General features: G+C 36.3%; 3 protein-coding genes and 2 long non-coding RNA genes across 5 annotated transcripts; 1 reads left to right on the forward strand and 4 right to left on the reverse strand.

Annotated features, from left to right (window-relative positions):
• Positions 1 to 5,664: 5,664 nt before the first annotated feature.
• Positions 5,665 to 49,013, reverse strand: LOC137396472 (atlastin-like). The gene is made up of 12 exons (XM_068082764.1): positions 48,877 to 49,013; positions 44,551 to 44,777; positions 43,260 to 43,400; positions 35,883 to 36,038; positions 25,081 to 25,236; positions 21,825 to 21,963; positions 20,468 to 20,595; positions 13,151 to 13,279; positions 12,851 to 12,972; positions 10,313 to 10,458; positions 8,673 to 8,836; positions 5,665 to 6,232 (listed from the first exon to the last, which is right to left on the reverse strand). The coding sequence occupies exons 1-12, from the start codon at positions 48,959 to 48,961 to the stop codon at positions 6,062 to 6,064; spliced, it is 1,764 nt and encodes a 587-aa protein (XP_067938865.1). The 5' UTR covers positions 48,962 to 49,013; the 3' UTR covers positions 5,665 to 6,061.
• Positions 49,014 to 55,636: 6,623 nt separating this feature from the next.
• Positions 55,637 to 119,092, forward strand: LOC137396415 (WD repeat-containing and planar cell polarity effector protein fritz homolog). The gene is made up of 22 exons (XM_068082683.1): positions 55,637 to 55,717; positions 56,258 to 56,365; positions 57,997 to 58,041; positions 59,295 to 59,363; positions 64,195 to 64,265; positions 71,050 to 71,109; positions 77,592 to 77,712; positions 80,602 to 80,723; positions 81,273 to 81,514; positions 86,941 to 87,156; positions 90,246 to 90,357; positions 93,207 to 93,292; positions 97,482 to 97,583; positions 98,345 to 98,450; positions 102,405 to 102,519; positions 105,675 to 105,798; positions 106,143 to 106,303; positions 109,637 to 109,806; positions 110,670 to 110,798; positions 114,521 to 114,579; positions 118,189 to 118,327; positions 118,712 to 119,092. The coding sequence occupies exons 2-22, from the start codon at positions 56,305 to 56,307 to the stop codon at positions 118,757 to 118,759; spliced, it is 2,358 nt and encodes a 785-aa protein (XP_067938784.1). The 5' UTR covers positions 55,637 to 55,717; positions 56,258 to 56,304; the 3' UTR covers positions 118,760 to 119,092.
• Positions 64,908 to 66,566, reverse strand: LOC137396649 (uncharacterized). The gene has a single exon (XM_068082966.1). It carries the CDS (start codon positions 66,564 to 66,566, stop codon positions 64,908 to 64,910), a length of 1,659 nt encoding a protein of 552 aa, XP_067939067.1.
• Positions 119,093 to 123,410: 4,318 nt separating the features above from the next.
• On the reverse strand, positions 123,411 to 132,689 carry LOC137396840 (uncharacterized). The gene is made up of 3 exons (XR_010978626.1): positions 132,577 to 132,689; positions 126,798 to 126,903; positions 123,411 to 124,352 (listed from the first exon to the last, which is right to left on the reverse strand). It is a non-coding gene; the product is annotated as an uncharacterized lncRNA (long non-coding RNA).
• Positions 132,690 to 133,610: 921 nt separating this feature from the next.
• On the reverse strand, positions 133,611 to 137,386 carry LOC137396841 (uncharacterized). The gene is made up of 3 exons (XR_010978627.1): positions 137,165 to 137,386; positions 135,501 to 135,559; positions 133,611 to 133,756 (listed from the first exon to the last, which is right to left on the reverse strand). It is a non-coding gene; the product is annotated as an uncharacterized lncRNA (long non-coding RNA).
• Positions 137,387 to 144,179: the final 6,793 nt, after the last annotated feature.

Here is a 144,179-nt window from a genome sequence, read left to right on the forward strand (position 1 = left end):
GAGGTCAGGGGCCGAGAAGAACAAAATTCCAGAGCAAACTGTGTGCCCGAATGTCTGGCACATGCTGAAATAACAGCTGATAAGGTCCCCTTTGCACATCCGTGCGAATTGAAAGGAATATGTAATAAAACAAAAATAAAATGTATGAGTAGTATGCTAACTGCAGCAACAACTGAAATAGATGACAAATAAATGTTAGCATCATCTAATAAAAAATTTGTATTAGGCTAAAGTGCTTGACGAAAACTCCTGCCATAACCAAAGTCATAAAGTGTATATGAGTTAGCATCCGTCTTGACAATCTACAGACACACTTGATGTCCCCGATGGCTCTACATAGAGCCACCGTGGACAACTAGACAAGAGCATGGGTTAACAATGCAATATGATGGCGGTCTAGAAGATAAGTGAGATGAAAACTTCAGGTATCATAGTAAGTAGGCTTACTTGGTAATGCTTATGGTAAGCGACTAGGTTTTTCTATATATCTAATCACGCTAAACCAGTCACCTAGCTGTGGTGTGAGAGATTTCCTGATAACATTGTACGAATGACATTTAAACAAGAAGTGGTAGAGAGATTCGTCCTCTGACAAGTATACACAAGTCGGGGAGTAAGTTAAACCGAGTTTATACATGTGAATTTGTAGCCTGCAGTGCCCTGTAAGAAGGGAACAAAGATTTCCAATTAAGGTTGGTGGTAGGTGCAGTGGGATTTTTGACTCCTGCAATAGTGTTGTTGGGTTGGTTAACAAAGGTATGAGACCATCTGAACTCTGTCTCAATCATCGAAATATCTGAGTTTGCATCTAGAGTTCTAAGGCCTAGGAGTTTAGCACATTCTGAATTTACCTGCTGGCTTAATCTACTTTTGGTATACAAGAACAGTTTGTCTTTGCTATTGTTTGAAGCAATTTGTTTCACAAGGCTCAGCCTAAGGTCTATGTATTGAATGGGTAGAGGTTTTATATTCGCAAAAACATGAAGTTCCTCCGTAGGTGGGTGGAATAGTACATGTATCATGTCTTTCAATATAGCGTACAATGAAATTCTGAACTCGCTGTCCCATAAATGAGCGAGGTAGCACACTTTAGGGAGAATAACTGATAATAGTATGCGTCTGGATGTCTTTATGTTTAGATTTTTATTGATGAAAGGTTTAAGCATGGCCCATTTTCGCTTGAGTGTTTAAGTGGCAATGCCAAGTTGTATGTCAAAGCTTAGTTTGTTATTTAGAGTTAGTCCTAAGACTTTAGTGTTGCTAGTTCTATTTATTGTCTGGCCTAAAATCTTAGGTGTTAGACTAACTGTCTCCTTGAAAGACCACAAAATCACTCTTTGAGCAGTTAGCCTTCAGCCTCCATTTGGAAAGCCATCTGTCCATATGTACTCCTTCGAGCTAAGGTTAAAAAGTTTAATGATTTTTTACGGTAAGTTATAAGATATCAGTGCTAAAAGTGACAGCATTACAATGACGATAAAACAGACGCATAAGAACAATAGACATGGTTTTATTGAATGCATGAAATATATTTATAAAAAATATTTCGACGAATGAGGTTGCATGAAAGTGTAAACAGAAACCATCCTGTAACAACTACATCCTATTTGAGCCGTTTGGGAAAGCGAATCCAAACTACGGCGGTCTCGTGTGGCTGCGATTAACTGTTCGTTTTTTAACTTTCAAGAGCTTGTAATCACATTTCCACATATTTGGCAGCTACAACACAACAGAGTAAGACATGGTGAATCTTTCGATACCAAATAACTGTAATGTGAATTTTATTGCAAGTCAACCTTTAAACAATAGCATGATGTTGAACCCCAGCAACTTCTCCATGGTAGCACTTAGTGCTAGCCTGGGAAAGTTTTTCACCAATCCAGCACTACTAAGCAACACTCTCGTCGCTTTCTCACTGTGGTTGCAAACCTCAATCACCACAGGCGAAAACAAAGTCAAGCCACCACGATTCTTAACTGTGATTAGGGAATTTGTTGCTTGGTTTACATCATAGTTGGTAACATCTACAATGCTAGTGATACAATCATTACATTTCAGCTTTGGTGACCTAGTAGCCAGCTGTAAAATAATCATTCTGTCTCATTTTTGACTTAAGACATACTTGCATACTCATCATATTTAGTCATGTTTAGTTCAGCATGATATTAGTCTATTTACCTAGCCAGGGTCTGGCTCTTTGAGTGGGTGGGCTATTTGCCCCTCCCCCCATTTCCTTTCTCCCTTCTCTCTTTTCCCCTTCTCACTTCTTCTTTGGAGTAGGGGAAAGGAAAGAATAGGGATAGGAGAGGGTGGCAAATAAAGCCCTGATGGCTCATGATTTGTGTGCAACAATTCATACCTTTTATAGTTTTATTCTAAGGCGGTTATCAGATATTATCACATAATTGCTTTAGTTTACTGGATTATGTATCCAAGAAGGTTTTTATGTGAAAATAAATGTAATTTTGTCAAATTCTCCTCATAAGCTTCATTGTTACCATCAGTGCAGTCAAGCGTGAGGTACAATACAATGACGTTACGTCATGCTATTTAAGTCTGACAAGGCAACCGATGGGAATAGCTATTATTGGCCAATCTAGGTTTATATATCTATGGATTTATCAGTGATCAGCATCAACAGTTATCAGCAGTAATAACACAATAATTTTCATTAAAAAGCCGAAACAGATTGTAACACAAGTTGTCTTTTCTTTTGGAGAAACAACCCCTTGAAAAGATGACAGCTGGTATTTTTGGAGGAGAAACAACTCTGTAAAAGTCTGTGCAGCAAGCAGAGGTTGCATACACTGGATTTTTGTGCGTATCTCGTAGTGGAATCATAGCCTTATAAGCTAGGGAAAATGCCAAATTAATCTTCCTCTCAATTTGAAGTACAGGTAAATGTAGTTGCTACAATGTTCCTATTATCAGTGCTCGCGTATATCTATCATTGAATTTCTCGCCTGATGACGACAATTACGAAACATCCTCTTGACTGAACAACCTGCCATGATTGGCCAACGAACAGTAACACTAATAAATTTCTCTCTGAAAACGTCAGCTGCCAAATAGACTTTCGATAAAAACAGCCCCATGATTGGCTGGCGAACGGTAGCACTAATTATATTACGGTAAATTTCCTGTCTGCAAATGTCATCTGCGAAATAGACATGCGTAAGAAACTCCCTAAATTTTGCTTACTCTTACTTAGTTGGTGCCACCGCCTTTTGTTCATAAAACCTATTGTATACACGTACAGTAATATACATGTACTTAGAATTATACCAAATTGAGACGTTGGAAATTCGTGTCAATTTCGAAAAGAGCCGTTGGCCAGAGAGTGGACGCTCACGAGCCAATGAAATTAAAAGTAAAAAAGAAGTGTCCATATCGACTGTAATGTCATATCGCCTCTTCCATATTTTGGCAAGTGTGCTAGGTTTCCGGTAGTAAATTCCGAAGCAATAAAGTTGCTTTTCAGTAATTTCTTGTGTTTTCGATATACAGTAAGACGACTATAGGACGAGAAGAGGACCAAAGCTATGAAAACGTTGCCTTCAAGTCTTTTACACAAAATTATGGTACAAAAAATTTGGAAAATTTGACATGCGCTTACCTCGAGTGCTTAAAACCACGAGTACTACGTGCGATGTGAAAGGCCACCTTTTGCAACACACGTAGTATCCGCGCTTAGGCCACCCGCAGGGTGAAATTTGTTGGTCATCATCTATGTCGAAATAGATTGTTTATATACTTAAACAATCTATTCTATAATCACCCCGCGCCTACAACCCTAGCCCTATGCTATGGAATGCCAAATAGAATGTTTGACACAAACGATTCATGACACCTGTACCTATAGTACCTGTACCTATAGTAAAATTTAAAAAAAGAACTATTTGTGAGTTTCTAGCCCGCAGTTCCTAACTCGGTTGAGGAATGCTAAACAAATGTTATAAATGTTAGGTATACAGAACAATTTTCTTACGCCCATGGTAGTACTGATTACATATACTCGCCAACACAGCTACACTTATTTCAAACAGACTAGAACTCGTAGGCTATGATCTCACAACGAGCTATCTTAATTATACCATACCTGTACCTACATGCAGACAAAATAACCCCATTACGGTATTTGAAAATTTATTCCTTGTCTCAACCAGATCTTGTAAGACCAACTCAATTACTTGCAAGAGTGCTTGTAAAGCGTGAGTCACTGATGTGCCTGATACATGATTCCTCAAGCTTTAGAGCTAAGCTCAACATATGGCTGTTAGTAATTTTATTGCATTTTCACATCTCAAGGGGTTCACTCTCTTCTATTCATTCCAAGGGCTAGTCTGAGATGCTGACTTACACACCGATAAAAAATTACCCCTTATCACTTCATTATCACTGACTAATTGCTCCCTTTTTTGGCTCATGAATGCCCCTTTCCACTGTATGAAACCCGATGAGACAGGTTTGGCCCCTACCCCTGTACCAAGCTAAAAAAACATAACATACATTGTTCTTATAAAAACACTCCCGAGTGTCTGGCCACTAAAAACATCCTTAATATGTGCTTTTTTCGTAAAGTCCTTGGGGATGAAAGTTGAGAGTGAACTCCTGGGCTTCACATCTTCTCGAACTGTTCGGTCATCAATACTGTTGTAGATGATTTTGTTTTAAATGAGCTATCTTATCTACCTTTAGTATTAGTACGAGTCCAAATCTCCTTATATTTGGATTATGGATAGTCAGTTGTGTTTGTCATTAGGTGCAGAGGACTCTGGTTAGCTGGTGCTATAGTGTTATTCACTGTCTACGTGAGTGTCGATGCCAATAGGTTGGAGGTAGTCTAGTGATGGTTGAGTTACGGTTCTACAAGGCTAATCCAGCGCTTTAGTTTATGTAATGATGCCTTATATATATACGCTACTGTACGTACACCTTCAACCAACCCTCTACAGTCAGAGTTGGGGTTAGATTAGCAGTCTAGACGTAAGATATTATGATACAACATACATGTTGTTCGATCAGCTATTAGTATACAATTAACTGATGTTGCTTCCTTAGTTGCTAGACATAGAATGCATTACAATGTATTAAGCTACTTCTATATAAATGGATGGACTGAATAGGAGTTGTGTTCTTACTATAGTGTTGCTATGGATTGAGTAGATAAGTCCCAACTCCACAATCAACTGATAAGAGTATAATTGCACATGTGTATGCAGCAAGTACGCAATGGTTAAGATGCATACTTGTTTCCGTTAGTGGAAGAAATATGCTGTATATGATATATGCTGTAGGAATGTATTGTAACTGCTAAGTTTCCTACCTAACAACTAATCCCTTGACAGTTACGTGTGTGGGAACATCACTAATATACAACTATTTCAAAAACATGATTTTCCACTTTAACAATACGATAGTTCTCTAGCTAGCTATAAAATGTAAAATTTCGAATTTCACAAGCTACGAGGTGCGCAATACCACAACTGTAATACTCTCATATTGTGTTTCTCATTGTGGTGCCATACACTATTTGAATACTCACTAAGCAGCTCTATTCTAAAATAGCAATAAATCTTTGAGAGTGTAACACTCAAAAGAACAATGAGCTTTGTCACAAACATCTGGACCCTTTTGAAGACCTCAAATAATTCAGAAACCAAATATGGGGCCTTTGCATACAAATTATTATTCAATCTAATGCAAATCACTCAAATTGATGTGTTATTTGCATACATTTGTAAGTGTAATACAGGATACACACTTGGTTTAATTAAGAAACAGCAAGGCTTAAATGAAAACTAAAGAAATCAAACAAGCAAATAAGAATACATATATTATAATCTCAACACAGGAACTAGCTCGATGTTTATTTATTGACTGTAAGTTATAAAGATTAAAATGTCTCCAAAGGAGATGAACCAACCATTCAATTCCTTACAAGAATCACGCAATATGGAGCACTGTTTATACAGACTTTATCGAAGGTAACTTGATATGTATTTCTCACATATTGAGAGGCTATACCTTTAGCCCACACAAACATCTATGCGCGGATACACTACATGGTGCTAGTTAAAGGAGTGTTTCTACGCCTGACAGATGTACTGCTGGATGCTAGGCTGCCTGAAGAAGAGACAGGAGCTGTAGATGACGTACTAATTCCTAGGGGTATATTTGACATGTGTTGCATGCCTGCATCTGATATTTTATGTATGGGTCCAGCCAGCAACTGTAAATAAAACAATAAAATTACCATAATTTCAGCACACCAAACTTAAAGGTTGACTTGCAACAAAATTCACATTGCAGTTATTTGATATGAAAAGATTCACCATGTCTTACTCTGTTGTGTTGTAGGTGCCAAAAATGTGGAAATGTGATTACAAACTCTTAAAAGGTAAAAAAAACGAACAGTTAATCGCAGCCACACGTGACCGCCGTAGTTTGGATTCTCAAATGGGACGTAGTTGTGGTAGATGGTTTCTGTTTACACTTTCATGCAACCTTATTCGTCGAAATATTTTCACAAATATACTTCACGTAATCAATAAAACCATATCTATTGTTTTTACACGCCTATTTTTTTGTCATTGTAATGCTGTCACTTTAAGCAGTGATATCTTATAACTTACCGTAAAAATTTGTTTAATTTTTTTGTTAACCTTACCTCGAAGGAGTACATATCACTGTCTGATAATCAAGACGAGCCTGTTGGTCACCTGTGATAATCGAAAAGTGCTGCAGAAATTATTTGTGAAGTATTGTGTCACATGATCAGATTATGACTTGACGATTTGATCAAGCCGAAACAAAACTGCAAAGTAGCGAGCATCTATATTTGATACGGGGTCTTCGGTAAAACCTGAAGTGTTGGTCATAAACTAGTGCTACGATAGGTTTTATATTGAGCTTTTTATTGGCCTTTCAATTCACGTGAGAACATCATGTGACAAGACAATAACCAAACTGTCATGGCTACGTCAGAGAAATAAACGGATTCCAATCTACGGCGGCTTTTCGTTTTTGAGCTTTTAAGAGCTTGTAACCACATTTCCACATATTTGGCACCTACAACACAACAGAGTAAGACATGATGAATCTTTTGATACCAAATAACTGTAATGTGAATTTTGTTGCAAGTCAACCTTTAAGTTAAACCGTATAGTTAAAAAAATCAGATTGGAAAAAACTACCACTTCATCTGATGCTGTATGTAAGACACAAACAACAACTACTACAACTAACTACAAACACTAGAACAACTAAGGTGAGTTTAAAACTAATAATAGCATATTGGCCATCTAGACCGACCAGTTGTTTGTGCTTGAGCATTCGACTGACAAGCCTAGTAAATAAAACTTCCTAGTTTGATGTTTCAGAAAATCAAAAAATTATTTACGTTGGCAAATTTAATATAATAATTTGCAATATTTGAGCAAATGCACCAATGTAACTTCCAACAAACCTCACTGTCGGTTATACAAAAAGACAATGTTTTACTACTTAGATGAGACAAATGCAAAGACTTGCTGCACTAAGACAGATCGCTCAGCATTATCAATATTGGTGCCCGAAGTGTCAGTGATATACCCTGGTGTACCGAGTGTCCGTGATATACTCTGGTGTACCAAGTGTCAGTGATATACCCTGGTGTACCAAGTGTCAGTGATATACCCTGGTGTACCAAGTGTCAGTGATATACCCTGGTGTACCGAGTGTCAGTGATATACCCTGGTGTACCGAGTGTCAGTGATATACTCTGGTGTACCGAGTGTCAGTGACATACTCTGGTGTACCAAGTGTCAGTGATATTCTCTGGTGTACCGAGTGTCAGTGATATACTCTGGTGTACCGAGTGTCAGTGATATACTCTGGTGTACCAAGTGTCAGTGATATACCCTGATGTACCGAGTGTCAGTGATATACTCTGGCGTACCAAGTGTCAGTGATATACCCTGGTGTACCAAGTGTCAGTGATATACCCTGGTGTACCGAGTGTCAGTGATATACTCTGGTGTACCGAGTGTCAGTGACATACTCTGGTGTACCAAGTGTCAGTGATATTCTCTGGTGTACCGAGTGTCAGTGATATACTCTGGTGTACCGAGTGTCAGTGATATACTCTGGTGTACCAAGTGTCAGTGATATACCCTGATGTACCGAGTGTCAGTGATATACTCTGGCGTACCAAGTGTCAGTGATATACCCTGGTGTACCAAATGTCAGTGATATACTCTGGTGTACCGAGTGTCCGTGATATACTCTGGTGTACCAAGTGTCAGTGATATACCCTGGTGTACCAAGTGTCAGTGATATACCCTGGTGTACCGAGTGTCAGTGATATACCCTGGTGTACCGAGTGTCAGTGATATACCCTGGTGTACCGAGTGTCAGTGATATACCCTGGTGTACCGAGTGTCAGTGATATACTCTGGCGTACCGAGTGTCAGTGATATACCCTGGTGTACCGAGTGTCAGTGATATACCCTGGTGTATCTTTGCAGCTGCCAGTCTCATGACCTGTCTTGTCAATCAACAAGCTGCTGATGATTGACAAGACATTGTCAATCATCAGCTTGATTGTAATTTTATACATAATTACAATATAATATATATAATAGAATATATATCATAATATATACATATATCAGATGTTTTTTGGGACATACCGCGTCAAATATAACTTGAGCAATCTCATCTATTTTAGTACCAACGTCTCTCAGTTCTCCAGTGTACCGACAGTAGGCCCAAGTCAGGAGGAGCACCAGAGATATGAGTAGCAAAGCGTTGAGCAGTGAAACTATAGCCGACAACCCTACTACTGTGAAGAGACCTGTAAACAGCAAGCGATGAAATTTAAACAACAGGCAATGCTAGTAGTCTAGGCAAATATTGCTATATGGGAACTAAAAGGCAGTATCAGATTTTCCCAAAGCAGTAATATAATAAAATATACTGTGTCTCTTTAACCTACTATAGTCAAAACCACTACTTACAAACACCTCAACATACGAGTCGCTCAGCAATCAGACACAAGGCGCTGCAGCTTTGAACCACTACTTACAATCACCTCAACATACGAGTTGCTCAGCAATCAGACACAAGGCGCTGCAGCTTTGAACCACTACTTACAAACACCTCAACATACGAGTCGCTCAGCAATCAGGCACAAAGCGCTGCAGCTTTGAACCACTACTTACAAACACCTCAACATACGAGTTGCTCAGCAATCAGATACAAGGCGCTGCAGCTTTGAACCACTACTTACAAACACCTCAACATACGAGTCGCTCAGCAATCAGACACAAGGCGCTGCAGCTTTGAACCACTACTTACAATCACCTCAACATACGAGTTGCTCAGCAATCAGACACAAGGCGCTGCAGCTTTGAACCACTACTTACAATCACCTCAACATATGAGTCGCTCAGCAATCAGACACAAGGCGCTGCAGCTTTGAACCACTACTTACAAACACCTCAACATACGAGTCGCTCAGCAATCAGACACAAGGCGCTGCAGCTTTGAACCACTACTTAGAAAAGTAACCAGTAAAATAACAATTCAAAAACTAAAAACTTTCTCTTTTTAAAGATTAAAATGTGAAATATTAATAATAGTAGATAAGGTAAGTTAATTTAAACTCTATATAGTTCACAATAAAGTAAGTTAATCCGCTCTTCCCAGCAATAACCTCATTGACTTGTGTCAAAGATGACATAATAGCAAAATCCTCTTTTATCTATTATTAATATATTTACTCAATTCTTTACATCGCTTTCTCTTTCTTCACCATTTTTGAGTACGAGAGTCAGTGGTCTCTTTGGGAACTGAACCCTGACCTGCTGGTCACGGGTCAGCTACTCTAGACGAATAGGTCATCGCAGCTCTCATTGCATATATGTAATACAACAAACACGTGAGTATCCCCAGTATTGAGCCAGTTACACTGCACAGTTAAATATAATGCGGTGTAATTACCTCAAGTATTCACTACTATCATGCATTTTTCAGTATTTTCGATAGTTAAATTTTCAAATCAAGTAAAAACTCAAAAACTGAATTGCCATTGTTTTTAAAGGTAGGTTAGTTTTAAAAATTGTTAGTTATAAATATACTTTTTTTGACGGGATTAAATGAAATTTGATTTGTGAGCAAAAGAAAAATGGAGAAAACCAGAAACGATTAAAATTTTTCCAGGCTATAGTAAAAATCAATAGCCATTAATCAGATGTATAGAATAGACAACTCCCACAATGCTATTGATTACACCGAACAGAAAATTACAAAACAACAAATATACTCTCACCTGACAGGGTATAAGTAGCGATAAAACAGATGAAGAAAGTAATTGGAGTTCTGAATGTCCGAAGCATGCTTTTAGCTTCATTAGATTGCTGGTAGATCTCCCACGCCTGATTAATGTCCCGCTGCAACGTCTCCATATATGATAAACTGCAATAGATTCTAACATATGACTCGCTACAACAACTAAATGATATGAATAGTAAACTAAACTATTAATTGAAATGTTGATGAAAATGGCCAAGATGTTTATGCTATTGTATGACACATTGCGAGTGCATAGCTTAGTCATATTCATTTTAGCATACGCATAGGAATTTTTTTTTGCTGATGCACGAGACTTACATGTATTATCTAGTAAAGATCTTCCATCAAATGATAATATTTATAAAATAATAAAATTTTTTATTTCCATTATACTTTTGAGTATCAAAAGTAAGTCTTTAAAACAATAAACATTTTATTTGAACAACCTGGACGTTCAACTAGCGACACGCTTCTCTAGGGATTATGACAAGGCTAGCAGGTGTTTGTAAGCCCTTTCAATGAGGAGTTGTAGCAAGTGAGCCCTTTCTATGAGGAGTTGTAGCAAGTGAGCCCTTCCTATGAGGAGTTGAAGCAAGTTAACCTTTTCTCATTCAACGTTCATCATCAGGTTGACGAATTCAAATGAGGCACTCACCAATTGGCTGACTTTCAACCAATCAACACAAAAAACAATGAGCCCTATTAATAACGACATTATAATTTTAACACATATACTTGGAGTAATTCTAACTCTCTCGCGGCTGAAATCACTGGTCAGTATCTCAAGACCATGAACTGGTTTGCCATCGTCGCTATTAAGTGGCAGCGTGTAGAAAAATAGAATAATAACTTTCCAACTTTTGATTATAACTATGATGTCTTGAAAGTCAGTAGAGACATTTGGTAATGTTTATACATTTCATTAGTCGATTTTAGAAGAAGTTTAGTGTGCTGTCACACTACTCTAACAGCAATTAGCCAATCAAATCAATCAACTTTTTATAAGGGCTTTACAAATAGGCAACTTTACAAACAGGCAACTTTACAAACAGGCAAGTTTACAGACAGGCAACTTTACAGACAGGCAACTTTACAGACAGGCAGTCAACATCAAACGTAGGAAGATGGCACACTGCCTGAAACAACCCTAAAACCTTCACCAATGAGTCTCACAAGTTTTCTACTATAAAATAAGATTCTTAAACAAAGTAACTTTTCAACAGCCCTTTTTACCATTTTTCCTAGTTTCCTAGTAACTAGGAAACTAGTTTGCTTTCTTTGTCAATCTTTTTTCCACTATGAGGATAACATATACATAATTATTATATATACAGCAGACGCTTCTACAATGTAATCCGTGTCAGGAACATTTCTGTTATAGGTATTTTACGTTACAACAATAAAATTCATGCCTTATATATATATATATTTGTTATATATATACACACAAAGTGAATGTCTACACATTTTATTGAGTAAACTTTTTGTTTTTTTATAAAATCTTGTTGACTATTTTTCTAAAAATCAACTACGGTTAACTAAAATCAATGATGGTCATCACAACTAAAATCTCAATGCAGCTATATTTAAAGAGTTGATAAATTGTTGGTAAAAAATTCTACTTGCTTTCAGGTAATTATTAAATTGAAAAAAAAAACTTTTCTGTTCAAGCCGTTTATATAAAATCCTGGAAAAGGTGGAATGGGTTTCCCAACCAGACTGTTGGTATACTATTTGATAACAGTTAATTGGTAATTAATTTCATACGTTGTTCAAATATGTCAGAGAATCGCAACATGAGTTTTATGTAGTTTTAATCAGGAATCTGTGGGCTATTTAACAAACAAGCGAATGCTTCCTTTCGCCATAACAACCAAATTTCTTGTAGGAATGTAGCAAAACATTTCACCTACTGACAGGCAGTAGAAGGGTTAATAAATCCTATAAATAAATCAATGAACAAACAATAGCCGTTGACTAAGTATGATTCAACAGCCAATGTTATGTGTAGAGAACTCAAAAGGGAATATAGTTATTAACATATTTGAAGCAACCGTACTGGCTATGAAATACTTCCACTCCTTGTTGTATATATTAACAAATATTTGTGAGTATATGTAATATACCAACAAGAGTAACTTTATGACATCCTCCCACTTCTTAAGGTATATACTATATACTAGCGGATATTTGTGACTACCACCAACCTGAGTAACTCTATGAAACACACCCACTTCTCATTGTATATTTTAGCAGATATTTGTGGTGACAACCTGTGTAACTCTATGAAATACTTCCACATCTCATGGTATATTCTAGCAGATATTTGTGGTGACCAACCTGAGTAACTGTATGAAATATTTCGACATCTCACGGTATATTCTAGCAGATATTTGTGGCGACCAACCTGTGTAACTCTATGAAATACTTCCACATCTCATGGTATATTCCCACAAATATTTGTGGCTACCAACTTGAGTAACTCTATAAAAGATCTCCACATTTCATTGCTTACCTAAACTCTGCACCACCCATTTTCTTAACTCCATGAAATGTTTCCATAGCTTGTGTCATAAATGTGTCGTGAGCTTCTTTCAACTGCTCAGGATGCAAGTAAGGTCTGTCTCCACCACAAGTCTACCAAAACTACCACTCAGTAGTTCAATGCTTCAAATTATTTGATAAGGACAAACTCCAGATAATTTGTCTAATGCTTAACCGCTGTGACACAAGTTCCGACTTGCAATTTCATACCTCCTGAAGTACTAGCGTAATGACAAACAAAACACCTGCTGTAATTGTCAAACACACTCACCACATCCATGCGATTTGTGTAGTAGCTCTTTGCAGCTGTAAGAGCTACAAGGTTATTAGCTTCTGCAGTTGCATTCATTAGAGATTTTGGTTCAGGCAGTGAATCACCTTGGAAGATCTTCATGTATACCTTTATAATAAATTATACTACAATTAATATGCTTTTATAAGGCTCTGTAAGACATGTTGAATGGTTCCTCATGCCTCCATAGGCTAGGCATAATCTCTCTCTAAACAGATCGATGTTTGGAGGTAATCAATGCGTCCTTCTGCTAAAGGCCCTGCATATTGCGCTCGTTCATAACGCTTTTCCACTACTCGTGTCTTCTTGTCTAATTTCATTATCACTGTGTTTCATCTTTTCTCTTTGAATTCAATGCTGAAAGCGAAAATCTTACCATAGCAATAATTGCAGTTAAAGCTCGAAATAGGAATTTCGCTCCCCCGGAAATTGTTTCAAAAGCATAGCCTTAGCCTTCAATACCCTACTGTAGTTTGACTTTTTACATTACATTTGGTAAAATGGAAGATACCTTAGCAGTTTTCTGTAGAGCTTATTTTTATTTCACAATTTTTTGTAAAGACACTCTACTGCACTCTTTCATTAGAATTTTATTAGATCGTAACCTTAGCCTAGGCCATGGAACAGCCATTGTTTAGTGGTGAGGCTGCGAGCATACAAGCAGTAAGTCGGTGGTTCGGGTCATATTAGGACCATTGGAGGTGTTAGCATGGGCATACAACCACAATTGCTCATGTGCCAAAGCTCATATGCAAATGGTCACAAGGAAAGCCTATATCGCAACGAAAACCTTTTGAAGAAGCACCTTAACGTAGGCTAGCCTTTGATACTTTAATAGTTTATGTTAATACAGTGGAACCTCTACCTACAAAATTAATTCGTTCCAAAAACTGTTTTATAAGTAGAAACAGATTTTACCATATATATGGCCAAATCTAATCTAAGCCGCCCCACAAACCCGCACATGATATTTGTATAAATTATAAATACACATAATGGTTAAAAACTATAACAAATACATGTTAGAGTTACATTAATATATTGCTATAATATACATGTATAGTAAATATTAATATATTGCTCCATGATTAGAAAAAGTACACATAGCCAGAAGATCAAAGAAGTAACAACCAAAAACTAAAATCAATGTGTTTGTTCACCGTTATCGTTGGCCATCTACACAAGGATAAGCGAAGACCACCGGTAGAGGGAGGACAAGGGTCAAAGGTTGGTGTTGTAATGTTGTCTTTGGTTTTTTTCTCAGAATAAATGTTTTAATTACGTAAGTAAAAAATTTATTTACACCCCCACAAGCTGAAAAAACCTGTCAAAACCTGGAACTGAGTAACACCTGTGTCAACATTTAAAATATGCAGTCCGTTGAATTGCTAGAAACTAAAGTTGTCCTACTCTTTATGTGACATATAATAACTCCAAATATGCAATGAATAAAAATTAAACGCTTGTCGTTTACTGAATTTTGCTAGCTATTAAAACAGAGTCAGGCGTATTGTACTGTCAGGCGCATACTCACGGAAGTAAATGGACCAAAATACAAAACAAACAAGCAGGCCAAAATATAAAAGGCATATAGAAAACTGTCTAAGTCGCAGCAAAATCTCTACCAAAAACGTCTTATAACCTGAAACTTACATACCCTAGGACACTTTTATTTCGCTAGTATTTAGTTTCATGAGTAGCACACAGAGTAAAATTTCACTGCTGCTTAATTTCGCGGCTCTGATGAGTGCAAAAATATAGTGATGCGAAAATAAATGCAGTGGAAAAAAACAGATTACATTCCTCAGGTCCAGTTCGCTAATAAGAAAAGAAATTCAATTTTGGACTAGTTCGTATTTGTAAACCGCAGGTTGAAATGTGTGGGTGAGATTGATAATTCAATTTGATCACTTGCTGCCATTTGTTTCTTGGACTATCAATGATGTCTAGGTCCCTACCGCCGTGAATTTCACACTCAACTCCCAAGAAGAAAAAAATAGATAGGTAACAATCAACTTCACAACAAAAACTGTATAACCCTTTCGCTGCCATAAACGCATTTATGCGTTTTCAAGGAGCCACTGCCACATACGCATTTTTGGACTTCCTCAGTAATTGCGTGGTAACCTGATTTTATTATTCGTTGACCACATAACCCAGTCTTTAAGAGTTTTATGAAATTGACTGTGTTGACAGAAGATTTCTCTATAAAATCGGCCTAAAACAGCAAGCAATTTTAAACTGTTGTTTGAGAATTTCTAATCTAAAAACGAACAATTTTCTGCGAGTTCATTAACTACCGCGCGCGAGCCATAAAACAGATAATTAGTTGTTGATGACATTATAGCCGATTAAGATTTAGATTTTCGTGATTATACAGATAATTAAAGTAGCAGCACTGTCTCTGACAGTGGTGAAAGTAATAGTTTTGTAAGAGTAAGGAACGTTGTGGAGGATCATTTTAGCTTCACATAGCTAAACGGATTGATCGATCGTAGCTTCACATAGCTTTATCACCGCGCACAAGTGGAGATACATTGAATTTTTGCATAACAATATTGGTTAAAATGTTGGCAAAATGTTATAGATAGAGATTGAACTTGAAAAAATACTGTATACATATCATGAAACAATATCGGCAATTTCGGTGATTGGTGATGGTTGGCAGTGAAAGAGATAATGTGGTTGGACCTGATGAGGGTTGATATTGTTTTTGGTTGGTAATAAAAATCATCACTACAATAATATTCTTCAATTTTATGACTTCACCTACCAGACTTTCATCCACATCAGTTACAAATTCAGTGACTAAACTGATATCATCTTAATTTGCTTTGCCATGCTGCTCAGTCGGTGTATTAGCTAAAATGAGTTTACCAGAAATTTCCCATTGAGCCCAACCACAGACGAAAATTGCCTGCATTTCTAATATGACGATTTTATTGTGGATATCAATGAACAAAGCTATTTAAATTCGCGTTTTCGCTCGTTCGTTATGATAGTTTAGTTTTGCTCATGAAATTTTTGCGAGAGGATGACTCCGCGAAAATTGAATGACGCGAATACATAAGTATCCTAGGGTATGTAGTCTTTTCTAAGTAGAGGTTTCACTGTGTTGATAAAAAGCAAACAGGTGAAATGTTTATGTTAATTTTCCTCCTCTTAAATAGAATATTTTTTATTAAAATAAAACTATCCAGTTCTACAAGTTTTATAATTATAGTATACAGTACACTAGACTAGTGAGTAAGTGGAGGTATGTCTTGCAGCTGAACTGTAGTTCAGTTGCAAGACATACTCTTAGCCTTGTCTACTAATAGATTTTTAGGGGACGTCCAGCTGTCTTATTACATCTGTATATTGCTCATGGTGTGAAATAGTAAAAAAAAAGCTAAAAAAATTATTTTCCCGACTTGGATTAACATTCTTTACATGAACTATAATGGGAAAAATAGTTTTGGATTTGGGCAAATCATTTTTTGAACAGCTTTTTGGACTGGACTTTATTAGCATTTCAATTCCCATGATAACATCATGTGTAAACAATAACCATAGTGTTTGAGTACGTCGTCGAAATATAGAGATTCCAAACTACGTCGTTGTCGTGATGGCTGCGATTAAATGTTCGTTTTTGAGCTTTTAAGAGCTTGTAATCCCATTTTCACATATTTTACACCGACAATACAGCGGAGTAAGATGCGATGAATCCTTTAATACCAAATAACTGTAATGTGAAAATTGTTACAAGTAAACCCTCATAAAGATTCTGTGCAGAAGGTGTTCCTTGTGAAAGCATCTGGCAACAACTTGAATATACAGTGAAACTCGACTAACTTGAACTTCACGGGACCAAGAGAAAGTGTTCGGGTTATCAGAGCATTCAAGTTATGAGAACACTGTCACAGGTGCATGTATTTATCAGTACATATACAAACTAGAAATTCCACTGTCATACAGCCCATGACCAAAGTGATATTGGAAAAAAAGAAAGGGTACTGATGGTTGAGAAATGCAATATTAGCAGTCAAATGGCACTGCAGTGCAATAGGATAACTGCAATGGTAGCTGTAATGTACTGGGTGTGGGTGTTAGTATATACAACAAATAGCAATAATGAAAGTGGAATTTGTGAAATTAGTGAGATTAGTAAATTAAATAAAATTCAGTAATTTTGAAATTATTCCTACAGTAAATTTAAAAGTCAGTAAAATTAGTAACAGTGGAATTTGAAAGTTGGTTGTTGGTTAAAATAAATATTAATTCAAGCTGTAGACCTAAACTACTGTAAGTAATTAAACTAGCAACAGCAATAATGAAATAAGTTTATTATATCTCTGAAATGCAATATTAAAAGTAAAATACATTGTAATATACAGTTTGAAAGTTGGTTGTGTTGAATGTAGAACGGTTTTGACAGCGATATGTAACAGAAATAAATATTAATAAAATAAATATACAACTATCTCAAACTTATGTTTTACAATAATAAAATAAATATTAATTCAAGCTGTAGACCTAAACTACTGTAAGCAATTTAACTAACAACAGCAATAATGAAATATGTTTATTATATCTCTGAAATGCAATATTAAAAGTAAAATACATTGTAATATACAGTTTGAAAGTTGGTTGTGTTGAATGTAAAACGGTTTTGACAGCGATATGTAACAGAAATAAATATTAATAAAATAAATATATAACTATCTCAAACTTATGTTTTACAATAATAAAATAAATATTAATTCAAGCTGTAGACCTAACCTACTGTAAGTAATTTAACTAACAACAGCAATAATGAAATACGTTTATTATATCTCTTATTATATTGAAATGCAATATTAAAAGTAAAATGGCAAGCTGCCGTGTAATATACAATTTGAAAGTTAGTTGCTGGTTAAAATAAATATTAATTCAAGCTGTAGACCTAAACTACTGTAAGCAATTTAACTAACAACAGCAATAATGAAATATGTTTATTATATCTCTGAAATGCAATATTAAAAGTAAAATATATTGTAATATACAGTTTGAAAGTTGGTTGTGTTGAATGCAGAACGGTTTTGACAACGATATGTAACAGAAATAAATATTAATAAAATAAACATTTAATTATCTCAAACTTATGTTTTACAATAATAAAATAAATATTAATTCAAGCTGTAGACCTAACCTACTGTACGGAATTTAACTAACAACAACAATAAAGAAATATAATTATTATATCTCTGAAATGCAATATTAAAAGTTAAACGGCAAGCTGATGTGTAATATACAGTTTGAAAGTTGGTTGTGTTGTGAATGTAGAATGGTTTTGACAGCGATATGTAACAGAAAGCAAGCGTTTGCATTTACGTGTCTGGAAGTTTTATGCAAACTGGAGTGAAATAAAGAAATATTCTTGTCATAAAAGGGCATTGTAGTAATGCCCTACCTTGTATATAAGATGTAAAGAAATCTGGCTGATGTTCTTGATAATTTGAAAAACCTTCGGTAATTGGACAAAAACGTAGGCTGATAAACTGTGTACCACATTTTCGTACCTGTAAATCGGTCTACGCCTCAAACAGTCTCAAGCAGTACACAAACCTTCTTGGCAATCAAACAATGCCATAGACTGGTGAAATGAGCACATTTTTCTCGTGCTGAATTGCGTACTGCTAAATAGTTCTACTATCTGTCGCACGGCTTTATTGGCATTTTGTAGGTCGGTCGAAACTATTAATAAACCAAGCTGTTCAAGTGTTTTGTTGCGATTTTTGGCAGGATGAATCTGTCTATTTATGTATAATCCGATCAGATGGGTTAGTTTTAGGAATTTGCAGTAACCTTTCAAAGGCTTGGTAACATATTTAAATAGGTTTATATACGTTTTGTATCCTTATTATACTTAAACAACTTTACTGAAAAATAGTTAAATTTGTTGATAGAATTTCGTTACAAGGGTTTGGTTACGGCCGTTAACGGATAATTTTTCAGGAGCTGTGTGCACATGTGCATTTATCATAAATCTCCCAATCAATCGTTTCGCTCTTGTTTGGTCGTGGGACTATATATAAATCAAAAGCATAGATTGCTTGTTGCAAGTTAAGGGGCCTCTCATGTAATGTTTTAACAATTTTTATAAGTATAAATATTTTCCTATTACTTGAGATGGGTTTGTTTTAGGTGATGTGACTGCCAGGACGTTTTCAGATTAAAATAGGCAAAACTTGATTGCGGTTGAAACGCTAAGAAAAAAATACATCTTTTTCTTTTGAGCGTTTTAACAAAAACCAAGTTTGCCGATTTTTCTCTAAGTTTATTCGAAGGTTACCTTGCTTTCGAAGGGATATCCCAAGCGGATGTTTGATAAAATTTGAGTTTTTGCAAACCTTTAGAAAAGTTGTTAACGAAAATATTTTGCCGATAGTGGTAATGACGCCTAAGAACTATTAAAACTTGATGTTTATCTCTATGGCTTGGAATAAAGTGATAATCTAAAGCGATAACAAACGTTTCGGTAGCTGTTGGGCAAAAAACTGTTCGAGGTAATGAAGTTAAGGTCGGGTTATCTATAGCAATTTATCATTGCGTTTATCATTGTATCAAATCCGTTCGAGTTAACCGTGTGTTCGAGCTATCCGAGGGCGAGTTATCCGAGTTTCACTGTATTTCTTTCCTATGTTGGCGGCAACATTTGATTATATGTAAATATATATAAATTTATATAAATAAGTATAAATATAAATAAATACATAAAACCATTAATTTAGTGTTGCATAATATTCTACTGTCTAAATAAAATAAGTGTGGCTATGGTACACTAGCTAGATAAAATAAGTGTGGCTATGGTATGCTAGCTATAAATAAGCGTGGCTATGGTATACTACCTATAAATAAGTGGGGCTATGGTACACTAGCTAGATAAAATAAGTGTGGCTATGGTATACTATTTATAAATAAGTGGGGCTATGGTATGCTAGCTATAAATAAGTGTGGCTATGGTATGCTAGCTATAAATAAGTGTGGCTATGGTATGCTAGCTATAAATAAGTGAGGCTATGGTATGCTGGCTATAAATAAGTGTGGCTATGGTATGCTAGCTATAAATAAGTGGGGCTATGGTACACTAGCTAGATAAAATAAGTGTGGCTATGGTATGCTAGCTATAAGTGAGGCTTAGGTACACTAGCCAAAATAGCGCTATTATATGAATAAAAGCTGTCCATAGTTTTAACACCAATGCTCGATAGAGACTCTGAAATAATAAATAATCTAAAATATAGGATGCCGAGTGAACCTATGAGATGCGCCTACCTTAAAATATTCAATGAGGTCTTGTCCAGTAACTGGATTACCACTTATCTCTTTCACAACCAAATGTCTCCGACTCAATAAATATGGCACCATATCCTTGAGTTGCTCTTTGAATTCACTCTCGATATCTATAACAACAGACATAAGATATCTATAACAACAGACATAAGATATCTACGCCCAACAAAAGACAAACCTGTAAAAATTAGGTTGGAAAGTCGATCAGCTAGTTGGCTCAACAGAGATCAACAGCACTCGCAGATTCCTATACAATAGGAAAAGGGTCTAGGAGGGGGAACTGGGAGGAAGTAGTTATATGAGAGAGGTATATGAGATAGGTATATGAGATAGGCGTATGAGGTAGGCGTATGAGGTAGGCGTATGAGGTAGGCGTATGAGGTAGGCGTATGAGGTAGGCGTATGAGGTAGGCGTATGAGGTAGGCGTATGAGGTAGGCGTATGAGGTAGGCGTATGAGGTAGGCGTATGAGGTAGGCGTATGAGGTAGGCGTATGAGGTAGGCGTATGAGGTAGGCGTATGAGGTAGGCGTATGAGGTAGGCGTATGAGGTAGGCGTATGAGGTAGGCGTATGAGGCAGGCGTATGAGGCAGGCGTATGAGGCAGGCGTATGAGGCAGGCGTATGAGGCAGGCGTATGAGGCAGGCGTATGAGGCAGGCGTATGAGGCAGGCGTATGAGGCAGGCGTATGAGGCAGGCGTATGAGGTAGGCGTATGAGGTAGGCGTATGAGGTAGGCGTATGAGGTAGGCGTATGAGGTAGGCGTATGAGGTAGGCGTATGAGGTAGGCGTATGAGGTAGGCGTATGAGGTAGGCGTATGAGGTAGGCGTATGAGGTAGGCGTATGAGGTAGGCGTATGAGGTAGGCGTATGAGGTAGGCGTATGAGGTAGGCATAAGAGGTAGGTATATGAAGTAGGCATATCAGGTAGGCATATCAGGTAGGGCATATGAAATAGGTACATGACATTTGGGATACTACTGACAAACCATGTAGCCTTTTAGAACCAAAAAGAAAGAACTAAAAAAAAGAGTATATCGGGGAAATCGTATCATGAGGGTGCACTGTATATCAGGGAAATCGTATCCTGAGGGTGCACTGCATATCAGGGTAATCATATGCTGAGGGTGCACTGCATATCAAGGTAATCGTATTCTGAGGGTGCACTGTATATCAGGGTAATCGTATCCTGAGGGTGCACTGTATATCAGGGTAATCGTATCCTGAGGGTGCACTGTATATTATAACAATAGGAATCCAATTAAGCATCAGATACTAACGAGCGTTGGTAAGGCTGTGAACCCCAGTAGTATAATAGGTAGATGAGACAATTCCATACCTGTTAACCTGCCATCAAATCTGGGGTTGGTGGCGACTTTCAGTCCTGGATGCGGCATCAAGAAACAGTCGATAGTCTCAAAGCACGACCTGATTTGCTGCCGGAGCAACTGGAGCTCAGCATGTTGTGAGGCACTTAGCTACATCAGGATAGAGATGCTGATTAGCGGTTTAAAAAACAAGAGAGGACAAGAGTTAATGAAGTTGACAGCAATAGCTAGCTGGAAGAAAGTCAGAAATATGTAGCACTTCAAGTCAAGTGAAATCAATTAATCGCATTCGCCCATAATGGGCGATATCTTTATTAAAGGTTGACTTGCAACAAAATTCACATTACAGTTATTTGGTATCAAAAGATTCACCATGTTTTACTCTGTTGTGTTGTAGGTGCAAAATATGTGGAAATGTGATTACAAGCTCTTAAAAGCACAAAAACGAACGGTTAATCGCAGCCACATGAGAACGCCGTAGTTTGGATTCTCTTTCCATAACGGCTCAAATGTGACGTAGTTGTGGTAGATGGTTTCTGTTTACACCTTCATGCAACCTTATTCGTCGAAATATTTTCACAAATATACTTCACGCATTCAATAAAACCATGTCTATTGTTCTTACGCGTCTATTTTATCGTCATTGTAATGCTGTCACTTTTAGCACTGATATCTTATAACTTACCGTAAAAATTCGTTTAATTTTTTAACCTTACTTCGAAGGAGTACATATCATTGTCTGATAATCATGACGAGCCTGTTGGTCACCTGTGATAATCGAAAAGTGCTGCAAAAATTATTTGCGAAGTATTGGGTCACATGATCAGATTACGACTTGACGATTGAATAATGCCGAAACAAAACTGTAAAGTAGCGAGCATCTATATTTGATACGGAGTCTTCGGAGAAACTCGAAGTGTTTGTCATAAACTAGTGCTACGATAAGTTTTATATTGAGCTTTGTATTGGCCTTTTAATTCACGTGAGAACATTCGTGACAAGACGATAACCAAATTTCGTCGCTACGTCATCGAAATAAAGAGATTCTAATCTACGGCGGCTTTTCGTTTTTGAGCTTTCAAGAGCTTGTAATCCTATTTCCACATACAGTCAAACATGGATAACTCGGCCACGGATATTTCGAACACATCGTTAACTCGAACGGATTCTTTGGTCCGTTCCTACGCAATGATAAATTGCTTTAGATAACTGGAACTTAACATCATTAACTCGAACAGTTTTTTGCCGAAGGAACAAACTTAAAACAAACTTTGGTTTGTTTTAATCCAAAGGGATTTACATTAGTCGCGGAGCTACGACTACTCTGCCTTCCTAGCGAGTAAAGTGCTCCCTATAGGTATATAGTGTACATATATTTCCCCCGTACTCATAATGGAACCGATTATGAGACCGTATAAAACCTGATTAATGGGGTCGCTAACACGTCAGCTAAGTTACGGCCAAACTAAACACGTTAAAAAGTAGTAGCGATAAAGGATATATATAAGCGATATATAAGGATAACACACCTTTTCACAGTACACTCGATAGGTTTTTTAAATGAAACAACTACTGAGATGTAAAGCATGCGTTTTTGGATTGGTCATAAATGTTTACTCGTGTGAAGTTTTAAAAATTATCCCAAAATTTAGATATTTTCCTATCAGCTAAGATTTGTTTGTTGTCTGAGGTGATGTGACTGCCAAGATGTTTTAAGATTAAAATTGGCAAAATTGATTCCTGTTAAAACGCTCAGAAGAAAAAGATGGATTTTTTTCTGAGTGTTTCAACAACGATCAAGTTTTGCCAATTTTAATCTGAAAACCTCATGGCAGTACATCACCTAAAACAACAAACAAATCTCAAGTAATAGAAAAACATCTTTACTTCCTGATAAATACTTTTGCAACTTTACACGAGGGCCCCTATAACTTGTAACAAGCAATCTATGATTTTGCTTTATACATAGTTTGTATATGTACATGTATCTTCTGTTAAATGCATGCACTTGTGACAGCGCTCTGATAACTTGAACGCTCTGATAACTCAAACACTTTCGCTCGGTCCCGTGAGGTTTGAGTTATCCATGTTTGACTGTATTTGGCACTTACAACACAACAGAGTAAAACATGGTGAATCTTTTGATACCAAATAACTGTAATGTGAAATTTGTTGCAAGTCAACCTTTAAGTAACAAGAGTAGATTAAACAAATGTAAACACTATGGTAGCTGTAATAAACATATGTAAACACTATGGCAGCTGTAATAAACATATGTAAACACTATGGCAGCTGTAATAAACATATGTAAACACTATGGCAGCTGTAATAAACATATGTAAACACTATGGTGTCTACACACAGTTAGTTTAGTTACATAATATCATCTCTGACTGTAGATAAACCTACTCACAGTTAGTTTGGTTACATAATATCATCTCTGACTGTATATAAACCTACTTACAGTTAGTTTAGTTACATAATATCATCTCTGACTATATTTAAACCTACTTACAGTTAGTTTGGTTACATAATATCATCTCTGACTGTATATAAACCTACTCACAGTTAGTTTGGTTACATAATATCATCTCTGCCTGTATCTAGACCAATTTGTTGTTAGTTTGGTTACAAAATATCATTTCTGACCGTATAGGAACATAAGATTTGTTAAAGGAACAATGACTCCTCCATAGAATATCCCCCAAGACAGAAATGCAGGGATTACAAGTGTAAGTAACAGCTTGTGATAATAGCCAGGTTAAACCACCGTATGTATCCTAACAAACATCAAGCCGCGGGCATTTGTCAAACAAGAAGGGTTGGTCAGTCGCTAAAGATTAAATAATTATTGGTTTTGCATTATTTACTAAGGAATAATATAATATTACTATCTGCAAGTAGTTGCTTGTAAATTGATTGAATTGTGTGGTGAACTTTAAACCAGTATACATTCTGTGGATGATAATTTTATAGTTTTGTTCATCTAAAGCACGTTTTTTCTTTCCTCACGTAGCTATCATTCAAACCATCTTCCCAGATGATTCATTCAATAACAGCTAGCCCGAATTGCATAGTTTCTTTGTTTATGATCATGTGTGAAGAACTTCGCTCAGCGATGTTTGCATTAGCTTAACCCTTCCCCCTAGCCCAAGAATCCACTCAATAAAATTGATTAGTGGTGAAAAATACAAACTTTTTAAACTTTTATATGGACTAATTGACGGATAGTGAGATTCTAAAAATCTTAAAAAAGAAACGACTCACTTCGAGCCTTTTGGCTAACAAAGAATTCCCTCCGTCCATGCCATACTCATAGTCGTAAGGGTAGCTCCAGTCTCTCACAAGAAAAAGCAAGGACTGAAAGGGCGGAGGTCCATTCTCCCCAGCTATAGTTGCCAACTTGCCATATTCAGTAAAGAGCTGTAAAGATATATTTATATAACAATCATTTTTGGAAGATTCGCAAAAATCTTCGGTACAGCAATGTCAGACCTAGTAGGAGTTGAGATGCTTCTAGATACCAAGTGAACTAGACCTGATCTACTAAATGGAGGGATTTACAAAGCCATGGCTACGGAGGGCATTTATTTAGCTTCAGTTTGACATGGTGCCTCATTCTGACACTGGAGTAGCTACAGTACTGACCGGGTAGGTTGACATTTTATCACGTGCTATAGGCTAACGGGTTATTCTTAACAATACCAACATTGGTAACACACTGACAAGCAGCGGCGTATGCTATTGTCTATTAACTTTTCTACTTTATATTAGCAAGGATTATTGCAAAGGCAGCCTTCGTGTTAGAGAGAAATACATGAGCTCGGTACTAATATCACTAGTCAATAAAATGAGAGCAGTGCGAGTGAATCGCCACTCTTTATACATAGAAAAGGCATCAAGTGACGACATTAAGGAATGCTCACTATAAAGTCAGTTCAATGAAGTCTTAAACAAAAATCGATGAAAGCTAACAGGCAACTTCGCATGCTAGCTGAAATTCTACAGTAAAGTGGCAGAAAAGCTAGCGTGCCAGACAGCTAGCAAGGTCCACTTCTATATACACAGCAAGCGAGCTATAGTTCAGCGATGAAGCTATCTAAGAAATGTCCACTATTCAGCGAGCCAAGTACGGTTAAAGCCAGCGGGCGATGTGTCAAAAAGCCAGGCTAGGATCTGCTTGCCACGTACCATATGAAAGGACCTCATTCTCAGATCTCATATAAGCCAGAAAATAACTTGCGAAGTAATCCCAATTATACAGAAGTTCCACTATGGCAGGTAGCCACAATTCAATATCTATTATTTTAAACGCACTGCAACTTTTAACTTTATTCTCAGCCCCCCCATGGTCAAACATAAACATACTAAGTGAAGTTCTGAAATTTCTTCATGTTGAAACTGATGCAGGATGGAGCAAACATTCTTACACAAATACATCGTCGCTGTTTAATAAAAACCAAAACAGATGAGTCCTTGAAATAATTACAAATAGCATTGAAACATCTACAATAATTTGTACTGGAAGCTACTGTAAAACCTCTATTTGAATGGCACGGCGCTGTATTTTTTAATCCTTCTCCTATAGTGGCATTCTACTAAAGGTGGCGTTCTATTAAAGGTGGCATTCTATTTAAGGTGGCGTTCTATTAAAGGTGGTGTTCTATTAAAGGTGGAGTTCTCTTAAAGGTGGTGTTCTATTAAAGGTGGCGTTCTATTAGAGGTGGCGCTCAAATCGAGTTGTTAAGGTGTGTAAAAACACAAGTGCAAAACCAAAACTAATTGCACTAATTAAACTACTAACGTGATAATCAGAATAGAAGGTTTTATTGTTATTTTACATTACCATCTTCGCTAGCCTTTCCACTCTTATTTATAAAGCAGTGATGTTTTGAGAATTTTTGAATGTCGTAAACTGGAATAAACATAAATTTATGTTCAATTGTATATCCTAAGGTATACACTCACACATTCCGTAAATTCTGTTTTCATTAGAAAAGCCGAGCAAGACCAATTTCTGTGAGGAATCGTGATTCATGTGCAAAAAAAAGGGATGGACATAAGTGGATGTGTCATATAGATTACCAAAGTGTGGGCTTGTGAGCAGATACTACCAAAAAAGCATTTAATTCAAAAAAGATACGTTATTCCAGAAGAGAATTCTAGCGATGACAATTTGAAAGGTGAAGAATGGAACTTTGTGTTTGATATATCTCATGTTGGATTACTAGTATTTTACTATTTTATAAATAAATCCCTATATGTCATATCATGTAATTTTGATTTGCGATGGTTTTTTGAAGTTAAATTTTACTAGAATTTACGTGTCATGAAAAACGTGATCGCTGCGTAAGATGAGGAAAAATTTTTAAGCTTGAAATTTGGAGTCAAATTTTCTACTTATACCTGTAATTTACAGTAGATACATAGATTTTTAGCAAATGCATAGCACACCAGAAATGCACCCGTTCGCTACAAAAGAAGCCAACAATGTTAAGGAACAGCATATTTGTATCTTTGGTCATTCTATAGTCCTAAGACCTCGCAAAGATCAATTTTGCAGATTGTAATAATTGGCTGTTTTTGACTAATTAGTCATGCATGCCGTGGGCATTACAGTTGTCTGGACCAGAAATCATCCATTCGGCAGCAAGTGTAGCTATTAGTGCAGGCAATGTATAAGACATGAATGAATCGCTTCAACTTTTAACATTATCTATTCTGATGCTAATCTATTATAAACTAATTTCAGCATTTAGGATTACCTCAAGTGCCTACCAAAAGTCTGCTAGCAGGTTTTGTGCCAAATAATGGCAACGAATATACGCTTACCTACAAGTGTATGCTAAATATAATTTTCAGCAATGTTGTTTTAATTAATTCATTACTAATGCAACAAAACTGGCTTTGACTACTTTGTTCTGATACAAACTTAGTTTCAGTAAAGAAAATTGCTTCCATGTTATAATATTAGCTTTGTTCATAAACAAGTTTTAGATCTTGAAGTTATTTCCAGTTTACCGACTAAGTTTCAGTTATAAAACTCAGTTTCACTTTACCAACTTAGTTTCATTTTACAAACTTTGTGTCAGCTTGTAAACTTAATTTAAATTAATAATCTTGACTCGATTTAAAGTGTTTAGCTGCTCCTTTTGAAACTCTCTTGTTTGTTGGACAGCTAACTCTTCATGACCACATATTTAGCTAAATCCGTTTAAATCAAGGATATACTCGTTGAGCAGTTTAAATCAAGGATATACTCGTTGAGCAGTTTAAATCAAGGATATACTCGTTGAGCAGTTTAAATCAAGGATATACACGTTATATACTTTTAAGAGCTTGTAATCACTTTTCCACATATTTTGCACCTACAACACAGCAGAGTAAGACATGGTGAATCTTTTCATATCAAATAACTGTAATGTGAATTTTGTTGCAAGTCAACCTTTAACACCACGATTTTAATTCTACTCTATTATAGCATAATTTCTCATTTGTTTTTGTATATTAAACATATAAGTGATGTTACGAAACAGTTTTAATAAGGAATGGTGTGATACTGAGAAAATACTCAAATCTTTTTTGGACTTTTTCACAGTATGTATATCATGGATCTCAAAAAGGTTGTGCTGGACCACTTTCTTATTGACTTATTGAGAAACTTATAGTTCAATGTATAATATAATGAATTATGTGTATTATTATATTTAGGTTCATTTCATAATAACATTGCATCGTTCCATAATTTGTGGCTAATTGAGGTTTGCAGGAATAGCAAAAAAGACAAGAGTTGAGCTAGTCTCCCCCTTCAGCCACCTTGCATACATTGGACCACAGGCAATAAGAACTGGACCACAGGCAATAAGAATTGGACCACACCTAAGTTGATGTGGACCTAAGTTGGTGCAAAAAAATAATCATAAAATATTTGCTTAACACTGTGCTTTCTTAAAAACAATAACCTTTGATATGTATGCACTATCACGAGAGTTCAGTTTTGTTTCTGTCCAGACGTGCGCAGCTTGTGCCCTATACACTATGTTTCCATGATTCACATAATCCGCATGACTCACATAATCCGCATGATTCACATAATCCGCATGATTCACATAATCCGCATGACTCACATAATCCGCATGATTCACATAATCCGCATGACTCACATAATCCGCATGATTCACATAATCCGCATGATTCACATAATCCGCATGACTCACATAATCCGCATGATTCACATAATCCGCATGACTCACATAATCCGCATGATTCACATAATCCGCATGATTCACATAATCCGCATGACTCACATAATCCGCATGATTCACATAATCCGCATGATTCACATAATCCGCATGATTCACATAATTCGAATGATCTGGGAGTTGAGTAAAAGGGTGGTCACACGAGCGCCGAACCCAACTAAATGACGCAAAACGATGTCGCTCTCAGCTGTAAAAAATTCGGCCGAAGACATTTCTGGCCGAAACGAACCATTTCGGTCCTGCTCGAAATTTCATGGCCGAACCCTTGCTCTTATTGGCTGGTTAAAATGCTAAAATTCTAGCGAGCACGCGTCACATTTCTCCTTACGTGTGTGTGTGAGTAAAGTTAAAAAAGCAATGGGACGATACTTTTATTTCGTTAAATAAACAACATGAAGCAATTTACGACAAGGTTCACCCGGACTTGTGATTGTGTTGCATAAATGTAAGATGTTGCACTTAAGTTTCGCATAAATGTAAGAAAATGGTTGTGATTTTTTTTCGTGTAGAATACAAGTAATGCGTCATATTTATCCTGATGAAGTATCGTTGACTGATTTATTTATGCATAAGCCACAGTACTATGATAAAGACTGTTTTTGTTTATTATGTACTCAGCATAGAAAAACATTCATATGTTAATAAAAAATATATAATTATGTTGATGGGAAGGGTTGGCAAAATCTTTGTATCGAGTGATTTATTTTGAGCAGCTGAACGATCATCTGATAAAACTGCTGTGTAATTATAATTTATAATTGTTCCTCAAAGTCTTTTGTTTACAATAGAAATATTTAACTCAAATACATAAAAACTACTAATGAAACCGTGTCCTGTCTCTATACGTATGGTATCTAGGAAGCGAAGTGACTTCGGATGCCGTGTGACATGTGCCACGAACCGAACCAGCCTCTGAACCGATCCTACGTCGGTTCGGTGCTCCTGTGACCACGCCTTTACTCTGCAATCGACCGTTTCAATTGAACACCTGGCGATGTGGATTTAACACCAGTGCTTGGCCCCATAGGTCAAGTATTAGCCTAATTAATGACTCTGTAAATAGCTGAGCAGTCTTGTCACGCTTAGCTTAGCAGCGATCGTTCGGAACATTGGCGCATTGAGACTGCTGAAATCGATATAAAAGCAACTGAAGCGTGAAAATGTTTTTAATGTAATAGCCATCGATATTCTAATGCGCATTAATCGCAAGTACCGTTTCCATGATTCGCAAGCACGATGGATTCGATAAAGTTTTGCGGATCGCAAAATTCGCTTAGCTTGCGGATTTATGCCGTTTCCATGATGCGGATAACTTGCGGATTGGCTCAAATTTGTGAATTATGCCGTCATGGAAACGCAGTGACAAATAGCTTAAAATGAGTCATCCCCTATCTTTTGTCTTACTTACCAGCTGGTCAGCTGACCTTGTTCAGTGTTGAGTTGGCTAGTGTAACTGTGGTTCAGTTGCTAGTATAGCTGTCTAATTGTAATGTTACATTCGTTTATTGCTTGTTACTACAAGATGTAACAGTCTTTATTGTACATTCTTGTAATGGCTGTAGTGAAATCATGCTAACAAATTATGTATCATATACTGCTCAAAATCTAGACGGCTCATAGGCCTAGGGCATTAGCTCTTTTTTACTTGTGCTTAATTGTTTCAGACCTCCATCTGCCTGACCTATTTTAGGACCTCCGTCTCAGGCATAAAGGAATGAAAGGAGAGATGCCAAGCACTGAGAGCGTACTACATTCAAACTCGTACTTAAATAGTACTGAAACGATAGTAAAAATATTTCAATACTTCTGTTTGTTTACTCCAAACACTCATTTCCTTGATGAAAATGGAGGTCTGCCCTATAATTTCCAACTAGAGCAAGTCAAAGAACTGGGCTGATTTACAGATCATCGCTGCGGTATCTACCAAATTGAGTGGTTCAAAATTTACACAAGCTTTCACATATCAGAATAATAAAATTCACTACCTATGAACTAATATAGTTTTCTTTCATAGATTAGTACTACCTAACTCTATACTCTTGACACTAGATGTGTTTTAGCAATTATCATTGGTCATGCCTACTCGTAGGTCAATCTAAAGTCGCGTGCGGGAATTTTCGACACCTGGGGACCGAAGCTAAAACCTGCCAACATCTACTGGAAACTTGTAGATAGCAAAAATTAAGTAAAAGCTGCCATCAAGTCGTAATCTATATATTTATTTCTCAAGGTTTGTGTATTCGTAGTTGTGATTGTCCAGCTATAGCTATTATTGTAGAATAGTGCCCACGCGTTGCGATGCAGCTGTTGAGAAATATTTTGAGACCTAAGTATATGCAACACGATGCTTTTTCGTCTTTTCTTCGTTAGGGCTAATTTGTTAGGTCCCGATGATATAAACAATAATTTATTTAGGAACTTAAAATTTGGCGATTTGTGTACTGATTAAATAGGTTATTGAGAGATATATGTTGCTCACCGTGGCGAGTTCAGCCTTATCCTTTATGGTAAAACTGATAAAACGGACAAATGATAAAATTTTAGTTAAAAGTTTGAAGTTTATTAAAATACATACTAAAACTTCCTGAAAGTTCCTAAATTCATTCAAGTTAGATACAGTGTTTATGTTACCTGTCTGTCTCGGCAGTAAAAACTCTCCACGTAGTACATTGTAATGAAAATGGTGGTCTACTGTGTTATATTATCTTGCAGATCATAACCACAAAATGCACTAATGCCATTGTAGGTAACTATAGTTACCAAGGTTCACACACTCCTTCGTTATTATTTTTAATGATGTGGATTTTGGTGATTTTTACCAGGAAGTGATTGCATTAGATAATTACTACAGGTTTCAATACCCGTATGTACGTCATAGCAATACTATGTACGTTTATAGCCTACGATATTTTTGCATGCCAACACTGAAAGGAACTAAAATCATATAATTGTATACCAAATAATTTTTCATTGTAATCGTAGCAAAACAGACTATATGTAGCCATTACTTGCTAATGATTTCACCTTTACATTTTTATTTTTCCTCCTTATTTCAACTAAACACTTTTTTCAAAGTTATGAAGTTTCTAAGTTGCAGGTTTTTGACAAAGTTTGAAAACCTTTGCAGCTGTTTTTATCTTCTTTCTTAATTTATTTCAACTACACAAAAGGCCACAAAACACATCTCTCATGATATGCAGTTTGAAAGGTAGAATGGTAACTGTTGTTATATGTTAAATAAAAATTAATTTTCTGTGCAAAGACTTATTTATTACCCGGGCAATGCCAGGTAGCACAGCTAGTATATATATATATATATTTCTCAAAGTTTGTCATCTGTCTATCCTTGAGTATGTCCAGCTATAGCTATTAATATTTTGTAATTAAAATTTCACATTTTTCTGGACTTGAACTCACAAAGATCGCAACCGCAGTTTTGTTATTCAATTCTCTAACCACGAAACTATGAAATCTCTTACAATTTATTGCTCTAACGCATAAACGTATTTACATAGGCCTAACGTATAAACCCTTTTTCGTTTTCACACCAAAAATTATGTATCAATTGAAACTCTGTGACCCTTTTTAGCTCTATGAAATGCTGCACTTTATTTGTGTTTTCGCGAACTTCTTGTTTCGGTTTTTCGTAAGCTTCAATTGCTATATCACGGTCAAGGCCAATTTTTTTCACGCGGACAATTGTATTATCTTGAGTAGGAATAGCCTCTACATTATTTCTCTGTTTGGTCAAACAAAGACAGTACGATATCTCATTTTTACATTTGTACCAGTATCGAGAGATACCAGTATCGTCGTATTCAAGGTTTTGATGGATAGCTTCTACTGGAACAGTAACCTTTTTCATACACACACTTCTATGCACGAATTGTTATTACTAACTCAACAGAACTTTTATTTTGTTTTCTCAGTTCGTATTAATTGTATCAATACCAAATCGTCTTCTATTGTAATCATAGCAAAACAGATTTAATTTAGCTATTACTTGCTAATTATTTCACATTTACATTTGAACACCTTTACATTTTTATTTTTCCTTCTAATTTATTTCAACGAAACACTTCTTTCAAATTAGGAAATTTTAAACTTACAGTTGTTTGAAAACCGTTACAGTTGTTTTATTTATTTTTAATTTAGTTGTCCTGTACAAAATATTTTCCTCATGATATGAAGCTTGAAAGTGACAGTTGTTTGACAAAGTTTGAAAACCTTTACAGCTGTTTATATTTTTTCTCCTAATTTAATTGAACTGCACAAAACACTTTTCTCATGATACGACAGTTGGAAAGGTAGAATGGTAACTGTTGTTATATGTTAAATACAAATAAATTTTCTGTGCAAAGGCTTTTATTACCCGTGCAACACCGGGTATTCAGCTAGTCTATATATATAAACCTCAATGTCCATCTGTCTGTCCAGCTATTATAGCTGGACTTAGAAACTTATTAAAAACTTATTAAAAACTTATTAAAACTTAGAAATGAAATATTCACTTCGCGCCGAATGTGATCTCGGAACCTGCCATTCCCAAGGCAATTATCTCACCAATTAAATACGCATAGCACTCAAGCTTGCTCTCCCAGCTCTTATTAATAAGTGAAGCGTATGACGTACTCAAATTAGTCATTGACAAACTGCGAGTCTAGTGACTGGCAACTACATTACCTGTCAATGTTTATAAGCTGATTTTAATACCCGTGCAACACCGGCATTCACATTCACATTCACCTAGTATTACATATATCAAAAGATCAGGTATTTGTGTATGTATAACTTTCTATTTGCACTCATAACCAACCGATAAAAATGATATCGTTTATTAGATGCTAAGAAAATAATGAAAGGAGAGAAATCAGGACTTTTTGAGTGAATTAAACAGATGTGTTATCAATATTGAACAAGAGAAACAGGTACTTCGAGGCAAATACCATTAAACCTCCAATTGAACGCCACCTCCATTTAACCACCACTTTGACTATCTTTGATCTTTAGGAACCCAGAATATAAAGCGATTGGTAGAAAAGTGTCCACAAAATCGTACAAATAATGAATCGTTTACATTAATAACAATCAATTCTCTCATTGTCCAACTCCAAAGCTTTTCGCTTTTTTCATTAAAACTGTGAAAGCAACAACATAGAATTAATCAATAACGGTCACAGGCTAATAGCCGTTCCTTGTTTAACGCAGGCTTGGTATATATACGCAAGCAGGAGTATATGTACCTATATAAAAATGGTTTAAATTTATGTTGGTAGATGAACTTTGAAAGCAACGCCATATAAATAATTACTACTTGTCTGGGGCTAATAGTAGTTCCTTGTTTAAAGCGGTCTCAATACTTAAAAAACATGAACATAAAAACAGTTTGCAAGTTTTGGGCCAAAGGTTAGATTTAGCGAGCAAACTTTTACGGGCTGAATCAGTGCTAGTGCAGCAAGTGAAAGTTCTGTTCAACCAAAACCTGTTTAGACGCTAATATCGACTAGTTCAGCAGTGCAGAAGGAGAGTTCAGGTCAGAAGATATTGCGGAAGGTATTGGACAACTAAAAGATGTCTGTTCCATCGAAAGCAAAAATCAGAATGCAGCTATCCGCGGCAACGATGGAAATATTTTGTTTATGTCACTTGTTCATGATTATATATTTGTATTATTTGATGGATTATCAATACATAACTTATATAAATATGTAGATTTATAGCATGTTATTTTATAGCACCCTTGCAGCTATCTTAACACGGCTTACAATGGATCGATGCTCATAACTACACTTCTATTGCACATAAAAAGCTAGTTTTCGCTACAAACTAGCAAACATATCAGTGACTGCAATGAGATTTTATTTAACAATGTTAAATATAGATATAAAATAAAAGTATGTCTTCAAATTTAGAGTGAAATAAAAATTAAAAATGCCAACAAATTTCAAAGAAGGACACTGGCTATAATATCATCGCAGGTCAATTACAAGTGCTCAATAGATATCAACAGGTAGAGATATTTCTTGGTTTCTCGAGGCATATTTAATAAGAGATCTTTGACAAGTTGGAGGTAAGTTATCAGATTTATTGCATCCAAAAGGTTTAATATCGCTCCACCAGAAAAAGAGAGTATATACAGGCAACATTCGCTTCGCCTGTAATTGAGCTAAATCTTTCTTCCGAAAATTCTAACGAGCCATTTGAAAAATACACCGCCAGCATTTATTTGAACGCCGCCTCCAATTGACCGCCACTATAGAGGAAGGGTTGGAAAATAGAGCGCCATGGCCTTCAATTAGAGGTTTATGGTATATTAAAACTAATGTTCTGGAGACATGATGAAGAGTGGCACTCTGCACCATTACACTTGACCAAACGTAACAAAAAAAACAGTGCGCCGTGTCGACTGATACCATGATGATATTCATGGTAGCAGTCGACGCGCATGAAGGGATCTCATTGGGCCAGAGTGCGGGAGAGATTGATGAATGTTTTTTTTTCAACTTCTATATATTTTTTAATTTAAGAATATTTTATCTTGCAAAGTACTGAAGCCGTGAACTGCAAAGCAGCTAAAGATTACTGTATCGTCTTTATCAAGCATACTACCATATGGTACCCGTATAACCAGTGATAGCGTCAGAGATTACTGGTAAACACTTTCTAGTTGACTATACATATCACTGAACTCTGCTACTTTACAAGAGATAGTTTGAGTGTTTTAGTGAAGAGTTCATTTATCTAACTACCATAATAGCACCTAGGAAGACCTGGAAAAGACAAAATGCAAGGAGACTTGAGTTGTACCTGAAGGTGTTGCAAGTCATTCTCTTGTATGTTGGCGTGGAGGTTGTAGACCTGCACAGAACTGAGCATGGTGCTGAGAGCAAATATGGTGGCACATTCCCTCACTGTGCTCTCTGTGTCAAACGCTCCTTGTGTATCCAGCAAGATGACAGCCAGCTGCCCAAGCAAATCATACAGTCGCACTTTCAGAATACTACATAACAAACTTTCAGAGTTCTACATAAACTGTCTTATTTTGAACGCTATAGTGTTCTAAGGCTTTATTGAATGTTTGTGATAAGATCTCCTTACTCGGGTATCATTAGATAACTGACTAACAAACCAGCGATATGTCAATGATGCACGGGCTTGAGACATGCCAAGAAGCGTGTCATGAGAAAGGAAATCTTTTGCATAATTCAATAATGTCAGAATGGGTAACAGTGTGGTGAGGTAAGAGGTAGCTGCTTTTCTCTTTAGACCAAAGAGTGATTTCTTCATTCAAAATCTTAATAAATTGGATAGTAAAACCTACTAGTAAAACCTACTAGTAAAACCTACTAGTAAAACCTACTAGTAAAGCCTACTAGTAAAACCTACTAGTAAAACCTACTAGTAAAACCTACTAGTAAAACCTACTAGTAAAACCTACTAGTAAAGCCTACTAGTAAAAATACTGGATGTTAGTTTATAGTGATTGACAAACAGCTAAATGACATCGACACAAAATGCCAGATACTCGAGACAAATCTATCTGTCTACACGAGTTTGAGTGGTTTGCTATGTAAGGAAAATTATAAATATTAATGGCTGAGACGTATTACCTATTAATTAGCCTGTCTTGACAAACTGTTGCTTTTGCGGAGTTGTCCCCCCGGCAAGCGCGTCTGAGCAAAACAACAGCTTGTCACAAGACACGCTGCATCTGATGCATCAGCTGCACTGAAAGGGAGTTGTTCTCTTCTGTCTATGCGGCTTGGTTGCGATGTTATGTAGGTCGCTCCATTGGTAATCATAACGGATTGCGCGCACAAATTTATGTAGAAAAAAATAAGATTAAAGCGTTTAACCAGAGACCAGTCTCCGCAGTGAACTTTAGTAGAACTTAAGAATAAAATTAATTAAAAATGAAATTATAAGAACAAATAAAACTGACTGATACAAAATAGAAATAAAACTGACTGAGCGCACAAATAACGACATGTTTAGTCGCTGCTGTTGCCTAAGTTCTTAAGGTCTACTAATGTTTACTGCAGAGACTGGTCTCTGGTTAAACGTTCTTATCTTAATTTTTCTACATAAATCTTTGCGCGAAATCTGTTATGATTACCAATGGAGCGACCTACATAACATCGCAACCAAGCAGCATAGACGAAAGAGAGCAACTCATTTTTAGTGCAGCTGATGCATCAGATGCAGCGTGTCTTGTGACAAGCTGTTGTTTTGCTCAGACGCGCTTGCCGGGGGGACAACTCCGCAAAAACAACAGTTTGTCAAGACAGGCTACCTATTAATCTGCTAGTATGACTTATAGCATATTAGCAAACTGGCGTGTAGGTGTATGAGGGAGGGAGTTTAGCAGCTGTCTATGTAAGCTCAATGGTCAGACTCACTAAACAGTCATGAATATGCAAGTGAGAGACACAAAGGCATAGCAGGAATATATGGGTAAACCATGTCTGACTAGTGATGAAACAGGTAACAGGTTGTTAGGCATGATGGCAACAAAGTGTTGGATGCCAGACTGGATGGTTAGAGCAGCAAGCATATTCATGTACATTAATCGAAGCATCGATGGTAAGTTGCCCGATTCGTGAGATGAAAAGTTGTTAATACTGTATTTGGTCAACACAGTGAGATGTTAAGCTAAGCAAATTAGGAATGAGATGCAGCTGAAATTGCAACCTCCAACAATGTAAATAATTCGTACCAGGAATGTCTATGTTTTAGGGAATTTACGTTATACAAACAGTAAAATACATGTAAATTGCCTAATCCGCTATAAGATCTTTCCAAACTCACTCGGAAAAGAAAGACTGGGCTTAACTATTTTAATTCGTTTGCATCGACAACTTTTTTTCCTTTTTCTGATCAATCTTAGTGGTTTTATAAACCATGATTGCAATAAATTTTGCTAAAAGTTAATGGGTAGCGCACATCTTTGACATTCATTTACAACGATTTACTTTTTTTTTAAACGGCAAAGTCTATTTTGCAAAATAAATCTAATAACACATAATTTATACATCTACAATAAAGCAAAACGCAATATTTTTACTACGGTATAAAAAAGCGGTACTCCCTGTTCGTCATCTATCTGTATCCAGGGATCAAGGTAAGAATAAAAGAGAACTTTCGACAACACCCCAACTCATGACATCCAGATTGGTAGATCGACGTTGTAACACCTGCACCAATCAATCGCCTTTGTATTTATGAACAATTGCGCAGCTATCCTATTTTCTGTGAAAAAACATACCGTAAAACTTTTCGAGTTAGAAACCGTGCTTCGGTACACCATAACAATGGTTGACAACACCATAAAAGTGGCTGCTATTACGTCGAATGGTATTCCTAAAGAGTATCTAAATTGCTCATCAAAACGCATTAAAGTCCTCAGGTCAGATTGTAAACCACGTCATGGACTAATCTGAAGACAATGGATCAGTTTTAAACCTTAGTGACTTGGAATCAGAGCGTAGTTCTGGTGATTGTGACCATCGATCTTCCCAGGTACAGCGTCACTAAAACCATGTCAAACACAGCAACAACGAAAGTATTTAGTATTATTGATGTAACCGATCATAATCGATGCAACGATTTTGTGGACACTTTTCCACTGCTCACTCTCAATTATGGGTCTGTTAAGATGATGTTTGAGGTGATCTTACAGCCAGGATGTTTGAGGTGATCTTACAGCCAGGATGCTTGAGGTGATCTTACAGCCAGGATGCTTGAGGTGATCTTACAGCCAGGATGCTTGAGGTGATCTTACAGCCAGGATGTTTGAGGTGATCTTACAGCCAGGATGTTTGAGGTGATCTTACAGGCAGGATGTTTGCGGTGATCTTACAGTCAGGATGTTTGAGGTGATCTTACAGCCAGGATATTTGAGGTGATCTTACAATCTTACAGCCAGGATGTTTGAGGTGATCTTACAACCAGGATGTTTGAGGTGATCTTACTACCAGGATATTTGAGGTGATCTTACAGTCAGGATGTTTGAGGTGATCTTACAGCCAGGATGCTTGAGGTGATCTTACAGCCAGGATGCTTGAGGTGATCTTACAGCCAGGATGTTTGAGGTGATCTTACAGCCAGGATGTTTGAGGTGATCTTACAGGCAGGATGTTTGCGGTGATCTTACAGTCAGGATGTTTGAGGTGATCTTACAGCCAGGATATTTGAGGTGATCTTACAATCTTACAGCCAGGATGTTTGAGGTGATCTTACAACCAGGATGTTTGAGGTGATCTTACAACCAGGATGTTTGAGGTGATCTTACTACCAGGATGTTTGAGGTGATCTTACAGGCAGGATGTTTGCGGTGATCTTACAGTCAGGATGTTTGAGGTGATCTTACAGCCAGGATATTTGAGGTGATCTTACAATCTTACAGCCAGGATGTTTGAGGTGATCTTACAATCTTACAGCCAGGATGTTTGAGGTGATCTTACAACCAGGATGTTTGAGGTGATCTTACTACCAGGATGTTTGAGGTGATCTTACAGGCAGGATGTTTGAGGTGGTCTTACAGTCAGGATGTTTGAGGTGATCTGACAGCCAGGATGTTTGAGGTGATCTTACAGCCAGGATGTTTGAGATGATCTTACAGGCAGGATGTTTGGTGTGATCTTACAGCCAGGATGTTTGAGGTGATCTTACAACCAGGATGTTTGAGGTGATCTTACAGCCAGGATGCTTGAGGTGATCTTACAGCCAGGATGTTTGAGGTGATCTTACAGCCAGGATGTTTGGTGTGATCTTACAGCCAGGATGTTTGAGGTGATCTTACAACCAGGATGTTTGAGGTGATCTTACAGTCAGGATATTTGAGGTGATCTTACAGCCAGGGTGTTTGAGGTGATCTTACAGCCAGGATAGGATGTTTGAGGTGATCTTACAGTCAGGATGTTTGAGGTGATCTTACAGCCAGGATATTTGAGGTGATCTTACAGCCAGGATAGGATGTTTGAGGTGATCTTACAGCCAGGATGTTTGAGGTGATCTTACAGCCAAGATGTTTGAGGTGATCTTACTACCAGGATGTTTGAGGTGATCTTACAACCAGGATGTTTGAGGTGATCTTACAACCAGGATGTTTGAGGTGATCTTACTACCAGGATGTTTGAGGTGATCTTACTACCAGGATGTTTGAGGTGATCTTACAGGCAGGATGTTTGCGGTGATCTTACAGTCAGGATGTTTGAGGCGATCTTACAGCCAGGATATTTGAGGTGATCTTACAATCTTACAGCCAGGATGTTTGAGGTGATCTTACAACCAGGATGTTTGAGGTGATCTTACAACCAGGATGTTTGAGGTGATCTTACTACCAGGATGTTTGAGGTGATCTTACAGGCAGGATGTTTGAGGTGGTCTTACAGTCAGGATGTTTGAGGTGATCTGACAGCCAGGATGTTTGAGGTGATCTTACAGCCAGGATGTTTGAGATGATCTTACAGGCAGGATGTTTGAGGTGATCTTACAGGCAGGATGTTTGAGGTGGTCTTACAGTCAGGATGTTTGAGGTGATCTTACAGCCAGGATGTTTGAGGTGATCTTACAGCCAGGATGTTTGAGGTGATCTTACAGCCAGGATGTTTGGTGTGATCTTACAGCCAGGATGTTTGAGGTGATCTTACAGTCAGGATGTTTGAGGTGATCTTACAGTCAGGATATTTGAGGTGATCTTACAGCCAGGGTGTTTGAGGTGATCTTACAGCCAGGATGTTTGAGGTGATCTTACAGCCAGGATGTTTGAGGTGATCTTACAGCCAGGATGTTTGAGGTGATCTTACAGCCAGGATATTTGAGGTTATCTTACAGCCAGGATAGGATGTTTGAGGTGATCTTACAATCAGGATGTTTGAGGTGATCTTACAGCCAGGATATTTGAGGTGATCTTACAGCCAGGATAGGATGTTTGAGGTGATCTTACAGCCAGGATGTTTGAGGTGATCTTATAGTCAGAATGTTTGAGGTGATCTAACAGCCAGGATGTTTGAGGTCATCTTATAGTCAGGATGTTTGAGGTGATCTTATAGTCAGTATGTTTGAGGTGATCTTACTACCAGGATGTTTGAGGTGATCCTGCAGCCAGGATGTTTGAGGTGATCTTACAGCCAGGATGTTTGAGGTGATCTTACAGCCAGGATGTGTGAGGTGATCTTACAGCCAGGATGTTTGAGGTGATCTTACAGCCAGGATGTTTGAGGTGATGTTTCAAAATTAAAACTGGCAAAACTTGATTGGGATTAAAATGCTTAAAAGAAAAAATTCGTTTCCAAAAATTACATCAGGAGTTGTGCTTCCTATTTGTGATTGCATTTAAGTTGCGATGTTACGCGCCTCTATTGACTTACATATTTTATTTTGCATTTGCTCTAGATCGTTAAAAAACTTAAATATAGATTCAGATATATTTTTATAGATGTTTCATCAAACTGAAATTCCATTTTCAATTTGATATATTTTTGGCTTTAATTTAATTAATTTCAATTTCGTTTTAAGTTAAAAATAGGTGACGTCGACTGAAAAAAATGCTGTGTAAACGTAGAAGTACTCGATGAAACCACATATTTATCACTAATAAACAATATGCGTGACTACTGACATCATTTCTGGATAAGTCCGGGTACGTCTTTTTCTTGAGTGTTTTAACTGCAATCAAGTTTTGACGATTTTAATCTTGAAACGACCTGGCAGTCAGATCATCTCAAACATCGAAATCAATCGCAAAAGACAGAAAAACACCAATACTTTCTGATGGAATTTACTAAAGTTTTGTATGAGTTGATCTTTATTGTCGCCTTGAAGAATTGTGCTATCAGAAGTAAAATAAATATTATGAATATATGGGAAACTTATTTGAGTAAACAGGAGGAAAGAATGAGTAGCAAGCAGCCAATCAGTAGCAATTGAAGCTTACAACCACATTATCCCCTGTTGACATAACTTTGACTATTCATTCGTAACTCCATTCTATAATTTGTTTACCATGAACATAGCAAATGTGATCTGAAGCTGGTCAATGAGCAGTTACAACTACAGATAAATAACTGATACGAGCTGCATAAACAAAAGATCTTTCAACAGGATGACTGTAATTAAGGCACTCCACATTGCCTGTGGAGTAGACAATAGTGATTGACTCGTTTAAGCAATTATACCGCCACCAATAACATTTTAGGTATTTCTCTTAGAGGTGCCACAGTTTTTCAATTTGCAACTTCCAGTTTAGGTAGGATTATCAAATTTCGATCGTTTGAAGGCTACTTCTTGTTTTCATTATAACTCAGATATTTTCAGTCAATCGAACTACGACGACGAATTCTCTAAATGTCGCCAAAATAGTGAGTTTTTCACAATGACAAAGAAATAAAAAATGGATGCTGATAGAACATTAGCCTCTAATGACAGACTGATTGGTTGTTGGTAACGAAGGATCAGAAATAGTCAAAGTTAAAGAGCTTCTCAACAGCAAGAACTTTGCACTAAAACTATTTGTGTCTGCATTGATGAAACGCAACTAGTCGTAGTTTATATACATAGACATAAACATATACACCATCTATCAGACCGGTGTATATGCTCATATACATAGACATATACACCATCTATCAGACCGGTGTATATGTTTATATACATAGACATATACACCATCTATCAGACCGGTGTATATGCTCATATACATAGACATATACACCATCTATCTGTACTAAAATAATTCTGTTCCTTCAGTTGCCTCTGAAACATTTACTTTTTAAGAAACTATTCTAAAAACTAAACTATTCCCTTTATTTGATTTCTGTTTCTTTGAATTCTACAAGTTTAGAGCTTCAAGAGGAATTTAAGTACTTGCACCGCCAAAGGAAAGTTGCTAATAGAGTCTAGGATGAGGGGACTGACTTGTATATACAAGACTAGGCTTGAAAGTGTTGAATCTGAAAGAGCTGAGAGCACCGAGAGCTTGTCACCCCAACCCTTTTGAAGGACATTCCCTCTAGCACCTCGGGAGGAGCAGTAAAGAGCATATCTGAATTATTCCTATAATAATTATATTAACCACAATTTTAGATGAACATCTTCAGGTCTGTCGAATGATAAATATTAACTATGTGGAGCACCTTATCACGGATTAACGTAACAGTTGAGGAGAGAGGACACAATTCTCACCTCGTCTCCATCAGGCGTTGTAACACAATAAGGCTCACTCCACATTAGTATCCCTGTAGTCTCCCTCTCCGCTCCACCTCTCCATGCAAACCCCCCCAATGGCTGGTCCTCATCATCCAGCCAGCCATAGTCTGAGAATTCCTGCAGCGGGTAAGGCCAGTTTGGCAGCATCACAACAATAAAATAACCAAACGAACACTACTCTATAGCAACACACAGCTGCATACCCACAATGCATCTTGCGGTTTGACATGCTGTAATTCTTATTTATGTAACCCTTTCGTAGATAAAACGAAGGACTTGGTTTTTATTAAATTATTGTTCATAACTTATTCGACTGCAGCTCTCCCGCACGCAATAATAATAATGATGGTTTTGGATTTGAGTTCTGAATAAGTGTTCCACACTATAGTGCTCTTTATGGCCTCTATAGCGATACTAATTCTATACTATTAGCTCACAAGAGCAATAGCGCTTCAAGAATGGATATCTTATAGTATCACTTGATGCATTGAAACATCAAAAACTATGAATAAAGCTTTAAATAAGCTTTCCTTGCGTTGCTGATTGTCCTACCAAATATTATCTGATAAATGGAATTAAAAAAACTTTCCAGATTTTAGAAGTTGTAAATTGTAATTTCTACCTAGATTATTTCTGTCAGTTTACTATATAAAAATTATTTAATTTCAAAATAAAACAATAATTAGTAATAACTGCTAGGGTTAAATATGGGCAGTTTAGTGTGGAGTTGTTGAAGCTATAAATCGAGAAGAATAACAAGAAACGACAATAAGAGGCTAACGAATGCATGAAATGTGCTCAACAGTCTATCAGCTGGTCAACTCAATTTAGTTTCAGCATGATAAGCTACTAAAATTCAGGAAATTTGTTTTCCTTGTTGCCTGTATGTAATGATGACTTCTGCTAAAGACATATTCAAAGGCTTAGACATTCTGGTTAGTCAGTCATGCAATAAGACCGAAGCAAATTTTTGCAAATGATTTCTGTTCAATAATGACATCAAATCTGATTGACAAAAGCTACAAGGAAACTTAAAAGTATAAAAAATCATGACATGCCAAATAATCAAAACAACTCTTTCAAACATGGTATTAAAAAAATTCAATCATTACATTTTCAAGCTGGAGCTGTTGTACGAGTTACAATAATGACCCGTGCTGACTTGAAACATACATCTGAATAGCATCTTTGGTCGACATAGAGTAAAAGGAGAGCTGCCATGGAATGTTATCAATGATAGGTTTGAATGAAATATGCGGTTGCCTACCTCAGAGCTCATGATGTAGTTGAGATATCTTATAAAGAAATTGAGTAAAAATGATTTGCCTTTACGGAAGGCACCCGCGACAGAAACAACCACAACTTTCTTGTGACGCACATCTTCTCTATTCAACACTGAGCTGAGGTTCTCCTCGACCAGCTCGAACAAATGTTCGTCCGATACTTTAACCACCTGTATTGCCTTGCCAGTCCCAAATGTGTTAGAAGAGGTGCCTAACATGGAAAGTGAAGAGCTTTATAACAACTTGATGCAGGACAGTATAGTTACAAATATAAAGATTAGGATGTGAGTAGGATGAGACAAGTTTAACACGAAGGAGGCTAATGCTAAACTGCGCTCCTAATCCCAGCTATCGAGAGGAAGCAGCATGACCTTTTCAACATCTGCAATAGATTAAAATGTATAGCGCGTTCAGATCCAACAGTATATGTATTAGTTATTAAAGGGCTTCATTGTGATATCAATGGCATACGATAACAGCAAATATAGCTGTGTGCAAAATAGACTGGACCTTGGGTTTAGTTTATTAGCATTTGCTGGAAAACTAAATTTTTTAATTTATAACATCGTTATACATTGTGAATTTAGTCAATAGCTTTAATTTATTAATACAATTTAAATTACCGTATATAATAAACTAATCATCATTTTGCTCTGATTTCCAATATGCAAACCAACCAGCTGCAAAATTGTTTTTCAATCATTATATAGGTTAAACTCTGAACAGTTTAACTTTAATGGTTGAAGGTTAATCTTTACAGTTATGATCACATTGCATACATTTTATTGGCTTATTCAGTCATATAGTTTAAACAACTCATTGAACCGCATTAGGTGGCCCTGGAACGGGCCACTGCAGACATGAAGACTCCTGTACTTTTTGTTAATATTTGGTTGGCCAGTTTTTGTTCTTGAGAACACCTTGACACCTTCTTGACATGTAGGCATGCTAGCAACAAGTTTTTTTAAGCTTGTTTGCAGTGATGAAGTGGTATCAAGTAGCAATAAGTTTAGTGATGATGTTTTGTCTTTTGACTTGACTCTCCTTATTTGTTGACCTCTCTATGCCAGAAGTCCTCAATTGTGTGTTCAGATCTGGGCTCTGAGCCGGTCACTCAAGCATTGTGATGTTGTGATCTGGGCTCTGAGCCGGTCACTCAAGCATTGTGATGTTGTGATCAGCAATCAAATTTTTACTTTTTGTCTCGATGGCAAGGTGTGTTGGCATCATGAAGCAGCCAATCATTTGCTATCAATTTCTTTTCTAGAGCTCTAACGTATTTGTCAGCATTCATCTTGCCATCAACGATCGTCATGGGATCAACACCTTTAGCAGACGAGCAGCCTTAACCATTACAGGAGTTACGCGCTTAATTGTGGAAAGGAGGCATCATGAAGAGTTATCAGAGTGACTTTGTATTGTGAATGTTTATTAGTCATTAAAGACAACTTTTCCCCCACTGTTCTGTTGTACGTTAAACTTGTCTTCGAGCCTATCAGAAGCTCTCCTAGTGCTGTGCTTGTTTCAGCCAAAGTTTCCTGCAAGCTTTGCAACCACACAAACCACTAGCTTAGCCGTTGTCTTACGGTTGATGCAGACAAAAACTTCGGTTGACTCTTGCTATTTGTTTTTCCAATCCACGCACAATCTAGTAAATCATATATTCTGACGCAATTTTATTTTTGTAACAAATTGGTTGAAGATCAAATACATGTTTAGAAACAAGGACAAAAAAAGTTTTGGTCTTAGAAATGATGCTAAATTAGTAGCAGATGCTGTAATAGCTCATACATAAAACATGCAAAATCAATATATTATCGTTACATTAATACTTTTAGAAATCAATTTAAACTCCAGTTAAAGCAGTTGCACTTGAATCTTCATCTCTCTACTCGACTTGTTTCTTGTATGCTCATTAAAAGGGGTGTAATGAATATAAAAGACACAAGATGAGTAGAGAGTTGAAGGTTTTACAAATATGTGAATAGTCTGTAAGTTGAATCAAGCGAGATTGGGAGCTATTGGCTCGCATTAAGAATTTATCTTATTCAATTAACTAGCTCTGAACTAAATGCATTGTGAAAGAAAATATCAATTTGCGATATTAGAACGGCAACTAGTTGTTGGTGGCTAATGATTGATTATTAAGTTCCTAGTCCCTATACCTATACTATTTGATCAAGGATTGATAAAATAATAACACACACACACAGCCTACATGACTCGCTAAAAGGTTGACTTTCAACAAAATTCCAATTACAGTTATTTGGTATCAAAAGATTCGCCATGTCTTACTCTGCTGTGTTGTAGGAGCAAAATATGTGGAAATGTGATTACAAGTTTTTAAAAGCTCAAAAACAAACAGTTAATCGCAACCATCACGAAAACGTCGTAGTGTAGAATCTCTTTATTTTGATCTCAAACATTTTAGTTGTTTCGACACGTGATGTTCTCACGTGAAATTAAAGGCCAATAAAAGGCTCAATATAAAACCTCTCGTAGCACTAGTTTATGACGGGCTCTTCAGGTTTCACCGAAGAGCCCGTATCAAATATAGATACTCGCTAATTGACAGTTTGTTTCAGCTTGATTTAAACATCTAGTCGAAATCATGTGACCCAAACTTCCTGCCAAACAGCACAAATAATCTCTGCAGCATTTCAGCAGTTATAAAGTCACTCAATATGATGCTGGTGACGAGCCACAGTAGTTGCTTAATGAAACATCTGAACCTGTCATTTTAAAACATGAAGACTTGCATCTTAAGGTAACATTTTCATATTATGGGACAAATTCAATCTTTCTCACAAGTAGTAACGAGCAGAAGGGTAAAATTGAACAGGTTTTTTCCATCAGAGTTATTCAAAAACTCTGCTCAGGTCTGACCAACCGGAGTGATATCAGGCCACGGCTAATCCACTTTTAAACGATTTTCTTAGTCTGGAATTTTTAATTGTTGGCATATAAATTATAGTGCAACGCCTAGCTAGGAGTCCTCCTGTCAACATTGTTGGTAGGAAATATCAGCAAAACAAAATACATACAGAGAGCGAAGTCAGACCACAAAAAAGCATACAATACGTACAAGCAGCAAAACACTTAAAAATATCAAAAGATCAAACAATTAGAAAATGTCAAAAAGCAAATTGGAAAATCCCAAATGGAAGGAATCCATCACAGAAAATGGGTCAATTGCCCTGCCAGATAATCAAGGAAGAAACATCGCAGTCAAACCAGATGATTACACGTATACAGATCTGTCATCCACTGTCAGACACGACCTAGTTACCAAGAGTACGTCACGAGCTCTACGCTATATGTCTACATCACATACACTAGCTAGAGAATTACGCAAACGAGGCATCTTCGCACACCTGACATAAAGCATTGAGTTTATGTCAGGTTTAAACCTCAAAACACTCAACGTACTATCCACATACTAAGCATCTATAAACGAAAACAGCTCCAATCTGCAGAGCTCTCTCTGCAGTGCCTAAACAGGCTTTTCTGAAAGCCTGTTTAGGCGCTCTCCCCTCTGCCTACTGAGAAGCCTCTCTCCCTCTCCTGCCTGTAGTCTCTTTTCCCCCACTACCTTGCTGAAGCTTTCTACCTAAGGATTGTCATGACTCTCGTTTTACTGTAAAAACTTGAAGCCGTACGGGACTGAGCAAACGAGTATGGACGACAGTTCGAGTCAGGGTGTAACAGTCATTAGCTATTTGAATCTTTTTTCATTAATCTTATCGTTTGGAATATTGTTAGTTGGGTATTTCAATCATTTGACTTAAAGAATAACAAAGTAACTTTTACTGGTAAATATCAGTATTGCTTACAATAGCTTAACACTTTCATTATTACCTGAACGAGTAATAATCAAATTAATTCTCACCAGCTCAGCAGAAGAGCACACACTAAACAGTCAAAACAAACAAGATGACAATGCAAATTTAATACGTACGGTGTGTGTGAATTCGGATTAATTATGTATAACATAATTTGTCCCAAACCACTTGTAACAAAATGTAAGTTAATTATCGAGCAATCGTATTATGTAGGCCTACTGTATACCGGCAGGTAACATAGTTGTTATAATTATAACACCCCAATTCGGCTTGCTTTGGCTAAAACAAAAAAATAAGCCTTAGGCAAAAACACGGACCGAAATAGAGAAACACATCTAAAGTCCCTAACAAAACCTGAAATAGCAAAAGAGTTTTCTATTCCTTCACCAGACCTAAACAATATAACCGAGCTCAAGGTAAGCATACAAAGAGTAAACAGTTTTTGCCCTAGCTTATCAAAAACTTCACCTTGTGAATAATTGGGAACATGCGAAGATTCGTGAGACTTAGTGTCGGGAGCCGTTTTGTATGGCTCAACCTTTCGACTTGCCATCTTGTGATTAAAAAATTATTTTACTGGTGACACGAATCGCTATCTATGCGAGTGCCACACTGTTTTATTTAACGTATTGGAACTATATTATGCTCTCGATGTCTACACATCGCAGCTATTTCGTATTCAACATTCTATGGAAGACCGATACACCATTTGCCATTTGCGATTTGATAATGTCAGAGGAGATAATGAGGAATAGAAGAGTATAGTTCGGAATGGAAAAAGCTTGTTTCCTATTACAACGCCCTTACAACGGTTCCTTAGTTGACTTGCTGGTCATCCTAGTTATTATAGATACATGTAAACGATATCCCCGCAAAAACGCGAGCTGAACTGAAATTCACTGTTACTAACTTACTAATATTGTCTTATGGTGTTAATTGATTGTAGTTTTTCTTATAGCGAACACTATAATTCTGGTTACGACTTCTGATTTTAGAAAAAAATATGTTTGAAAATTAAAACAAAAATGTGTGCCTTGCCCCATGTATTGGGCAAAACAATAAGTTTAACAGGTTTCTGAAAGTAAAGGAGCTCCCTTTATTTTGTAACACAAAACTACTATGTATGTTGTACTTACTGCAGCAGTTGATATCTTATTACTAAACAGTAGTAGGTGTAAAACAATACAAAGTATGTGATAACTATTCACAACTTTGTTTCAACATACAAAAGCAACATTTTGTAACGCAAAAATACTATGTGATACTAATTAATAACAATAGGCGTACAACAAAACAGAGTATGTGATATATGTTCATTGTCCGTATACAATGCAAAGTAACACTGTATGTGTAATGCAAAGTAATACTGCTAGCAATTCTCAATAGATTTGCTTGCACAAAACAGAGTATGTCATCACCATTTACAGTAGAAATAGAACACAATGAACACTTATTATCAGTGAGTATATAAGACTGAGTATATGTAATCTGTTTTAACAAGAAGACAGGCTTGAAAGTATAGATCAGAAATAACCACAAGAAATCTGCCAAATGAAATGAAAACAGCTACCGCAAGCACCAGTCCTTGTCAATATGGGGCTACAGAAATAATCATCAATTAATTTGTTAGTGAAAAGGTGATGATATCTGTTGGCTCGAGAGTTATACATCTCCTGTGGTATCACTTGTCACAAGTACTGCACTGAACCATAGATATGCTATTCTATGATAGTCATTCTCAAGCTGATGCTCGTTGTATGGCCAGTGATACACAGTAAACCTACAACAAACCAGGCATAAAATCTATGAACCACAATCAATAATCTTTTCATCTAGATGTTTCCAAATGGATGTCATTGTGAGCTATACGACATGCACACAATGGAGAAAACTGAGCAAAGGCAAACTTGTTAACAGAAATCTAGCTTCTTACACTAAAGAAGTAGTAAGGAAAAATCTTGCAAAATAGATAGTTCTTTTAGTCGCTAGTTGTGTTTTATGAAATGTGCCACCTTGACAGAGGGCTGTGCTTATGTCATCAAAAGGGTGCTGTGATTATTTACTATGATTTATACAACGAAGTTTTACCTTGTCACTGATAGTGTGAGCTCTAATTCGTCTGACCTTTTGCCTATGAATCCCTGAAAACAAATTCAAAACGGATAACTATAAATTATACTCTTCAACAGAAGGCTGCATTCTCTTTTACCTCACAACAAACTACTCCCTCAAACTGTTTGAGAATGTCTCTGAACATTTACAAATGTGCTCAACTAGTATACGAGAGAATTTTAGGATAAACAGCTTGTCTACAAGTTTGCTGTACACTTTCTTTAGGAGATATGATAATAAATGAAGTTCTCGCATAAGTCAAACAGTTCCTTAAACAATAACACTATCAGCTGATTGATTGTTATAATAAGCATACAAATGTACCATATCAAGCTATACTTTTAGACTTTACTGGGCTTATAAGCAATACTGTTCAGGAATTAAATGCCACCCCTTTTGCCCTTCAAAGACGCTTCCTCTTTAGCTAAGTGAACTGCTTATTTGATATTTGCTTGCTTATAACGAATATGCGTCAGAGATATGGTACCCTGATCTAAAATACTTAGTTAATTAGATTATTAGAGAAAATTAATTATAAGGCTTTTATATGAACATATATAACTTTAGTAGACTTAATTATATCTTCTTTAAAGTGACAAGTAGCAACTGGTAATCCCTTGAACAAAGACAAGAGCTGAAAGAATTGCACACCTTCAGTAAAATCCGATCTAAAGATCTTAAAGTTAGAATTCATCAGCTCACACAAACCAACTCTCAATATTTTACTAGGAGCAACAACATATGGCATACTATAAATACTAACATGATAGAAAACTTATTTTTAGTTGAAGCATTCAAGTTTCACCATTCATTTAACTTTTTCCTCTATTTTTTTCTAAAAATGAATCATTTTATCTACACAAGCTAACCACGCCACCAGAGATACCCTACAGAGATAGACAAACTGCTAGTATCTACAACATTATTCACTCACCCTTCTTATTGCTTTCTCCTTTGCCTGCCAGACTCTCTTTGTCATCACTCATTCTGATTTTGTTGAAAGATTATACCAGGCATAGAATTTACCAAGTGTAACTGAAAAAAAACTTCAGTTTCATATTTTGATGATTTTTTAGTATGTTGTTGCCCATGTTGAAAAAAGCTTAAATTCCAAATTTTGATCTTCTAGGTTCATCAGTTCAGGTGCTATGAGGAATTGAACTTTGATCATTTGTCGCTCGAATTTGAGGGCATAGCACATCTAGTTGACTTTAGACGCATATAAATTCAAGAATATACAAGTTAGAGGTATAGATCTTTTTGTGTTCACACACAATTTCAATATTTACACAACTAAATAGGTTTGAAACATTTTGGATGAATAATGTGGGAGATAACTCTGACCAAAAATGACTGAAAATGCAATTTTAGCGACTATTCAAAAGCAATTATCACCCTTAACATATAATTTGCCAATGTTTCTGTTAATATTTTTGGACTCCTCCAAGCCTCAGCTACCCAAAACTAGTCTCATCTTCTCTGTAGATGCATCGGGTCAGCGTCTAGAAGCCATACAAGATAAACGTCTTTGTCGAAATACTGCAAAAGTAGAGATCAAGGTCAGCTTGTGGTTTCAACAAAGTCACAAATTTGTCTCATGTTTTGCACCAATTAACATATGTAGATTTTGGTAAAATCATCAAAAGTTTGTGTTTCAGACTGTAAAATGCTCAAAATTGAGTTCCAAATGCCCTCCAAACACCTTTGTAAATCGCCTTAATTAAATGAGATTATCTCCCTTGTCAAGCTTTAACTTGGCTGATTATTATCCTATCAAATTCAAATTTGATGTGTGCTTGTGGTTTGTGATTGTGACAGCAATGAGCCTTAAAATATTTTCTTAATTTACATTCATCAATGTTATCCATTGTTGTAGCTTTAAATGCATATGTTTTGCCTGAGTTAGTGGTAGATGGTGGCACCATAGCTAATAAAACATGCTCTTGTGGTACCCAGCAGATGCCATCTCGCTTTGGTCATGTGAAACTGTTTGTTGAGCCTTTGTGCATGAATCTCACATTAACATCATTAATCTCTTGATCATAGCCAATTGCCATCCCCATATACTACCAACCATCATATATACAGGCCAGATATTGTCCAGCTCGAGGTGTTAAGGTATTGCTGGTAACATGTAAGTCATCAGTCTTCCCAACTTTGTATCCTTGTACCATACATTTTTCATTAACCATTGGTGAAGTTTGCAAACTTCAATGGCTGTTCTACTGAGTGGCTCGAACCAGTGCTGGTCCGACAACCAATGACTCGCTGTGCTGCTTAGACCCTTGGTTCCAAAATCGCTGCTTGTTCTGCGAATTTTTCAGTGGGTACATAAAACACCTTCATCCCAGCGATGTTTTCCCTAGCATACTTGTACAGTTGCTCAGCACTGAGCAGTCTTTCTTTCCCTGACTTAACTAACTGCTTGGAATGACGGGTGGCCAGTCTTTTGACTACCCCACCAATCCCATCGCACAGACCTTCTCCATGTGAGGTGGCAAAGAAGCTCCAAGATGCTGTGAGATTGAAATCAAGCTCATGGTGACATAAGTTGGCAAAGTTCTTGTAATTTTTGTATTGGGCACCAGATCCATCACTGAAATAATTCACATGAGTCACTTGAGGTAGGTTTTCTTTGATGAATCTGATGAGCGTTCTCTGGAATGTATACATACATTCCCGAGAACGCTCTTTAGAATGTATACCTAGGACAATGACAAAGACTTTGTCATTTTATATTAGGGGTGCCAAAATATTAATCAAAAACTAGGGAAAAAAGGCCGTTGTTCGGATAATTTTGGGTAAATTATATTCAACTTTAAGCATATACTACGACCTTTACTAATTTCAAAATTAGTAAAAGTAGGTAGTTTGAAATGTTTTATTTTGCATGGATCCATTATTTTGGTTAGGTTTTACCCCTACATCGTAGAAAGTTAAGGTTTGCTATTGTGAACCGTGGGGTCTACTGGCTGAATGAGCTAATGAAACGATAACAGCGAGTCGTGTTTTCCAAAATTTAACAAGGCAACGCGGCCGCCCTGCAAGAACTGTGTTAGCTCCGAAACCCAAGCTAACACAATCCTAACAGAGAATGATCATTAAACCCCGCCCATATGATAGCCATCGCCTATCCTGGGAGAAATGGGGCTGTATATCATTAGTTTTACCTACTAAATTTTTACATCAAAAAGGTTAGTACTTCTTATTCAATGTTCTATTGTCTATGAATTGCCACACCTCCACTACTTTAAAACGTTGGATTTGCCACTGTTTGTGATAGTAAACATGTTCATTTCCTTCTGCAGCTGACTTACTTTTACTTTTTTCCAGCTACGAGTACTACAGAACGACAGCTACTACAGAACTTGCACGGGCACTCCGAGCGTTGCGATAGGTGACAGTGAAAAGAAAGCGAGCAGCGTATATTACAAAAAAGCACACCATCTCATTCACTTTTAAAAACGCTTGAAGCAGTACAATGCCTCCCAAAAAGCCTACTGCCCAAACGCAAGAACAGCTTGATTCCCATAGAGAAAGAAACCAAATTCGCAAAGCAGCAGCTAGATGAGCAAAAACTGCAGAGCAAACACAGCTGAATCTACAACGAAACAGAACTGCTACTGCAGCTGCTAGAAGTGCAGAAACTGCAGAGCAAACACAGCTACGCCTACAACGAAACAGAATAGCTCCTGCATCTGCTAGAAGTGCAGAAACTGTAGAGCAAACGCAGCTACGCTTACAACGAAACAGAATAGCAGCTGCTAGAAGAGCAGAAATCGCTGAACAAACACAGGTACATAGAGAGCAGGCCAGAATAGATGCTGCAGAAACTGCTGAGCCGACCCAGCAGCGACTCAAACGGCTCAGAGCAGCCGCTACAGCGGCCCGACGTGCAGAAACCTCTGAGCATATACAGCGGCGACAATAGCAAGATGCTCTAACTACAGCAGCTGCTACCAGGCGCCGTGTATGGGCAGAAAACTTCGCACTTGACTACAGTCCTGCAACACAGTATAGGGCCGAATTTTCCTATGGGACGAATGTCCGAAAATACTCCAGATGTAATGCCTTACGTTGGAAAAGCGACTTGCCATATATGTAGTTTATATAGTAGATTTTATTGGTAATAAATTTTATAATCACAACCACATTACTGCTGCACAGTTTGTATATACCATATCAAAACACAGGCTATAGACGAAGAACTGGTGAGTCATTGTTAGTGTTTTAAGCATGTAGAAGTCTCAATTCAATAAGTGCTGGCGATAACTTAGCAGTGCAATAGCAAAATATTTTCTAGAATTTCTTAAAATATGTAAAACTTTTCAATACTGTCAGTTTGAAGAACTTCAGTTTGCCTAGCAATGTCAATTTCATCATCAGCTCTGTATACAAAATTAGGACAATTCCGATTTGAGTGGTTCGAGACTGATGCGTTGTAGACTAGCTGTAAAACACATTGCATATTTCCATTGTTCTCTCTAACATTATTGACATGTACAACTGCATATGTGTATGCAGTCTGATCAACACAAAAATTTCAGTAGATTGCATATTTGGAGTTGTTTTACAGTATGAAAGAATGAAAGACAACTCTCAATAAAACTATTGCTTTACGTAAATCTGTTTCCGAAAACGGGTAATGACGTTAGTATCTTATAGGTATTTCCAGTGTCGTATAGTTTCACAGAGTCAGGGACTCTGTGAAACTATACGGCTCTGGGTATTTCACAGCAATCCAACAGGAAAAAAGCTTTGTCCGAACGAACTGCGTATACTCTTCTGTTCCTCATTATCTTCTCTACTATTGGCAAACCGCAGATAGCAAATACTAACAAATGGCGCACCGGTCTTCGATAACATTCATCAATTACGTTAATAAAGAAATATGGTCAATGGTAGGTAATTAAGCGTAGTTGCGCAAGAAACTTATTTCAATAAAAAAATTATACATTATATTGTATGTTATAAAAAATAATTTAATTAAAAGATATAATTTATTTAAATTTGTTACAAACAAAATGACATACAGTAAATACCTATCACTTTATCCCTTCCACACTAAAATTCGAAAATATCACGGTAGCTCTGAGCAAAATTTGTTGTTAAGCAAGCATTTTTACAAAAAAGATGGAAAAGAAGCATATTCAGGTGAAAATGACAGTTTTAACCATAGTGACTGCATCAAATACTGGTTAGTTATAATAAAGGGAGTTAAGCTAAATAGTATTTTTAATATGAATGTAAAAGTGTTCTTTTGAATTTCTTTAAATGATCCAGTTTGTATTATTAAGTTGTCCTTACAGAAGTTATTGCGTCAAAGAGATCGATCAAATAAAATTTGGACCAATATAAGGCTAAATCATCAGCTACAATTTGATGTTATTTTTGTCTTTGTAGACAAGCCCTGTCCAGAGATATAATCGTTTGAAAGAGATCATTTTTTGAAACGCTCAGATTCAAGCGGGTTTAATTTTGACGCAATCACACCCTTAATGATTTATCTAAGAAGGTTTTTTGATGTTCTGACATCTTTTTGGTAATTATAACACGATTCGTTTTTGTTCTTTTCAGTGTGTGAGTTTGTTAATCTAGTTTAAGTGAATGCTTTCAATGTAAAGTGGCAATGTATAACTGAGCTCAAGCCTCAAGCTAAGCATATAAAAAGTAAACAATTCGAATTAATTCTTTTCGTTTAAACTTGTATTCTCCAAGCCAACTCTTTCATTTTTAGTTTAAAAAGATGGACAGGAAACCGTTCAAATTGCAAACTTTTTAAGTATGGCTGTGCTTAAATCTGAAGTTCACCTTTGGACTCTTAGAAATCAACTCCTCATATCAGGTAATGCTTCCCTTTGAGTTTTCTCTGTCATCATTTTACCAGCCTTGAAATTTCAATTATAAAAAATTGACTGCATCACATTTTTGGCGTCCATAGTTTTTTTCCATAGCTTTAGCTTGAAAGTATGAAAATATTTGCAATAAAAATGCACTAGTTCATGACTACAATCCTTGATTGGCTCAATTGTACTCTTTTAATATATTGCTTTGGTCAATCTGTTACAAACAGTAATTTTAATTAAATAGCCTATGGAACACCGGAGCAGTTACACGGAATCAGTTAGTTTTGTCATCAATAGCTTTCTAGAACATGTAGAGTTGTTCAAGCAATCATAAGGTATTCGATGCTGTCATCCAGTTACTGTATACGTACGTACATTAAGATTTAAATATTTACCAGATTGCATAATATATATATATATATATATATATATATATACATGTATATACTAATATTTAATGACAATGTAAAACATTTTTTTGAAGTTTGGATGACTCACTTAGAGACTTTGCTGATGATTACCGGCATTAGCTAAACTAGATGTTAACACGTTTCATATGATCAACATACATGTATATGTGACTCAGCGACTTGAATAGTTTTTGAATTTATATCTCTTTAAAATCTTTAATGCTCTTTAAAACAAGATTGACGTGTTTGTGTTTTTCTAAAAGGCTAGAGTCTAAGTCTGTAGAAGTTGTACAGTCGATATGATCATCTTTGCTTGCATATATAGGCCTCGTTGTATTTTAAATCACCGAATGAAAGTTTGGGTTAAAACTGTCGACGGCTACAAGTGTTGGCTATTTTACAAGCTGACTACGTGTAGCCATCTACGTCTAGCCGTCTACGTCTAGCCGTCTACGTCTAGCCGTCTACGTCTAGCCGTCTACGTCTAGCCGTCTACGTCTAGCCGTCTACGTCTAGCCGTCTACGTCTAGCCGTCTACGTCTAGCCGTCTACGTCTAGCCGTCTATGTCTATCTGTCTATGGATAGTTATCCACAAGTAAGGAGAGTTAAGCTAAACACCAGAGTGTAAAAACATAGTTTCTTATCAGTTGATGTTGATTAGATAACGTGACTTGTGCAATCCCTGATGCCTTGTCCAATAACCTTTTTAATATGTCAAGGTCATTGGTTCAGCCATGACATTTGCGAAACGTTTTTTCTTCTTTTATTTCTAGAAGTTTGAGAAATCTCAGCATTCGGCCATTTTGCATTGTGTACATTTGCATCTTAGTATAACTTGAAATGCAACTAGTTGTTAGCTTTAGTCAGATGGGCTAAAGTCATGGATTCAAGTGCGTGTAGTTTCTTTTATCGGCTGCCTAACAAGACTTCCGTTTTTGATTTTTGATTAGTTTTATGTTATTTCTTCCAATCATATGAAACTATTTCAACAGAAGTTGTTTGTGCTATCTATTGGTTATATGTAACTACATTCTGCATTGTTTCCTGAGTTTCTATACAGTTTACACTATAAACTTTATTCAATGGAACCCATGTAGAAGTGTTGCAAGTCAGTCATGGTGAATGAATCAACATTTGTCATATGTTGATCTTGTTAGAATTTTCATGTTTTTAATCGCTGATTCTCATTTGATGGCTTTCATCTGTGTTCATATTGCAGAGACTGGTCTGGGGTGTCTGACCTATCATGATAAAACTGAAAAGGGTGCTACCAATCCTATTGCAGGTGAGGGCAACTCCATTGCTTAAAATGTTATCCGCAGGAACTTGCGTGATACCGAAATGTTTAAAATAGAATAATAATGCGAAATGTAAGAATGCATACATTCACTGAACAAAAAATCAACTTTATAGGTATACAACAGAGAACACTTATACAGTATTCTATCCTGTATGTGTTATATCCTGTATACAATATTCTATCCTGTATACAGTGTTATATCCTGTATACAGTTTTCTATCCTGTATACAGTGTTCTATCCTGTATACAGTGTTCTATCCTGTATACAGTGTTCTATCCTGTATACAGTGTTCTATTCTGTATACGGCGTTCTATCCTGTATACAGTGTTCTATCCTGTATATAGTGTTCTATCCTGTATACATTGTTCTATCCTGTATACAGTGTTCTATCCTGTATACGGTGTTTTATCCTGTATACAATATTCTATCCTGTATACAGTGTTATATCCTGTATACAGTTTTCTATCCTGTATACAGTGTTCTATCCTGTATACAGTGTTCTTTCCTGTATACAGTGTTTTTTCCTGTATACAGTTTTCTATCCTGTATACGGTGTTCTATCCTGTATATAGTGTTCTATCCTGTATACAGTGTTCTATCCTGTATACAGTGTTCTATCCTGTATACGGTGTTCTATCCTGTATATAGTGTTTTATCCTGAGTATTGGATGCATCGATAACAAGCATTTTTAATTATTGATATTGTTCACTTTTATAAGAAAATGTTGATGTATTGATAAATTTCACTTGATTTGCTTATTTCTTATATATCTTCGTTTTGTTTATTTGTTTTTTTGTATTTGTTTGAAAGTCACCATAATAAAAAATTGGAAATTCTACTCGTATTTGTCGCTTGCCTTTTTGATGTGGAAGTAGGGGCAAGCTTTGATGTTTTTAAGTAAATTCCAGTATTATTCGTCTCAGTTTTATCTATCAGCAAATAAATTAGACAATTAGCTTTCAAATATTTTTAATTGAACTAATAAAAATTATGTTAACTGTAATACATTATGAGCTAGAATATTCCGCAGATTTGTTAAAAATATATGTTCTTTTGCTGGGTAACCTGGAACCAATTCATAACAAAAATTTCCATCGAATCTTTGCAAGGCTGTTGAGCGAAAATTATAAGGATAGCCTTAGTTTTTCATGGTGACCTGTTCAGGGGATTTTCTGTAGGACTCTTTATAAACAATATTGAGCAGTTCTGTGCTAGCATCTTCTTCTGTATCTTCAGGTTCTTCCATACCAAGTTACGCTCAAGAAAAGCAGGTCTACGTGGAGTGTGAGTAAACATGTTTCCTTTGCGAGTTTGAAGCATTTGTAGTCAGCGGTGTGACCTAACAATACTTGTTCTGTGGCAAAGTAATACCATTGGTTTGAGTTCCTAATATTAATGTCACACCTCTGTGTTGGGAGGGTATGCTGCTATGGCCTTGCAATGTTATTGCTGTACCCTAACCGTGCTTGTGATATGACCCCACAATGATAGTGGTGTGCCCATACGAAGCTAGTGTTGTGATGAAACTATACTAGTAGTGTGACCTAACAATACCGGTCGAGTGATCTAGCCATGACAATGGTGTGAACTTTTATTACCATCATTTGCTTACTCAATCGAAACCTTTGAAACTCGTTAAGTAACTTTGGTTGCACATGAGAGGTTTATTGGTACTGCCATTACAGTGGCCATTACAGTGGCCTATCAGTTGATAATGTTGGAGATTGCTAGAGTAGTAGCTGCTCAAATGGGTTGGCGGTTTTGTCGGCATCTTTCAGAGAAACGATATGAGGCCGACAGTTAGATGTTTGACTAAAGACTTGTTTTCTTGCGTTACTTCAAACTTTATGATGACACGAAACATGTGGAATATGTGAAATAAAACTATAAAAAATAGCTTGTGTGTTTGATATAATATATATATATAATAAAAGATACAAAATAAAATGATGCACCAAATTCAGTCAGTATTTTGTAAACCAGAACAAATACCTGCGAATACAAAGGTTGAATGTTTGGCGGAAGAAGCAAAACAACTCAAGTAATTTTGTTTCAACCCATATCTTTTTCGAAATCTGAGACGCTTGAAAAATTATTAATTAAAAATAAAACTAGTTAAGTTATCTCACGGTGTGATGTAATACGGGAAATAGCACCATTGGGTGTACGATTGAGAGCAAAGCTGCACTTTATAGGTCTTATATAATTATGTTTATGGTTGCTTCCTGATGGTAATGTTAGACTCTACAGACAGGCGCCTTGATATATGTATATACACAGGATGCACTACATACAGACATGTACCTTGATATATGTATATAAACAGAATGCACTACATACAGACATATACCTTGATATATGTATATACACAGGATGCATTACATACAGACATGTACCTTGATACATGTATATAAACAGGATGCACTACATACAGACATGTACCTTGATACATGTATATAAACAGGATGCACTAAATACAGACATGTACCTTGATACATGTATATAAACAGGATGCACTACATACAGACATGTACCTTGATATATGTATATAAACAGGATGCACTACTTACAGACATATACCTTGATATATGTATATACACAGGATGCACTACATACAGACATGTACCTTGTTATATGTATATAAACAGGATGCACTACATAGAGACATGTACCTTGATACATGTATATATACAGGATGCACTACATACAGACATGTACCTTGATATATGTATATAAACAGGATGCACTACATACAGACATATACCTTGATAAATGTATATACACAGGATGCACTACATACAGACATGTACTTTGATACATGTATGTAAACAGGATGCACTACATACAGACATGTACCTTGATACATGTATATAAACAGGATGCACTACATACAGACATGTACCTTGATACATGTATATAAACAGGATGCACTACATACAGACATGTACCATGATATATGTATATAAACAGGATGCACTACATACAGACATGTACCTTGATACATGTATATAAACAGGGTGCACTACATAGAGACATGTACCTTGATACATGTATATACACAGGATGCACTACATACAGACATGTACCTTGATACATGTATATACACAGGATGCACTACATACAGACATGTACCTTGATATATGTATATACACAGGATGCACTACATACAGACATGTACCTTGATACATGTATATAAACAGGATGCACTACATACTAGCCTGTCTTGACAAGCTGTTGTTTTTGCGTAGTTGTCCCCCCGTCGAGCGGCGAGCAACAACAGCTTGTCACACGACGTAGTGCACTTGATGCATCAGCTGCACTTATAAGGAGTTATTCTCTTCCATCTATGCGGCTTGGTTGCGATGTTATGTCGGTCGCTTCATTGGTAATCATAACGAATTTTGCGCAAAAATTTATGTAGAAAAAATAAGATTATAACGTTTTTACCAGCGACCAGTCTCTGCGGTAAACTTTAGTAGAACTTGAGAACTTAGGCAACAACAGCGACTAAACATGTCGCTATTTGTGCGCTCAGTCAGTTTTATTTCTATTTTTGTATCAGTCAGTTTTATTTGTTCTAGTGTATTTTATTTTAAGTTTATTTTATTCTTAAGTTCTACTAAAGTTTATCACAAAAACTGGTCTTTAGTTAAACGTTGTAATCTTGTTTTTTTTTTCTACATAAATTTTTGCGTGAAATCCGTTATGATTACCAATGGAGCGACTGACATAACATCGCGGCCAAGCCGCGAAGACAGAAGAGAACAACTCCCTATAAGTGCAGCTGATGCATCAGGTGCAGTACGTCTTGTGACAAGCTGTTGTTGCTCGCCGCTCGACGGGTGACAACTACGCAAAAACAACAGCTTGTCAAGACAGGCTAACTACATACAGACATCTACCTTGATATATGTATATACACAGGATGCACTACATACAGACATGTACCTTGATACATGTATATAAACAGGATGCACTACATACAGACATGTACCTTGATACATGTATATAAACAGGATGCACTACATACAGACATGTACCTTGATATATGTATATAAACAAGATGCACTACATACAGACATATACCTTGATATATGTATATACACAGGATGCACTACATACAGACATGTCCCTTGTTATATGTATATAAACAGGATGCACTACATACAGACATGTACCTTGATACATGTATATAAACAGGATGCACTACATACAGACATGTACCTTGATACATGTATATAAACAGGATGCACTACATACAGACATGTACCTTGATACATGTATATACACAGGATGCACTACATACAGACATGTACCTTGATATATGTATATACACAGGATGCACTACATACAGACATGTACCTTGATACATGTATATAAACAGGATGCACTACATACAGACATGTACCTTGATATATGTATATAAACAGGATGCACTACATACAGACATGTACCTTGATATATGTATATAAACAGGATGCACTACATACAGACATGTACCTTGATATATGTATATACACAGGATGCACTACATACAGACATGTACCTTGATATATGTATATACACAGGATGCACTACATACAGACATGCACCTTGTTATATGTATATAAACAGGATGCACTACATACAGACATGTACCTTGATATATGTATATACACAGGATGCACTACATACAGACATGTACCTTGATACATGTATATAAACAGGATGCACTACATACAGACATGTACCTTGATATATGTATATAAACAGGATGCATTACATGTATGAAGAATATTAAATGTGTAACCATAAGTCGCTGATTGAATTTGCAATGCAGGTTGTTTCTGACTATATATCGCTATTGGAATCTTGGGAGCAGGTTGAGCAGACTCAGGCTACAAGTCTACGCATACTTCATCACTTATTAACATACCCTAGGACACTTATATTTTGCTAGTATTTAGTTTTGTGAGTAGCATACAGGGTAAAATTTCACTGCAACTTAATTTCGCAGCTCTGATGAGTGCGAAAATATAGTGATGGGAAAATAAATGTAGTGGCAAATGTAACAAACATAATTAGATTCCTCAGGATCAGTTCACTGCAGGCCTGTATTCACTGGTTGCAAGTTGGGGCGGCTAATGTTAGGCGACTAGTTATGAATACCTGGGGGTGTTGAGGGGGGCGGTGTTAGCCCCCAACAGGTTTTTCTTATGTAGGGCCTCAGCCGGGCCTCTCGTGTGAAGTTTTAAAAAATTTTATCGGAAAGTATCAACATTTTTCTATTTTTTTAGATTTGTTTTGTTTTATGTGATGTGACTGTCGAGACGTTTTTAAATTAAAATAGGCAAAACTTGACCGCAGTTAAAACGCTCAGAAAAAGACATCTTTTTCTTTTGAGCGTTTTAACAAAGATCAATTTTGCCGATTTTATTTTAAGTTCATACGGAGGTTTCCACGCTTTCGATGGGACATGGCCAAGCGGATGTTTGGTAAAACTTGATATTTTGCAAACCTTTATAAAGATCGCGAATAAGAATATTTTGCCACTGATGATGATAATAATGACGCCTAAGAACTACTAAAAGTTGATGTTTGTCTCTATGGCTTCGAATAAAGTAATATTCTACAGCGATAAAAACCGTCTCCATTGCCATTGGGCAAATAACTTTTCAAATAAATGATGTTGAGGTCGATTTATCATTGCGTGGGAACGGACCAAACAAATCCGTTCGTGTTAATCTTGTGTTTGAGATGAAATGTTACATTTTATCCGAGGGCAAGTTATCCAAGTTTGACTGTACTTAGCCGCGGAAAGTTCCTAAAAAGCTGGGACGGCTCAGCCGGCCAGCCGCCCCAGGAATACGGGCCTGGTTCAACGATAAGAAAAAAATTTCAATTTGGGACTAGTTTGTAATTGTGAACCGCAGGCAGAATGGTGTGGGCGAGGTCGATAATGCGATTTGATCGCTTGCTGCCATTTGTTTCGCTCGTTCGTTATGATAGTTTAGTTTCGCACATGAAATTTTCGCGAGAGGATGACTCCGCGAAAATGCGAAAGTTAGATCAGGCGAATACATAAGTGTCCTAGGGTATAAAAAATTTAATCTTTTTGTCTGTTATCTTTTCACAGCTCATGGAAAGACTTGGACACCGAGTAACAAGCGACCAGACAAGCTACGGGACCACGTCAAAGATCTCGAGGTATGCATTACCTTGGGGAGACAACTTCTGATGCATTACTTGGGGGAAACAACCTTTGATGTAGCTTGGTTCATGTATTTTTTGCAGCTACTTGTAGAGAGTGATCTATCTCATTTTCGTTTCACAGTGATTGCCTTGTTTGTGGTCACGTGGTTATATACAAGCTCTCGTCTGTCGGAGGTCAATAACTATTGTATGGACAAACACGTGTTTTTTGTGGAGTCAGTTCGATGAGCCTACAAAAATGGCTTCTCTCAAAAGCCGCTGTTCATTTAAATAAAATTTGATGCTTTCAACCATTCTTGAATGGCTTGAGTCATTCTTATGAATTCAAGAGTATTTTTAGTAGAACAAAAGTCTAGTTTGGGAACTCTCATGGCAAGGAAAACTTTTACAGCATTTGTAATTTTGTGTGCTGCGTCTGCATCTCTTGTGTTGTGTTTTGAGTTGCGCAGAAACCAGACTTCATGGATTTTACTCATAAACTAATAATCTTTCTTAACCCCTTTACCGGTAGACTCAGGCTTGTAGACTGAGTTCTTCATCTTCCATCTTGTTTCCTGTACATATAAACATGATCAGTTAGTAGTACCCTGGCTGTCTTGGGCGCCGTGAGAGCTCATCAGGTGTAATAACTAGTAACTATGCTTGAACGCTAGTGGGTAGTTGAATGCTAGTGGGTGGTTGAATGCTAGTGGGTGGTTGCATGCTAGTGGGTAGTTGAATGCTAGTGGGTAGTTGAATGCTAGTGGGGGGTTGAATGCTAGTGGGTGGTTGCATGCTAGTGGGTAGTTGAATGCTAGTGGGTAGTTGAATGCTAGTGGGTGGTTGAATGCTAGTGGGTAGTTGAATGCTAGTGGGTAGTTGAATGCTAGTGGGTAGTTGAATGCTAGTGGGTAGTTGAATGCTAGTGGGTGGTTGAATGCTAGTGGGTAGTTGAATGCTAGTGGGTAGTTGAATGCTAGTGGGTAGTTGCATGCTAGTGGGTGGTTGCATGCTAGTGGGTAGTTGAATGCTAGTGGGTAGTTGAATGCTAGTGGGTGGTTGAATGCTAGTGGGTAGTTGAATGCTAGTGGGTAGTTGAATGCTAGTGGGTAGTTGCATGCTAGTGGGTAGTTGAATGCTAGTGGGTAGTTGCATGCTAGTGGGTAGTTGAATGCTAGTGGGTGGTTGAATGCTAGTGGGTGGTTGAATGCTAGTGGGGGGTTGAATGCTAGTGGGTGGTTGAATGCTAGTGGGTGGTTGAATGCTAGTGGGGGGTTGAATGCTAGTGGGTGGTTGAATGCTAGTGGGTAGTTGAATGCTAGTGGGTAGTTGAATGCTAGTGGGTAGTTGAATGCTAGTGGGTAGTTGAATGCTAGTGGGTAGTTGAATGCTAGTGGGGGGTTGAATGCTAGTGGGTAGTTGAATGCTAGTGGGTAGTTGCATGCTAGTGGGTAGTTGAATGCTAGTGGGTGGTTGAATGCTAGTGGGTGGTTGAATGCTAGTGGGAGGTTGAATGCTAGTGGGTGGTTGAATGCTAGTGGGTGGTTGAATGCTAGTGGGGGGTTGAATGCTAGTGGGTGGTTGAATGCTAGTGGGTAGTTGAATGCTAGTGGGTAGTTGAATGCTAGTGGGTAGTTGAATGCTAGTGGGTAGTTGAATGCTAGTGGGTAGTTGAATGCTAGTGGGGGGTTGAATGCTAGTGGGTAGTTGAATGCTAGTGGGTAGTTGAATGCTAGTGGGTAGTTGCATGCTAGTGGGTAGTTGCATGCTAGTGGGTAGTTGCATGCTAGTGGGTAGTTGAATGCTAGTGGGTGGTTGAATGCTAGTGGGTAGTTGAATGCTAGTGGGTAGTTGAATGCTAGTGGGTAGTTGAATGCTAGTGGGTAGTTGAATGCTAGTGGGTGGTTGAATGCTAGTGGGTAGTTGAATGCTAGTGGGTAGTTGAATGCTAGTGGGTAGTTGCATGCTAGTGGGTGGTTGCATGCTAGTGGGTAGTTGAATGCTAGTGGGTAGTTGAATGCTAGTGGGTGGTTGAATGCTAGTGGGTAGTTGAATGCTAGTGGGTAGTTGAATGCTAGTGGGTAGTTGCATGCTAGTGGGTAGTTGAATGCTAGTGGGTAGTTGCATGCTAGTGGGTAGTTGAATGCTAGTGGGTGGTTGAATGCTAGTGGGTGGTTGAATGCTAGTGGGGGGTTGAATGCTAGTGGGTGGTTGAACGCTAGTGGGTGGTTGCATGCTAGTGGGTGGTTGAACGCTAGTGGGTGGTTGCATGCTAGTGGGTGGTTGAACGCTAGTGGGTGGTTGACGGTCTATCATGCTGAAAGTTGAAAAAATCACATTCTGTACGCTTTAATTTTTGTTCGTTGTAAGATTTTGATCAAACTTGATTTCACATGATATACCTACTACAGTCCTTCTGCGCTTCATGATATACCTACTACAGTCCTTCTGCGCTGCATGATATACCTACTACAGTCCTTCTGCGCTGCATGATATACCTACTACAGTCCTTCTGCGCTGCATGATATACCTACTACAGTCCTTCTGCGCTGCATGATATACCTACTACAGTCCTTCTGCGCTGCATGATATACCTACTACAGTCCTTCTGCGCTGCATGATATACCTACTACAGTCCTTCTGCGCTGCATGATATACCTACTACAGTCCTTCTGCGCTGCATGATATACCTACTACAGTCCTTCTGCGCTGCATGATATACCTACTACAGTCCTTCTGCGCTGCATGATATACCTACTACAGTCCTTCTGCGCTGCATGACATACCTACTACAGTCCTTCTGTGCTGCCAGAGGTATTGTTTGTAAGTGTAAGTCTCAAGGTACAAAGAACATCCTGTCCTCTTCTAGTATTTTAATCACCAAGCTGCCTTGGAATTGAGATGGTGCCTGCTTCTGAATGTTCTTTTATATATATTACCTGAATTTGTTTGACTTTGCAAGAATTTACTCTCGGCAGTAATGCAGTATTCTATTTGTAAAAACAAAGAGTTTGGAAAAACTGCTCAATTGTACAAGATAGAGGGATTTCTCTTTAGAGATAAAAACTTCAAAATGGAAATTACTAAGTTAAAATATAAATATATTTTTTATTCAACTTTCATTTGAATATTGCCTAGTTGCCTTTTTTTTCTTCTGTTTGTGTAATATTGGTATCACCTCTAGCGCCAAAAGCTCTACTCCAAAGTATTCAACACTGACTTTTCATGACTGGCAGTACTTGTAGTGTCAGCGATCTAATCATGGAAAAACATGTCAGCGTTTGTTTGCTCAGCTTGTAGGGTAATCTAGCATTTCATAGTAGCAGCATTTCATAGTAGCAGCCATTCATAGTGGCAGAATTTCATAGTAGCAGCATTTCATAGTAGCAGCATTTCATAGTAGCAGCATTTCATAGTAGCAGCATTTCATAGTAGCAGCATTTCATAGTAGCAGCATTTCATAGTGGCAGCCATTCATAGTGGCAGAATTTCATAGTAGCAGCATTTCATAGTAGCAGCATTTCATAGTAGCAGCATTTCATAGTAGCAGCATTTCATAGTAGCAGCATTTCATAGTAGCAGCATTTCATAGTAGCAGCATTTCATAGTAGCAGCCTTTCATAGTAGCAGCATTTCATAGTAGCACCATTTCATAGTAGCAGCATTTCATAGTAGCAGCCTTTCATAGTAGCAGCATTTCATAGTAGCAGCATTTCATAGTAGCAGCATTTCATAGTAGCAGCCATTTATAGTAGCAGCCATTCATAGTAGCAGCCATTCACAGTAGCAGCTTTCCTTTCAATGGTTCTCCTTAAGTTCATTGCTAGTTAGTTAATACAGGAGTTTACACTCGCCTTTGATCTTTGCTCAATCAATACTTATAACTATTGATCGATGCATTCACCCCACGAAGGTGAGTGACAGCACGTTTCCTGTCTTTTTATTAGACGAATGCGTAAGCACTCACTCTGAGTCGATCGATATAATTTAGTCGACGTTAACAGATATAATCAATTGAACTGTTGTTAGTGTTGTGTAAAACATCCGAATGTAAATATTAATGTTGGCGTAATCGGAGCGTGCCGCATTGCAACCCGTGTGTGCCATGCCTAGTTGCTGTTGTTGACCTCTAGCACCCTCAGTTTATTGTTGACAGCCAAAGTGATTAAAGTATACCTACAGCACACTCAGTTTATTGCTGTCAGCCAAAGTGATTAAACTATACCTACAGCACACTCAGTTTATTGCTGACAGGCAAAGTGATTAAAGTATACCTACAGCACACTCAGTTTATTGCTGACAGCCAAAGTGATTAAAGTATACCTACAGCACACTCAGTTTATTGCTGACAGCCAAAGTGATTAAAGTATACCTACAGCACACTCAGTTTATTGCTGTCAGCCAAAGTGATTAAAGTATACCTACAGCACACTCAGTTTATTGCTGTCAGCCAAAGTGATTAAAGTATACCTACAGCACACTCAGTTTATTACTGTCAGCCAAAGTGATTAAAGTATACCTACAGCACACTCAGTTTATTACTGACAGCCAAAGTGATTAAAGTATACCTACAGCACACTCAGTTTATTGCTGTCAGCCAAAGTGATTAAAGTATACCTACAGCACACTCAGTTTATTGCTGTCAGCCAAAGTGATTAAAGTATACCTACAGCACACTCAGTTTATTACTGTCAGCCAAAGTGATTAAAGTATACCTACAGCACACTCAGTTTATTACTGTCAGCCAAAGTGATTAAAGTATACCTACAGCACACTCAGTTTATTACTGTCAGCCAAAGTGATTAAAGTATACCTACAGCACACTCAGTTTATTACTGTCAGCCAAAGTGATTAAAGTATACCTACAGCACACTCAGTTTATTACTGTCAGCCAAAGTGATTAAAGTATACCTACAGCACACTCAGTTTATTACTGTCAGCCAAAGTGATTAAAGTATACCTACAGCACACTCAGTTTATTACTGTCAGCCAAAGTGATTAAAGTATACCTACAGCACACTCAGTTTATTACTGTCAGCCAAAGTGATTAAAGTATACCTACAGCACACTCAGTTTATTGCTGATAGCCAAAGTGATTAAAGTATACCTACAGCACACTCAGTTTATTACTGTCAGCCAAAGTGATTAAAGTATACCTACAGCACACTCAGTTTATTGCTGATAGCCAAAGTGATTAAAGTATACCTACAGCACACTCAGTTTATTACTGTCAGCCAAAGTGATTAAAGTATACCTACAGCACACTCAGTTTATTACTGTCAGCCAAAGTGATTAAAGTATACCTACAGCACACTCAGTTTATTACTGTCAGCCAAAGTGATTAAACTATACCTACAGCACACTCAGTTTATTGCTGTCAGCCAAAGTGATTAAAGTATACCTACAGCACACTCAGTTTATTGCTGTCAGCCAAAGTGATTAAAGTGTACCTACAGCACACTCAGTTTATTGCTGACAGCCAAAGTGATTAAAGTATACCTACAGCACACTCAGTTTATTGCTGTCAGCCAAAGTGATTAAAGTATACCTACAGCACACTCAGTTTATTACTGTCAGCCAAAGTGATTAAAGTATACCTACAGCACACTCAGTTTATTACTGTCAGCCAAAGTGATTAAAGTATACCTACAGCACACTCAGTTTATTGCTGACAGCCAAAGTGATTAAAGTATACCTACAGCACACTCAGTTTATTACTGTCAGCCAAAGTGATTAAAGTATACCTACAGCACACTCAGTTTATTGCTGATAGCCAAAGTGATTAAAGTATACCTACAGCACACTCAGTTTATTACTGTCAGCCAAAGTGATTAAAGTATACCTACAGCACACTCAGTTTATTACTGTCAGCCAAAGTGATTAAAGTATACCTACAGCACACTCAGTTTATTGCTGATAGCCAAAGTGATTAAAGTATACCTACAGCACACTCAGTTTATTGCTGACAGCCAAAGTGATTAAAGCATACCTACAGCACACTCAGTTTATTGCTGTCAGCCAAAGTGATTAAAGTATACCTACAGCACACTCAGTTTATTGCTGTCAGCCAAAGTGATTAAAGTGTACCTACAGCACACTCAGTTTATTACTGTCAGCCAAAGTGATTAAACTATACCTACAGCACACTCAGTTTATTGCTGTCAGCCAAAGTGATTAAAGTATACCTACAGCACACTCAGTTTATTACTGTCAGGCAAAGTGATTAAAGTATACCTACAGCACACTCAGTTTATTGCTGACAGCCAAAGTGATTAAACTATACCTACAGCACACTCAGTTTATTGCTGTCAGCCAAAGTGATTAAAGTATACCTACAGCACACTCAGTTTATTGCTGACGGCCAAAGTGATTAAACTATACCTACAGCACACTCAATTTATCTGCACGTTCATTTATTACTTTTTTTATATTTTGCTGATATGACCTAAGGCTATGCTGTTTTTAGACAACATTACACTAATATGACCCAAGGCTATGCTGTCTCTAGACACCTTACACTAATATGACCGAAGGCTATGCTGTCTCTAGACAACCTTATACTGATGACAACAAAACATTTAATTTCACTTCAATGTGTCATTGAATGAGTCATGTTTTGCACGCGTTCATTTGCTCACTTATGGCTTTTTATAACTTTCCAATTTGCAGCCATGAGCAGCTAGTGGTTTTCTCGAATTGAAATTATGTGTCAAGTCCGTATGATATGATGCAACTGTTGAATAGCCAATTGGGTGTAAATGACCAGCCAACATCATGATACATGTTGTTTTATTCTCAGGAGTCATTGAGTGGAACCACAAATGTGTTCACATGGTGGAAGTCGGAGGACCTTCTCCAGGTAAGCTGTTGCACTGCACCAGAATAGCTAGAGTTCTCAATAATTTGAATTGTATTATGCTCTCAGATATTTCTTAGCTTGAGAGAATGTTCCTATTTCGCTGGTTTTTTCTTGATTCTTTGCTTACCTGATCGTCACTTGAACATTAGACATCACATCTTTAGTCAAATGTTGAAGTGACAACATTTGACTACAGATATCATTACATGACTACTTATTGTTAACATGAGTCATCAGTAAATAATAGTGAGGTATTTTCTAATTTACTCAGATTGTCAGTGTAAAGTATTGAATTGAAATTGTCATAATTCAATATTTAAATACTCATGGATGCACACAATAATATATAATAATAATATAATATACAATAGGTGATATAATATAATAGGTGATGTAATATATAATAGGTGATGTAATATAATATACAATAGGTGATATAATATATAATAGGTGATATAATATATAATAGGTGATATAATATATCATAGGTGATATAATATATAATAGGTGATATAATATATAATAGGTGATATAATATATAATAGGTGATATAATGTAATATACAATAGGTGATATAATATATAATAGGTGATATAATATAATATACTTTAGGTGATATAATATATAATAGGTGATATAATATAATATACTTTAGGTGACATAATATATAATAGGTGATATAATATATAATAGGTGATATAATATATCATAGGTGATATAATATATAATAGGTGATATAATATAATATACTTTAGGTGATATAATATATCATAGGTGATATAATATATAATAGGTGATATAATATACTTTAGGTGATATAATATATCATAGGTGATATAATATATAATAGGTGATATAATATATAATAGGTGATATAATATATAATAGGTGATATAATATAATATACTTTAGGTGATATAATATATCATAGGTGATATAATATATAATAGGTGATATAATATATAATAGGTGATATAATATATAATAGGTGATATAATATATAATAGGTGATATAATATATAATAAGTGATATAATATATAATAGGTGATATAATATATAATAGGTGATATAACATATAATATGTGATATAATATATAATGAGTGATATAATGATATAATATATAATAGGTGATATAATATATAATAGGTGATATAATATAATATACTTTAGGTGATATAATATATCATAGGTGATATAATATATAATAGGTGATATAATATATAATAGGTGATATAATATATAATAGGTGATATAATATATAATAGGTGATATAACATATAATATGTGATATAATATATAATGAGTGATATAATGATATAATATATAATAGGTGATATAATATATAATAGGTGATATAATATAATATACTTTAGGTGATATAATATATCATAGGTGATATAATATATAATAGGTGATATAATATATAATAGGTGATATAATATATAATAGGTGATATAATATATAATAGGTGATATAACATATAATATGTGATATAATATATAATGAGTGATATAATAGGCGATTGGAACTATTGTTTAGAAACTTGCTAAACAATTTGAGAAGCTTCAACAATCTAGAAGCTTCAAGTTCTGGTTCCTTTAGATCATTTCTGTTTTTCAATTTCTGGGTTTTTTAAAATCATTTTTTAAAAGCAAAAAAGCCATTTTATTGCCTTTCATTAAGATTGCAATGCAGTAGATTTGTTGTTCAGCTCTGCTTTGGAAACTGGAAGTATTCGTTTCTGTATGGTTGTGTATGTTTCTGTATGGTTGTGTATGTTTCTGTATGGTTGTGTATGTTTGTGTATGTCTGTGTATGTTTGTATATGTTTGTGTATGGTTGTGCTTGTCTGTGTATGGTTGTGCTTGTCTGTGTATGATTGTGTATGTTTGTAGTGTGTTTGTGTATGGTTGCGGTATGTTAGTGTATGTTTGCGGTGTGTTTGTGTATGGTTGTGGTATGTTTGTGTATGTTTGTTGTAGGTTTGTTGTATGGTTGTATAGTCACCTTTATTAATTTGTTTCAAAACCCTTTTGGCTTCGAAAATTCCTATATTTTTCCACAAATGAGAGCTGAGCTGCTTTTTGTTTTTTAAGTAATTCCTAGTCATAACTAATATGCAGACAAAAAGGCCAGATTTCTTCATCGGCTCGAGTGTTACACAAAACTTTACTAAAGTAGAAATTTCTGGAAAGCTACAGGCTGAATAAATGCTTTGCTGAGCAACACATCGAGTATTAATTGTATCTGCACTTCTACACAATCAGACACCAATATTGATGGTATGCTCTACTCTCTTTATGACAAGAATAGTATTTGTTTTATCAATGACCAGTTAAATCATTTCTATCGACTAGACCTCTGAATTGATAATTCATAGAAATAAAAATCTTTTTGATGTCACCATTAAAGAACTATTTTGACCAAAAAAAATCAGCATTTGAATAGACTATAAACGTCATAGCTGTGTATATAATGTAATACAGTCAAACCTCTGACTATGATCACCTCAATATATAATACAGTCAAACCTCTGACTATGATCATCTTAATATATAAAACCGTCAAACCTCTGGCTATGATCACCTCGAGCATACACCTTTACCTATGAACCTGTACATTGCTGAGCATACACCTTTACCTCTGAACCAGTACATTGCTGAGCATACTCCTTTACCTCTGAACCTGTACATTGCTGAGCGTACACCTTTACCTCTAAAACTGTACATTGCTGAGCGTACTCCTTTACTTCTGAACCTATACATTGCTGAGTGTACATCTTTACCCCTGAACCTGTGCATTGCTGAGCGTACGCCTTTACCCCTGAATCTGTGCATTGCTACACTCCTAGCAAGTCTCTAAAACAAAATAGCAATAAAATCCCTTTTTTACTCATCTTTAATTTATTTTTTCACGTAGTTTCAAGTAATGCACTTTTGTTATATGTATATATATATATATGATATGTAAACTACCTCAAGTGGTTAACATTAATTTTTTGATCTTGGAAACAATTTAGACAAAATACAGTCTATTCTTATTGCAGTATCTGCTCCAACTTTCAACATGTTTGACATATAAGGTATATCTCAGAATGAATTAATTTTTTTTATAGAGGCTTAGCTGTAGCAATGGTGTTAGCTATAGCAATGGCATAGCAATGATATAGCTATAGCAATAGTATAACTGTAGCAATAGTATAGCTATAGCAATGGTATAGCTGTAGCAATGGTATAGCTGTTGCAATGGTATAACTGTTGCAATGGTATAGCTGTAGCAATGGTATAGTTGTAGCAATGGTGTAGTTGTAGCAATGGTATAGCTGTTGCAATGGTATAGCTGTAGCAATGGTATAGCTGTTGCAATGGTATAGCTGTAGCAATGGTATAGCTGTAGCAATAGTATAGCTGAAGCAATAGTATAGCTGTAGCAATAACATATCTAGCTTCTTGATTGGACAGTTTACAGCTTTTATTTAAATGAAACTTCATTTCAAGCTGGTTTCAAAAGTTTCCCTTATGTTCTTATCTAACAAATAAATAACAAAATCTCTTCTCAAAAACATATAATAACTGTATCAGAAGTATTACATCATAGCCTGTATATCTAGATATCTGTAATACCGTGCATACACAACATATATTATTACATGTATAGCACATCATAGCCTGTATATCTAGATATCTGTAATACTGTGCATACACAACATATATTATTATATATATAGCACATCATAGCCTGTATGTCTAGATATCTGTAATACTGTGCATACACAACATATATTATTACATGTATAGCACATCATAGCCTGTATATCTAGATATCTGTAATACCGTGCATACACAACATATATTATTATATGTATAGCACATCATAGCCTGTATATCTAGGTATCTGTAATACCGTGCATACACAACATATATTATTACATGTATAGCACATCATAGCCTGTATATCTAGATATCTGTAATACCGTGCATACACAACATATATTATTACATATATAGCACATCATAGCCTGTATATCTAGATATCTGTAATACCGTGCATACACAACATATATTATTACATGTATAGCACATCATAGCCTGTATATCTAGATATCTGTAATACCATGCATGCACAACATATATTATTGCATGTATAGCACATCATAGCCTGTATATCTAGATATCTGTAATACCGTGCATACACAACATATATTATTACATGTATAGCACATCATAGCCTGTATATCTAGGTATCTGTAATACTGTGCATACACAACATATATTATTGCATGTATAGCACATCATAGCCTGTATATCTAGATATCTGTAATACTGCGCATACACAACATATATTATTACATGTATAGCACATCATAGCCTGTATATCTAGATATCTGTAATACTGCGCATACACAACATATATTATTACATGTATAGCACATCATAGCCTGTATATCTAGATATCTGTAATACTGCGCATACACAACATATATTATTACATGTATAGCACATCATAGCCTGTATATCTAGATATCTGTAATACTGTGCATACACAACATATATTATTACATGTATAGCACATCATAGCCTGTATATCTAGATATCTGTAATACTGTGCATACACAACATATATTATTACATGTATAGCACATCATAGCCTGTATATCTAGATATCTGTAATACCGTGCATACACAACATATATTATTACATGTATAGCACATCATAGCCTGTATATCTAGATATCTGTAATACCGTGCATACACAACATATATTATTACATGTATAGCACATCATAGCCTGTATATCTAGATATCTGTAATACTGCGCATACACAACATATATTATTACATGTATAGCACATCATAGCCTGTATATCTAGGTATCTGTAATACTGTGCATACACAACATATATTATTACATGTATAGCACATCATAGCCTGTATATCTAGATATCTGTAATACCGTGCATACACAACATATATTATTACATGTATAGCACATCATAGCCTGTATATCTAGATATCTGTAATACCGTGCATACACAACATATATTATTACATGTATAGCACATCATAGCCTGTATATCTAGATATCTGTAATACCATGCATATACAACATATATTATTACATGTACAGCACATCATAGCCTGTATATCTAGGTATCTGTAATACCGTGCATACACAACATATATTATTACATGTATAGCACATCATAGGCTGTATATCTAGATATCTGTAATACCGTGCATACACAACATATATTATTACATGTACAGCACATCATAGCCTGTATATCTAGATATCTGTAATACTGTGCATACACAACATATATTATTACATGTATAGCACATCATAGCCTGTATATCTAGATATCTGTAATACCGTGCATACACAACATATATTATTACATGTATAGCACATCATAGCCTGTATATCTAGATATCTGTAATACTGTGCATACACAACATATGTTATTATATCTCTATAGATCTCAAAGTCTGTAATTCAGTTTGTCCAGCTATAGCTATTTTTAAATATTGGAATTAAAAGCTTGCTCCGTGCTGGATATGAACTCCTGGAGATCATAACTGCAAGTTTCAAACCACACATTTATCCACTGAGCTATACAGTCGTCCTAGCATTCTATTGCTCTTATAATATATTGTATACCGTACACGCATGCTAAATGTGCACTTTTGATTATTAACTATTATTACCATTTGCATAATTTGCTATTTTTTGAAATTGTTTAAAAACTAAATTTTTGCTCCCTTTACCTAATTTTTAATTTGTAATTTTTAAATATGCCGTTTCATTTCCAATGTGCCATTACTCTTCTATTTGCGGTTTTTCATGAGGTTCGATTGCTAAATCGGTAAAAGCTAATACTTTTCACGCTGACAATTGTATTATTTCAAGTAGGAATAGCCTCTACATTCTCTCTTCATTCGGTCAGACAAAGTACCAGACAAAGACAATTCGATATCTCATTTTTACCTTTGTACTGGTGTCGAGATGAATCAGTATCGTCGTATTCAAAGCTTTGATGAATAGCTTCTGTTGGAACAGGAACCTTTTTTGTACACACACGCTTCTACATAAGAATTGTTATTATTAATTCAACATATTAAGGTTTCATTTTGTTTTCTCAGTTCGTACTAATCGCATCATTACCAACTCATCTTTTATGGTAGTCTTAGCAAAACAGACTTCATTTAGCTATTACTCGCTAATTATTTCATATTTACATTTAAACATTTTTATATTTGTTTCAATTTGTTTGTTAATTTATTTTACTAGCACAAAGTATTTTCCTCTTGATACGAAGTTTAAAAGTTAGAATGGTAACTGTTGTTATATGTTAAAAATTTTTTTTTGGTGCAAAGACTTTAATTAGCCGTGCAACGCCGGGCATTCAGTCTACTATATACACTCCTGCTGATCATATTGCTGATCATATTGCTGATTATATTCAATTCCTTTCTTTAGATCTTCCTATCCACTGGGATTGTGTATTGGATCAGCATTGATCAATTGCATGGGGACATCTGTAAAATCACAAAGGATACAAGTTTGATTGGTAGAATAACACTCTCCAACATTTGTGATGGTACGTTGCCTCAGAACGCTATTAAATCATCATTTATTTTAGTTATGACCTCCTTAGAGTATTGGTATCCTTTTATAATACGTTTGAACTCTCAACGCGCATCGGATTCCGTATGCGGTGTTAGGTGATTAGGGATATTTAAATGGTGTGCTACATGGAATGGCTACTTGCCATACATCGGACATGTTTCATTCATGCTGAAAATGTTGATACTGGATCCACTAATGAATAGAGTAAAGTAATTACCGGGTCATTGGCCAGTTTTGAAAAGGTCCTGCAAAGAATAACTCTGCAATCATTAGTTTGCAGAGGCAATTTGTACGCATGCTTGTAAGGGCCGTGTGTAGGGCCTCTTTTGGTGTCTTAGTACATAGTCCACTGCTACTATTCATCTAGTATTATTGAGGGATGTCACTATGCGAGTGACCTTGGCTGAGTTATAGTACTATTACATACCATAAACTACCCAGGTTTAATCCACTTTAGGTGGACTGAGTGACCTTGGCTGAGTTATAGTACTATTACGTACCATAAGCTACCCAGGTTCAATCCACTTTAGGTGGACTGAGTGACCTTGGCTGAGTTATAATACTATTACATATCGTAAGAATGTAGAGCATATGTTCCATTCTGTGACCAAAGGTTATCTTAAAGGTTGACTTGCAACAAAATTCACATTACAGTTATTTGGTATCAAAAGGTTCACCATGTCTTACCCTGCTGTGTTGTAGGTGCAAAATATGTGGAAATGTGATTACAAGCTCAAAAACGAACAATTAATCGCCCCCATCACGAGACCGCTGTAGATTAGAATCTCCTTCCAAAACGGCTCAAATGGGACGTAGTTGTACAAGATGGCTTCTGTTTACACTTTCACGCAACCTCATTCGTCGAAATATTTTCACAAATATACATGTACTTTACGCATTCAATAAAGCCATGTCTATTGTTCTTGCGCGTCTATTTCATCGTCATTGTAATGCTGTCACTTTCAGCACTGATATCTTATGACTTACCGTGAAATTTCGTTTAATTTTTTAACCTTAGCTCGAAGGAGTACATATCATTGGCTGATAAACATAACGAGTCTGTTGATCACCTTTGATAGTCGAAAAATGTTGCAGAAATTCTTCGCAAAGTATGGGTCACACGATCAGATTATGACTAGATGATTAGACCAAGCCGACACAAAACTGTAAAGTAGCGAGCATCTATATTTGATACGGATTCTTCGGTATAACCCGAAGTGTTTGTCATAAACTAGTGCTGCGAGAAGTTTTATATTGAGCCTTTTATTGGCCTTTCAATTTACGTGAGAACATTACGTGACAAAACCATTACCAAATGTAATGACTATGTCAGAGAAATAGACTGATTCCTATCTACGGCGGTTTCGTGATGGCTGCAATTAACTGTTCGTTTTGGAGCTTTTAAGAGCTAGTAATCCCATTTCCACGAATTTTGCACCTACAACACAGCAGAGTGAATGCATGGTGAATCTTTTGATACCAAATAACTGTAATGTGAATTTTGTTGCAAGTCAACCTTTAAAGTTGGAAGAACACAGTTGAGTGGCGATGGCATAGTTAAATTTAGGAGAAAGCTTCGATTTTGAATCTTACAACCATATGCGCATGTGAAGTGTGATTATGGAACCAGAAGTGTTATGTAGGGCAGAAGTGTTATGTAGGTCAGATGTGTTGTGTAGGTCAGATGTGTTATGTAGGTCAGATGTGTTATGTAGGGTAGAAGTGTTATGTAGGGCAGATGTGTTATGTAGGTCAGAAGTGTTATGTATGTCAGATGTGTTATGTAGGTCAGATGTGTTATGTAGGGTAGATGTGTTATGTAGGTCAGATGTATTATGTAGGTCAGATGTGTTATGTAGGTCCGATGTGTTATGTAGGGTAGAAGTGCTATGTAGGGCAGATGTGTTATGTATGTCAGATGTGTTATGTAGGTCAGATGTGTTATGTAGGTCAGATGTGTTATGTAGGTCAGATGTGTTATGTAGGTCAGATGTGTTATGTAGGGCAGATGTGTTATGTAGGGTAGAAGTGTTATGTAGGTCAGAAGTGCTATGTAGGGCAGATGTGTTATGTAGGTCAGATGTGTTATGTAGGTCAGAAGTGTTATGTAGGTCAGACGTGTTATGTAGGTCAGATGTGTTATGTAGGGCAGATGTGTTATGTATGTCAGATATGTTTTTTATCCTATGATTACCACTTTCATATCAAATTGTAATATTTGGTGCTCAAAACTCAGGAGGTACATCACTGGCTACAAACCATCAGCAAGGCCTAAAATACTGACTGACTCCCACGGACTACAATATGGCGTCTCTGTGGCTCTGTCTATGTGCATCTGTCTATGTGGTTCTGTCTATGTGGCTCTGTCTATGTGCATCTGTTTATGTGCATCTATCTATGTGCATCTGTCTTTGTGGTTCTGTTTATGTGGCTCTGTATATTCGCATCTGTTTATGTGCATCTGTGTATGTGCATCTGTTTATGTGGCTCTGTCTATGTGGCTCTGTCTATGTGGCTCTGTCTATGTGGCTCTGTCTATGTGCATCTGTCTATGTCGCTCTGTCCATATGGCTCTGTCTATGTGCATCTGTATATGTGGCTCTGTCCATGTGCATCTTTCTATGTGGCTCTGTCTATGTGGCTCTGTCTATGTGGCTATGTCTATGTGCATCTGTCTATGTGTATCTGTTTATGTGGCACTGTCTATGTGCATCTGTATATGTGTATCTGTTTATGTGGCACTGACTATGTGCATCTGTATATGTGGCTCTGTCTGCTGCGTTTGAAGATCTAAAATGGCCATAGCAAAAGCTGTAATTGCCACATGGTCTTCCTCAACAGATGACACATTTTTTTGTAGTTGCTTTCACTTGCTCTTTCATGGCTCTGTGTTCGGCAGACACAAGCAAATTAGAAATCATCCACTATTCCAAAGGTGCTCTTGTAGACGCTCATAGAAAGTTGTCTTCTCTTGAACCTAAGGTACGCTACCTCGATGCTGTTGTATTAAATAATTTATTTTATTATTATGTTTGAGTACTTGATTTTATACATTTGACTTGAGATGCATTATCACTTGAAGCATTCAATACAAAAGACAAGGTTTCATAGATCTATTCCAGCCCATGAAGCATTTAATGTAATACCGTATCTTACTTCATAGATGTAGTTCATATAACATTTAATACAGTAGATAGCATGTTTCATAGATGTAGTTCATATAACATTTAATACAGTAGATAGCATGTTTCATAGATGTAGTTCATATAACATTTAATACAGTAGATAGCATGTTTCATAGATGTAGTTCATATAACATTTAATACAGTAGATAACATGTTTCATAGATGTAGTTCATATAACATTTAATACAGTAGATAGCATGTTTCATAGATGTAGTTCATATAACATTTAATACAGCAGATAACATGTTTCATAGATGTAGTTCATATAACATTTAATACAGCAGATAACATGTTTCATAGATGTAGTTCATATAACATTTAATACAGTAGATAGCATGTTTCATAGATCTACTCAGTAAATCTGCCAGGACGGCCTGGAAGAAGTCTTCAAAGGCAACTTCAAGTCTCTCCTTCCCAAGACCATCTTTTGGTTTATTGGCCAATAGTTTCGGAGGAAGCCTGGCCTTGGGCTCCAATGTCCAATGAGGAGGAAAGGGCTAATTTGTGCATTATATCATTGGTTAGTGGAAAACCGAGCATTGCAGCATTTACTAAAACTGAGTCGGATCCCCTCAAGGTGCAGTTCTGGTAAGGAGTTATCTTCTCTAAGATTTAGTTCTCATCATGCACCTTTAAAGGTTTACTTGCAACAAAATTTACATTACATTTATTTGGTATAAAAAGATTCACCATGTCTTACTCTGCCGTGTTGTAGGTGCTAAATATGTGGACATGAGATTGCAAGCTCTTAACAGTTTAAAAACAAACAGTTAATCGCAGCCATCACAAAAACGCCGTAGTTCGGAATCTCTTTATTTCGATGAAGTTCTCAAACATTTTGGTTATTGTTTTGACACGTGATGTTATCACGTGAAATTAAAGGCCAATAAAAGTATCAATATAAAAGTATCAATATAAAATTCTCGTAGCACTTGTTCATGGCAAACACTTCCGGTGCTACCGGATAGGCCGTATCAAATATAGATGCTCGCTACTTTACAGTTTCATTTCAGCCAGGTCTGATCATCTAGTCGTAATCTGATCGTGTGACCCATATTTCCTGCCAAAGAGCACGGACAATTTCTGCAGCATTTTTCGATTATCACAGGTGACCAACAGGCTCGTCATGTTTGTCAGCGGATGATATGCACTCCTTGGAGTTGAGGTTAAAAAATAAAACCAGCTTTTACAGTAGGTTTTGAGATATCAGTGCTCAAAAAGACAGCATTGCAATTATGATGAAATCAATGCATAAGAGCAATAGACATGATTTTATTAAATGTGTGAAATGTCGAAATATTTGTGAAAGTATTTCGACGAATGAGGTTGCATGAAAGTGTAAACAAAACCATCGTGTTCAGCTACGGTCCCATTTGAGCCGTTTTGGAAGTGGATTCCAATCTACGGCGTTTTTGTGATGACTGTGATTAAATGTTCGTTTTTGAGCTTTTAGAGCTTTTAATCACATTTCCACATATTTCGCACCTACAATACAGCAGAGTAAGACATGCTGAATCATTTTGATATCAAATAATGCCTAATGTGAATTTTTTTTGCAAGCCAACTTTTAAATATTGAGAGTTTTTGTTTTTGAAGTTTACTTGATTTCTTAATTTCAAAAAAAATTTTTGCGCAATTTTTGGTGAGTCATGCTAAAGTAGAAATTACGTTTAGGGACTTCTGCAGCACTGTTAGTCTTGTGCTTTTAAGGGAGAAAAACTCAATATTCCGTAATAAAAGAGTTGTAATAATTAAGAATGATTGTCAGCGCTAGGCTTCGGCTTGGTCCTTTTGCGGATTCCAAAAATAAGTTTAAGCTTCTCTAAACAATTTTAAAATTCTCTATTACAAATTTTTAAAAGTTAAACTTTTTTTTAAAAAAATTTTTTTGAAAATGTTTATATTTATTTCTATACACAATAAAATACGAATTTGTAATTCAACTTACATTTTGAAAAACATTACAATGAAATTTAAGACATGAAGGCACAAGTATATTGTAATATCTAATAAAGTGTGAACTGGCGGACATTTAGATGGAATGCTGTCTAACCAGTTGGCAGAGTCTATATTCTTATTTATTTATTTATGCTTCTGTATTTATTTACTTAGATTCAACGCGTCTCCTCATAATAAGTGATGGAATTTTTGGATTGGCAACTCATTGGTCTTCAAAAATATTATAAACACACATTCAGTAACATTTAAATACAGGGTTTTGTTGCTGGCACTCAGAACTGTATACGAAGCAGAAAGTTATATGCCTGCTGATTGCTAAAAATAACAACTAGATTTGTTTTGGTTGGCATTGGAAGGTCTTCCTATAATCGGTAGAGTAATAACAGTGTAGCCTGCATGTAAATTACTTATGCTTGAAAGCATCGTGTAGCGGATAACTCCACATTTATATAGATGTGTAGACCTCAACCATAGCCGACTCAGTTCTATTAGAGATATTGTTCATACCTGAAAGTCATGGGAATCCTAAAGTACCATCAAACTTTGGCACATGAAGTTAGTCCATTATACTATTTGCTTTGTATATCAAATTCGATGTATTTGAGCAAATATTTCTAAAATGCGTTGTATTCTGTTTATTTTATTTTGGAGTCAAAATTTGAGTGAACTTACTTCAAACACTTTGTATGTACCATTAAAATTATTGTGTTATACAATAAATTAATAAATTTATGCCTTAAAACCTAACTTATATACAAAAACTAACTCAATAAAGCGATAATCGATAAATATATTTTCATTGTTGCAATACTTCTTACAATTGTGTGAACAGATGTGCTGGCCTGACAATGCTAGATTTATGGGGTGTGTTAAGGTCCTCTGATTTAGGACTATTAACTATTAAAAGCTGGGCGCTTCGCATTTGGAGTGAGTAACAACAACTTAACTTTATCTAGCAAGATAAACTCTAAATTAACCCAATTCATACACTTCTCTAGTTTTATATTTCTAATTTTAAAGTTTTGATAAACTTTTTTTTACTTTAATTTGATTAATGCCTTTGATCATGCAAGCTTGAAGTTTAGAAGGAAGTGCCCTATAACGATGCAATTGTTATAGGGCACTCAAACAAACTGCAAACAATTGTGTGTAGCCAATTCCAAATATAATATACCTTATGTATTAGTTACATTAACCAGGTTATTTCGAGTCCAAAACAAAGAATTGTCTGTCAAGCCTGGTTGACAAACAATTCCCTGGTTGCAAATTGGGACTGCAAATGCTAGGCGACCAGTCATGAGCACCTGGGGGTTTGGGGGCGGTGTAAGCCCCCCAACAAAGTTAGAGGTATCGCCCTGAAGCTCTAGACCTTTGAAGCATCAACAACCCTCAAAGTATGCATAAATGCAATCAATTGTAAGCATCAAAATCTACTCTCAAAATATAATTTTGAGAGTCATTGATTGGTTGGTTGATTGATTAAGAATGATCAGAGTGTATTGCTCATGATCAGTCTGTTTATTTTTAATGGCAGAATCAACCAAAACACCTAGTTACTACACCACAAGGCTTACCTGAAGAAGAATGCAGTTAAATTCTTTTGTTCATTCATTGTAGTCTAGTCAATGTTCATCTAAACAGCTAAAAGCTCTCTATCTCTCAACAAAAGGGCTTTATGAAGGAAGCTTGCAATGACACACATTTTATATGTTGAGGAAAATGCAAGTTTAGGGTCTTCTTCATACCCCACTATAAGCAATAAAGTTCAGTTTCCAAGTCTTAACTCTTCACAACCGTAAGCCAATTTATCGGCTCAAATTACCTTCTCTTTATGACCGGAAGCTGGAAGCTGATACAACGGCTTTTAGACAGTGCGCTAGGTTATTTATAATAACTCAGCTTTCGCCTCAGACAGACCAATAAGATCTGGTCTCCATGAAAACAAGCTTGTCGCTAACAATATAGACCAGGGGTGTCAAACTCATTTTCACCGAGGGCCACATCAGCGTAATGGCTGTCCTCAAAGGGCCAGATGTAACTTATAATTGTAATGAAATGTAATCGAATAATATAAAATAACTTAAACTAGTCTTTGATATTAAATAGCTCTGACTTTATTACTTAAAGTTGCAAACAGAATAGTTGCACAGCAAAATATGCAAAACACTTGTTTTCGAAAAAAAATCAGAAAAGTTACACAATACCCATCAACATGGGCATACTTTCAGTAAAATCAAAAATTGTGAGCTGCTAAGAACGTGAATTTGTTGGCATACACACATTAAATCTGCAAACACTAAATAATTGCAACAGCAGCAACACAAAATCAATATGTAAGCAGCAAAAAATCAAAAAATTATTTGCTATTTGCTGAAACAAAGTTAGACTTGCACCAAAGAAATTACAAAATATACAGAGTTTGACTAAAATTAGTGATTTATTACATACAATACAAAGTTATGAATAATAGTTATACATGTACAGTTAGTCATGAACATGAAAATCACGAAACTATAATTTCGAATTTTTCCTCGCGAGTATTATCTTCATAGCATAGCAAATCTACATCCTAATATAACTTAAATAAACTGTCATAAACATGTTTCAAAGAATAAAATTATGTTCAGTAACTCTGTTCTTGACTTTTCAGACTTCAGGGGCCGCTCTAAGAATGAATATGATCCTATCGAGATTGAATGATAACTTTTGTCTGACTACGGTTGACAGCCTAAAAGGTGCATTTTTATTCGAGTGTAACGATGCAAATTGACAAAATTAAAAGTTAGTAAAAACTTCGAAACATTAAAAATAATGTTTCAATTTGATTTATGCAGTCTTTCACTGTCTTACCCCTTCTGAATCTGCATATTTACTTCTGACGTTGAAAAAAATTGATCGCGAACGATAAATTTTAAAGTGACGGCGATGATTTTCGGTTCAGTAGATGTCAAAATGGGCGTAATAATTTAGTTACAACTTTTGCCAGAGAGATCATTGATGTATATATGTACGTTTGTTTGATTGGCCAGAAAAAAAGTTTTTCTGACTAATCAAAATTATTCTCATGTAATGTAAAAATAACAACACAAGGAATAGACAAAGTTTAGAGGCAAGATAACTCGCGTTGATGTGCCTAGCAACGTTATAAATACGGGAGAATGAGTCTCGGGCGAATGAGTAATTAAGCCCTCGCGGGCCACATAAAATGAGGTGGTGGGCCACATGTGGCCCGCGGGCCATGTGTTTGACACCTGTGATATAGACTAATTAACAGTGGCTCACTGATTATCAAACGAAAATAATCAAAAAAGAATACGGCGATTGTTTACAGCTGTAGAAGCTTCTAACATTCTTAGCCATTGGGATTCCAGTAACTCTATATCGAGTGATTCTGACTCTTCTAGTGTATCTATTTCATGTGAAAAATTGTAATAATAACCGAATATTAAAGCGACAGTCAATATACGACTATCGAAATCGCAGGATAAATATTGTTGGTAAGGTTTGTAAAAAAATTTACCGTTTTTAAATGAAGTTAATTTAAGATTTTTGTTAATTCCCTTATAAAGTATCTTCTTTTTAGCAACCTGTTTTTTAAATTAAATGGAGATATTCATTCTTTCTCAAGTTATCACAAAATTAGTGACGTTATGTCAGAATTTGTGTGAATAGAAAAATAAATTTGGGTAGAACTAGAAATAAATTCGGTAGCGAAAGAGTTAACAAAGTATCACAAGATCACTCATTTGGCGAGAACACCACGGAGACAATATAGAATGATAGTTGCTAGTAAATTAGTTGTTGGAAATTCCAAGTGACTGAGCTTCGACTGCAATTCTTAGTACTTAGCCGTCGAAAATCACTAAAAAGTTGGGGCGGTTCAGCCACCCCAGGGAATACGGGCTTGTTGACTGTACCCTTATCTAGGTGCATAAATAACACTCATAGCTGAGTTATGCATTGCTATGATTGTGTGGCATTATGACGTTATGCAAACACTTGTCTACTTGAAGCACTGCTGCTCTGTGTAAGTTGAATTATGCCTACGCTTTTAGTTCGGCTGATGGCAGCAAGCTACGCAGTGTGGAGAAGTCAGTAAACGCAAAGACACCACGAGCTGATCTGTGCTCATATGAACTAACCATATCAAACATACACCGGACTCAACATACGACAGTTCCATTGGCCAGCCTACTGACTGGTGCAAGCTGGGATTGCTATAATGACACGCTTGTCCTTTCATGTGAAGACAACTCCATCATTCTGTACAAGTAAGTGTGAGAATGATTTCTCATTTTTCATATGCATATATGTATGTATGTACGTATATTCCCTGTACAATTGTTAGTATGTACATACCCTGAACATATGTAAGTATGCACATATGTACATACGCTGTACATGTACGTATGTATGCACTCTGTACATGTATAAGTATGGTTGTATATATGTACATTGCTGTATGTAGGTACATTTGATGTGTGTTTTTAGGTCGATGTATGTACGTACATCAATGTATGTATGTACATATATATATTTCTCAGTGTTGGTGTGTAGGTGCATCCAGCTATAGGAATTATTTAAGCATTGCCCCCATGCGTTACGATGCCCCTGTTAGGAATTTTTTTGTACTAAAGGTTCAATTACTATATTTGGGGTCAAGGCCAACTCTTCTCATGCAGACATTTATGGGAAGAGCTTCGACATTCTCCCTCCGTTCGGTCAGAAAAAGACATTACGATATCTGATTTTTACATTTGTACCAGTATCGAGAGGTACCAGTATCGTCGCATTCAAAGTTTTGATGGATAGCTTCTGCTGGAACAGTAACATTTTTTTTATACACACACACACACACTTCTATGCAAGAATTATTATTATTAATTTAACATATTAAGGATTTTTATTTTGTTTTCTCAGTTCGTGTTAATTAGGTTTATATCATTACTGAATCATCTTTTTATTGTAATCCGTAGCAAAACAGATTTAATTTAGCTATTACTTGCTAATGATTTCACATTTACATTTAAACACATTTACAGTTTTCTTTTTCCTTCTAATTTATTTCAACAAAACACTTCTTTCATGATATGAAATTTAAAAGCTGTAGCTGTTTGAAAAAGCTTGAACTCCTTTACAGCTGTGTTCTTTTTTTCTTAATTCACCTAAACCGCACAAAAATATTCTCTCATGATATGAAGTTTAAAAGTTAGAATTGTAAATGTTGTTTATTACAAATAAATTTTCTGTCCAAAGACTTTGTTATTACCCGGGCAACGCCGAGTAGCACAGCTAGTCAATGTATATATGTACATCAATGTGTGTATGTCCGAGTGTATGTATGTATGTACACACGTATGTACACTAGCTGTGCTACTTGGCGTTGCCCGTGGAATAAAAAAGTCTTTGGACAAGAAATTGATTTGTATTTAACATATAATAACATTCGCCATTTAACTTTCAAACTACATATTATGAGTGAAATGTTCTGTGTAGTTAAAATAAATTAGGAGAGAAAATAAAAGCAACTGTAAGGGTTTTCAAACTTCGTCAAACAACTGCAACTTTCAAACTTCATATCATGAGGAAAAGGTTTTGTGCAGGACAACTAAATTAAAAATAACTAAAACAACTGTTAAAGTTTTTGAACAGCTGTAAGTTCAAAATTTCAGAGCTTGAAAGAAGTGTTTCGTTGAAATAAATTAAAAGAAAAAATAAAAATGTAATGGTGTTTAAATGTAAATGTGAAATCATTAGCAGGTAATGGCTAAATATAGTCTGTTCGCTACGATTGCCATCAAAAGTTATTTGGCATACAATTATATGATTTCTGTTCGTTTCAGTGTTGGTATGCGAAAGTATCGTAGGCTGTAGACGTACATAGAGCTGTATAGAAACCCATAGTCATTATCTAATGCAATCGCCGCCTGTTAAAAGTCATCATCATTAAACATAGTACCAAAATACTACGTTAACCTTGGTAACGATTGGTACCTACAATGACTTTAGTGCATTTTGTGGTTATGATCTGTAAGATATAACATTACAATGTACTACTTGTAGAGTTTTTACCTGCGAAACAAACGTGCAACCTAAACGCTGATTTTAGCTTACATGAATTTAATTTACAAAACACATACTTGAAGGAAGTTTTAGTATGTATTTTAGTAAACTTCAAGTTTTTAACATTAGCCTACCGTGTTTATTACAACGGATACCGGATACGGTATATATACCATATAACATATACGGATACGTATAACTCGCCATGGCGAGTTCAGTGACGTATATTTTAATAACGTATATAATCGGTACACTAATCGCCAAATTTCAAGTTCGAGATAAATAGTTGTGTATTTCGTGGGTCGAACAAATTTGCCGTAACAAAAAAAAGATGAAGAAGCATCGTGTTGCATATACTTAGGTACCAAATTGTTTCAATATAATTGTCCGCGTGAGAAGAATTGGCCTTGACCCCAGATGTAGTAATTGAACCTTACGAAAAATATTTCATAACAGGGGCATCGTACCGCGCGGCTGCATTGGTAAAATAATCAGCGTGCGCCATAGCTATATCTTTAATAGCTGGACGCACCTACACACCAAGACTGAAAAATATATACTGTATTTAGATGAATGTATATATGTATACATATGTACATATGCATACTATATAAGTATATAAAATATATATATGTACATATGTATGTACATATGTACATACGTATGTACGAATGTATGTATGTACATGTATATATGTATACATATGTGTATTAGGATGACATACGGATAGCTATGGTGTGTATGGATGACATCTAGGATTAGCTATGGTCTATTCTGCTTGTGAATCATATTTTAATCTTATTTATAGAATCTTTCCAGCTTCATAATAATTGAAGCAATCCTGCATGCTCTAAGCAACCCCTAAACATGCCCTAAACATTCCCTAAACATGCCCTAAGCATCCCGTAAACATGCCCTAAGCATCCCCTAAACGTGCCCTAAGCATTCCCTCAACATGCCCTAAGCATCTCCTAAACATGCCCTAAACATTCCCTAAACATGCTTTAAGCATCCCCTAAACATGCCCTAAGCATCCCCTAAACATGCCCTAAGCATCCCCTAAACATGCTCTAAGCATCCCCTAAACATGCCCTAAGCATCCCCTAAACATGCCCTAAGCATCCCCTAAACATGCCCTAAACATCCCCTGAACATGCCCCTGAACGCAGTCGACTTTTACAAATTATGTTTTATTACAACTTATCATAGCCCATAGATGAAGCATTCGACCAGGTTTACCTGATCTTACTTCTGTCCTCTTTAAAAATAAACTAACCAATAGACATTCATTTTACAGTGAAAATATAAAAAATACCGTGACAGCTAAAACTGAGTTTCATGCTGACTTCATGGAGTGGCATCCTTCAGGGGCACTTTTGCTAATCCTAAACCATAAAGGGGATATACAGGTATGTGTCTAGCTAATATCTTTTATATTGTTTATGGTAAAACATATTAGAAAGTGTAGTTCATATGGTAATATAGTACAACTATATAGTGTAGTACATATAGTAACATAGTACAACTATATAGTGTAGTACATATGGTAACATAGTACAACTATATAGTGTAGTACATATGGTAACATAGTACAACTATATAGTGTAGTACATATGGTAACATAGTACAACTATATAGTGTAGTACATATGGGAACATAGTACAACTATATAGTGTAGTACATATGGTAACATAGTACAACTATATAGTGTAGTACATATGGTAACATAGTACAACTATATAGTGTAGTACATATGGTAACATAGTACAACTATATAGTGTAGTACATATGGTAACATAGTACAACTATATAGTGTAGTACATATGGTAACATAGTACAACTATATAGTGTAGTACATATGGGAACATAGTACAACTATATAGTGTAGTACATATGGTAACATAGTACAACTATATAGTGTAGTACATATGGTAACATAGTACAACTATATAGTGTAGTACATATGGTAACATAGTACAACTATATAGTGTAGTACATATGGTAACATAGTACAACTATATAGTGTAGTACATATGGTAACATAGTACAACTATATAGTGTAGTACATATGGTAACATAGTACAACTATATAGTGTAGTACATATGGTAACATAGTACAACTATATAGTGTAGTACATATGGTAACATAGTACAACTATATAGTGTAGTTCATATGGTAACATAGTACAACTATATAGTGTAGTACATATGGTAACATAGTACAACTATATAGTGTAGTTCATATGGTAACATAGTACAACTATAAAGTGTAGTTCATATGGTAACATAGTACAACTATAAAGTGTAGTTCATATGGTAACATAGTACAGCTATATAGTGTAGTACATATGGTAACATAGTACAACTATATAGTTTAGTACATATGGTAACATAGTACAACTATATAGTGTAGTACATATGGTAACATAGTACAACTATATAGTGTAGTACATATAGTAACATAGTACAACTATATAGTGTAGTACATATGGTAACATAGTACAACTATAAAGTGTAGTTCATATAGTAACATAGTACAACTATATAGTGTAGTTCATATGGTAACATAGTACAACTATATAGTGTAGTTCATATGTATTACTGTCTCATTTGCCACATCATAGTCTCTGCGTTATTAACCGTATATCCCCGCATATAAGCCGGTCTTACATACATATAAGCCCACCCTAAAAAAACAGCCTTGAAATCATTGGATTTATAAGAATTCACCTATAAGCAGACCCTATAAATCGTAACTCACTGTTGCATATGTGCACACAACTACCGAAAATTATTCATCAACGCCGTGCCAAAACCCTTGTACCGAAATCTCATCAACAAATTTAACCATTTTTGTATGGAGTCGTTTAAGTATAATAACGATACAAAACACATATGATCCTATTTAAATATGTTACCAAGTCTTTGAAATTTTTAGACAATATCCTAAAACTTACCCATCTGATCGGATTATACATAACTAGACAAATTAATTTGGCCTAAAATCGCCATTAACACCTGACGAGCCTTTTTTAATCAAAATTAAGACCGGCCAACGAAACGCCGATAAAGCCTTGCGACAGAGAGTAGAACCATTAAGTCGTGCGGATTTCACGAGAAAAACATGCACATTTCACCAGTCTATGGCATTGTCCAATTACCGAAGGTTTCTGTAATTAATGTAGAAGTACTGAAAAGTAATTGTTTCTTTTTTACCGATTTTACCGGACTCTGACATTTTGGACACTTATAATGAGTACTTTGGTATTCCAACTGATGTCCAAAGCAGTGAAAGTAAAGTAAATGACAGTGATATTTTTCTAACAATTCTTATAAGATTATTACAATATTTAATTGTAAGAAAAATCATTTGAATTTATAAGATCGAAGTATATAGTGACCGATGGTGTGCAATATGTTACTGTTATGATTTTTCTAAAGTTTTTGTTGATGATACTACGGCTGTGCCCAATATCGCGGTACTGCCAAGCCATTGTTTAATATTTGCAAAATTAAGTTGTAGGCCTATATTAAGTTATAGATATACAGCTATTTCTATGACAACCAACTAAAGTCTGGTTGGATTTTTAAATTCAGCATAACTTTTTGCATTTAAATACAAAAATCTAGATAAATATCACAACTTCTTGATATTAGTTGCTATGACGTTTTGAAATGTAAACAAAATTGTGCATTGGTTTTCGTTTCTCAGACTTAAACACCAGTTTTCTCAGAACTATGTTTTCGCACTAATGGTAAATTTGCATTCAGTTTATTGACCATAAAATCTGCTGTAATTAAGCTGAAATCAAATTTTTTTGCAAAATAACTGAGAATTTTCTCTTTCTGCTAGTGTAGATAACTCTAAATCTCACACACCCGACTTAACCATGGTTTCTGTGATCATGACCCATTTCTTCACTTTGGTTACAGATCGCTGTCAAAACCGTTCTACATTCAACACAACCAACTTTCAAACTGTGTATATTACACAGCAGCTTGCCATTTTACTTCTAATATTGCATTTCTCCTATTGCAGGGAAGAGATATAAACATAATCTTTTCCTTTCATTATTGCTGTTTGTTGTACATAATAACGCCCAGTACATTACAGATACCATTGAAGTTATCCTATTGCACTGCAGTGCCATTTGACTGCTAATATTGCATTTCTCAGTACCCTTTCTTTTTTCCAATATCACTTTGGTCGTGGGCTGTATGACAGGGGGATTTCTAGTAGTTATTATATCTGTTGTAGATATTCGACAAGGCTCTCAACTGCCTCAGTCTCACACTGGAAGGAGTCGAGTTTGTTCCACATATAAAGCTTTCTAACTTCTTCAGGTGAACTTGAAATTATAAACTGTTTCCTCTTTATTCATTGTAGCTCTAGGCAGCGCTCAAGGCAGGGCAATAGGACCAGCTATTGCCTGGTGGTCTAAAACACCTGTACACATCTCTCACCGCTCTCCGTAACAACTGCTCTGCACCTCGGCATAGCGGCTATCTTAGCACGGCTTAAATGGATCGATGCTCGTAACTCCACTCCTATTGCACATAAAAAGCTAGTTTTGGCCGCAAACTGTAGCAAACATATCAATGAGTGCAATGAGCTTTTGTCCAATATTGGTAAATATAGGTATAAAATAAAAATATGCTTTCAAATTTAGAATGAAATAAAAAATTGAAAGCTCTTATAAATTGCAAAGCAAGCCACAGGCTATAATATCATCGCAGATTAATCGCTAGCGATAGATAGCCGGTAGAGATATTTTTCGGCTTCCCAATGCATATTTTATTTAGAGATACTTGAAGATTAGTTAGAGGTAAGTTAGCAGATTTATTACATCCAAAAGGTTTAATATCACTCCAATGGAACAAGAGGGCAAAATATAGGTGACATTGCTTTGCCCATAAAGTCTAAATTCATCTTCCCGAGATTTTGACGAGTCATTTGAAAAATACACTGCCAGCCTCTATTTGACCGCCGCCTCCAATTGACCGCCACTAAAGAAGAAGGATTGAACAATAGAGCTCCATGACTTTTACTCAGTGGTTTTACGCTAGTTTTTTACCTTAAGCATAACAATATGTATTCGCAGGTATCATATGCCTTTTACACCTAAACAATTACTGTAACAATACAGTGCACCCTTGCCTTACGATTTAAATCTGTTCCAGGGTTGGCATTGTATAGTGAAAATGTTGTAGAGAGGGGTATAGGACCCATAAAAATCATCACAATTTCATATAGCCTAAGTACTGTACATATTAAAAGTTAGTAATATAATAGTATGTAACCTTAGTAACTATATTTACCTACAGTAGCTTTAGTGTATTTAGTGGTTATGATCTGCAACAAAATGTAGCATTACAATGTACTATGTGCAGTACGTACGGTAAGGAGTTTTTACCTTTGAGACAGACGTATATCATAAAATTTAAATTTAACTTAAATGAATTTAGCTTACTAAACTCACACTTAAACTTAAGTTTTAGTATGTATTTTTAACTATTTTACTGAATTTCAACTTTTTTATCACTAAAAATTTATCACCTATTAGTTTCTGGAGTCGTTTTCAATATAATTTTAGCCGATCTCTTGAAAACTTTTTCAACCTAATTTGACAAGAAATCCCAAACGAGGCTCTCCTCTCGCATCCTTGACCATTTAAAGCTGGTTCACGCTATATCGCCGTACTTCAGCGTTGATGCCACAATACTGTGGTGATAGTCGATGATAACCATGTTCACACTATCACAAACCCATCTGTGTTTGCATCAGTAAATACTCTGTGACGTTGTGTTCTCATTTTTCTTTTTAAATTTTCGCCAAGAAACCTCTTTGTTTTCACGTGTTGGAATCAAATACTAGTCCAGCAGCGACTATTACCTATAAACGAAAATAAATAAATCGCGCTATCGGCAACTGTGAATTACTATCGCCAAAATGGTTCACATTTGAAAGGCCTTGGTTCACATTTTATATAGCCTAAGTACTGTACATATGAAAAATTAGTAACATAATAATATATTAACCTTAATAACTATAGCTACCTACAGTAACTGTAGTGCATTTAGTAGTTATGATCTGCAATAAAATGCTGTTATGGTTGTCAATGCTCAGCGAAATATGATACATACACTTCATACGATACATACACTTCATACGATACATACATTTCATACGATACATACACTTCATACGATACATACACTTCATACGATACATACACTTCATACGATACATACACTTCATACGATACATACACTTCATACAATACATACGGTACATACACTTCATACAATACATACACTTCATACAATACATACGATACATACACTTCATACAATACATACACTTCATACAATACATACGATACATACACTTCATACAATACATACACTTCATACGATACATACACTTCCTACAATACATACGGTACATACACTTCATACAATACATACACTTCATACAATACATACGATACATACACTTCATACAATACATACACTTCATACAATACATACGATACATACACTTCATACAATACATACACTTCATACAATACATACGATACATACACTTCATACAATACATACACTTCATACAATACATATGATACATACACTTCATACAATACATACACTTCATACAATACATACACTTCATACAATACATACACTTCATATGATACAAACACTTCAAACAATACATACGATACATACACTTCATACAATACATACACTTCATACAATACATACGATACATACACTTCATACAATACATACACTTCATACAATACATATGATACATACACTTCATACAATACATACACTTCATACAATACATATGATACATACACTTCATACAATACATACACTTCATACGATACATACACTTCATACGATACATACACTTCATACGATACATACACTTTATACGATACATACACTTCATACGATATTCATATCGGAAAAGATATCGCAGATATCGGAAAAGTTTGACAGCTGCAAACTTTCCCAATGTGTCCGCATGGCTTCGTTGATGCCATCGGTTCATGTAAATTCATGTTCATCGGTTTATGGTTCACATAATCAGTGATGAACGCCGAAAGGAAAACGCTGACAAACGGCGAAATAGTATGAACCAGCCTTTATTAACCATCAAAAGGAAAATACAATTTTATTACTGCACCTGTGGACTGACATGGCTCGAGCTGGTACATGTAGTGGGTAGAGCTGGTACATGTAGTGAGTAGAGCTGGTACATGTAGTGGGTAGAGCTGGCACATGTAGTGAGTAGAGCTGGTACATGTAGTGAGTAGAGCTGGTACATGTAGTGGGTAGAGCTGGTACATGTAGTGAGTAGAGCTGGTACATGTAGTGGGTAGAGCTGGTACATGTAGTGAGTAGAGCTGGTACATGTAGTGAGTAGAGCTGGTACATGTAGTGAGTAGAGCTGGTACATGTAGTGAGTAGAGCTGGTACATGTAGTGAGTAGAGCTGGTAAATGTAGTGAGTAGAGCTGGTACATGTAATGGGTAGAGCTGGTACATGTAGTGGGTACAGCTGGTACATGTAGTGAGTAGAGCTGGTACATGTAATGGGTAGAGCTGGTACATGTAGTGGGTAGAGCTGGTACATGTAGTGAGTAGAGCTGGTACATGTAATGGGTAGAGCTGGTACATGTAGTGGGTAGAGCTGGTACATGTAGTGAGTAGAGCTGGTACATGTAGTGAGTAGAGCTGGTACATGTAATGGGTAGAGCTGGTACATGTAGTGGGTAGAGCTGGTACATGTAGTGGGTAGAGCTTGTACATGTAGTGGGTAGAGCTGAGAAGAGGCTAAAAATGTATCAAAGCTCATTATGTTACTGTAAACTACAAAATAAATTTAATACGTAATGAAGAGGATTTTTGTTAACAGGTTAAGGAAAGTTGTGTGATCCCTGATCCTCAATACAAAGGGATCGCAACCCCAAATTTGATACTGGTTTAAAGGGGGAAAATATTACCGATTTTCACACAAGAATGCTGAACTGAAAAAAATTGGCCGTCATATCTCTTTCAGGCGTTGTGAGAATGTTTTCAGCAAATAGCATATCAGCATCTTTGTTATTCAAACGTAATAAGCACCCCAACTGCCAAATTTGAATTTCCGACTTCCGAAAAGGATTTATATACCGATTACAAATATCATCGTGTTCCACTTCATAAGGGGAAAAAATCGTATAACAGGGACATCGTAACTGGGGTGCACTGTATGTATATTGTTAGTTGTTTATGCATGTATACATATGTAAACAGCTAACAATATGCTGTTCGCATACTGTTCGCCTGTTTACTCTGGTCAGGCGACCAGAAAGTCGGTCAGGCGACCAGAGTAAACATGCATAATTTTTTTAAAAAGCAGTCCATATCTTCTGCAGTCTCTAGTTTACTTATTGTACTTACTAAAACAAGAAACTTCTTATGTCTATTAGTATTTCATATACAAAAACTATAAAACTAAAACAATTACTTTTTTTCAGGGCAGCGCCACATGTAAAACGAGTGTCGTGGTGTCACCATAGCAACAACCAACCGGGTCAAGGACTTGCTACTAGGAATACATTACTACTCACCTTTGACAGGTCAGTTGAAATAATGTATAGTATTTATTTCCTTCTACTCTCATCTTCCATATGCTACGACGGACTACGGCATTTAATATTACTTGGAGTTATGGCTCCGTGTATGATTTTCTTATACAGAGTTGAACTATTTGTTGGCTTATTTTAGAGTAAAGAAAATGTTACTCAGTTAAGACTCCAAGTTCAACACTCATTGGTCTAGAGCCACCATTAAATAGTAATAGATCAATGTTTTCAAACTGCCCATGACCTCATGACTTTTGGCTATCCGCTCCTTTACACATGAAATCACGTCATATTCACCAGTGAGGTGGTTATTTTCATTGATTCATAGTGTCAGTAATTCCTCTGATTGGACAACAGTATGTTTAATTCCTCTGATTGGGCAACAGTATGTTTAGCACATCTGATTGGACAACAGTATGTTTAGTTTCTCTGATTGGACAACAGTATGCTTAGTTCCTCTGATTGGACAACCGTATGTTTAGTTCCTCTGATTGGACAACAGTATGTTTAGTTCCTCTGATTGGACAACAGTATGTTTAGTTCCTCTGATTGGACAACAGTATGTTTAGTTCCTCTGATTGTACAGTGATTGAACAAGGGTATTTTTATCATCTATCATTAGACAAAGGTGTATTGACTTCTTTGGATTGGTCAATGTTTTGTTTGCATACCCCTAATTTGTTGGTTCTTTTTTAAACCCTGAACTTGTTAAAAATGTTTTGTTAGTTCACACAATGTTTCTGTTGGCGTTGCAGAGGTCCAATCGGAGTGATGAAGTTTGTCGGAGGAAATCTTGCCAGCAGTGACATTTCCTGTTCACTGATAATTGCCGAATATTTAAGGGCAAACAACTTCTTACAAGTGAGTAGCTCCGGTATTACTTCCGCCTCAATAGTGGGACAGGCTAGCTGCCCCCTTACCAACTTATGTTTGTGTGATGGTTTTTGGTGCAATGGTACCAAAACTGTTTTGAACTTCAGATTAGCTCTCTTAGCAACATCTGCTTCCAGCCACATTGCTTTGGTATTGTAAATCATCGACAAATGTGGAGAAATTATCTTCTTTTTCCTACCTTCAATTATTTGCTATCAGCATGATAGATCTAACCAGCTGTTGGTTATCATACCCTATGAACAGCCATTTACAAACATCTGAAAATACTATTTCTAATGATGCAGAAAAGGCATTCATACAGTCAACATCGATGAGGCCACTTAGTTGTGTGATAGCCAAATAGAATATTCCGAAATTCATTTACAGTGGCCAAATATGGATGAATATAATGCGAATACAGTGTTCATACCTATAATGATGTGTTTAATCTGTATGCCTTCTAACCTATACCTGTATGCGTTTGACCTGTATGCCATATGACCTATACCTGTATGAGTAAGACCTGTATACCATATGATCTACACCTGTATGCCCTATGACCTATACCTGCATGCGTTTGACCTGTACGCCCTATGACCTATACTGGTATCCGTTTAACCGGTAGCACTCGTCAATTTAAAACACAAATTATTATCGTCAAGCATCATAGTCATCAAGTCGACTATTTTAAAACCTGCGCTACGAGTAGATCTTCTAAGGATATCTTCTAAGGGTATCTTCTAAGGATATCTTTTAAGGATATCTTCTAAGGATATCTTATGAGGATATCTTCTAAGGATATCTTCTAAGGATATCTTCTAAGGATATCGCCTAAGGATATCGCCTAAGGATATCGTCTAAGGATATCTTCTAAGGATATCTTCTAAGGATATCTTCTAAGGATATCTTCTAAGGATATCTTCTAAGGATATCGTCGAAGGATATCTTCTAAGGATATCTTTTAAGGATATCGTCTAAGGATATCTTCTAAAGATATCTTCTAAGGATATCGTCTAAGGATATCTTCTAAGGATATCGTCTAAGGATATCGTCTAAGGATATTTTCTAAGGATATCGTCTAAGGATATCTTCTAAGGATATCGTCTAAGGATATCTTCTAAGGATATCGTCTAAGGATATTTTCTAAGGATATCGTCTAAGGATATCTTCTAAGGATATCGTCTAAGGATATCGTCTAAGGATATCGTCTAAGGATATCTTCTAAGGATATCGTCTAAGGATATTTTCTAAGGATATCGTCTAAGGATATCTTCTAAGGATATCGTCTAAGGATATCTTCTAAGGATATCTTCTAAGGCCTTATGTCCAGTTATAGCGATTAAAATCTAGCAATGAAAATGATTTGATCCTGTAACCTCCACAAGGCGACAAGCTAACCCATTAAGTTACACGGGATACAATAAATGGGTAGATAGTCTTTATTTGAGTTAAAATACGCATAGCGACTCTGTGTTACGCGCAACGTCACTAAAGCTTGCTCTCATAGTTTTTATTATTAAGTTTAGCGATACGTATACTAACTTACTCAAATTATCCATTGACAACTACATTACCTGCCACTGTTTATAAGCTGTTTATTAATACCCGTGCAACGCCGGGCATTAGGCATGTCTTCGCTGCAATAAAAATCATGTATGTTCATCTTTCTGTCCATCTGTCTCGACCGGACCGTCAGCTCTTTGCATGAGGAGCTGTTGAAATACTGACTACTGAGCATTAGTTTATTTATATAACGAGAATTGAACTATTTTCAGCTTTCCAGTGCAGAATAAATATATCAAATTTGGAATGTTTTGATAATATTTAGATAAGTTTGCTACAAATAAAAAATGCCAACTAACATAAAACTTTGCTAACTTCCTAGCTACTTCAGTGCCAATATGGCTATGTATCGTATGAAGTGTATGTATCGTATGAAGTGTATGTATTGTATGAAGTGTATGTATCGTATGAAGTGTATGTATTGCATGAAGTGTATGTATCGTATGAAGCGTATGTATCGTATGAAGTGTATGTATCGTATGAAGTGTATGTATTGTATGAAGTGTATGTATCATATGAAGTGTATGTATCGTATGAAGTGTATGTATTGCATGAAGTGTATGTATCATATGAAGCGTATGTATCGTATGAAGTGTATGTATCGTATGAAGTGTATGTATTGTATGAAGGGTATGTATCGTATGAAGTGTATGTATTGTATGAAGTGTATGTATCGTATGAAGTGTAACTATCGTATGAAGTGTATGTATTGTATGAAGTGTATGTATCGTATGAAGTGTATGTATTGCATGAAGTGTATGTATCGTATGAAGCGTATGTATCGTATGAAGTGTATGTATCGTATGAAGTGTATGTATTGTATGAAGTGTATGTATCATATGAAGTGTATGTATTGTATGAAGTGTATGTATCGTATTAAGTGTAACTATCGTATGAAGTGTATGTATTGCATGAAGTGTATGTATCGTATGAAGTGTATGTATCGTATGAAGTGTATGTATCCTATGAAGTGTATGTATTGCATGAAGTGTATGTATTGCATGAAGTGTATGTATTGTATGAAGATTAGGGAAAACCACAGCATAGCCGTACCAATATTTGTCAACAAAATGTGTTGCCACATTGAATATTGGTTTATTTTCAACACAGTTCCTCATAAACCCTGTACAACAAACCCAAAACGAAAACTGTCAAATACTGATTCACAGACTAGAGCATTAAGTTTCTGGTGATTGAATAGATAGTCAGGCCGCATAACTGTAATTCAGGTTTGTCCTTGACCTGTGGGACAACTCGCAAGCAAACGTGCTGATCAATTTTAAACTGTTTTACTAGATTCTTACTCTCAATATAAAGTTGTCTGCCCCACAAAATCGTTTTCGAAAATGCTTAGACCTTGCTCTTGTCATCCTGTTGCTCCACCTTTGATGCTCAAGTGCAACTTGTTTAGTCTGAGGAATGAAGGCGTTGCCCTTATATCAGCAGTTAATGATTGCCGTGGGCTCCTAAATGCGCTTTCCTACCTCAATCTGAGACGGAATGAGATGCTGATCCTGCCATCCCAGTGTCAGCTGCGGAAGCTATCGCACAAACTCATGGCAGCCAATCCACGCCCTACATTCGTTTGATTAGTTTCTGATATTTTTTAACAAATTAAATTACGTAGTCACTTGTGTTGCCACCCTAATCAACTAATGAAAATAGAATGCATATTTTACCTGTCTGTCTGTTGCTACCTATTGTTATAAATTTACACGTAAATGTTTGAATGGACTGTTGAAGCATTGAGATTGCTCTAGACCACTCATTGATCTGATTGGTCTACAGAGTCTATACTGATCTATAGAGTTGATCTGATTGGTCTATAGAGTCTATACTGATCCATAGAGTTGATCTGGTTGGTCTATAGAGTCTATACTGATCTATAGAGTTGATCTGATTGGTCTATAGAGTCTATACTGATCCATAGAGTTGATCTGATTGGTCTACAGAGTCTATACTGATCCATAGAGTTGATCTGGTTGGTCTATAGAGTCTATACTGATCTATAGAGTTGATCTGATTGGTCTATAGAGTCTATACTGATCCATAGAGCTCTGTGAAATCTTATTAACTTGTTGGGCGCTAGTAGATTCCAACTAATAATAATGTGTCTTGCTTCAACTCGTGTTACACTTCTTACCACCTCTTTCATCTTTTTGTTATCTTCTTTGAACGTTGTTTACTAAAAATTATATTTTACATCTCTGTGGAAAAGAGTAACCTTGTTTACTAAAGATTATATTTTACATCTCTGTGGAAAAGAATAAAGCACAGCACTGTGTGTGGAAAAGAATAAAGCGCAGCACTGTGTGTGAAAAAGAATGCTGTGGTTTTGGTCTATACTTGGTATTTATTTTTATTGATTTGGTGTTTTAGGCAGTCAACCTTGTTAAGGTGATGAGCTGGGATACAGAAGGTTTAGCCTGTTTTCAAGGTCTTGTGAATATTATTAATTGCCTGCTCAGGCAGCCCCTCAACAAATCCAATGAAGGTGAGGTGCCCAGGCTAGGGTAAAATTTGGTTTTCTGCTTTAGTGCTATCACTCCTATGCATTGATATAGTAAATCCTAGATTGCCGAATAGCTATCATTACAATGGAGCAAAAGTGAGGCATATAATTGGCTGTTGTTTTCACGACATTATGTCGCAATGATGTGCATTACAGCATCAGAGCCTTCAATTGAGCAAAGAGTTTAGTAGTGAAAGCGAGCTTGTCATACTATTTTTTAAATCATAAACGGAACAATAAGACCAAATTCTTAGTGAAATGTCATCAGAGGAGACTACAACACCCCAGGTATATCCTGAATTGCCCATAACAAGACAGAACTTGAACTCAAAACAAGAAGTTCTCAACAATATTATAAGCTATCTATGCCAATTAAAGACACGAAGCGGAACGCTGCTAGTGGAAAATAATAGGAAAACCTTCATCATTGGTTTTGAGTCAGCAACCAAATCTGTACATGGCATTGCTCAATATCTTTTCAGCAACTACCCTTATATCAACTACTTCCTAACCTTTAAGATCAACCAGGATCACATTGAGACTCTGTTTTTCACGATACGATCTAAGGGTGGCTATAACAATAACCCGGATGTGCAGTGCTTTAGAGCTGCACTTCGAGCACTGCTCATAAAAGCAGATATCACACCAAGTCTCAACGCTAACTGCGTTGATCTGGATGTGAGCAGGGCTGAAAAAACTGGCCAACTCCTGCTACATTCTCTGGCTAAAGAGAAGAAGGAACAGACAAAAGCTGAGGAAGGTGAAGATGAGGAGTTCGGTGATGAGGAATTTTTTCAAACTTAAATCTGATGACTGTATCAAGTTCTTGACCAATGTAGAAGTAGTGGAAGTAGACACAGTGATGACATAACCCTAATCTCAGTAAAAAAACAGAGGAGGATTGGTGACGCCATTGATAGGTCGAATATGTATTGCTGCAGAAAAGTTCTTACGTTCACACATGGAGAGCTATATTAGCACACAGAGAGTTTTTAAACAAGTAACATCACAAACAATAACATATGTCTTATTACATAACCTCAATCAAGATTTTACATGCACAGTGCATGCCACCAATCTACTCAAAATTATAGTAAATCACTATATTAAAATCAGAATACACTATGCCGCTTCAAAGCAGGAATGTAGTTCAACCAACCTTATACAAAAGCTATCTCGTCTAGTTATTTTCAGTCATGTCTAATGGGTGTTTAATACAGTGGTCCAGCGTAACTGCTTCTAAATCTCGTTTGATTCATTAGTTTGTTATTAGTTTAATTTCTATTTGGTCACTCTTTGTATTATCAATGATATAGAAGCTTCTAAATCATTGATATTATCCATTACCATGTGTGTAAGATTCTTGCCTTTTTCATCCAGTCATTATATATAAGTTTTATTATATAAGTTTATTATATAAGTTTATATTATATAAGTTTGCATATTTTCAATAAAATAAGCTGTCTCAGATGCACAAACTATGGAACAATTGGGCTGGTTTTAGTGTTAAGTCAATAGGAATTCATAGATCAGCCGATTCACTCTACACACCATGACGGCGTCATGCTATTTATAGGCCTCACTTATTTTCATTGTTTGCATAACTAGGGGTTACGTATTTATGGTGCTATGTTATAAAGCTGCCGGCAAATAATGAAATTGTGCAGGGGTGAGTTGTGTGTTATGAGTTTTTTTCTTTGAATTTATAGCTTTAGAATCAGCCTAAAGGACCTACTTGTGCACATACACCTTTACTTATGATCATCTCAACATACAGTCAAACCTCTACTTATGATCATCTCAACATACAGTCAAACCTCTACTTATGATCACCTCAACATACAATCAAACCTCTACTTATGATCACCTCAACATACAGTCAAACCTCTACTTATGAACACCTCAACACACAGTCAAACCTCTACTTATGAACACCTCAACATACAGTCAAACCTCTACTTATGATCATCTCAACATACAGTCAAACCTCTACTTATGATCATCTCAACATACAGTCAAACCTCTACTTATGATTACCTCAACATACAGTCAAACCTCTACTTATGATCACCTCATCATACAATCAAACCTTTACTTATGATCACCTCAACATACAGTCAAACCTCTACTTATGAACACCTCAACACACAGTCAAACCTCTACTTATGAACACCTCAACATACAGTCAAACCTCTACTTATGATCATCTCAACATACAGTCAAACCTCTACTTATGATCACCTCAACATACAGTCAAACCTCTACTTATGATCATCTCAACATACAGTCAAATCTCTACTTATGATCATCTCAACATACAGTCAAACCTCTACTTATGATCATCTCAACATACAGTCAAACCTCTACTTATGACCACCTCAATATACAGTCAAACCTCTACTTATGATCGCCTCAACATACAGTCAAATCTTTACAAATAATCACCTTAACAAACAGGCAAACCTCTACATATGATCACCTCAACAGTTTTGTAAATCAGTGCATCTGTATTCGGTTCTCTTTCCCATCGTCTGCTTTTAAGGACATCACATAATATTAAACAGTGCTTCGTGCCTTCTATGTTTCAAAATCATGGATCTCAAGAAGACTAACGCGAGTGATAGTATTAGACAGACACGAGCAAACATCTTATGATCTCTAAACACTCGTATCTCCAGTAATTATTATGTAGAAACGGAGTAGAAACGGAGTAGAAACGGGGAAAAGGCTGAAAAGTTAATTCAAAATATTGAAATATGTCTTATATAAAGGTCTGTAAATCAATCAAGTTAATTAAAAGTTTATTGAATTAGTGAATTATTCGAATAATTACACAAATTATTTAGTTAGTGAGTTTATTTGCTGTAACATCTACAGTTTTCATCTTACAGATCTTAAAACAAACTAACTTTGTGTCAGGGGTACCATGAACCAACAGTTGCTATTTGCTAAATGCTCAGTCAGGGGTACCATGAACCAACAGTTGCTATTTGCTAAATGCTCAGTCTCTATTTGGAGTTGCGTCATATTATCGCTTTCTCCGCAAGTGATGTAATGGTAGTCTGGTAGAATAGTCAACATAAACTCTCAACTACTGGAATCAGGCCTTTGCATTTTTATCTATGATGTCCTTACAGAGATGCTCGAGGCTACGCTAGGCTGCTTCTACGCACCTCAAAAAGCACTCGCCGAGGTTGTCATTTTGGAGTACAGAGTTCACATCGGTTATCTAGCGAGACGGTTCTTCCACCATCTCATCAGGTGAGGCGATCGTAACACTCATCCTACTTTAGCAGACAGTTGTCTGTTCTTTTTGAGAGTTTTCTGTTCATTTTGAGTTGAAATACAAAGTTTCTTCTGCCAGTTATTATTAGTGTTATTATTATTACTATTATTATTTATGCAGCATTGTCATGAAGTCTATCAGAAACATTGAAGTAAGACTGTGTTTGATGGCTGCTGAGACGTTTAGTGAAAACTGAAGTATCTTAATGAATGAAGTAACACAAACAGAGGCTACTAGTTACTAACATATGATGTGTCATTGCTTGTTTTTAAAGCTTTCACCGCTGGTATTGTTTTATTTCATTATACGCTGCCTGCAGGTATTCTCGGTTTGACAAAGCATTCCTGTTGGCGGTAGACATCAACTCTCGAGACCTCTTCATGGACATCTACTATGCAGCTCTAGATTTAGGGCAGCACAGGCTTGCCGCTGCTGCAAAACAAAAAGCGAGGCACTGCGAAGATGAATTGCTTTTCTCAGGTAACCCGCTGGTTGTACAGAGAGGAATACCATTACATATTCTGAATCAGAAAATTTGACCCGTCATCTGACAGGTCATAGTTTGATTCTTTCATATGTGAATGTGTCACCTCTGAAAGAAGGCGTGACTTTAATAACTTTGTACAGTAATACTATGTGAGTATGCAATGCCTCCTATATGTGTATATTACAAAATATTGAAAATTACACTTCCCCCATTAACCTTTCTCACACAATGCATAGACTGCTGCTGTCATACCTGTTACACCTTAACTTTTTGCCCAGAAAGGTTTTTTAAAGAATAGAGAAAGCATAATATTATTATGCTTTATTATTCATCTTGAGGTGTTGACTGATGTTCTAAAAAAAGAATCAAGGAGATTGACCAACCAGAAGCTGAGATATAGCCAGCCAAACACAGGTCTACCAAAAAACAAAAGTGTTTTGGTAATCATCAATATATGACGTATGAAATCGACTTGTGTGCCATTGGTCAATTAAGCCAACTAATGCGCTCTCCTATAACAATCACCGCGTTTTAATTGGTTTAATCCCTGGAAGTATAGAACAATCAAATTGGGCCTAACAAGCATCGTTCCTAGAATTCCGAACCAGTCCCTCTGACGTGTAGATTAGTTTTAGCGTAAAATAATTACACGCATCTATTATTTCGCTATCTTGCTAGTTCAGCTCAGTTTTGTTGTTCTCCTACTTAGCTTCCCTATTCAGACTCATCTTTAGCGTTGTTCAGATTTTTTAACTATAGCTAATAAATAGAATCAATTAAATCAATCTCGGTTATTATTTGGAATTTTCTACAAATTATATTAGTTACATCATTTATTCTATATGCAGTTATATTATTATTTTGTATAATATGCATTATGAATATTATATAAATCATAAAAAATAATCATAGATAAGATAATAGATCAATAGAAAAATCAAAGCAAAAGTTATCGTTTTCTTTTCTTATAGCAAGAGCAGCACGGTCAAGTTAGTCTTTTTAAGATTATGGCTGTAGTGAACTTCCAGTCTGTTAATAGTGACGATAATCATGAAATCAACTGAATGCTGCAGTAGATACACAGTAGAAGAATGCTGCAGTAGATACACAGTAGAAAAACGATGAAGGAACAAAAAGTCCCATTCCTATTTCTTATTGTAAACAAACTGCAACTCGCGGATATCGCATATAGACTATACACGCGCCGTTCGTTGAACAGATGATCGTCGGAGCATATCCGTGGAGATCGAGTTAAAATTTGAAGCACAATAGTCAAAATCTGCTCTTCTGCTTTAAAAAATCATGGCGAGGAGTTGTGGGCAAATGCCTTTACCACACAATGTTTCGATGATTTTCCTGAGAAACCAGAGCTAGTATGTAAATTATTTACTATCGTGAGAAGCGTTTCACATCTCGTAGCCAAAACAATCATTATACATAACGGCGGTAAGGGTGCGCAACTCCGGCACATGACCATTAAGTCGATTTTATACGTCACAGTTTTCGGGATTTTCGAAGGGTTTTCCTCTGATTCTTTATTAGGTAGACCTGTGTTTGGCTGTCTATATCTCAGCTTCTAGGGGGTCAATCTCCTTGATTCTTTTTTTAGAACATCAGTCAACACCTCAAGATAACTAATAAAGCATAATAATATTATGCTTTCTCTATTCTTTAAAAGTCTAGTCACAAGGCATAGAGATCTCAACTCAAAACTATTGTGGCTTCGGTGACTGCCATCACATACTATTATTGTTATGTACTAGTTTCTACAATTATAATAAAATATAGTGATTGAACTTCCATATTAATGTAGTAAGCACCTGTTCAGACCATCTCATAGAGTCATCTCATCGAGTCATCTCATAGAGTCATCTCATAGAGTCATCTCATAGAGTCATCTCATAGAGTCATCTCATAGAGTCATCTCATAGAGTCATCTCATAGAGTCATCTCATAGAGTCATCTCATAGAGTCATCTCATAGAGTCATCTCATAGAGTCATCTCATAGAGTCATCTCATAGAGTCATCTCATAGAGTCATCTCATAGAGTCATCTCATAGAGTCATCTCATAAAGTCATCTCATAGTAGAGGTGGAACGAGACAGGTTTTTTAAGTTCGAGACGAGACTCGAGACACTGCCTTGTAAAAATTCGAGACTCGAGACATGAGACAGTAAAATAGTGTCCATTTGGCAATGATTTCACTACACAAGGACTAGTGTACTTAATATATAAAATTGATAAACCTCTTTTTAAATTGAATTTTCACATGGTGTAAGTGATTTAAATACAACATTTTGATTGCGATATGCATGTAATTTTTGTAAACAAAAGTGACACAAACACCTCTAAAATAGCGAAGTTATATATTTCTAAGAATTTTGAGCTTGATTGATACTAATTATTATAAACATATTGCTTTGTACGTGTGTATTTGTTTTAAGTTTTGTTTGTGTATTAACTGCAGTATGTGAATTATATTTAAATCGTACTCATGAAATTATATGAATTACTGTATATATTCTTATATTGAACTAACGATAATGTCATTGTTACCCGAACACGAACTATGGTCGACACAGCCTTTAGTTTGTTTCTCCGTGTACGGGCAGGTTTTACCCGCAATTGGTAGTATACAAAAGAGGACCGAATTTTATGAAGAGCAAATGGTTTGGACACGATACAATAAAATGCAGATATTTTACCCGCAACAGTCTTGTTTATTAAATCGGATTATTCGGAGGGTAATTAGATACGACCCGGTATCTGTTTTAAGGTCACCGAACTGGACTACAATATATTAACAGGGCCGTTGTCAGGACTACATGATTAGACTCGGCGGCCAACTTAATCAATAACAACAGGTAGTAACGAACCTGGTATAAGCAGTTGCCTGCAATCCATTACAATATATGGAGTTGTTGTTACCGCAAAAGCCATGTTTTAACAGCCATGCGCAGGCGCTTTAGTTCTATTTCCTGCCTCGAGTTTGGTAATAGTTAGGTCGAGACGAGACCGATACGGGACAAGACAGGTCGATACTCGAGATGTCTCGTGTCTCGTTCCACCTCTATCTCACAGAGTCATCTCATAGAGTCATCTCATAGAGTCATCTCATAGAGTCATCTCATAGAGTCACCTCATAGAGTCATCTCATAGTCGTCCCAGGGCCCATCACTTTATGGGCCCTGGGACGACTGAGATGTCCTATAAAGGAGTGTTTAGGACTATTCAGAGTTATTGAGTTATAGTTTCAAGTTAAATTTTAAAATTTTGGCTCAGTTACTACTTATGGATGTTATTGAATGTTTGGAGTTATCCTTAGACTCAGGTTCGAGTTTCAACGAAGCTGACTTGCTGAGTGATGATGAGCTTTACTCTGGTGCGAGCTCGGAAGGTAGTTTGGTGGAATCAAGGGAGAGAGCGGAGGCAATTGTTTTAGCTCGAGTAAATGGACACGCCCCGCCTCTTCCACCCAGAAAATTACCTAATAAGGTTAGTTTTTATGCCTGTGGAAGATCACAATGTTGGCAGTCACAGCTTGAAGACTGTACATAAATACATTATTATTATTACCTATGAAGGTCAGTCAGTATAGCCTATGAAGGTCAGTCAGTATAACCTATGAAGGTCAGTCAGTATAACCTATGAAGGTCAGTCAGTATAACCTATGAAGGTCAGTCAATATAACCTATGAAGGTCAGTCGGTATAATCTATGAAGGTCAGTCGGTATAACCTACGAAGGTCAGTCGGTATAACCTATGAAGGTCAGTCGGTATAACCTATGAAGGTCAGTCAATATAACCTATGAAGGTCAGTCGGTATAACCTATGAAGGTCAGTCGGTATAACCTATGAAGGTCAGTCGGTATAACCTATGAAGGTCAGTCGGTATAACCTATGAAGGTCAGTCGGTATAACCTATGAAGGTCAGTCGGTATAACCTATGAAGGTCAGTCAATATAATCTATGAAGGTCAGTCAATATAACCTATGAAGGTCAGTCAATATAACCTATGAAGGTCAGTCAATATAACCTATGAAGGTCAGTCATAGGTTATATTAAGGCTGACAATAACCTACTAATTATTTACCTATTAACTATTTTATCTACCTACTATTACTTCAATATAACTTATGAAGTAAGGCAGAAAATAGATTTTGGAATGTTGCAGTTATCATTCCTGTGTCTTTAGTAATTCTTTGTTAGTTTACCATCTATTTTATATAACATAACAAAAAAGAAATATTATAAAACACAAAAAAGACTATCATTATGAACGACAAAGTTGAACAGGTAGTCATTCTCATCAACTTCTGACGTTATTTACTATAGGCATTTTAAATTGTGATCTGCAGGTCACACCTCCTGTCCCACCAAGAGGTCACAGGCATAGTATTACATCATTACACAAAACTCCCTCCAGTGGTGATTCAACACCACCTTTACCTCCTCGAGTGAGGGCTTCTGATCACGGACAAGCAGAGGTATGTAGATGAGCACCTTACAGTTGCTTTCTCACTCAGACATAGCATGACTTTTTTCCTTTTTAAAACTTGACGTTCGATATCATCATTGCCAAAATGTTATGGAATTTTATAGTCTTGACTAGATGAATGCCCGGCGTTGCCCAGGTAACAAAAAGGTCTTTGGATAAAAATTTTCGAACTTTTAAACTTCATATCATGAGAAAAGTGTTTTTGTGTACTTAAAATGAACTAGAGAAAAAATAAAACTGTAAAGGTTTCCAAACTACTGTAACTTTTAAATTTCATATAATGAAAGAAAAGTTTTGGTGGAATAAACTAGAAGGAAAGATAAAACCGTGACGGTGTTTAAATCTAATTGTGAAATTATTAGCAAGTCATGGCTAAATATTGTCTGTTTTGCAACGATTAAAATGAAAAGTTATTTGGTTTAAAATTATAAGAATTTAGTTAGTTTCAGTGTTTGCATCATAAGGCAAAAATGTTGTATAAAGTGGTATAGAAACCCATAGTAATTATCTAATGCAATCACTGTCGGGTGAAAACCATCAAAATCATCATTAAAAATAGTAACAAAACATTATGTTAACCTTAGTAACTATAGTTACAATAACTCTAGTGCAGTTTATTGGTTCTGAGGTTTATTTAGTGGTTCTGAGGTTTATTTAGTGGTTATGATCTGCAAGAAAATGTAACATTGCAATGTACTACATGCAAAACGTACTGTGGAGAGTTTTTACCTTCAGTCAAATGTGTAACATAAACTGTGAATCCAACTTAAATGAATTTAGCTTACTAAACATTTGAAGGAGCTTTAGTATGTATTCAGTAAACTTCAAATTTTCAACACTTAATTTTATCACTTATCTGTTTGCGAATTCATTTTTATCATAACAGATAATCCATGGCGAGCAACATATATCTCTAAATAACGTATATATAAGTACACAAATCGCCAAATTTCAATTTCGAGGGAAATCTCTGTTGATAGCATGTGGCAGGAAAACAAATTTCCCTTAGTATGGTGAGGACGAAAAAGCATTATGTTTTATAGTTGGGTGAAAAATCTTTTTTGTAACAAGTGCATAGTACCCTGTAGGCACAATGTATCAATTAATATGTCATTTAGTATGTGAATACGTGCAAAGGGTATACAGTATATACATGTAGTAAGAGCCTTTGTAGACTGGTGGTTAGATGATTGGTTTACAAATATGTGGTTTCAATATTTGAAAGTTTAAATCCAGCAGCATGCGAGCTTTTTTGTTACAGGATTTTAATATCTATATCTGGACAGACCATATCACAGACAGAATCATAAACACTGAGATTTATATATAGACTAGCTGTGCCTTCCGGCATAGCCCGGGTATTAAAAATCAGCTTATGAACAATAGGAAGTCATGGTAGTTACCTACCACTTGCTATTAGCCTGGCACATTGCCAATGAAAATTGGTATTAAAAATCAACTTATAAACAATGAGAAGTAATGAAAGCTGTCTGCCATTTGCTGGCAGCTTTCCAGCAAATGGCAGACTCAAGAGTGCTTGACCTGGTCAGCGGTTGATTCTCAGAATAGGCCAAGAGAGGTTACACAAGGTTGCACCGTGAGTGGTATAACCTTGTGTTGAATGTTCGATTTTATAGCGTGCTTTCTGTCATTTCTGTCATTTCAACATAGCAAAAGTTTCTGTCTGAAATAAATGGAAAAGTTGCTGTAATTTGTATCAGGTGATATACTCATTTGCTCCCATTACTTTGTTTACAAACAATGGTATTTTAAATATTCTATTGTTTTCACATAATTTAATTCTGCAGACACATGTGGGGTTATCAGAGAGTCAAACTGGTCAAATCGTTTATTGCATCTATATTTTATTGTATATATTTTATAGCACCTATATTTTATTGCATCTATATTTTATTGTACATGTATCTATATTTTATTGCATCTATATTTTATTGCATCTATATTTTATTGTATCTGTATTTTATTGTATCTGTATTTTATTGTACCGTATCTATATTATATTGTATCTATATTTTATTGTATCTATGTTTTATTGTATATATATTTTATTGTATCGATATTTTATTGTATCTATATTTTATTGCATCCATATTTTCCCACGACCAAACACGAGCGAAGCGAGTGTTTGGGAGCTTTATAATAAATGCATATGCGCACACAACTTCCGTCAATTATTCATCAACACCGTACCCAAACCCTTCTACCGAAATCTCATCGACAAATTTAACCATTTTTGTATGGAGTCGTTTAAGTATAATAATGATACAAAACACACATAAACCTATTTAAATATGTTACTAAGTCTTTGAAAATTCTCGACAATATCCTAAAACTTACCCATCTGATCGGATAATACATAACTAAACAGATTAATTTGGCCTAAAATCGCCATTAAAACCTGGCAAGCCTTTTTTAGTCAAAATTAAGACCGGCCAACAAAACGCCGATAAAGCCGTGCGACCGAGAGTAGAACCATTAAGTCGTGCGCATTTCACGAGAAAAACATGCACATTTCACTAGTCTATGGCATTGTCCAGTTGCCAAAGGTTTTTGTAATTAACGTAGAAGTACTGAAAAGTGATCGTTTCTTCTTTGCCGATTTTAAAGATAAGTGACATTTTGGACACTTATAATGAGTACTTTGGTATTCCAACTGATGTCCAAAACAGTGAAAGTAAAGGAAATAACGATGATATTTTTCTAACGATTCTTATAAGATTATTACAATATTTAATTGTAAGAATATTTATTCGATTTTATAAGTTTTAATTATAAGAATAATCATTTGAATTTATAAGATCGAAGTATATAGTGACCGATGGTGTGCAATATGTTACTGTTATGATTTTTCTAAAGTTTTTGTTGATGATACTACAGCTGTGCCCAATATCGCGGTACTGCCAAGCCGTTTTTAATATCTGCGACATTAAGTTATAAGCCTACACTTTCTTATAGATATACAGCTATTTCTATGACAACCAACTACAGTCTGGTTGGATTTTTAAATTCAGCATAATTTTTTGCATATAAACACAAAAATCTAAATATCACAACTTCTTAATATTGGTTGCTATGAAGTTTTGAAATGTAAACAAAATTGTGCATTGGTTTTCGTTTCTCAGACTTAAACACCAGTTTTCTCAGAACTATGTTTTCACACTAATAGTAAGCATGCATTCAGTTTATTGACCATAAAATCTGCTGTAATTAAATTGGAATCAAATTTTTTTGCAAAATAACAGAATTTTCTCCTTCTGCTAGTGTGGATAACTCTAAATCTCACACACCTGACTTAACCATGGTTTCTGTGATCATGACCCATTTCTTCACTTCGGTTACAGATCGCTGTCAAAATCGTTCTACATTCAACACAACCAACTTTCAAACTGTGTATATTACACAGCAGTTTGCCATTTTTCTTCTAATATTGCATTTCTCCTATTGCGGGGGAGAGATATAAACATATAATCTTTTCCTTTCATTATTGCTGTTTGTTGTACATAATAACACCCACACCCAGTACATTACAGCTACCATTGCAGTTATCATTGCAGTTATCCTATTGCACTGCAGTGCCATTTGACTGCTAATGTTGCATTTCTCAACCATCAGTACCCTTTCTTTTCGATATCACTTTGGTTGTGGGCTGTATGACAGTGGAATTTCTAGTTGTATTTATATTTTTGCTAGACTGAATTGAGCGGCGAGAGGAACCAGACAAACACGAGCAAGTACCATCACGTTACTGGGTAAGTTGTTTTTCTTTACAGTTACCAATCAGCTGCTTGAAATTTTAACAATATCTGCCCAATACTATGCATGCCTATTATAGACTTGCTATAGTTTTGGTGGATTGCTAGTAGCTAAAACAGTGTTGATGCAATCTGATTGGTTACCTCGCATTACCTCATTATCTGATTGGTCACCTAGCATTAGATACTTAGATTGGTTCATTAGGTAGTTCTGTGTGATGAATAGAAAATACAAATTTAGCATCCTGATAGCTGAAGCAGTTGATAGCTGAGGATATACAGTCGTATTCTCAAGGTTTTCCATTAATACGCTTGACTCTCTACAATTTTTATTGGTGTTTGCTGAGATGAAGAGTTATCTGACTTCGCTGTATGTTAGTTTACAAAAGAACAAGGCTTGCATTGTATTATACAACTGCTTGTTCGTTTGTCTTTTCTTAATTATTTTAACTATTGCTGCAGGCTTGTCAGGTAAGAGTTGTCTTTCCTTTATTATTAACCCGCAATTTTTCCTTGTGCTGTCCAATATACTAGAGTGCAAGCTTCTCTTCAATTTTTCTCTTTCCTCTCAATGTATTCGGTTGCTATCGTGGTTTACATTTTACATGACACGAATTGGAGAGTTGATTTGCCATGAGCTACTCGGAGAAAGTATATGCTATTCCCATCGTAATATTAACTATTACAATAATGCATATAGTAATACAGTAATACATATACAATCAAACTTCAATTCACAACCGTTGTAGCATACAGAATTTTTGACACAACATTAAATTCTTACAAATGCTCTACAACTTAGTATGTTTAAATGTTTCAAGTCTCTTAAGTGAGAGTGAAGAGTCAAAACAGTAAATAAGTTATGAACATAATAAGAAATGTAAGTCGAGTTAGTATGTTTCAAGGTCAGTTGGTCTCAAGGTCAGTTGGTCTCAAGGTCAGTTGGTTTCAAGGTCAGTTGGTCTCAAGGTCATTTGGTCTCAAGGTCAGTTTGTCTCAAGGTCAGTTGGTCTCAAGGTCAGTTGGTCTCAAGGTCAGTTGGTCTCAAGGTCAGTTGGTTTCAAGGTCAGTTGGTCTCAAGGTCAGTTGGTCTCAAGGTCAGTTGGTTTCAAGGTCAGTTGGTCTGAGGGTAAGTTACTCATAGTATTTCAGCTGAACAATAAAAATGAATCGCATAAAGATGTTATGTCATTGTATGAATATTTGCTCCAGTATAAGAGGGTATAGAAATCAGTATGTGTAGTAGTATTGAGTTACGAGATGTAAGTCAGTAAGAGATGTAAGTCACTCAGAAAGATGAAACTTTTTTTAAGAGAGGTTAACAGGCCTGTCGGCCATTATGTTCATCAGCTAATAATCAATGCTTCGAGGAAGAGGTTTACTGTGACCACGAATTGGTAAAAGGTAAATCGTGCAGGTGTGTCGTCTGAGACGGCCAGATGGAGAGATATTCATTAATAGTCTCCTACTTATTCATATTTCATTTTAATTTTTGTCTTTGTCAGCCAGGGTCATTAAAGGGTCATTAAAGCTCTTGGGTTGCTAAGGTTTGTATCAAGGCTTGTAAGAAAATTCTCACATTGGGATCTTCCTACGAGTGTTTGGCTAGTTTTAAACCACGGATTGCCATACATTATCAGAGGTCAAAGAATGTTGCCATACAATATTAGAGGTCAAAGAATCTTGCCATACATTATCAGAGGTCAAAGAATGTTGCCATAGAGTATTAAAGGTCAAAGAATCTTGTCATACAGTATTAGAGGTCAAAGAATGTTGTCATACAATATTATAGGTCAAAGAATGTTGCCATACAATAATAGAGGTCAAAGAAAAAGATTTTGGCTTAAAATATCAATCCAGGGCTGTTAAGGATAATCATAGCTTCTAATAGCTTTGAATATGGCGAGTTTAAGGTAACTTTCAATTATGAAGTTGCAACAGAAAATTAAACTTGAAAAATGCAAACTCAATTTAAGTTCCAAGTCTAAATTCGCTGACATTGAGACTGCTAAAACATGGTTAGTCGCCAGCTACAGTTATGACTTTGGCTTTCTTTACACCATAGATTGAAACATCGCGGAGACGGCTCACAGACGCAGAGACGACTCAAGAGATTTATTTTAAGAAGTACCTTCGACTATAAATAAGACCAGTTTTGTATTTTAGTCGGTTTTTCCCCCAATAGTATCCAAATTATGGTGATGGGCAGTGGCTAATTAATCTCTTGTTTCACATCAAAATATGGTCATGGGCAGTAGCTAATTAATCTCTTGTTTCACATCAAACTATGGTCATGGGCAGTAGCTAATTAATCTCTTGTTTCACATCAAACTATGGTCATGGGCAGTAGCTAATTAATCTCTTGTTTCACATCAAACTATGGTCATGGGCAGTAGCTAATTAATCTCTTGTTTCACACCAAACTATGGTCATGGGCAGTAGCTAATTAATCTCTTGTTTCACACCAAACTATGGTCATGGGTAGTAGCTAATTAATCTCTTGTTTCACACCAAACTATGGTCATGGGCAGTAGCTAATTAATCTCTTGTTTCACACCAAACTATGGTCATGGGCAGTAGCTAATTAATCTCTTGTTTCACACCAAACTATGGTCATGGGCAGTAGCAAATTAATCTCTTGTTTCACATCAAACTATGATCATGGGTAGTAGCTAATTAATCTCTTGTTTCACATCAAACTATGGTCATGGGCAGTAGCTAATTAATCTCTTGTTTCACACCAAACTATGGCCATGGGCAGTAGCTAATTAATCTCTTGTTTCACACCAAACTATGGTCATGGGCAGTGGCTAATTAACCTCTTGTTTCACAGAAGTAAATTCTAACAGAGTGCAGAGGACATGTACAATATGCAGCTGGCTAATAGCTGTCCCATTTCTTTCACATGTATGTTTTCATTTGTTTCACAATTGTTAGATACATTGTGTGCCATTTGTGTATCATTGTTGGCTTTGTTAGCCCAGGTGCACTTCCTTCCACGTGCGCTGGGTTTATAGTGAATTGTGGAATGTTGCCTTTACATGGAATGCTTGAAATGTAGTAACTTAACAAGCACCTGCAAAGGATGCCCATAGAGAAGGAGTGTTGTACTTTGTGTGAGAAAAAGTAGAATGATGTTGCTCTTCAAGTGATAAGCTGGCTTTAGTTTGTAAACATGACCATGAGAACAGATATTCAGGCTGTTAAATAGCAGTGCAGAATGGCAGCAATATTGCTGTAGGAAACAAGGAAAACTATGCCCACCCACTGCGCCCATCTTTTCTGGTTAAGAAAAGCTCCATGTTGGCTTCATGTTGATGAAAATGTAATATGGCCGCCGTCATATAAGATTTTTCAAAATATCTTCCAGTGTCTTTTGGAACCAAGTCTAGGTGTGTTTCACAAGTTCCACAGGGTTGTTGTGATAAACTGTCAGTAGCCTTGATAATCATACCTTGATAATCATAGCACTATCAAATTATTGCTTTCTATTGACAGACGTTATCTAAACAATTTTTTATCTGGATTAATTTTTCCTTTCTGAAAAAATAGTATTCATATACATATAACGATGTGATTTTGACATGACATTTCGTTTTTGCGTAGATGTACTCTACCGAGTGGTTACTCTTATGAACTTGGTCCAGAAGTTTCACAGAGAATCATTGAGGATTTCAATTCAATGATTGTGGATGGTGAGAGCTTAGGCTATACTCAAGTACCAGAACTTCAGGCAAACATACAGGTAAGGCAGAAAATGCTAAAAACCTAACACATTTATCCAGAGCTGGTAAACCCTGCATAGTTTGGTAGAACTAATAATGTAGGTTGTTATCTGCAGTTCATATGTAGTCATGATAAATGACTACTTATGAAATGTGTAGTCTCATACTACAAGTAGTCATTTATCATAGACATGTAGATTTATTCATGTCATATAGACATGATTGGATGTATGTCTATTATAGACCTCACTCTTAGCTTTTCTATTTCTGTAGCAGACAACTACCGCTATTCTCTTTTTCATTCATTACTTTCTGCAATGCCTTGTCTAGAGAGTTTTTCAAGTTTATATGTTTCAAGTTTTTTGTCAAGTACAGATTTTTTGCTCACATTGTTTGTTTTTTAGTCTATGGAGAAGAAGTCTGTGAAGGTGATACATTTTGGTTTGGTCTGAGACTGGCCTGATGACAACTGCTCCATGTATTTACAGTATTTCATTTCTATTGGATTATATTTTATCTAAGCAGAACATTTCAGATATTACTCTTTGCTTTAATGTTTCTGTTAGAGAACACTTTGCAGGACAGCTCAAGCACCTATTTGGTTTTAGGTCTTTCATTACTTCATACATTTAATACTTGCGTTCGGAACTAGGCTACACTTAGTGTTTGTATAACATTTTCTGTGAATTTTTGTGTACATAAATGTAAATATGGTATTGATGTCGATACATTTATCAATATTTCTTTTTTTGTTTCTGAAATATAATCATAAGTAATGAAGTATAAACAAATCTGTTTCTGTTTATTATTATTGATAATATTTTTGCTAAAATTGTGAGGAAAGCAAATGCATTGATACGGCTAATTAATTAATGCTATTAATTTGAAAAAGGCCATGAACTGCTCATCTTTATGTTGATATGAAGGAATCAGATGGAAGATATCAGATCATTTTCGGTATACAATAAATTCGCTATTGTTTTTGGACTTTGTTTTAATTTGCCTGAAGGCTACTATATGGCATAACTAGCTGTGCTACCCAGCGTTGCCAGGGTACTAAACATCAGCTTATAAACAATGAGAGTTGCCTGCCACTTGCTATTTGCCTGGCACAGTACTAACGGATAATTTGAGTAAGCTTACCGATAAGAGCTACCAGATTCTCGTGACGTTATGCAATCACCCTGCGTAGTATCGGAAAGCCGTTGCGTATTTGCTCTTAGATACTGACACATCTCACCGAGAAATCTATTAAGTTTGTGTGGCTGAATTTGTAAGGCGTCGGACTGGGGATCCGAAGGGCCCGACAAAATCCAATCTTTTGCGCAACGGATTCTTTATTCCAAGATTTTAATTGCTATAACTGGAATAACACACCAACATTGAGAAATATATATATATAGACTAACTGTGCCTCCAGGCGTTGCCCGGGTGTTAAAAATCAGCTTATAAACTAAGCTAGTAAGCTTACTGATTCTAAGCTAGTAATTCCATTAGGCTAGTTAATAGGCGCCAGGCTTCTAATGGTGGCAGGCCATGATGTTGAGTCAGCATTGTTGTCCAGCTACAGCTATTCTAATAATAGCTATAGCTGGAATGACAGACAGACTTTGAGAAATATATAGATTGCAATGTACATGTAGGTGGTTATATAAACCGAAATAAGATTAGTATTCCAGTGTACACATATGTAACAAAGGCAATAAAAATATTATATTAACTTAATAATATAAGAAATGTTTGTAAAGTACATTCTAGAAACATGCCTAATAGTCAGACTAAAAAGATGCGAAGTAGCGTTACCCAAGTACATAGGACCTAGCTTCAGTATAAGGATGTGAATGATAGTGTAACTCCAAAGAGTAAGACAGCAACAAGAAGACTAGTTGTTATACCTATTGATTCTACAGAGCCTTTAATTAATCTTATTGTATATATGTATATATATAAATATATATGTATATATATATATAAATACAGTCAAACATGGATAACTCGTCCACGGATAGCTCGAACACATGGTTAATTCGAACATTTCCTTTGGTCCGTTCCCACGTAATGATAAATTGCTATAGATAACTCGAACTCAACACTGTTAATTCGAACTGTTTTTTTGCCCAACAGCTACCGAAACGGTTGTTTTCGCTTTAGAAAATCACTTTATTCAAAGCCATAGAGGTAAACTTCATCTTTTCGTAATTCATAAGCGTCGTTATTACCACCATCGGCAAAATATTTTTGTCAACGACTTTTCTAAAAGTTTGGTGAAATTTGATTTATACTGCGATACGATGAATAGCACGGGCTAGCCGGGTCACCCGCGCAAGAATTGTCGCCACGCACATACAAAACAAAAATCGCATGTTGTTTTGTATGTGAGTGGCGAAAATCCTTGAGTGCGTGACTCGGCAAGCCCGTGATGAATAGTTTTCCTACGTTGATTCCGTGTTGAATCAACGTCGGAATGTTGAATGTTTAAAACGTCTTAAAAAATGTTGTAATTAAACGTATACGTTGTCTGAGCTACAAAAAACTATTCATCGTTTGACCTAAACACAGAATACGTGTGTACATTCAATAAGTATCCATTAAAAAAGCGTGAGTGATATAGAATGTACCGTGAAACCTCGTAAAACTTCTAATTGAACTGCCTCGGAGTGTTGCTCTTAACGAATCCCAGGTAAAGTAAGGTAATCTGCATAAACTTCAAGAAAAAACGGCAAAATTGATCGTGGGTAAAACCCCAAAAGAAAAAAAAGTCTTTTCTTTTGAGCATTTCAACAACGATCAAGTTTTGCCAATGTCAATCTGAAAAACGTCCTGGCAATAACATCACCTCAAACAAACCAATCTCAAGTGATAGAAAAATCTCTATACTTTTTCATGAAAACGTTTTAAACTTTACATTAGAAGCATTTAATTTGAAACAAGCCATTTGTGCTTTTGATTTATATTATAGTTTGTATATGTACATGTATCTACTAATAAATAAGTAAATATATGGACTTGTGACAGTGCTCTGATAACTTGAATGCTCTGATAATTCGAACACTTTTGCTCGGTCCCTTGAAGTTCGAGTTATCCATGTTTGACTGTATATATATATATACATCTAAGCCTCATCAGTCAGACTAAGAAATAACAAGAGCTCAGAAATAACAAGGGCTGGCAAGGGAGACAGCTTCCAATCAATACCAATGAGAGTTGACTTCCCGCCTTGAAAGAAGTTGTCAAAGCAAGCCAATTTGTAACACAAGAGTGCTTAAATCAAAAGTGGTATATATACACTTTCGATATATTCGGTATTTATTTATATATATACACTAGCTGTGCCTCCCAGCGTTGCCCTGGTATTAAAAATTACCTTATCTTTATTTGAAGAATAAAGGTGGTGCTAATAGACGCCCTAAGAACGCCACTACAGAAGATGGGTTGAAAAAATACAGCACTACCATTTAATTGAACATCACCTCTATTAGACAGCCTCTTTGACATTAATTATATTTGATCTTTACAAACACAAAATAGCAAGTGTTCAGTAAAAAAGTGTCAGCAAAATGGCACTAGTAATGACTCGGTTACATCAAAAACAATTAACTCTCTTGTTTTTGCTGTAATAGTACAATGTACCTGAGAAGATCATTTGTCACAATCATCAGAACTATCCTCTGATATGGTCATGGGCAAGTAGATAATTAATCTCTTGTTTCATACCAAACTATGGTCATGGGCAGTAGCTAATTAATCTCTTGTTTCACATCAAACTATGGTCATGGGCAGTAGGGCACCATTACATACTACTGACGTCATATCCGGTGTTTTCGAAACCCAATATGGCACCATTACATATTAGTGACGTCATATCCGTTTTTCAAATTACCGGATATGACGTCACTAATATGTAATGATGACGTCATATCCGGTAATTTCGAAACCGGAAATGACGTCACCGTTACATATTGATGACGTCATATCCGGTTTCGAAATTACCGGATATGACGTCACTGATGTACCGATGACGTCATATCCGTGTTCGAAATTACCGGATATGACGTCACCGTTACATACTAGTGACGTCATATCCGGCGTTTTCGAAACCGGAAATGACGTCACCAATATGTAACGATGACGTCAGTTCCGGTTTCGAAAACGCCGAATATGACGTCATCATTACATATTAGTGACGTCATATCCGGCGTTTTCGAAACCGGAAATGACGTCATTGTTACATATTGGTGACGTCATTTCCGGTTTCGAAAACGCCGGATATGACGTCACTAGTATGTAACGGTGACGTCATATCCGTTTTCGAAATTATCGGATATGACGTCACCGTTACATACTAGTGACGTCATATCCGGCGTTTTCGAAACCGGAAATGACGTCACCAATATGTAACGATGACGCCATTTCCGGTTTCGAAAACGCCGGATATGACGTCACTAGTATGTAACGGTGACGTCATATCCGGTAATTTCGAAAACGGATATGACGTCATCAATATGTACCGATGACGTCATATTCGTTACCGAACATGACGTCATCGGTCTACACCAGTGACGTCATATTCGTTTTCGAAATTACCGGATATGACGTCACTATTATAGCTGTACTAATGACGTCATACCCGTTTCCAACATTATTGCATGACGTCACTAGTGCACGTCTCAGTAACGCCATATTCGGCACTTTCACAACGGACACTTCGCAAATTGGGCATGCGCGCCTTCACGTATCCAAGAAACTACTTTATAATTTCAACCAACCTTCAACGCTAACAAGAAGCTTGCAGATACAAGATGTGCAGCCTTGAGATGCCAGACTCCTTTTTAGCTATGTTCAACTTACCTTCTATTTGGCAGATCCTAAAAAGGCGCACTTGGAAGCTAAGAAATATTACAAGACTCTTCACAAGTTGATATCTATAGCTTGTAAACCCACCAAGCCTGTTCTATGATTTAATGAAGTTTTTATTCTCAGTTGTTGGATGAGTGCATAATGCAACCACTGATGTTTGCTAGTTTGCATTTATTTAGCTCTCTATGTGCAAGGTAGTTTAGTCAGTTCTGAAAAGCGCAGTTTAGATGGTTCAAAATGGTATGCTACTATCAAATGCTACAAATATATTTTCAACAACAGGTGAACTAAACACACAACGTTTATAATAGGTGCAAAAAACTAAAACAACACAAAAAAATATTTGTCAGCATCTGCTTGGCCAGTTGGTTATACTCTGACTGTTGACTTCGTTTTGACTCACTTCAGTTTCTTCTGGCTGTCAATTTCAGTGTCTTCTGACCTGAAATCTTTTTCTGCAATGCTCAACTAGTCCCAGTTAGTGTGAAAACATTTCAGGCTGAGCAATGATTTGACACAACCATTTTGCATACAAACTTTTTCATGTATTGTTTATTTCATCAATTACTAGAAATAAAACGTTACGCAAAAATTAAAATACAGTTATAATATTGATTGAATCGAAAAAGAAAGATGATTATGCCAACATGCGCAATAGCATTGCAGCTAGGCGAGCTGCTGGGCCCACAGAAGTCGTCGTATTGGTACGATGACCTAACGAGTTTCGATGAATCTCTGACAAATTTCATCGATGCTCATATAGCAGAAAAATTAAGGCTAACCAGACATCAGAACGCAGCAAAATCTAATATCTACCTCCATCTGGCCATGTATCATCCTTTTAGTTCTAGTCTTTCAGCTGACTCAGCATCCGGACCATAAAACTGGGTTGCTGGAAAAATTATCTGCTGCTGCTAGATAACAAAATGATGAGTTGTAATAATAATGTGCTGATTTTTGCTGAATTTTAGCAGATTTTTTCCTGTCATTAGCAAACCCTCACATGCAGCAGGTAAAGTAGGTGACTACCCTGCAATGCACATGAGGATGCAATTCTACCTGTCACTAGCAGCTACAACAATAGCTATATCGCCATCCAACTGTGCCATAGACCGTGATTGACTGTGTATGTTACACTTGCCAGCAATGTGTTTGTGTTTGACAACCGCAACAGTTTCCACCGATTGCCTAAAACGAGAGATTACCTTCCAGATAAATACCATTTTTGCCAGAGATGGGTATTAAGTTAGTACATCTTCAGGCTCATCTCATGGATGAGCCATAAAGCTAGGGAACATTCGTTTTCTCTTAATGAAGGAATAATACTATACAGTGCACCCTCACATTGGTACAGTGCACCCTCATCCTGGTACAGTACACCCTCACCCTGGTACAGTGCACCCTCATCCTGGTACAGTACACCCTCACCCTGGTACAGTGAGCCCTCATCCTGGTACAGTACACCCTCACCCTGGTACAGTGCACCCTCACCCTGGTACAGTACACCCTCACCCTGGTACAGTACACCCTCACACTGGTACAGTGCACCCTCAGGATACGATTATAATCCATTCCTGGGTTGGCATCGTAAAGTGAAAAAATTGTATGAAGGGGTATAGAAACCATAGTAATTACATGTATATAATGCAAACAACCTGGTAAAAAACGCCAAAATTTTCTAAAACTGCTGTACATATTTTAATATATAATATTATTTAAAAGTTAAATATAAATTATATACAAATAAACATAGTATATATAGTATATACTATATATAAAATATAAACAAATATAAGTTTAATAAATATAAATTTTTAATATTAATCTTTGATATTATTGATATCCTTGGAAAGTATAAATATTTATACTTTCTGATAAAAATTGTTGAAACATTAAATGAGAGGCCCCTTAACTTGCAACAAGCAATCAATGCATTTGATTTATATATAGTTTGTATATGTACTGATAAATACAATAATACATGCACTTGTGACAGTGCTCTAATAACTTGAATGCTCTGATAACTCGAATACTTTCTCTCGGTCCCGCAAAGTTCGAGTTAGCCGAGTTTCACTGTATGCATATGTATATTATTTCATGTCAATAAAATAATATACAAATGTATACAGTATATGTACAGTGTAACAATGCATTTCAAAATTTATATATAACGCCATAAATTTTGGAAATGATATCAAAGAATTTCACGTAATTATTTTCAAAAATGACGTCACAAACTATATCATTATTTCTATTTGTGATATCACATTGTGGGAAAAATGACAGTACATTTCGCGGCGTCATTTTCGAAGTCACAATTTATTCATGACGAGATTAACTCCAACTCTTTTCTCAATACCTTATACTGAAATCATGATATACGAGGTCTGATCCAAAAGTTCCCGGAATGGAGATGTATACTCGTTCAAAAAAAAGGATATTACGAACTTTAAAATAAAGTTTTAATCATTCCTGAAAGCTTCCTTATAATCGTTGCAAGCGTGCATCCTGAGCTCGTTTTGATCATCAGCAAGATTGGCGCGAAATTTGCTGCGACTCGTTTAAATTGTTAAAAAATCGTTTAAATTGTCAGTTAAAACTTTAGAACAGTTCCAAAACTAAGTCCAGTCTCTCCAGATATTTTCTTCAATGATTAAACGTCGATCTGGCATGACTAGTGACCTCACACTGTCAATTTACGAGCAGGTTCTTGCTGACGCTGGTCTGCCAGACCTCGCGTCATCTTCAGTGCTGTCTCTACCTTCACAAAAACGGTTGTACCACTCAAAAATTTGTGTTTTCTTTAGACCAGCATCTTCAAAAGCAATAGTTAACATTTCAACTGAGTACTTGTTTTCACTAATTTCGCACATTTAATGCAAATACGCTGTTCCGATTGATTAGACATGACGATAAATTTGTTAAAAAACGACCGAAGAACCGGACAGACCTTGACATATTGTTAGCTCACATGAGAACGCATTGTCATAGCAACCTGAAATTTTGTGACAACACTCCAGAGGTGTTTTCCAGCCAACCCTGCAATGGGTTTGTCCATCGTGCGAATATGCACGAGTATACAACTCCATTCCGGGAACTTTTGATCAGACCTCGTACATATGGCAAATAATAAACAAATAACATAACCTCAACATCGTTTTAAAATGAATTATTTCAAAAATGCCATAAGTATTGAAGCACATATTTAAAATCATATAATGAAACAATGAGTTGTTTCATAGAGCAGTTTACGCTAATTTTAACATAACCATACTTCTAACTACCTTTGTGGAACGTAGTAAGGAGTATGGTGGAACAAGCTTTAAGAGATGATATATTTTACTATAACTGAAGAGAATACACTGCTAAGTAGTAGAGATAGGTTGAGAGCGGCGGGTAAGAGAGCTAGGCAAGAGAAGCAAATGAAAGGCAGGTCAAATATAAAAGACATAAAAAAAGCAAATCAGAGAGACGGAGGGGAGAGACGGACAGGAAGGACAGAGACATGGGAGAGACATGTGGGAGAGAATTAGAAAAAAGTGGACTAGCTGTGAACAGCTAGTCCATTTTCATGCTGCAAGACCGCATGAAAATTTGCAAGCTGCCAGACTACAACCAAACAGCTGCATTTACCTTTGTTAGCTCCTGTGTCTGTCACATCAGCTTTCTTAGAGAATCCTTGAGCTGACGATATTATCTTCAGTGTCCAGAGCAGATGATAGGCGAACACCAGAGGCAGCTGTAAATAGATAAAAATGAAGTGCGAAGATACCTGATCTGCGGTTAGCAAAAGATTCAAGGAGAACTCGTATTGAATGTTACCGACTTGTATAAATACCATACATGTGATGAATTTGGAATATTTTCACAAATATTTCCAAAACGGCTCAAATGTGACGCATTTGTGAGGCATTCTGTTTACACTTTCATGCAACCTTATTCGTCAAAATATTTTCACAAATATACTTCACGCATTCAGTAAAACAATGTATGTTGTCTTTACGCATCTATTTCATAATTATTCTAATTCTGTCACTTTGAGCACTGATATCTCAAAACCTAGCCAAAAATTAGTTTAATTTTTTAACTTTAGCTCAAACGGATGCATATCATCCTCTGATAAACATGAAGAGCCTGTTGGTCACCTGCAGATGTTTTTCATGGAAAATTTGGTGGAAAATATGGGTCCCATGATCATATAATGACTAGCTGATTAAACCAAGCTGAAACAAAACTGTACAGTAACGAGCATCTATATTTGGTAAGGGATTTCCAGTAGAACCCGAAGTGTTCGTCATAAACCAGTGCTATGATACGTTTTATATTGATCCTTTTATTGGCCTTTCATTTTAAGTGATAACAACATGTGACAAAACAACAACCACGTCAAGTTGAATACGTCATCATAATAAAGGGATTCCAAACTACGGCCGTTTTTTTAACTGTTTGTTTTTTGAGCTTTTAAGAGCTTGTAACCACATTTCAACATATTTTGAACATACAGTCATACTTCAACTTACGAGCTTAATGCGCTCCGAGACTGAGCTCGTATGTCAATTTACTCGCATGTTGGTGCAATTTATTTATATATAGAACAATTAAATATATATTGATTGGTTTCCATACTCTAAAAAAGCAAATAAACACTCAAAACAAGATATTGTAACAGAAAGAACATGTTGGTTATTGTACTTACGTACTACATGCTTTCAAAAAGCAACAAATAAAAAATAATGCAAGGAAATGTGATTAATTAAAATGTAAAATTAAATACATACAATAGCTGTTAACACTCCCATTTGCCAGGGAGGGAGATATAAGTTATCCTTCGTTACAACATTTGACTTTGATAATTTGGGATTTTATCAAAGTGTTAAAAGACAAATTTAGAAGCAAACCTGAAAGCAAACTTTCATTTTCAACTAAACGTAATTAAAATTTCTTCGGCGTTCATAGTTTGATGTTTCTCGCTGGTTAGCGAGAAATTTTTCCTTTTTTCCGCTTTCACGACTAGCCGGACGTTTTAAGATAAACCTATCTAAAGACGTTTGCCTTTGTCGCCCTTGCAACATGTTGCGATTAGGACATACACAGGTGTCGTCACAAATGGTGAATGCACGACCACTAGCCAGCTTGTCCGAATGTCTATTAAACAGTTTGGATAGATAGCGCCGGCCTTTTCACATAGCATCGTTTCAGTTACGCTGTCACCGGCCAATTGTTTGTCCAATGCCACCAGCGGTCGTGAAGATCGCTGCACCGCTTAGAAACTATGGTTAGTCCTTTTGCGAACTAAATGCCCTGAATATAATCCTTCTGTTTGATAATTATGAATGTATTTCTGTCATATTGCCGAGCTAGCTCAATCGCGCATACACATTTTGCATATTTTTCAAAATTTTTCCGTTTAATATCAATTGTTATCATTTGCTTTTTCTTGGTATTATCTTTAATTTTACTGGCAAACCTTCGGTCTACGCACAGTACGTTTAATTCACATAATTCTGCACAGAAAATCGTGCACAAAAAACACGGTACAACAGTATAACCTGAGCAGTTGAAAAATACAGAGTGATGCTGTTCTCATAAAACACCTCCGGCATACTTGGCAACTGACTCAAGTGCTCATATCTCAAACATGGCTCGTACGTTAGTGCTAAAACTTGCTTGAAAGCTGGCTCGTATCTCAAGTTTCTCGTACGTTGGAGCACTCGTAAGTTGAAGTATTACTGTACAACACAACAGAGTAAGACACGGTGAATCTTTTGATACCAAACAACTGCAATGTGAACTTCGTTGCAAGTCTACCTTCAAGTTAAACCCTTTTACTGTTAGACCTTTTTACTGAGACTAAATGGGACTTCACTACTGCATTAAATTTACTATTCTGATCAACTTTATTTAAACTGATTTTGGAAAACTTGATATACTGCCAGTATTTATGTAATAGCTCAACAATCAATGCAGATATTGTTTTACTACAAAGTGCATCTTATTCAAAAGAAAATTCTCTACAAGTACAAAATAGTTAATCACTAGCGAATTGCTTGCATTGCCCAGGTATAAAAATCAACTTATAAACAGTGGTAGCAATGCCACACTTATAACCTCTGTTTATAAACAATACGTAGCTTTAGTTCTGTTTTACAACTAAAGTGTGTTTGTTGTTTCGTATGTGCTTGTTTTAAGTATCCCAAAAAGTTACTCCCAACACAACTATTTGTGATAAACATTCTTTTGCTGGTATTATTATAAATTAGGGTATGTTTACTTGCAATTCGCTTTTGCTACCAACTATTACTACTAACTATTGCTACAAATATTGCTACTAACCATTACTACCAACTATTGCTACTAACTATGGCTACTAACCGTTACTATCAACTATTGCTACTTTTTTCTTCAGCCGGCAATCATGTTATACTACTGGCAACCATTTTATACCGATAGCAGTCGCATTATCCTGTTAGCAACCGCGTTATACTGCTAGCCAATGTGGCATGCGGCTAGCAACCTCGTTATAACGCTAGTAGCCATGTTATGCTGCTAGGAACTGCGTTATAACAGTAGAAAGTGCATTGTAACGCGAGCGAGCAAGCACGTTATAACGCTAGCAACCGCCTTATCCCGCTACTCGCTGTGGTATATTGCTAACAACCAAGTATACGGCTAGCAACCATGTTACAATACTAGCAAAAATCTTATACTGTTAGCAACCATGTTCCATTGCTAGCAACCATGTTATACTACTCACAACCATGTCATACTGCTAGCAAGCTTACTTCAATGTTTTACAAATCATTGTATAACATTGAAGTATGCAATGTTATACCATGTTAGCATAACATTGCAAACTAACATGGTATGTAACATGTGATGATTACCAATGTCGGTCATTCCATTGGTAATCATAACGGATTTCGCGCAAAAATTTATGTAAAAAAAGAGATTACAACGTCTAACCATCGACCAGTCTCTGCGGTAAACTTTAGTACAACTTGAGAACTTAGGCAACAACAGCGACTAAACATGTCGTTATTTGTGTGCTCAGTCAGTTCAATTTCTATTTTTGTATCAGTCAGTTTAATTTCTATTTTTGTATCAGTCAGTTTAATTTCTATTTTTGTATCAGTCAGTTTTATTTGTTCTTATGGATTTTATTTTCAATTTATTTTATTCCTAAGCTCTATTAAAGTTTGCAGCAGTTGTAAGCAACCTGCTGCAAAAATTTTCGCACAAAAATTTATGTAGAAAAAAATAATATGACAGCGTTTAACCAAAGACCCGTCTTTGTTGTAAACTTTAGTAGAACTCAAGAATGAAATAAATTGAAAATTTACTATATAAACGGCAATCGTTGTCTGTGTGATTGAGTGTCCGCTTTATAGAGTACCATACTTTACGGACTATTAGCCGCTACTAGGTATCCAGGGCGTGTTAACGGGATTCTCCGGTTAGTGCACGCCTCTTTACGGCGCCAAACGACACTGGTGCGTTTGAAACAGCAAATTTGCTGCTGTGTTAAAAAGCACCGTCCTGAGTTCGGCAGCCTATACAACTATACAACTGTACTAATCATTAAATAAAATAAATTAATGAATAGTAATTTACATGCGATTAATTTTTACTGCCAACGTGTACCGAGAAGGTCACGCGAACGTTGGTTTCTTGCAGTCACTGGAAAACGCAGTTCTCTCCTTCAAATTTTCTACATAAAAAATAGGAAAGCATTTCTTAATCGATGTTGTATTGTCTATGAATTGCCACACTTCCACTACATAACTCTTTCACTTACGTCCGTGTACAAATTTAGCTATCGGCCTACTGCCAGCCATTTTGCCGATATTGCTTAATATGTATACATTATTTTTTCAATCTCTAATTTCTAAATTTTTAAACTTGATCTAGAATGTTTGTTTTGTTTATATTTCATTTTGCCAACATGTATATTTCATTTTTATATTCATTTCATAACAAGCACTGCTATACAAAAAATTCGTTGTGTCTATACTTTGTGCGTTTTAATTATCTGTGTATTCACAAAAATCTGAATTGTCTATAATTTCATCAACATAAGCAGTTATTTGTTGTTTTTTTTAACTCGGACACATTTATTGAACTCGCACAAAAAATCTTCGTTTTTACATTGGGAATTCTCTTTTAAGATTAAAAAGATTTAAAATTAAATTTTAGGCTAATTTTATAGAGAAATCTTTGGAAAACACTCACTACTATAAGTCTTAAAGATCGTTGGTTATGTTATCAACGAATAATAAAATTCAGTTGCTAGCAATTACTAGGAAAGTCGCAAATCCCACCCTCCCTCCCACCCACCCATCCCACCTTCACGTGGGTGGGATGCTGAGCGGTATGACACTCACGCGTCGTACCGGAGTGTACTCCGATTTTTGTTCAAACTACGAAGCAAGAATTTCCTGAATTTTTTGTTCAGACTCCGATTTGTTCGAACTGCGAGTCGTTCAAAAACCGAGGTTGCACTGTACTGATAAAAAAATGGAGGGATTCAAAAATCATCTATCAAAGCTAGGCATAGTTACACTGAGACTAGAAAAGTCTCAAGCTTTACAACATATTATCGCAGGTTTTGACCAATTTATAGTTCTTCCTACTGGCTTCGGAAAGAGTATTTGCTTTCAGATGGCAGCGTTTTGCAGTGGTAGGTCCGAGTTGTTCATAATAACTGTCGCGAGTAATCATAATACTCGGAGTAAAATAAAACTGAGATTACATTTTACTAGATAAACTTCTTTACTAGCAGCGTGTGATTCATTCTTGTTGTTCTATTGCTATTCGTTTGCTATGTTTGTATTGCTATTATGAAAATTTTTTATTATAATTAAATCAAAACATAATTATATGAATTAATATAACTCCAGTGATTGATTTATTATGCAACCAACAGTTCATACCAGCCAGCGTTTGTTTGCTGCCAATTCGGATTAAAAATAATACATAATACTCGCGTAGATCATAAATAAGACCGTCACATGATATGATGATACTCCTTAGGAAATGAGGATTGCGATATTGGCGACTGCAGAAGTCGACTTTAGAGTTGTCTTCCCCGGGTGTTGCTATGCGTCCCAGGCGCTTTTTCTCCCCCCCCCAAGAGAGCCAAGCCCAGGCTAGCCATACGCTACAATAAAACCTCAGCATACCAATCCATTGCGAAGGTTTCTGCAGATGAAAAAACATTGAAGCAAAAATAATTTTAAGAACACCTCAAAAACTTGACATGAAAAACTTGGAATTATATATAGCATTAAAACAAAAACTTCTTTAATAACATACCTTTCTATGAAAAAACTAAATGAACTAATAACAAATTACTAATTTTAGAAAAAAAACTCTAAAGAAAAACTTTGGGGTTGGAAAATGGATTTACATGTACCGAAGCCATGATGGCGACGCCTAATGCTCTTGTTTAGTCTTCAGATCAGGTTGTAAACCATTATGTTAACGAATCTGAAGACATTGAGTCAGATTTAGACCATGCTGACTTCGGATCTGTGTCTAGCTCCAATGATTCAGACAATCCATGTTTTCACTAGTCACTACAACCACAGTAACAACAACGAAAGAATTTGTGGATATTAATGTAAACGAATTATTATCAGTGCCATTTTGTGAAAACTTTACAAAAATTTAAACAAAATGGCACTACTGATCACTTTTTATTGCGAGTTCATAACGATCAAGCTAAAAATTTGGAGTTATGACCAAAATAGTGAATGTAAAACATTGGCAATTATTGCAAAACTTGTAAACAGGGGGAAGATCGAAAAATAGATTTGCCCACTAAAGGGTTAAAGGTCAATTGAGAGCATTTTAAAATAACATCGGTTAAAAACAATATAATCATTTTTTCTAATGAGTTTAGTGTTAGAAGAGAAAACCAAATTTTGAGACAAAACATTGCCAATGCAAGATCCACGCTAGGACTCTCAGTGCTAGGACTTTCATTAGTTCTTTCGAACTAATGAAATACAATGTCAACGCCATGCTTAGCCAAAGCAGAAAAATGAGACAAAAGCACTTCAGTTGGCAGGCACTTCATCTACGACAGTTTCGTGATGGCTGCGATTAACTGTTCCTTTTTGAGCTTTCAAGAGCTTGTAATCACATTTCCACATATTTTGCACTTACAACTCAGCAGAGTAGAACACGGTGAATTTTTCGATCCCAAATAACTGTAAGGTGAATTTTCTTGCGAGTCAACCTTTGCGAGTTTACCTTTAATAAACTATTCACAACAGAAAAGACCCTTTCAGACACATACATGAAGAGTAGCAACGCTGACTACCTATTTTTTTAGGCAGCATCACATTTTTACATGATGCTTTATGATCTTCACAGATTAGTAAAGCTGTGGACTCGACAAGCATGATGAACAGATGCTGAGCAAAGTCAATCATACCTCGGAGTTATCGTTGCATGAAGGCAAGATAAGGACTGGCATCAGGTGCTATCCTTGCTAGTGCCAGCAGCGTCAGTAAGGGAAGGATAAGCCGTCGTCTGACTTCCTCAATGCTTCCGCTTGAAGCCGCTGCATGGCTGTAGACTGGCTCACACTGACAGCATCCGACAATGGCAAGAGAAATCTTAGTGAGACTCGCTCTAACATAGCAGTACAAATAACAGGAAGGAAATGATGTAACAGATCAACTGAAAAAGGTTACTGCTATTTGCTCTGCAGCTGGCAACCTCACATATAAAATCTATCCTGGTTCAAAGTCACCCTTTCGATATCCTAAGCCTTGATCAAGCAGCGTAATCTGTTTGATTTTTTAAAGCTTGACTTGCAACAAAATTCACCTTACTGTTATTTGGTATCAAAAGATTCACCATGTCTTACTCTGTTGCGTTGTAATTGCCAAAGATGTGGAAGTGTGATTACAAGCTCTTAAAAGCTCAAAAATGAAAAGCCGTCATAGATTGGAATCTCTTTATTTTGATGACGTAGCCACGAAATTTGGTTATCGTCTTGTCACGTATGTTCTCACGTGAATTGAAAGGCCAATAGAAAGCTCAATATAAAACTTATCGTAGTACTAGTTTATGACAAACACTTCGGGTTTTACCGAAGACCCGTATCAAATATAGATGCTCGCTACTTTACAGTTTTGTTTCGGCCTGGTCTAATCGGCAAGTCGTAATCTGATCATGTGACCCAATACTTCGCAAATAATTTCTGCTGCACTTTTCGATTATCACAGGTGACCAACAGGCTCGTCATGATTATCAAACAATGATATGTACTCATTCAAGCTAAAGATAAAAAATTAAACGAATTTTACGTTAAGTTATAAGATATCACTGCTAAAAGTGACTGCATTACGATGACGATAAAACAGACGCGTAAGAACAATAGACATAGTTTTATTAAATGCGTGAAGTATCTTTGTGAAAATATTTTGACGAATAAGGTTGCAAGAAGGTGTAAACAGAAACCATCTCTCACAACTTACATCACATTTGAGCCGTTTTGGAAAGGGAATCCAAACTACAGCGGTCTCGTGTGGCTGCGATTTTCTGTTTTTGAGCTTTTAATCGCATTCCCACATATTTTGCACCTACAACACAACACAACAGAGTAAGACATGTTTAATCTTTTCATTTCAAATAACGGTAATGTGAATTTTGTTGCAAGTCAACCTTCAACAAAATAGCAAAAATCGTAGTTTGTCTCTCAAAGCTTTGTGTATCAAGACCGGATAACTACTAATCACTTATTTGGGCTGACCTATTTAGCTAAAATACAGCCAGTATCAAGTTCTTCTCAATGTCATGCATCCGACTATAACAATAACAAACGATTAATTAAAACATTGCAGATCTCTTTCAAGTAAAAAAAGTTTTTCTTTCTAGAACACCTTAACAGCACTTGACATTTTTTACGTTCAAATTTAAAAATTATATATAAAATAGCACGCAACAATATAAAAATAAATGACTGACTTACCAAAATATAAAATCATTAATGTTTGTCAGACCACTTTGTCTTTAGTAAATTTGGACCAACCGTACAAAATCTAAATAAATTTAAGAGTAACCACAGAAATTTGTGTGTGGCGCAGAGAGCAGAAGCATAAACTATAAAAACCATTGAAAAAGAAGTTGGACAATAATAAAAAAGAATTCATTTATGAAATAATAACAAAGAACCTTGATCTGGGGGGTCTTTGGAAAAACTTTCAATACATGATGAACGATAATTGGTACCAAGATCAAGTCACACAACAGTATAACTATAATAGATAAGACTCGTGGCAGGGATAAATATCAGTTAGAAGAGGCAGTTATAGAGGTACCTACTTGTGAGATAGTTGTCGACTCCTGAAGACATTCCATAGGCACTGCTCGTCTACTGTCCCCTGAAGCACGAATACACAGGTATGATAGCACACTTCAAACCCCACATTCGAAGCTCAAAAATTCATAGCCTGTAACACTAGTGATTGTTGGACCGAGCTGGGCAACAATCACTAGTGCAACTGTCGTATCCAACGCCCATTGTTGCAACTGCATCCATGGGCATTGGATGCAGTTGGCCTTCATCAAAAGGTGAAGTATTACTGCTTATTAATACAGTTTGTCTTTAGCCAAGGTGACCGGATCACACCTGTGATAACACATAACCACAGTAGGTGGTCCTTGATACTTTGGCTTGGTTGGCGTTGCTTGGCGATTTCATTGGCTGATGGCGAGTAGTGTCTCGATCGGTGTTACCCATTAGCTTGGCTTTCTTGGTCAGTCTTTTTCTAGAACCTTCTTACAGTGTGTCACTCAATTATTACTCTGTATTAGCACTTTTTAAAGGTTGACTTCCACGAAATTCACATTTACAGTTATTCACCATGTCTTACTCTGTGTTGTAGGTGCTCGATGTGAAAATGTGATTAAAAGCTCAAAAACGAACAGTTACTCGCAGCCATCACCAAAACGCGCAGCCAGCAGTCATCACCAAAACGCGGCAAATTGGGATCCCTTAAATGGGACGTAATTGAACATGATTGCTTGTTTACACTTCCATGCAACCTTATTCCTCAAAATATTTTACAAATATGCTTCACACATTCAATATAACCATGTCTATTGTTCTTAGGCGTTTATTTCATCATCATTGCAATGTTGTCACTGAGCACTGACATTATAGAAAGGACCAATAGATCTATTTTAAAATATCTTTAGAGTTTTAGGTACATGTAGTTACGATGTTATATTAGGACAGAATTTGAGAAAGTTTGAAAAACTGAAAAATTCACTAAAGTGCACGCTATAGTCTCATAATAAAAATCTCACCCAACACCATGTGAATAATTATTGAAATAAATAAATTGTTAAAATAATTAAATTTTTAATCAAGTTTGGCGAACCTAAATTGAGCTTGTATTTTTTGTTAATGTAACAACGCTAGATATCGCTTTCTCATATGGTTTGTCCTTGCTGCTAGACTTATTGGCTACTAGCCAATAAGTTCGGATATGAACACCTAAATGCTAGAAAAACAAGACAAATACACAGACCATATTTTAATTTTTCTTTGCCTTACTAAATTCCACGTTTGTAAAGTCCACACATTTGTCATGACAGGTCTACACATTTGTCCATAATTCGCCTAAATCAAGAACGATGCCTCGATCTATGACGTGAGTTCTTCAGACAGCTTTACAGTTGCCGATAACGAGTGCAATGTATTTTTTCAACAGTGCCATATTTGATTGTACATAAAACCACTGGGTAAATAACAAAAACTGTAGGACGCATGTTACTAAAATAGCAAAACGAACCAGCAAAACATGAATTTTTACCAAACAATTTCTGCTAATGAAGCCAATGTATCCATGAACAAAACCTTACCCCCAAGAATATTAAGCCTCTCGTTTGACACCTTTCTTCCATGGCACCTCGCACTTTATCGAGTAAAAGTTTTATCAGACAGTCTTGAAAAAAGATTGTTTCTTTAGCAATATACACACCTGTTTGTATTTCCATAAGATATAAGGTAGGGCATCTTCAAGCTGGGGTGGATATGTTCTGTGTTGCCGAATGAAATTTGGGAAGCGTTAGGTGGGATTCCGATATTAACAGCAATCTCAGTCTTTGTAGTCCCTTTGTCCACAATATCCGAGGCATTCAGCAATGTTTCAATGCGGTAGATAATTTTATTTTTGCTTTTGAAAATGACCAACTATGCTACAAAACAGCTCAGCAGCTGTTCTCTCAATCAACTACTGTTTCTTGTCACGTGACATTGAGCCCGCGGTTCTGACGTTCTCAATAAATAGTACCTACATTGAAGGCCCGCGAAACTCCCTATTTGTAGGACGAACTTATTAATAGCTTGTGATTAAATGATTGAAGCCGGTTTTACGATAACGTCTCAATATTGTTGCTAAAGCTGAAGAAACAACTGCTAGTTTTTACTACTGCGAAACTGTCACTCAACATTTTTGGCTTTTTAGGAGGGCGGAGCTTCGAACATTTGAACGCCATTATGCTCTATTTTTCAACCCTTCCTCATGGCAGTCGATTATAGGCCGGTTCAAACGAGGCTGATATTGTACATGTACAGTGAAACTAGGATAACTCAAACTTCATGGTACCGAGCAAAAGTGTTCGAGTTATTAGAGCTTTCAAGCTATCAGAGCACTGTCACAACTGCATGTATTTACCAGTAGATACATTTACACATACGGACTATATATAAATCAAAAGTATATAGGCTATTGCTTGTTGCAAGCTAAATGGCTTCTCATGTGAAGTTTTAAAAAAAAAGTATCAGAAAGTATAGGCCTAGATACTTTTCAACCACTTGAGATTTGTTGTTTTAGGTAATGTGACTGCCGGGGCATTTGCATGTTAAAAATTGGCAAAACTTGATAGCAGTTAAAACGCTCAGAAAGAAAGACATATTTCCCTTCTAAGCGTTTTAACCTAGAACAACTTTGCCGATTTTACTGTAAGTTTGTCCAAAGGTTACCTCGCTTTTCTTTACTTTCGAAGGGACATCGCAAAGCAGATGTTTGGTAAAATTTGATTTTTGCAAACTTTTAGAAGAGTCGTTAACGAGAATATGTTGCCGATGCTGGTAACAACGATGCCTAAGAAGTACTAAAAGTTGATGTTTATATCTATGGCTTGGAATAAAGTGATATTTTAAAGTGATACAAACCGTCTTGGTAGCCGTTGGGCATAAACTGTAAGACTTAATGACATTAAGGTCGAGTTATTTAAAGCAATTTACCATTGCGTGGGAACGGACCAAACAAATTCATACGAGTTAAAGGTTGACTTGCAATAAAATTCACATAACAGTTATTTGGTATCAAAAGAATCGCCATGTCTTACTCTGTTGTTTTGTAGGTACCAAATATGTGGGAATGTGATTAACCGCTCTTAAAAGCTCAAAAACGAACAGAAAATCGCAGCTACACGAGACCGTCGTAGTTTGGATTCGTTTACCAAAACGGCTAAAATGTGACGTATGTGTGCGAGATGGTTTATGTTTACACTTTCATGCATCCTTATTCGTCGAAATATTTTCACAAATATACTTCACGCTTGCAATAAAAACCATGTCTATTGTTCTTACGTGTCTATTTTATCGGCATCGTAATGCTGCAACTTTGCGCACTAATATCTCAAAACTTAGCATAAAAATATGTTTCATTTTTTAAACTTGGCTTGAACGATTGCATATCATCCTCTGATAAAAATGATGAGCCTTTTGGTCCGCTATGATGGTCGAAAATGCTGTAGAAATTGTTCGCGCCATATGGCGGGAATTGTAAGTCACATGATCAGATAATGTTAGTTTCAGTTCAAGTTTGATCTATCGCAAATTGCAAACACGCTTTCTCGTATTAAACTTGTTAATTTCAATTTGTCATAATGTCTAACATGCCACATCGTGTTTGTGCAGCTGCCAAGCTGAGAAGCACCTTTTTTCTTGGCCAAGAGCGGAGAAAAGACCAGACCTTCACCGGGCGTGGAGCAACTGGGTGAAGCTGGATGTGACAAACTTTATTTATTAGCCTGCTTACTCTTACCTTTGTTTTCGCCATTTCAAAGACGACATGTTTTCTAACCTGTTTGCATACTCCACATGCCACCAAAGCACGTGAGTAATTATTTTATGAACTACTTGTATTAGTAGTAGTAACTCGGGTTATTTTCTAGTATACTCCTAATACTACTGTATTAATCTATATTTAATATTACAATATTAATGTCATTTAATTGTAATATGATATTATTAGTATTTTATTTTTTTAATTACGTGTATTATTCTTATTATAATAACAAAACTAATTCATACTGCATATCTATCTGTAAAACGTAATATATTAATCTATAATTGATAAAATAATGTTGTTTCATGATTAATTTCGCCAAATTTCTTAACCCCACTCACTTATAGATATGTTATATAAAATAGTTATTGTCATTTTCTGGTATCATCGTTAATAGCACATTAATATTATTAGATGATTATTATTAGTATTAGATGAAGAGTTTGTGCCAACCACTGAAGACTAGGAAGAGTTTGAGCGTTATGTTGGCCAGCGTCAAACGCTCTCCAATTACATGTAAGATAGAGCTGAACTTAACCAAACTTGACAAAATATAAAGAATATCCATAGAGTTATTACTCACATTTTTATGTTTACAATATCATGGATTCTGATAAAGTTTTGTAAAATCTATGTCTTGATTGCATGGCTATATATTTATTCTTTTTCTGATCAAACCAATATGATATAATAACAGGAAATAATGTTGTACAAATCTTATTGCAAGTCAACTATTGTGTTGTGATTTCAGACCCGAATCCTCCTTCAAAGAAGAGAAAATAAATTCACTGTCACGCTTGCGCCCTCCTCTGCTCATTCACGATGGTGCGAGAAGGCGGATGGGTAGAGTTCAAGGTTACATGTGCCTCCTGTCGCCAATCGTACACTTGGGAAACAACTGCCAGGGTGAACAGAGCTCACGTCATCAACCCCTTGCTGGCAGCTGCATCACTCTTTTCTGGCGGATGCCTTACGCATAACCTCCGTTTTCTGTCGCTCCTGAACATTCGATACCAAGCCTGACAAGCCTTCACAGCCTGACAAAAACCAAATCTTTTAGTAGTTATCAATACATAAACATGAAGTTGCTGATCTAGCTAAATAATTCATTAAAATAATGTGAAAGTGATTGTTGGTCGTAACTTTCATTACTTTACAGTCAACGGAGACGACCAGCTCTAACGCCATGGAGCTGGAAGGCTTCAAGCGATGCCAGTCCGATCTAATTTCCCACGGCCTGAGAGTGAGGTCCATTACAACGGATGTTGTTACAAAGGTTGTGTGCATACCGCAAGCTTGTGTTTTGGCTTATGCCGCAAATTTGTCGCCTTGAGCGACGGCCTCTACCTGCCTGCTTGGTGTCTAAGATTCGGGCTCTTTTCCCACCAATGGATGATGAAGAAGAGTTTGCAGATTTGCAAACAGGATTTGCGGCATTAGCCAAAACACAAAATTGCGGTATGCACACAACCTTTTCCGAGCATTTGGCGATGGCTCTCCAAATGGGAATAGATTGTCTACCAAAACAATTATTGAAAAACAATAATTGCTGATCATCAAAATAATCTCGATCTTTATATAATAAAATCATAAAACTAATACACTCTCTACTGTAGTAAGTGTACAAGCCAAATATAACAGTTCTCCTTGTGTTCCACGAGTTCAGAATATGTGTGTTCAACCGATGCATTAAATGTGTAACACAAGAATTGTAGATAATGCTTGACACATTAGCATAGCTCTGGTGTTGTTGGCATTAAATGAAAATCTAACTCACTATGATATCGCAGGTAATAATTCCACCCCAACTCAAGGGGTGCAGGCGCCACAAGTTCGTCCACACCAGGATGCATACAGAGGCATTCATGCTCCCCGTGGTCATGGAGACGATGCACAAACTCAGCATCATGGCAGCACAAACATTCAGGAAGAGATGGCATGTTTTGACAGCGCTTGCAGACACACCACTCTGTAGCCGGTGGTATTAGCTCCTAAAGAAATGAACAGATATGTCTATGCAACCATAGCTAATACATCAGGTCGATGTTATCCAACAGTATATCAGTGCAGCACTAGATTTAAATATTAAAATTGTTAATGTTGTCATTCGAGAAAGATCTGTAATTATTTTTTCGCAAGATGAAGCGATAATTATCGTCACTAAAATCATATATATATAATAATATTCGTTCTATCACTCTCTAGCTAAAACTATTACTACTAGCTAGCTTGGCACATAAGAGCTGGCTGATGGCGGTGCTTACTTGCTGGGAGATTTGATTCTGTTGAGGATCTTCTTCAGATAGAGTGTCAGACTCGAAACGCCAGGGTCTCAACTCTTCAGAATTTGACATTAGTTATGATCGCAACTCAGACATGTACACGTACGTTGACTTGTTGGACGGAATGGCCAAGCTGAAACTGTAAAGTAGCGAGCATCTTCTGTATATTTGATACAGGGTCTTAGGTAAAACCCGAAGTGTTTCTCATAAACTATTGCTAAACTAAACAAGAAACTATTGCTACGATAAGGTTTATATTGAGCTTTTTATTGGCTTTTCAATTCACGCGAGAACATCATGTGACAAGACAATAACCAAAATCTGCGGATACGTCATCGAAATCAAGAGATTCCAATCTACGGCGGCTTTTCGTTTTTGAGCTTTTAAGAGCTTCTAATCACATTTCCACATGCATGTATTTGACACCTACAACACAACAGAGTAAGACATGGCGAATCTTTTGATACCAAATAACTGTAATGTGAATTTTGTTTCAAGTCAACCTTTAACCATGTGTTCGAGCTATCCGAGGGCGAGTTATCGGAGTTTGACTGTATTTTTCAAATGGCTCATCAGAATTCTGGGAATATAATCTGTTAGTGAGTTGGCTAAAAGAAGCTAGCTCAACTCCCTGTGAACCTTATCCATTCCCTGTGAACCTTATCCATTCCCTGTGGACCTTATCTATTCCCTGTGGACCTTATCCATTCCCCATAGACCTTATCCATTCTCTGTGGACCTTATCCACTCCCTGTGAACCTTATCCATTCCCTGTGGACCTTATCCATTCCCTGTAGACCTTATCCATTCCCTGTGGACCTTATCCATTCTGGTTTTTACATCACTCGGCCACTCGTTCGAAAATTTCTAAGTGTTCAAAATTGATATAATTTTGTTTTCAATAATAAAATTGGTTTTAGATGTCTTGGAGTACACTTTGTGCGCTTTTGTTATTCTAGGAACTATTGTAGTGTGATAATAAATATTATCATGTTTTGCTATATAAAAATGGTAAGAATAATGATTTGAGAATGGGTAATAGCAAACAGGTTGCTATGAGTTTTAGTAATCATGCTCAAACGTGATCCAGCAATGTTACGTTTCCAGTACCAGAGGTAAAAGTTCCCGACTGAATTAAAACCGCAGTATTGTTTTATGGCAGATGTTCGAACTCTTTTTATATGATTAATGACGCAGCAAAACAACTTCATGCTAAATGGTTGAGGAGTTAAAGGTTGACTTGCAACAAAATTCACATTACCGTTATTTGATATGAAAAGATTCACCATGTCTTACTCTGTTGTGTTGTAGGTGCAAAATATGTGGAAAGGTGATTACAAGTTCTTAAAAGCTAAAAAACGAACAGTTAATCGCAGCCACACAAGACCGCCGTAGTTTGGATTCCCTTTCCAAAACAGGTCAAATGTGATGTAGTTGTGAGAGATGGTTTCTGTTTAACTTTCTTGCAACCTTATTCGTCGAAATATTTCCACAAAAATACTTCACGCATTCAATAGAACTATGTCTATTGTTCTTACGCGTCTGTTTTATCGTCATTGTAATGCTGTCACAAAAATTATTTGCGAAGTATTGGGTTACGTGATCACATTACGACTTGCCTATTGAATAATGCCGAAACAAAACTGTAAAGTAGCGAGCATCTATATTTGATACGGGGTCTTCGGTAAAACCCGATGTGTTTGTCATAAACTAGTGCTACGATAAGTTTTATATTGAGCTTTTTATTGGCCTTTCAATTCACGTGAGAACATCACGTGACAAGACGATAACCAAACTGTAATGACAACGTCAGATAAATGAACAGATTCCAAACTACGGCGGCTTCTCGTTTTTGAGCTTTTAAGGGCTTGTAATTACATTTCCACGTATTTGGCACCTACAACACAACAGAGTAAGACATGGTGAATATTTTGATACCAAATAACTGTAATGTGAATTTTGTTGCAAATCAACCTTTAATTGATTGAAGTAACCAAAGATATACTGCCCCCCATGCGTGGGGGCTGTATATCATTGGAGTAACTGATTGCATTAACTCACTTAACACTATCTATTCAGTGCCTTTGCAAGTATTGCTTTAAATAATAAGCATATATTAGAGTAATAAACTATAATCATCATTTCTTTAATATGAGTAATAATTACTATCTTAACTGTGGAAATTCAATATCATTCTCATGGCTGATGTTATCGTTCTGTCAATCACTGCGATTGACTAGCACAAAAGGGGGCGTGGCCTAAACGCTCCTTGTTGGCACCGGAAACGCTCGTGTTGTTGAATGCACAGTTATTACTCTAGGGAAAGATAACTTTATGGGTCAGCCTTCCATAGGCCTCCCAGTTCTCAACCCCACACCGTGTGTCCTTCTGATCACGCACGTGCAAAGCTTTTTATGGCTGGTGCTTTCTTGGATAGCATGCATAGAAGCCGTGAGGCACCTTGGCTAAATGCCAATACTGCTGTTCGTCTACTCGAGGTACAACACCTGCAAACCATGAATGCAAAGCGTGTCATAGGTGCAGTAAAGGTATCCGAAGTTCTTGACTAGAGGTCAATTACCCAGAGGCTGCAATGCCATTCCAGGCGCCTCCATATATTCCCATACTGCACGGTA

This window comes from Watersipora subatra, chromosome 5 (genome assembly GCF_963576615.1).
Source record: "Watersipora subatra chromosome 5, tzWatSuba1.1, whole genome shotgun sequence".
In the NCBI taxonomy this organism is placed as follows: Eukaryota; Metazoa; Bryozoa; class Gymnolaemata; order Cheilostomatida; family Watersiporidae; genus Watersipora; species Watersipora subatra.

Bases quoted from the DNA above. Each gene is read 5' to 3' on its own strand.
- LOC137396472 (XM_068082764.1), bottom strand. From the start codon at position 48,961: ATGGCAAGTCGAAAGGTTGAGCCATACAAAACGGCTCCCGACACTAAG. The intron at 44,778-48,876 runs GTGAAGTTTTTG...TTTCCATGTTAG, and splicing joins TGTTCCCAATTATTCACAAG to GCACCTCTTCTAACACATTT. The intron at 10,459-12,850 runs GTAAGCAATGAA...AATCTATTGCAG, and splicing joins ATGGGTGGTGCAGAGTTTAG to TTTATCATATATGGAGACGT.
- LOC137396415 (XM_068082683.1), top strand. From the start codon at position 56,305: ATGGCTGTGCTTAAATCTGAAGTTCACCTTTGGACTCTTAGAAATCAA. The intron at 71,110-77,591 runs GTAAGCTGTTGC...TCCTTTCTTTAG, and splicing joins AGTCGGAGGACCTTCTCCAG to ATCTTCCTATCCACTGGGAT. The intron at 109,807-110,669 runs GTTAGTTTTTAT...TGTGATCTGCAG, and splicing joins CCAGAAAATTACCTAATAAG to GTCACACCTCCTGTCCCACC.
- LOC137396649 (XM_068082966.1), bottom strand. From the start codon at position 66,566: ATGATAGACCGTCAACCACCCACTAGCGTTCAACCACCCACTAGCATG.